At 41.5% G+C, this 121,045-nt stretch overlaps 2 protein-coding genes across 4 annotated transcripts; both read right to left on the minus strand.

The window, feature by feature from the left end:
- Positions 1-67,103: 67,103 nt before the first annotated feature.
- On the minus strand, positions 67,104-95,270 carry fbln1 (fibulin 1). 2 transcript variants are annotated; one of them, XM_029522928.1, is made up of 17 exons: positions 95,034-95,270; positions 91,743-91,845; positions 90,079-90,208; positions 87,977-88,136; positions 86,945-87,007; positions 86,766-86,852; positions 86,499-86,636; positions 86,256-86,393; positions 85,819-85,962; positions 85,585-85,710; positions 84,821-84,946; positions 84,137-84,256; positions 83,825-83,956; positions 83,588-83,711; positions 78,558-78,703; positions 77,027-77,167; positions 67,104-67,561 (listed from the first exon to the last, which is right to left on the minus strand). In XM_029522928.1, the coding sequence occupies exons 1-17, from the start codon at positions 95,086-95,088 to the stop codon at positions 67,422-67,424; spliced, it is 2,073 nt and encodes a 690-aa protein (XP_029378788.1). In that variant the 5' UTR covers positions 95,089-95,270; the 3' UTR covers positions 67,104-67,421. The 2 variants fall into 2 exon arrangements, with proteins under 2 accessions (XP_029378788.1, XP_029378789.1); XM_029522929.1 differs by lacking the exons at positions 67,104-67,561; positions 77,027-77,167; positions 78,558-78,703 and adding an exon at positions 81,704-82,949.
- A 1,586-nt stretch (positions 95,271-96,856) lies between these two features.
- On the minus strand, positions 96,857-114,485 carry LOC115056808 (E3 ubiquitin-protein ligase TRIM33-like). 2 transcript variants are annotated; one of them, XM_029523541.1, is made up of 19 exons: positions 114,038-114,485; positions 113,714-113,832; positions 113,275-113,422; positions 112,409-112,541; positions 112,065-112,181; positions 111,725-111,839; positions 111,367-111,513; positions 111,056-111,170; positions 103,408-103,769; positions 102,061-102,195; positions 101,566-101,671; positions 101,422-101,479; positions 101,147-101,273; positions 100,330-100,369; positions 100,017-100,173; positions 99,654-99,789; positions 99,240-99,314; positions 98,737-98,880; positions 96,857-98,657 (listed from the first exon to the last, which is right to left on the minus strand). In XM_029523541.1, exons 1-19 carry the CDS (start codon positions 114,285-114,287, stop codon positions 98,418-98,420), a joined length of 2,724 nt encoding a protein of 907 aa, XP_029379401.1. In that variant the 5' UTR covers positions 114,288-114,485; the 3' UTR covers positions 96,857-98,417. The 2 variants fall into 2 exon arrangements, with proteins under 2 accessions (XP_029379401.1, XP_029379400.1); XM_029523540.1 differs by having other exon boundaries at positions 100,017-100,369.
- Between the last annotated feature and the right edge of the window lie 6,560 nt (positions 114,486-121,045).

Below are 121,045 nucleotides of genomic sequence, written 5' to 3' on the forward strand. Positions count from 1 at the left end.
TTATCATTTGAAAGTCTCTCCCAAAACCGGACTCATTCATGTTAGAATCACACTCACTTGCTTCCAGTCGTATAATAAGGGGGATTTTGCTCATGGCCAGGTTAACTCTTATATTTGTAAGAGATGGATTTACAGATATGTAACAACATTGTACGGACTAATTTTTGAGAGCTGGGAACACAGAGATACAACTCAGTCGGATAAAGCAAAAACGCGAGCCAGGTTAGTTTAGAAATCAAGAGCACAGTTAAGACGGATGATTTAGACCATTGTGTAGCTAAGGACAATAGCATGTGCGCTCTAATGTAGTTTATAAAACATTTATAAATGTAGTTTATACACGAGCGTAAAACTGCAACAAGCACAAATTGCCAAAGTTGGCATTAATTCAACTGTGACCATCTGGACATAATTTCACCATTCCCCTTATTTTTTTCAAGTAAGTTTAGTCATCTCTGCATCCCCAGATTGTTCTCATTACATTGGTAAGTACAATGGTAACTATGGGAAGGACGACTGGGGCTGATAAAAAATTGTTTTAGTGCTACAACTATTTGTTGATGAACAACAGTGTGTCTATGGTGATGAGACTCCACAAAGTCAGTGTACCCAGATGTTTTCCCGAGAAAATTGTTAAAGAATTTAACTCCTACTAAAGCCTTGTATTTTTATTTATACACTGCTGTGTACCACTTGGACGTAATTGATGTATTTTTTTCATTATTAGTAAGCTTTAGAGGTGTTGGTAGGTGTACTTTTGAGCTTTCTAGAGACTCAAGCTTCCAATCTTCCTGCTAAACAACCTAAACTAAACTAAGTCCCTCCTAGGTCTAGCTCCAAATGTTAAAATGCTCCTTTAACTAATGCGGCACAAAAGAGGCAGAATAAACCAATAAACAGCTGGCCAAGGCTTCACTTTGGGCTAAGAATGTGCAGCTTCGGGGCAGTCTTCCTTTTTAACCACTTTTGTGTTTCAAAAGTTTCACATTTTGCCGTCTCTTCAGCTTTAATCAGCGGTTCCACATTTTTCCAAAGCCACATGATGTTTACAGACTACATAGGCCAGTTTATTTTTTGGTTTACATCTTAAATCATAAGGTTAGAATGTATTAAAACTTTTGCACATTAATGATAGCCACATATATTAGCGCTTTAGAGACTGTTGTAGCCTAGTCTGCGCTTTGCATGATTAGCTGTATAGTATCGGTTTTAACTTATTTTATTGCAGTAGAGGTGCTGCTCAGATGGATTGAGCACAGTTGTCATGTAAATAGTTATATTTACCCAGTTAAAGTAACTTATTAATATAACATATCTAGCATCTAGTCTATAGTCATGTTCATTCATATTTTTTTCTTTTAAAATGGATTCAAATCAATCCAATTGGCATGACATGTAAAAGACATGTAATGATGAATTATTAGTATTATGGAGCATACAAGAAAGCTTACCCTTTAAGGAATCCACATTCTTCTTTTTATTACTCTTTGCCTGTTGGTACAAGAATGTTCCTGCTCAGTGTTCAGTTGCCCGTGTTGGCTGTTCCAACAAATATCCAAAGCTACTATTTTCATAAATTCTCTCCCTCCAAAGAAAAACACACACGCATTAAAATTTTGGTCGTTGTGTGTGTCCCAGTTCAAAGCCAAACTTTATGTAGAAGTCTGTTATTCAAACATTCCAACCACGCTTAATATAGTACCTGGCAAATGCATTAGGAAGCATAAATTGTTAAAAATCAAAAATAAATAAATCAACTGGTGTGCTGACTTTGACATTATTTTGTACACAGCACATGTTCATAATATGCTGCGGTCTTCTGTCTTGATTGTGGCACGCACAGAAGTCCATTATCTCTTCCAGCATGGAAAGGAGCTTCTTCTCTGTGTCTCTGTCAAGCAGTGATGTGATCAGTAAGGGACGGAAAAGAACAGAGGTAACAAGGTTTATGGGAAAGTTATTTTCCGTTAAAAATTAATACCATAAGCGCCACCCCCCAAAAAAAAAGGAGTCCCGACTAACCCTGCAAAATGTGATTATTATCAAGTTGTAACTGGTTTTTGTTTGGTTGAGGATTAAAGGATGCTGTTTTTTTTGTTTGTTTGTTTGTTTGTTTGTTTTTTTTTATTTGACATATTAATTGGGACTGACTCGTGTGGTCAAAGCCACCTGTGACACCATTAGTTAACTCCTTAGCTCATCACTTTGCAGAATTGTTTTCTGTGGTGGTTGGAGCAGCAGATGATATCAGTGCTGTGTTCTCAAAGCACGATGTGGTCCAATTCACGACACTCAGGATAAACTGAATGAGGTTTTAGGAACACGGGATCATGGGATGATTGGCTCAACACTCAAGCCTCTCTTGCTTTCTGTGTTGCCAGAGCTGTTAGCGGTCACTAAATAGGAGAGAGAGGCTTCATGCAAATGACCCGATGGATGAATAGGAAGTGGCTCAGTGTGCTTCTTGTTTTTAGACACACAAACAAGAGTGTAGTTCTTTTGTGAGGGTGTTTTTGAGATGGATGGGATGGCTTGATGAAACAAGGAGATGCATGTGTAGCAGGAAACTGCAAGTGAAAAGAGTGGTTATTTAGAAGAGGAGCTAATTGAGAGTGGTTTGGAGAGAGAGTGGGTACACCATATAAGTAGGAGCAGCTGTCCATGCAAGTTTGAGACTGTGTGAAAAGAATGGTAAAGGATATGTTGAAGCAGTCTTCATTCATTTATTATTTTTCAATCTTTCTACTGTTCAAAATATCTTCTCTTGAAATCAACATTCATTTTTATTGTCAATGTTAGCGACCACAGTAAATGAAAGGCAGGGACTTTGCAATACACTTGACACAATATACACTATTCATTATTTCCATTTTGGACAGTATCACTGTCACAGGCTCCATCCAAATCTTTCTGTGAAGTGGCTTTGTGGAAGAGAGTCATGCTACTTCATTCATTTTCTGGACGCTCCCACTTGTCGTCCTGTATGTGAAAAGCATTGTAGGTGGGCAACAGAGCAGAAGTAAGAAGTGTTTTGTTAGTTGTCTGAAGCCCTGGGGACCGGAACCACATAAGCTCCCCATACTATGCCCCTGGATTGAGAAAAAAAAAATCCATTTGTTTCTGACAAACATTTTGTCATTAAAATATGAGATAGAAAAACAGAGTCTACTGTGTGTGCCTTCTTGTAAAGCATCTATTGTTGGGGTGTCAGGATCATTAGCTCATTGGGATATATTCTGCAAGCTAATGCTTCTGGTCTAATTCACACTGAGAGCTGTGCACTTCCACTTCTCCAATGCAGGGCCCAGCTGGGAGGGAAGACGATCGCAAAGTAACACAGCCAATGAAATCCCTGGGAAGGACGTGGCTTATACCTGCCAAGGCCATGCATCAACTTTATGCAAATCCATCATATGATCCTGCTTTTCAGGGTTTACTGGCAAAACATATCAGTGTTTCTGGAAACCAGGGAAGCTTTAATTGACCCCACAGAGAATGTGAAGGAGTCACAAGAATCAGTTTTTATTTATATAGATTAAAGAAGGCGGGGAAGAAAGAAAAAAGAAAAGGGTTGCGTACACAAGTGGTGGTCACTTTTAGTATCGCCCTGTCATCTTGATAATTAAATGGCTGATCAACAAACACGTGGAGAACTACTTTTTGAAATTTTTAGGGGGTTTGTTGACAGCAAATTTACAACACAAAAAACAAAACAAAACAAAAAAAAACTATATTGTGAATACAACAATTCTTTTTAATTATTTTTAAAAAGTGACGAAAACCTTCCCAAATTCCTTCAAAATAGCTCCATCGTTCTGCTTCCACTTGTAACTTGTAACTTTAGCAAAGTGAGACGAAGTGAGGAATGTTCAGATCAGAAGCTTGGCCTCTCAGAGATAAGACACATCTGCAGGAGCAGGAGGATGGGGCGGGGAATCGAATGGCAAATAAATAAATAAATACATTTACCCAAAAGAAAGAATGAAATTAAAAATGCAGGAGTCATAGGTCTTCTGGGCTGATGTTTGAGCTTAGCCAGGCACCTAATGAGAAAGAAAAAAAGGATTGTTGTCTTCCAGACACTGCACTTCAATTACAGACTCCTCCTCAGCTGAGGAAAGAGATGTTTAAAAGTCCCATGGAAGCTGGATTATACTGGGGCAATCCTTTAAGTCTTGTTTGTTATTCCAGGATGTGAAGGCTTTGGTTAAGGTGAGAGAAAAACACGGGAGCACTACTGTGCTGAAAACACCTCTTAGCAGCCTTTGTGGAAACAAAAATGCAGTGGGTATTTTTTCCACTTTAAAATGTTAAGATTCACTGCTAAGGAGCACACAATGCAGTCATTACCCGCAACACAGCCTGCAGTGATTAAGGACGTATAGTCTTTTCTTTTTTCATGTGATCGCTTGGAGTGGTGTTTTTCTGTGTTGCTTTAACTTTGTTTTGACTGCTTGTCTTAGTGAAAGACCATCATTTGGAGGTTTCTCATCATCTGTTTGATATTAGTGGTGAGGAACACATGGCCATTCAAAGGCAGAGCCCTGTGTGACATCATAGACCACAAGGCAAAGTGGGGATTGTCAAGACCCCAGGAGGAGTGTGAGTCTGAGCACTACCTGAGTGCCTCCCCTCATCTGCAACTCCATTGGCACCAAATAATGTGCCAGTTTGGGTCTCTTTTTCTGCAGGAGGCCTTTGCGGAAGTGTGTGTGTTGTTTCTTCTGCACAGAAAGCAGAGATCAGAGAATCCATTTGCCACAATATCTTTAGCATTATGTCAGAGCATGCACAGCGCAATAAACGGTAGAGAAATCAGCCTAAATCACAAATATTGTGTGGGCTGACTGAACCAAAAGTGAAAGGTAAAGAAAAAACTGCTTTCATTAAAGATTATAGTAGACCCACATTCAGACATTTTGGTTTGACTGAACAGGTAAAAAATGTGCGCCATAGAAACTGTAAATACCTCAGATTCCCAGATACCAAGTGAAAGTGCATATATATATGTGTGTGAGTGTGTGTATAGATAGATATATAGACATATATGGCCCCGGGCCTGTGTGGGTTTCCTCCAGGTACTCCGGTTTCTTCCCACTGTCCAAAGACATAATGTTTGGGTTCATTGGTGACTCTAAATTGTCTGTAGGTCTGAGTGTGAGTGTGAGTGATTGTCTCAGTCTGTCTGTGTGTTGGCCCTGTTGGACTGGTGACCGGTCCAGAGTTTACCCCGCCCTCACCCAGTGTAAACTGGGATTGGCTCCAGCATCCCCCATGACCAGGATACAGATAAGCAGTAGAAAATTAATGAATGGCATATATATATATGTGTGTGTGTGTGTGTGTGTGTGTGAGTGTGTGTGTATAAGCAGACAAGACATTAGCCCGGGGAATTATGACGCCCAATTTGGCATGCACACCTGTTTATGTTGGCCTGAGGTAGTGAGTGGTGCTTGTAAAATATGAGCAAGGTTAATACTTATGCGGTGACGCCCTCAGGCCTCACAGCTACAGTAAGGACAGCATCAGCAGTCTCAGACGATGGGATGGGTCTAACCCCAGGCGGTGCTGTATTCGAGTCTGCATTCATGTGTACGTAAATATCACAGCAGATCTAAAGCCAAAGACCACTTCAGTGTTTATTTCCTGGCTCACCTCACGCCATGTGTTTTTTTTTTTTGTTTTTTTTTTCCTGTCGTTTTCGTGTTGTTTTGTGTTATCTTCTGCACTGCCACTTCTTCATGTAGAAGTGTGTGTGCACATGCGTGGGAAAGGCATAGTCATGATGGGAAGTGGGTTTCTACGTGGAGACGTTTGGCTTAGTTCGAGGACAGCCCACACGCGCTTTTGTGCTGCTCAATGTCCAGTGGTTGGCTAGGCCACGGCTCCTCCTTGAAGTTATTTTTCCTCCTCACGTTTTGTTTTCATGAAGTGAGGTTGGGGATCTAAAAGCAGACTCCACCTAGGGAAAAACTACAAGACCCTTGAGGAGATTTTTTCTTTGTGCTTCTCCCCTCACCGTCTGTGAGATGAAGCCAAAGATGAACATTTTGGAATAAGCAAATTTTAATTTTTGTCAAACATGAAAATGTATGCCTTGGAAATACATTTTCCATCGGCAGTTGCTGTCAACATATACTGACCTGCAGTATTTCCAGGCAGAGCATGGATTTCAACAGCTAATGAGTCAGCGATTCATTTCTCTAACACATCATTAATTTTTTGAGCAAATTGAATTTGCATTTCAGTTGAATGCAGCAAATAATAAACCAAACTGAAATTACAAATAATTAACTTGTTCCAAACCATAGAAACTCAGAAACTCTAAGTGCTGGTGTTCTAAATGATCTGTTCTGATAAAACAACATAAATATGCTACACAGCTGAGACCACAGAACTTGACACTCCGCAGCTGCAATTTGGAAAATCTTGGCGTTTTTTTATGTTTTCGTAAACTTACATGCCACACAAAAGTTGACAACAACTTGAAAAAAAGAAAAAAGAAAATCTGTCTTCACTTCACCTCTGAGCTCAATGACAAGTTTTTTTGATTGAGCAGTTCCAGTCAGTTTCCTACTGTAAATCGAGTATCACCGGAGTCGGTTACTTTGCTTCACTAAACACTTTCTAGTCAGTTCCAGAGGCAAGTCCAGGAATAGCCAACCCCAGTACATAGCCAGTGCCAGTGGGATTCAATGCCAGTGTATCATCCTTCTCTGTCTAGCCTGTGGAAAGAGCAGTGGTGGAGGTGAAGAGGTTCCATGATGTGGGTCATAGACATGGAAAGTTGTGCTGAATCCTTTGCTTTTCCATGGGGATGGAAGGTCACCGGAACAACACACAAAAAGCTGCAGCTCATCATGTAGAATCAAGAAACACTGGGCCCTGTTGTTCAAAGAAATCCCTATCTGACTCAGTACAATTTCTACAGTGTCAAACCCAAGAACTGCCCAAGGTTTGGAGTGTTTCTCACAGGTAATGATGAGCAGCCTGGTGACAACGTTTAGCACAAAAGAACTTTCCCCATCTCCTGCTCAAAAAGGTGATGGCTAACTCGGTCTGTCAGCAAAGCGCACCGTACAGAGAGCAACATCAGAGAAATTGGTTGCCCAGCGCTTGTATATTTCTGTCTCCATCTGTGTCACCGGCTGGAAGTCAGCTAGCGTACATGCCTTTGAATATGTAGGGCATTGGACACCAGCTCCATGCGGTTTGGGAGAAGTTAAAGGCTGGTTGGGGCTTTAATCCACCAACCCTCCTCCCAGATTTTCCCCTCTTTTTCTTGTCTCTGCGGGTCCTGTTTCCCCCCACGAGCTCCCCATCCACCACACAGGCCCGTCAGCACCCCAGCTCCTAAAGACACTCAGCTCTTCGTCACTCCCCCCACCCCCACCTTACTGCCTCCACACCAACTGGGCCTGGCCTTGCCACAGTCCAGACATCCTAATGGCTGATGGATGCACCAAGGTCATACTGATGATATAGAGAGGTCCTTTGGTCTGTCATTGAGCCTTTGATCAAAATACTTAACCTTTTCTTCCTTAGAACCCCCTCGGTGGATGAGAATGTGGAGAGATTGAGTTACGCAGGCAGGCTCACATCCCTTTGGTAACACATGTCTTTGTTTAAGCAAAGCTCTGGCACTGACAGTCCTCTTCCAAGCTCCTCTGCTTCTTTAATACCCCACCAGAGTTACCAGGGAGCAGTTCTAGAGAAGAAAATACCTGCAGTTTTTTTCCAAACAACCTGTGTAGCTGCTCAGTCGACCATTCAGTTAAACCAACAGACTGCTGGGTGGATTTTGTTACCTTTGGAAGGAGCCAGACTATGTGCTCTCACCTGCTTAGAGTCTTTATGCTAATCTATGTTGACCACTTTCTGGCTTTGGGCTCATATTTAGGATGGGTATTTATATTCCAGGGACAGAAAGTGAATACACACCATAGCTCTCAAAATTTCAAACTATCAAACATCAAATGTTGTGTCGATAATTCTCCCACAAAACACTTTTCTTAAGTGAATTTATTTTAACAATTTGGAAGGAACTCTATATTTGCATTTCATTTTAAAAAGCTAGATGCATTTTATGCATTCTTCAAACTCTGACCGCAACCAGTGCTTGTGCCGGTCCCAAGCCTGGATAAATGAGGAGGGTTGCAACAGGAAGGGCATCCAGTGGAAAAAAAATGTAGCCAAATCAACCATGCAAGTCACGGAGCTGACTACATGTTGTGACCCCGAACAGAGAAAAAGCCGGAAGAGGGAAACCAGCTGCATTCACAGCTGTTGAGTTAACAGTCTTGAAAAAAGTTACAGATTCAGTATCCAACTTCATGCCTTTACTTGCCAAGAGCTGTATCCAGATATAGAGCACGCCACCAATATTAGCTCTTATCAATTTCTGATAGCAGCTCGCTGTAGCCTCCAATTAGCTCTGATGACATGGCAATGGTGTCATAAAGACGATGGCAGAGAATTTGTCAAGCATCAGTCAACACCACCAGTTTCCAGGGGAAAACCACGTGCAGAAGAACACAACTGTTGCATATATCAAAAATTATTGCATAATGCATACCCTATGCATTGGACAGACACATTTGAAATATGTACAATTAGTTGGTTCCCATCAGCAATGTGAGTGTTCATTTTATTTGCAGTGCAGGTGTCAACTTGTTGCGCATGAACCGCACTGGCACCAAAACAACTTTCTTTTTTTGGATGCAGAAAGCTGTGTGCTACCACAAAGTAATTTAATTCCATTTTTCTTCTGAGAAACAGGATACAGTTTTCTCTGGAAGCCAGTTCTCTTGTGTCTGTAATTATTTATGGTTCATCTGAATGATATTTTCAAGCCATTCTGTGAATAACTAGTTGTTTTTTTAACCAATTAACTCCTGTGGGTGGGAGATTTTAATGTGGCTGTGAAGTGCCACATGTGTTGTAAATCTCATAGGAGAATTAAACAGCAATTATATGGTTTTATTATATGGTGTTAATCAGATCTATTGCTCCGAGTTCTGTAAACACAACAAATCAAATTTATGTTCCAGTGTGAGCAAAACAAAATCTTTGCCTGATGTTATGTAAGGGTTGCAAAATAATGTCTTTACCTTGAGTTTGCTAAGTGATGATTTTCATTACACATTCACAACACATGAAATGTGGTTTGAAAAATAGTTACTCAATATGTTCATTTTAGGATCACCTTACCAGTATTCGGATATGTTCTATCAATTAGCGGGCTTGGGCAGAAAGTAAAGGAAAAATTAATATGTTTCTAATTTTGAGTATCATGGTTTCTACATATGGACCTGCATATCATCCTTCCAAAGAAAACTTCTACCCTTACATTTCTCTGTTTTATTGAGCTGAATTGCAATAAAATGTAATCCACAAATACATAAACGCATTAGACCTCATTGGGAAGTGCTATTAGGTCTGTCTTGGAGCAGCCATAAAATCCATTTTTAACTCCTACGAGTTTGCTGGCCTCTGACCTGCAGTTACACCTCTCATCACTCGGCCCATTAAAGAATACTGCCTGGTCCACGTATGGTTATGATGGGCTGCGCAGACACGCCGGCCATTCCTGTCTTGTCATGTCTTTTTTGTGGACTATTCCAATGTGTGCAGGTTGGTGAGGCAACAGCAGCTGTCAGACAGTGGTTGTTGGCAGGGCGTGGTGCCTGGACAGCGGGTCTGACCAGACACTTGTGCTCCTGCGCTGAGCCACGGGCAGAAATTTGACCCAAAGTCCTGCCTCAGACGACTGGTTGATGCACTGTGGTTGTTGGGGTCAATGACAGCATGGATGACACTCAGTGGGGTGAATGACCTGGACTACGTGGGTGTGCTCGGGCACATCTGTCTGGATGTCTTTAATGTGTCCATTCATCTTGCTTTGATTAAACTTCTTTCAACTGGCTAAGGGACTTCACAGCTAAACAAACTGTGATTTGTGACCGACATATCCCTTCTTTTCTTTTTCCTAAAATATGGTACTTGAAGTTCACTCCGAGAGATCTTTAGATCTGGCTGAAGAATAAATAGTGAACACAGCTTGAAGCAGAACTGGTTTGAAGGCAGAATGAGTGATGACTGTCACTATGGAAACCTCCTCATTTTTTCGGTTTGAGGCTGACATCTTAATAGGTCCTGTTGTACTGATATGTGAGGATAGTAAATGTTATAAATGTATGAGGTGAGTTATTAGGAAGTCTGTTAATTACAGGGGTGGTACAAGGTATAAATCTTCCAGATTAGAGGCTAGATGTATGTGCAAGACAATCTGCAAGCTCAACATTAGGTAGTTTAGGGGCCCCTCTGATGGCAGCACCAGATAGCCACAATGTCAAGATGTGGCATGGAAGACTTGGTTATCAAAGTCCAGCTGAGGCTGTTTGAAAGGGAATCTGATTCATTTCAAGCCATGAAATAGGTAAGGGATTAGCGCATGCGGTGAAAAGACCAAAGCTGTTCATTCCATGTTTTCTGGAAGATGCTGAAATCCAGCCAGATATTGTGTGATGAGAAAGTATTTAAATCCACAGCGTGAATATAATGAGAAAGGAACGCAAGTTTAGTGTTCAAGTCTCACTATTTTAAGTCTACCCTATAATAGCAATATGTAGCTTAACAAGCTACAGAAACCACTGTAGTCACTCACTCAAACATCAGTCTTCTACTCTCTGCCTTAAAGGATAACTGATGTTTATTACAGTATATATATATATATATATATATATATATATGGTTTTGGGCATCATTTCTGTTATCGTATTATTGTACTCTGTGATGCATATTCATGTAAGTAAACTTAAATAGCAACTTACAAAAGAATTTTGGAACTGTAGTTATAGTAAAAAGATTTTTACTAAAACAATACAATTTATAATAGATAACAAATTAATGACAGTTTAAATTTTTGTGTGGATGCATTAACCTACTTCTTTTGGAATAAAGTGATATGGGGTTACCAGGATATGTATGGAAGTCTGCAAATTATCAAATGGGTCAAAACAGATGTGACACGAAATGAAAGACGTACACACACACACACACAAAAAGACATTCCTGCTGTGTGAGAGCAGGCCAGTCTGGTAATGAGAACGGGTCAGGAGGGAGGCTGATGGCTGGAACTGGAGAGACAGGTCTAGAGGTTGGAGCATTCATGCACAATGGGCCATGAGAGGCTCCTTTCTCAATGATGGCAGGTTCCTCCTCCTTACTCCAAAAAAAGACCCCAATATGCGTCTCCACTCTCCGCTAAGTCCATCTTTTCCCATCATTCCCCAACAGCTGTTTCTGGGTGGCGTTGTGTCATTATTTGGACTCATTCACGACCCCCTGCCTGCAAAACGCTTGATTTTGTTAGGGTTGTTGCGGTAGCACGTTCACATTTAAATTCAAATATGTTGCATATGAGTTATTTGTTGGTTTGGCTGTGGACAAGTGCTGGTTAAACTAATTTTGGTGCTCATAGAAAAAAAAACAAGGTTCCAGTGATAATGAACGCTTGGAGTACATTTCTCCAAAGTTACGTTATTTGTTGCAGCACTGCCGTTTCCACATTGCAGAGATGGTTTCCTTTAACCATAATATAATGTGTGCAGGCACAAAGTTTCTGAAAGAGATATTTCGTAATTATGACTGGGGAACATAATCTGTGATCAGATATCAAATGAAACCAACGTGGCATGTTTTTGTGTGGAGAGCAAAACTCTGCTCTGCAATTTTGGCTAAGCAAGAGATGTCTCAGACAGTCACCGACACCAGCTCTGACTTGAAAAGACAAGGCATCGTCTACCACAGTAGTTGTGACATTATCTGGGGTTTGGATAAACAGGTGCACCACCGCAACCTTCGTGGAAAGAGTGTTGTGTCTCCAGCTAACCCAGCTATCTATCCCAATCCACATAAAGGCCCCTGCGGATTGTGCAGGAGGACAGTAGTGGATTTATCTCGTGAAGAAGAGAGACGACTCACTGTTGCGTTTTTGTGCCAGAGGAGCTATAGGAGAGACCCGCGTGGTCAAAGTGGTGAGGGGAGGCCTCGCAGTGTTGGCAGCTACACCACACCAGATGCTGCTCCCACCATCACTTATTTGACAAGGTTATGTGTTAAAGTGTCTACCTGGCTTCTGTACGCAGTGTGTATTCAGTTGAAAACAGGTTACATTAACTTGACTTTATATGTTCTGAATTTATAATAATAATAATATTGAAGCCACAGCAATTATTTATTTGACAAAGAGCTGAACTTATAAGCCAAGGCAGACTTTCTGAACAGGCTAAGAAGTATTGTAAAAGTCACAGCTTTACTATTCATTTGAAGATTGTCCAATTGTGATGCATTTTATATTTGGACACTGCTTGCGGTTTATTGGAATGCTTTTAGCAGCCAATATAATTAGCTGCTGCGTAAACACGTGGAATTTGTTACAAGGGTTTGAGTTATCAAAGCTGTAAGGCAGCCCCCCCACCCCCACCCAACCCCTCCGTTCTTCCCATCATAGCTTTGTTGTTGCCTTTGTTTCAGGCCATGTTTTTTGTGAATGAGGGTTCTGGTATGGCCCCCAGTGTGATCCGTAATCTTAATATTTTGTGATTTACAAATGTTTCTCATCACAGAGGGAAATGAGCTGTAACATTATAGAGGTCGGTGGGTGGGGGGTGCATATTCTGTCTGAAAATACAACAATTTGGAACACATTGAGCATACAGACAGAGCTGTGGATTGTGTTGCAGAAGTGATGTGAGTCGGTTTTTTCACAGTGAAAAGTGGTCAGTATTATTTCCACTGGAGCTGACGCGAACTCAAACTTGCTAACCGCAGAAGAAAATAGCAAAAGGATAAAGGCAGTGTGTATCGCTGATTTATTAAGGCTGGAGGAGACAATGGTATGCAGTAACAACTAGGAATGCAACAGTTCATTCCAATTATTTGTATTCGTAGTGGCCTTGACCTCATTAATTGGATTCGATATTGGCCACATGTCAGTTATCCACATATGCAGCACAACACAGTTTAAGTGCAGCATTTCTGATATTACTTCCATAAATCCAGTCACATGGGCCCTGAAAGTCTGAGGTTTTGGATCAGTTAAAAAACAAAAAACAAAAAAACAAAGCAAAAAAAAAAAAAAAAAACAACGAACAAACCGTTGAGGTATTGGAGTTTATCGGGAATGATGAAGTAGAAACCACGTCACACAAAATGCGCATTTAATAAATGTGTCTGTGTCATGGTAAAAGCATGATTGCAGACGAGTCAGTCTTTTAACAGCCCACCATAACCCAACAGATCATTACCATGATGATAACTTACTCATTCATAAGCAGTTGACAACTCGAACAAAAATACCTCCCAAGCTCCTTTTCCATCATTTTAATAAGAAGGTCATGACTAATGGTGGAATCAGGGCCTCAGGATTTCCCTGCCTGTGTATCTAAGCGGCCACACCAGTCATGAGGCCTGGGTCACACCAACCTTTCTAGTCAGTGGTCACCATGGTCCAGTTGTTCATGATTGAGTGTGTTCCTTGCGCTGACACTAAGTGGTGAGTCAGGTCAAATGGCCATTCACAGGAATTCCATCTCCGACATTCCAGTGCTGCGGTTCCCCCAGGTTCACATCACCGCGGCTGTGAGGGAAAAAAGGTCGAACAATGTGATCTGGAATCTGGGAGGGAGTTCGCTGCCGCTTGTTCTCAGCTCCTGAGATATGAGTTAAACATGTGGAATGTTAATCTGTCAATGTGTGGTCATGGTGCGTTTTTGTGAGCGGTTGTGATTTGAATCACGAGGCCCTGCCGTACTGCCCAGGCTCTCTCCGCCATTCAGGCGTGATTAGAGGTAACCAGTTCTGACACCCTGATGGCCATGAGAGACATCCCTCGCCCGCCAACAAAGCCACATGTCACACACGGCCATCTTGTTTTCTCCCAGCAGGCCTTTGGAATGTAGTTCATCCCCTTGGCCTCCTCAATAAGGCCATTCTACAAATTCAGGGTGAGAGACTATTGAATCAACTCTTCAGGGGGATGCAAAATAGCTCTCAGCATGTGAAACTATGTAGAACAAATGCATTTTAGCACCCTTTATCTGCCGTTCAATAGACTGTCTTCATTGATATGGGCATTCTAAAGCCTGTCTTGGTAAACTTGCCTGCAAAATTAAATGGTGAAACAGTGGGGAAGACATATGTGATCATCAAATCAAGCTCTACCAAGCCCAATCCAATTTAAGATACCCAAAAACAGCCAACCGTGATTGAAATAGATTGAATGCGGAGCATCTAGCACCCCAAACCCTGAACGTACTAGTCATAAGCTTCTTTGGTTTCTTGTTTGAAGGAAGTGAAAAATGCATTTTTTTAATCTCAGTATGCAGGGATAGATCCATGCCATGTTGGAAAAACATTTGCACCACAGCTCTGGTTTGTGGCTGGCTATTGTACAGGGAGTGGTATTTCACTTATGAAGTGATTCCGTTACAGCTGTCCCCTCAACCATCCCCCCTCCGCACGCACGCACTCACTCACTCACTCACTTACTCCCATTCAACCACACACACATACACACACACACACACACCAGCACACACAGAACCATTTAAACACAGCTCTCCATAAACACGTACAAATCAGTTCCAACGGGTGCTCCAGCAAGACTCAGACATGGACCCGGACCCACAGCACTCAAAAACAGGTTATTTTAGAAATGACATGATATGCCAAGTTGCACATCTGCAATGAGATTCTGCCAAGCTGCCCTGTGAAATACGATCTAATGCTGGTCTGCTTGATTCCAATGAATGACATCCTTACGCTCCTATCTGTTGAATAATGCATTTCACTTAAATCTTCATAAAGGGTGGCTCTTGGGCTGGTTGGGTGGAAACATATCTTGAAAGGATTATTATATTTACTTTCTTTGGCAAAGAACTGAATTGGTATGGGAGGTAGCTGTGGTTTTTGTGGTCATGTGTTTATTGTTTATGCTTTGTATTTATCCTTAATTAATGCCGTGCTGATGAGTGCTGTCACAGACACCAGCGAGCTACGGTCAGATCTCATGCAATGTGCGGACGATTTCCTCCCCACATTCTAGGCCTTGAATAGGAGCAAAACACTTCCTCCGGCTTGTCTGTTTGAACTGAAGCAGGAAGACAGATGCTCTAGAAAAACACACACCAAACCAAAGGCTGTCAGTCTGTGTTCCCGCTACTCCTCAAATGTACGTCTTTTTTGGAAGCCCTCTTCTTGTTTTAAGCATGCACTCTGGAGTGAAAGGAAGTTCAAAGATGTGTTTTCCAGCATCACAATAGTTACACACGTTTTCCCCAGATGATGGCTCAGAATCCGCATGCAGATCAGTCATGGGGGTCACTGCAAGGTCTCTCTGACCTCCCTGTATGTGGCTACCTCCATCCAACCAATCTCTGTCATAGGATTATTGTTTTCAAATGGTCTGCTAAATGACAAATTAGGTGTGACCAATTTTAAAATAATGCAACTTGTCTTCCCTGAGGAATGGATTTCTGAGCTATACAGTTGAAAGTTGAATGGACCTGTTGTGTTAAAGTGACTGACACTACTTTTGATTAATGTCCCATTTGCAATAAGAGCATTGAATTTCATTTTAGATACTACTGCCCAAGGTCCATTACGAACCTGCATGCTTCCTTGAATTGTCGTTTATAAATATATATATATATATATATATATATGTTGACTTGTTCTGGGTACTTCGGGGAACAGCATGCAGACTGGAGGAGCCAGGAATCAACCACCAACCACCCACTTAGTGGACAACCTGCTCTACCTGCTGAACCACACCAGCCAAATGCATAAAATAGAACTGCTGGATTGGTAATTTTCTACAGAACCATCAGGCAACCCTTCTCATGCTGCACTTACTTAATCATCATATTCAATAATTTGTCCATATAAAATGATGGTAGAGTGCAACTTTAAAAACATGCATAATATACCAGATAATATACCAGGCAATCTGTCAGCAAGTGAGACTCACTCCTGGCAAGTTTACCTGACTAAACTATTAAAATTATAGGTTGAGCATCATATACAGTTAATCATCGTAACTTTAATGTCTGCTGTAATGCATCCCTCTGCAGCATGACTTTATGTTCAGTACTGTTGTGTAATTCACATGTGGGTCTCAGTCTTCGTTTCCTACTGGATTTTCCGGAATTTGATCTCTTCTATATAGTTTACAATAAAGATGTTAAAGACCCTTGTGGCTTGCTAACTCAAGCATGGTGGGACTGTTTTGTGGAGATGTTGACTCACCCTAAATATACTCTTTTCTATTTTGGTTGAAGCGCTTAACACGTCACAGCTGCTGTACCCTATAGAGGAAAACACCACTATGCTTCGTTTTTGCCTAGGGTCAGGATCTCCTCGAGGGAGACAACGGGCCGGTTTTCTCCGCCTGCCGTATTAGCAGGGCCATCCTGACATGTACAATCTGTAAGGCGCAGTTGCATTTTACTACACATTACTACCACTGAGGCCTGATGGTCCCTGATGCTGCCAGAGCCTGTGGTGGCATGGGCGGTGTAGGCCTCAGAAGTTAGGGTTAGGGTTAGTGGGCTTCAAAATCATATCTAACCACCTGAAGACAGGCGTGTTGGCTCCAGAGTTGAAGGAAGAGGTGGAACGCTTCCATCTGGATTACATGGACCACATGACTTTGCTTCAGTTATACAGTAGCTTGAAAGAACTTTTCTTTGTTTCACAGCGCTGTGTCAGAGGGAATATGATGAACTGAAAATCAACCAATTATGCTGTACAGTCTGTTGTACACCTCAGACAAACTTTAAGGAAGCCCAAGAAAGCAAACACATCTTCATGGAGTAAGATTTATGAAATTATTGGCAAACAGATAGAAAAAAAATTATTAATATTAAATTCAGGAACAGTGAAGTACTTGAGACTGGCAGCAGAAACAAAATACCCAGACTCAACAATATAATCTGTCATCCCTTTCTAATCTGTAGCAACATCTGAGCATCAAACAGTAACACAAAATATTTGCGGGTTTATTTGCTCATGTCTACATGAAAGCAGCACTGGCCCTCTGCTGGGCCATGTTGACAGAATGATCAATTATTGACATGTGGTGAGATGCAGAACCTGGAAACAAAAGCAGGTCTACTCAAACCAGGCCAGGCTGCTGTAGGCCAAAGTAGACCAGATTTGATCCAATCTCAGATGAAGAAAAAACAAACATCAGTTCAAATTTTTGGCCCCATATCCTGACCCTGAAAGATGTATGTTGCTTAAAATTAAATCTCTTTCCTGTGCAAATCAAACCATGTCATCAACATTTGCATGGCCCTCTTTAAGAAACAATCATAATCATAACATGCCACGAGGCCACATAGTTTCAGCATGTTGATGAGACAATAAACCAGTTTTTATTTGCATGAAGAGGAAAGTGCATCTTTCATCACTTCTTCCACAGTGCCCAAGGCTGCTTCCTTCTCCACTGTGCGGCCAGCACCCATTCAGCCACACAGGAAGCATCTTCCCCTGCTCCCCCTCTCCCTCCTCTCTCTCAGTCCCCTCCTCACTCGCCCATGGTGGAAACTATTAACAGGGCAGGGTTCCACGGAGCAGTGTGGCGAGGTTATCGTTCACACAGCTTTCCCTCTCCGTTTCCCTCTGTATGTCTCTCTCTCTCTTTTTCAGTGCAGTAATCCTCAACACACAGCCCAATATAGCGGGGGAGACTCACTGCCCTCTGTTTTTAAACCTCCATAGCCACAGGGTAACGATTTTTCCTGATACACGCGCGGTGAAAATGCGTAAGACTTGACCTTTTTTTCATGGACCTCTGTGTGTCACAGGCAGGGGTGACACGGGAAGGAAAATGTGATGGCCGGCCGACTGTGAAACAGTTTTTCAAACTGTCAACAGAGGAGTAACGTAAAGGCTCAAAGATGAAACGGCTCCCAGCGTAGATTAATAATATTTTTTAAGAAATATGCTGAGAAGCTTTCTTTCCAAGAAAAAGATGACATCAGTGTCAGTGAGCATTGGGACCCTAACCCATTTCCATCATTTTTATGTACATTTTAAATGTATGAATAACTTGCTTCTTTTTTTTTTTTTCAGAAATCTGAAACAAAAATTCTTTTATGCATGGCTGAGGTGGAGAAGTTGGCTTACCAAAAAAGTGAAGCTTAGTGTATTATTACAGTTTCCTTGGTTTGAGTCCACACTGAGGTCTGTTGCATATCACCAACTTTTCAACATAATATCTGTAAAAAATAAAAATAAATTAAGGGACCTGTGGATCACCATTCATCTACAAACCGTTCATCCATTTCTGGATCGCGGGGGTGCTGGAGCCAATCCCAGCTCACACTGGGTGAGGGCAGGGCACCCTGGACAGGTCACCAGTCCATCACAGGACCAACACACAGAGACAGAGAGAGACCAACAACCACTCACACTCGCACACAGGACTACGGACAATTTAGAGTCACCAGTTAACCCAAACATGATGTCTTTGGACACTGGGAGGAAACCCACACACGCATAGGGAGAACATGCAAACTCTGCACAGAAAGGCCACAGGCCAGGGAACTGAATCCGCGACCTTCTTAGGTCAGTTAGCAACAGCGCTAAGCACTATGCCACCGTGCTGCCCTTCCTCAATTGAGGCAATATCATAAATCAGACCTAATCAAACCTGTAAGTACTTGAATTCATGATGTAATATACTCACGTGTTTATGAAAACACACACAGTGATACTTCACACTTATGTAACAATGTAATATACAATGCAATGGAAATATTACATTTTTAATGATCTCTGTTGGTACAGATTGTGATCAGGCATGTTTAGTCTAGTTTAGCATAGAGGCTGGAGGCAAGGGGAAACCGGCTCTGCTCTCTAATGTGACAGAAACAAACAAAAAAACAAGCTGCTTCATCCACAGGTTGTATCTTGTTTGTTTAAAGAAGCTATTTGTGAGTTTTGCTATTGCTCAAGAGCCAAAGTTAGCATTAAGAGCAAAAAAAACATTGCAAGCAAAGCAAAGCATTAAAGTTCATTCCTTCACTCATCAAGACCTTTCTCCTACAGTGCAAAGCAACCCCAATGGTAAACTGTATCACATCTGCTCTTCTACTGGAGTAACCCTGATAACTGGCTTGCCCTGGCCTGTCTCATCACCGTGCTGCTTAGACGACATATTATAACCTCTTGCCTTGTAAACGATTGCCAAAGTGACAAGAAGCCACATTTGGTGATGGAGAAAACTTGCTATTTGTCCCTTTAAATTGCATACAAACATTAATAAAATAAAACAATAACATATCTGTTAAAACAATTTCCTAATGAACAGTTTATTCGTGATTACTCAGTTATACCACCACCACCTTCATCCACCCCAGATACAGTATGGGGCGATACAGTAGGCCTGCCCGAGTTTTGGTTTTTGGTTCCATGAACCCTAATGGTACCAAACCACCTCACTAGGACTTCAGGATGTTGCTGCACCCAGCTGTGGCCAAAAACAACTCTGGCGTGCAACAACCCTTCAGACCACAAACTGCTGTTTTTATTTTTCTATGTCTGTACCAGTTTCAAAAAAGAGTTACAATCACTTAATGTGTTCAGAGGTGTCTTTTTCCCCTTGCCAGCAGTCTGAATGCTAAGTGAGGATAAACAAGGCTTGAGGCACATGCAGGGCTGATAACATTCTTCCTGTCTAAGGACCAAAAAGAACGCAAGGGACATAGAAAGCGTTATGTTTATGCAAACTGATTTTTGTTGTATGCACAGGGCTATATTCATCTGTAAGTCCTACACATCTAGATATATATTCACCCTGATCATAATGTACCTGCTCACACACTGTGTACTGTAGTGCAGTCTGTCTTCTCCCTTCTAATCTCTAAGCCAGCCTCATCATTCTCCCTTCCTCCACCTCCTCCTACTCGGGCAGCTGAAAAGCTGTCATTGATGAAAACACTGTGAGGGGGTGAGAGGTGCTCGGGCCCCATGGGCTCGTGTAGCAGCTCCACTGAAAGACTCCCATTTAAACACACACACCTGTTAACAAACAGCAACAATAGGCTGCATGGCTGCCAGTTCAGTGAGCTCCATACTCTGACCTTACTCCCACCCCTCGTCCCCTTGGCGGATATTAAAGAGCCTCTATTTACCCATGCTGGCACACAGCTCACAGGCCCCACAGAGGCTGGGCTGCCCAGGGTGTCCTCAATCCTCCATTGTCTGGTGATGGAGAACTAGGCAGATGGATGGCAAAGAATGCTGAGGTAAAAATGAGCACTGGATGGGTGTTCTCTTTTAGGTTTGTCTGAAATCTTGCAGTAGGTACAAAAACATTAAATTGCGCCAAAGGTCACCTCATTTGTTGTGGTGCAGTCAGTGGAGGCTAGTGGGAGTTTGACTGCTCATGTGTCATATCTGGTTCTAATTTTGTGACGAACATCCTTCTGACTTTTGGGGTTTAAAACAGATTGTACAAAATATATATAAAATGCATGCAAAATGTTGCAACATCAATTTTTAACACTTTGCTGGCTTTTCCCATCATTGATTATTAGAATTTACCAGGCACCACCTTGTTTAGTGTTAAATCCTACTAACATGTCAAATTAGCCCTTATGCTACAAGACAGAAGGATGATTTTGGACATCTGGATCAACCTTGAGGGGGTCCTGATAAACTGATAAAATAGGAAACAATTACAACAGAAAAAAAAATTCCCAAACCTTTTAAAAACCAGTAGGATTTTGGCAACAGATTGTATCAATTAATCCTGGAAACTTTTGCCAACTTCTTGCTGAAGAGTGATCAAATTTTTTCTACCCGTTCATCAAGACTTACATGAACAATGCAATAAGTGCTTGAGGATTAAGAAATATTTTGTGATACAGAGCAAAAGTTTCTGCAAGGTGGACATCCTTAGACACAAAGCCAGCAAGGGACCAGCCACTGCTGATGGCTGCCATTCTTCACATGGGGCCACTCTCCAGTGCAGCTCTGACCACTCCTTTTGTGTTCACTGAGGGGGGCCATTCAACCCTATGCTACGGATAATAGCCTCGCTGGCCGGCTCCCCCTTAACTCCACTCCCCACCACCGCTCAGGCTCCCATAAAATTCCCCACTTTAATTGCGTCCCCTGGAAGCCAGTAGGGGAAGAGGAGGAAAAACCTTGAGGGAGGAGGGAAAAGAAAGAACTTGATAGTGGGGAACCTGCATTCATCACAAGTCTAAGCATTGCAAATAACTAACTGCGAACCACAATTTAGGAAGAATAAGGCAGAACAGGCAAAAGCAGTGGAGGACTGGCCCACTGGTCTCCAATTCAGTGGCCCCTGGCTTCTTTAATAACTGATCGAGTTTACAATTAAACCCCGCTCACTGGTAATACAAGTCTCCTTAGAGGCTCAATTGCCATTGGTGGGAGACAGGGCCACTGTTGTGTCCCAGGGATTAAAGCAGGCAGGGGGAATCAAAAGCCATTTTACAATACAGTAATCAGCATGTTTTCCCTCTCAAAGGCCCTCTGCTCCCCCATTTAGAAAACACAGAGCATTACCTCCTTTCTGCTCCCTACAAAACCCATTCAGCCAGCTGCTTTATTATATGGATTAATCCTATGTGTTGTTGGGAGCCCTGAGGCTTTATGCAGAAGGGGGGGAGAAGTGTCCACTCCAGACAGGTTGGTGAGGATGGGGGAACCCCACCACCTGGCCAAGGACACATTCCTCAGTTGTACCCCTTTTACCCAACTGTTTTCCTCCTGAGTCTAGATGAGCCTCAACATTCAAAGTAACCTAAATTGGTTGGAAGAAGTGAATTATCTACCCTGAAGGCCACTGCTATGGATGATAGATGACAGATTAAGATAGAGTTTGCTCTTTGGCTTTTCATGATAAACAATATGCAAATTCAGGATCCTCGCACACATTAAAGCAAACATTATGTCAATTCAAAAATAAACACAAATATACAAAAAGCAAAAATATACAACACACATAAGCTTCAACTAAGTAAGTGACAGCAAAAACAATTCCACAAAAAAAAAAAAAAACAGTAATCAGACATTTATATGCATATGAAAAATATGGCACACAGAATGGACCACATTCTCATGAATCTGTTCTGTCAACATTGTTCATTTAAGTTTTGACTGGAGATTAATCATTTTGTTATTATTTTCTCATATATCATGTCCATGCACCAAAGCTGATGCGGCCCAGACTGCCATTTGCCTTATTTCAGCTGCATTGTTATTTGTAAACAATGCAATAGTTAAAATATACAACTGGAAGAGCATTTTGGCTATCACATCTAAATAGGTGGAATGTTTTAGAACTAAACATCAGTGATGAAATGACCTGAAAGGGCCTGGCTGGAATTTGGTGGAGACAAAAGCCAAATATGGACATTAAAATTAACACTGCTGCTGAATGGCAAATTTGGATAGTTATTCAAGTGAAAGGTATTTACAAGCCTCAGTCAGGAGACAAGTGGTATGGTGTAATATGAAATTCATTGTTAGGCACTGAATGATGTCAGACTAAAGACTCAAGATCAAAAAGTTATTTTTATGGTCAAAAATGTTGACTGATGTAGAAAATCCATGAAACCTAAAACAAGAAACATCTGGTGGAGAGAGGAATGAGACATATGTGTTGCAGGACTGAAACAACAATGCCACTTTTTTTTTTATATATAACACTATCAAAGAATCTGTTATATAGCCTGTTTTTCCATTGTGTCTGGGCATCATGTATTATGAAAGGCGAGATGCATATATTTCAATGGAGAGGAAGTATTTGATGTTGCTCTCCATCAGCTTCCTGATTAAAACCACGTACATCTGATTCAGTTTATCCCGCATCATTCTCCACCATTCACTTCACTGATCTATGCAAAAAAAAAAAAAAAACAACAACAAATGCTGTATGTCTGTATGGATTTCACATTCTTCACTGCAATGCAGTTCAAGAAACACAAGCTTCAATTGTTAAGCATGGGCTGTTTGCAAGTGCACACTGAGGATGGAAAAGTCTTCAAGTGACGAACTGACATTTGGCATCTGAAACACTCTCAGTCACTGTTGGCTGGATACAGCACTGAACTTTTGTTAGCTTCAGCATTGTCAGTGAGTTATATTGTGTCCAATGCTTCAAATGAGTGAATTCCAAACTGAGTGACTGAAAAATCTGTGATGGTTTGTGATGAGACTTCCTGATTTGAGCAATCAATGAAAAGGAAATGGTTGTGGAGGAGAGATGCTCATGATCTGGTAATGGAGTCAGAATTAGTCTGGGAGTTTGGGACATTTATATTTGAAAGCTACAAAAATGGAATAGAATAATAAAAAATGATTTCAATTGGGCCAGGGACATGAGCTGTTCCAATGAAGTAACTTAATAGTGCACATCTTTAAAGTCTTACACAGTTTCCGTTTACAGTATGAAAGTACGCCAGGAGATGTGCAAACATATTTTGAAGAAGTAATAAATGTTATTTTTATAGCTTGCAGCTGTTGTGATACATGTTGACGACAACTATGAGATATTTAATAATGGCATCAAATCATCTGGTTTCCTTTCTACAATTCATAAAGTAGTGTTAAAATGTAAATATAGACTCAGCTGTGATTATTCATTCATCTTCAACCACTTACCTTTTTCCAGGTCATTGGGGGTGAGGGCAGGGTACGCCCTGGACAGGCTGGCAGTCCATCACAGGGCCAACACACAGAGACAGACAGAAACCAACAACCACTCACACTCACAGACAATTGAGAGTCACCAGTTAACGCAAACATGATGTCTTCGGATGCTGGGAGGAAACTGACACAGGCATGGGGAGAACACTCTACACAGAAAGTCCCCAGGCCCAGGAACCAAACCCACGACTTTCTTATTGTAGGGCAACTACTACTACTAGTACTACTAGTATGATGCCATGCCGCCTCAGCCATGATCAAGTGCCTATGTTAGCAAAGTTGGCATCTGTTCTAGTGCAAATGTTAGCAGCAAACAGTGAAAGAACAGTGTTTATTAAGGTGCTCTGTTGCACAGTATTCTGTCCTGATATATCGGCCAGTAGTAGATTTATCAGAACAGCTGGGACAGTTTGCAGCGATTATTTGTTTACTTCGTTTTTAGTTGTTGTTTCGTTAGTGGTCGCACTAATGCATACTCTCACTTTCTCTGCAAGTGTCAGCCCACTGTGACATGGTGAATTCGGCCTGCTTTACTCTTTGTCCAGCAGTTCACCATGCCTGATACAGTATGTCAATCACAATGTAGCCACGCCTTGATGCATACAGTGGTTTATTGTTAAACTTCCTTTAAATAGGACTTGAAAGCACAGACCTTAAACTCATGAAAAAAAACTTTTATTCCGCTAGTTAATCATATAAATAGTATGGCCATTTTCATATGTACAGCAAATATCTATTTATAAGTGGAATCACCCCCTTATGGTCATTAGATAGACTGCAGGTTTAAGGCTCTTCATCACTGACTTCACTTTATAGTCCCGGAGTATTCTCTTCTATACAGTCTGTATTAGGAAGAGTTCAGGTTTACTTTGCCCATCCCTCACCTGTAAAAATTGACAGGATTGGTTAATGTATGAAAGCCTGACTCTGTGTGTTTTCACCAAAACTGAATTGTAATAAACATTTATTTTATTATCATAAAGATGTGCTCACCTAACATCATTAGGGTAAAATAAAATAATACATTTTATTCAAATCAGATGGGGGATTTGCAATAGCTATGTTTTACTCTATCCTGCTACATTTTCTTCATATAGCAACTACATTATGGTTACAAGAAAAGTGGCTAAGTTAAGAGTTGGTTAAGTGCAGATAATTACATTTACTTACTTAAAGTTAGGGATTGTGCTTATGTGTGATGAAAAGGGGAGCAGAGATTTGAGGTCTGTGACTTGACATGAATTTCACTCTCTTGTTTGATCACCACTAAAGGGTCGGGGTCTCTGGCCACAACTATTTTGCTGATTACCAGATTTTCTCTCTACATCATGGGCCAGTTTTTTGTTCCATGATTCATACACATAATGAATCAAGACAAAATGTTGTGCAAGTGTTTCTGGTCTGCATCTGTTATCTGCATGTCTTGCAGGCCAAAGTTATAAAGAAGTAAAGTTTTATGGACTGACACTAATCCTCATATTGTATGTACAGTACATGCCAAAAGTTTGGACACACTTTCTTATTCATTTGAATCAGAAGTTGTGTCCAAACTTCTGGCCTGTACTGTATACTATACTGTGTATACTAATGCTTCACACACTCCATTGGAGGCCATTAACAGTGTGTTGAAACAGCCCATTAAAGGTACCACGATGACATCAAGCTTACCCACCCCGCACATCTCTGCGTGTTATCTCCTTCATCTTAAAACATCACTTTGCGGAACAGAGAGTGAAGCACAGCAAAATACAAATCCATCTGGAGCGTGGGCAGAATGGTCGAAGACAAACTTATCAATTTGAAGACGCTCCCCCACATTCCTGACCAGCTGCCCCATGGCTTTCAGCAGAGGTCTGTTGCAATAACCTTAGTTATGACCTCGTTGTTTAAATCAGAAATGAAAAATTTGAAGGAATAAAATGGAGGTCTACTTTAAGTGCTTTTAGGCAACTGGAGAGATGATATAAGATGGTATTGTGTCCTCAGGCCTGTTCTGTGTGTGGCACATTGTGTATCATGAAAAATTGTTACCTCACAGACAACTCATGTCTTTATTTTCTCCATCATGAGTTTTGTCTTTCAAAAGAAAGGTAGAAGGGTGGGGGTTTAATAGCATAGAAGGAAAGAGCGAGAGTGAGATGGAGAGAGATGGTCTGAGGGTAAAGGGAAAGACACAAAAATGTGGGAGGGATGGAGGGAATAAGGAAGAGATGCACAGGGAGACCTGCAGTGAGTTTGGCAGCTTTCCACAGATACCATTAAACACAATGTGCATGGCCCTTTGTGTGTGTGTGTGTGCCTGCGGGTTTGTTTGTACATGCTTGGGTGCTATGCTTGTCTCTCTCCCAGGTAACCACTCAGTCCACCTGGCTGGAGGTACAGCACACTAGAAGGAGGGAGCCCAGTCCCATGAGCCTGTCTCCCTTGGGGTGAGTTTGCTCTATAACTACCTGAAGATGGCAGTGATAATATCCATATCGGCTCTTAACAGTGGCACAATGGCCTTAATAGCTTTAGTGTTTTATGTAACAGCTTAATCTTCATGGAAAAGTTGATTCAATTTCATATAAAAATAAAAAATACATGTGAATAGATAAAATGCCGTTGATGGAAAATGTCTCCAACTGCAGTGAAAAGCACTTTAAAACGCATTGTTAAAAATTCATAGTCATGGTGAAAATATGAAATGAAATGAAGCTAAACGTCGGAATTTCCCTTTAAGCCAAGCCATCCCCCCCGCCCCCAATTCCAATCAAAGCAGTTCTTTGTGGGATAGTGTGTGTCAGCTCAAAAACATACAAGCAGCTAATGAAAAGAGTTAAAGTAGCAGGTTGTGTGTTGCCGCTCAAGTGTGGACATGTCATGAATGCTGATGCTCTCCGCAGCTAAAACTCTGGTTAGACTAAGGACTGTGATTAATATTCTTGTTAGCATGCATCATCTGGTCCTTGCCTACACTCATACAAACACACACATAGAGACTCACAGCGAGACCAAAACACACTACCCTGCAGAGCCCCCACTCTATCCCTCCCCTCTCCTGCTACTTGGCCTCAAGTGCTGAAGGGAGATTAGATGCTGGGGTTGGCAATGTTCCCCATTACTCTCTTGTTTGGTGGCCCAAAGGTGAAATGAAAAATAGCCCTGTGGTCCTAATCCTGAAGACACTCAACGCACTCATATTGTCCTCCCAGGGTGCACTTCTTTCAGCCTGCAGTACTGCCAAGGTGACTAGCAGCTATAAAACCATTAGTGGATTTGTTGTGAAAGCAGCATAGACACACACATTCAAAATGCAGGACACACAATTTATGTAACCACAACTAGACAAACATGTGGTCCCCTCTCAAACTCGTCTATGTTTTACCATGATTACAATAATGACCCTTCTTTTAACATGGACTGTCAAGATGAAAACATACGACTGTGCAGCAAGAAAAACACAGTGGGTGAAGTGAAAATCCCCTCGATATGGGATCCCAATGATGAGTGGTGCTAGAAACCAGGCTCATTGCCAAGAAACCATTACTAATCCCTCGGGTCTGTTAGAGTAAGGAGTGTGTGTGCATATTCTATGAGTGCACGTATCATCCAGCGTGTATGTGATGGTGTTGGTGTGAGCACCTTAATCCCAGCTCATGAATTTGCACCATCCTCTGACCACCCTGATGCCTAAAAAGAGTCACAGTTGTTAGTTAAACATTGCAAACACACATTAAGAGCTTGGCAGCAGTGGAGCAAAACTGTGTGTGTTCCTGAGCATGGACAACATTTCGGCACACATATTGAGGTGAAAGTGGTTATTAAGTTGGAGGTTTTGAAACATTCTTGATTTAAAGCAACAATCAAAGCGTAAACATTTCAAATAAGATAATTTAAAGCATGAGTAACTAATCAAAATTGTTTATACACACTTAATATCATTTATGAGCGCCTTTACAACCGCTGGATCCGTTTTTGCTAGTATAAAATATGGCGTGACAGCTAATGTGTGAAAAAATACATATCTTTTCCTCTCCTTACTCACAGCCCTGGTGACCGCCATAAAATGTGTTTTTGAAAACATAATTGTGTTTACCAATTAAAGACTAGCTGCAAGTCCATGAACTCGGTCATGCAATTCAGCAAACCCAAATAAAAAACAGCCTGATGCAGCATTGCCATGCACAAATGCATGAGGCCAGGGTAAACCTTTCCCATGCATGTCAGCCGTAAGTATGCTTACAGAAAACACAGGAAGATGAGTAAACACCCACTAGAGTGCACAATCACAAACACAAACACACACACACACACAAAGAGCAGGAAGTGCCAACATCAAGCTGGTGGGTATAGTCAAGCTAAGAGGTCAATATTGAATTGGTTTGTGGTTTGATTTGGCATTCGGGCACTAATCCACAACATGTTTAGTTGTTGCAGTTGAAAGGCTTCAATGGGTTCTTAAGAAGTGCATAAATCCATTTTAAATTCTAGTTTTAAACCAAATACAGATTGCACATTAAGATCATCTGTCCCTGATTAGCCAACCATGTTTTGATCATATTCCAGTAAAATTAGGAGCAGGTGGTTAGGTTGTCTTTTGTCTTCTTATTTCCTGAAATTCAACTTTACCAATTTTTTTTTCCTGAAATAAATCTGCCCTCTCAGAAAGCAAAATATTGCTTTTTTGTTTGCCAAGCCCATTACATTTGCTTATTTGCTAATCATATGTTCAAAACAGAATACAGAGCGCATGTTGAGCTCACAGGCTCGACCACAGGCATGACAAAGACATGAATTCACCCAACATCATAAAATGTACCTCACAAGAAGCCAAAGCAAAGTCAAACACAAATAAAATGGCGTGCAAGTCTTAGTTTTTTTTCTTTTTTTTTTCCACTCCACTTTGGAGAGACGCGCAACTCAATGCTCTGTGAATGAACCCACTATAAAGACATCCTCACAGGATCTGTTGAAACATTAAAGAGAGGAATTACAAGGACACCTCTCACATCTGTCTGGCACAGCTCAAATTCAGAGTTCAACATATTGAACAGAGCTGATTGGAGCAGCTGCACTGAAATAATCTGTTGGCATCTGCTCACTTTGCAGAATAGTGTCTCCTAATTGATAACCACTTATTAAAGAGCCAAAACTATTCATCTCCCTCTCTTACTCTCTCTCTATCCCCCCCCCCCCCCCCCCCCCCCCCGCCCCACACACACACACATACACACATACTCAACCACTTGCAAAGATTTAATACATGTCCCATCAACTATGACATCAATTATAGACTAAAAGGTTCAAAACCTTAGATCTGCCTGTTTTTCCCTGTGCCCTAATGTTGCAGTCACTGTGCTGACTTATTCATCAAAACAAGTTAAAAAAAAAAGGGAGAGAGTGAGACTGCAATCCAATACTACAATGTTTTTTATTAACAGTTTATCAGACACGTTGAAGCAAAAATGTGTGTGTGTGGAGGGGGAGGCGGGGAATTGATACCAATTCAAGTCCTTTTTCATCACACAGTACTTCCCAAGAAACAGTCCCAGTATACTTCTCAGATGACAAAAAAGAAAGATATAATGCCAATTGTAAAAGCAAATCATTGGCCATTTAAGTCAGGAAATGTTTCTCAGAGTGCAAAAGATGAAAAAGACCCTAACCTTTTTTTTTTTCTTTAATTTGTCTGAACATGGTTGTTGAGAGGGCTGACTACACAGCAATATAGTTTTCTAGTGAGTAAAGTGCAAGGGTGCTCAAAGAGTTCAGACCTCTGCCAAGGCCATTGTCAAAGAATATACACTAATATATAAAGCAATATACTGTACTAAGCGTATTTGATTATTCAGATCTGCTCCAAGAGTGAAAGGGTGCGTCCCTGGACCCTGTCCCATCCCCACACCAAATCCTGATGACAAGTAAACAGACACTGGTGAAAAGATTACATTTCTTATGAGAGGTAATGAATCTTTAACAGCACTACAGCCCAGTTTTGAATTGATTCAAGTCCACTGTCCCTCCATCCACTGAAAGTGTTTTTAGTAGCATTCAATGGAATGCTGCTCATAAAGGTTAATGTACGATTCACAGTTTGTAGCCAGCAGCAAAATGGGATCACAAAACCAAAGCTATACCTCTGATGACTGTGCCAAAGAGCTTGAAGGACTCACTTTCTTCCGATTCAAACATTCAGATTTTTTCAGCTTAAGTCATTTCACAAACTTATAAACGAATACCAAAATTATACAAACCCATATGCACTGATAAACACAGTCACACACACAGACTCTGAGCGTGTAACAGGAATGTGTTTGTCTTTGTGAATGACTCTCAGTGGACGTGATGAGAGAGAAATATGGCGCGACTGCAGGTGTGCCTCCTCCTCATCCAGTGAGAGTGGATGTGCCTGACTGCTATCCATTCCCACAACACCGCTTTCTGGGACCCACACCGCATGTACAATCAGTCACCGAGACCACCTGTTGATGGATCTATAGTGTCACTGAAAAGCTTCCTCTTGTACCTTACAACCCAGCAATGTTGGGGGGCTTACAACCATGTGAAAGTGCTGTATTTTCCTTCCTTCTTTGAATGGTGGTGAAAATTGTGATTTTTCTTCTGTTGGTGGATTTAATTGCCAATCATAGCACAATAAGAGCGTACAATCACACATTTCTTCATGTTCAAATTCAGTTCTACTGACCTACTGAACTATACGTTCCTGTTGTCAGCTCTTAGGAAAGACCTGTATAACCTAAACTTGAAAAGAGCACAGGTGAAATAGAAAACTACATGCCATCCCCATTTCTCTACGTTCGTCTCATTTCATGCAAAATGGTTTAAGCTGCTGACAAACATCTGTTTTGACATCTGCAGCACTCCAGTCAAGGGGCAAAACAAAATGGAACAGTGAAAGTTCAGGGACACAGTCTGCTGCTATCAGTATAAAACATTTAAATATACATATATGAATATACATATAAAATACAATTGGTCAATTTAAGTAAATATCAAACTTATCAAAAATTGCCACGTGTAATATGCTGGCAAATTGCATTGGCTCATTTGTCGTATTTGACAGCGAGACTACTTTTGATTCACTGCACCAAACTTCGCATTCAAAGTGACTCATTATAGTGGACTCCCTCCTCAGTAGTAACGGGTGGTCTACTATTTGCATAAGCCAACTGGCCTCAGAAGGAATTACAAACTGGAGCCAGCAGTCCTTTATTGTCGGATTCATGTCAATACCTCCGTCTTGTCAGCTTAGCTTCAGACATGCAGACCATTTAAGTGGAAGAGTGAGCCAGCATTAAGGAAGGATTATGGAAACTTGGAGGTTAAACATTGCTTGACCTGCTCCTTTTTCCACCAGCAGGTGGACAGAGAAAGTTTTTCTCCCTATGTGGCAGGATTTTTTCTGGCAAACTAATAATTTCAGAAAATTTTATTTAAATCTTGAGCAATATTTTATAACATATAATAAGAATTACACAATTTTCAGAAGAAGTGATGACAGTCAGAGAAACGTTTATAAGAGCTTTGAGTCATCCTTTTGATATTGTCTCATGTAATCAAATAAAATGATTATCATTATCTAACAAACTCATTCTCACTCACATCTCAATATCAACAACTGCACTTTATCTCACCAGTAATTCCACCTTTTCTGCTACACTACATGCCCCCTTCATCTCTTTCTTTGACAATCAGTCTGTCAGGCAGTCAGTCAGGCAGGCAGGCAGGCCTGTGCACTGTCTCCCAGCACGCATAGAGCTGAGGACTTGGCCAAGTGGGGGTGAGTCATGCTGCAGGAGCATGCTACTGGATGTAAAACAGAACAGTTGTTTCCTGCTGAGTCAAACCCACAGCTCTTATTAAGTCATTATGCGGTAATTAGCCTGCGTGTTAGCGGATAGGTAGCATAACAAGAGAGCTGTAGTAGTAGTCTACTACTGGACTCAATACCCATATCAGACAGATGTAAACTTTGGTCCTTTTACAATAGCCCGTTGGCTGCTGGCTGTTATTTGATCAGGTTATTGATCCAATCTGTTCTGGCTAATGCGTGTGTTTCCTTAGACTGGCAGGTTAGGTTACAGTTACTCCAGGTCACTCTGTGCTCCCATTAGTGTTTGGCTCTGAGTCCAGACCAGGTTCTGGCAGTGCATCCGGCACACACACATAGTGATGAAGACCCACTGGGCGCGTCCGTATCCAAGCAACAGACAAGCCCATAAATCAGCACTGAGGGAAGGGAAACACTGGACAGGCCAGAAACAGAGACACAGACAAACAGAGAGGGTGTTTTCAATGTACGAGTGTTTCTCAGATAAAACGCTCCCCTCTGTTCTTTGTATCCCTCCTTTCCTCCTCTCCATGCCACAGCACGGTCATTCTGTTTCCAAACAGGCAAAGCGATGCAAATTTTGCTCAAACAGCAAATTTGAGCAAGACAATTTGAAATATTTAACAAAAAATTGTTAAAGCAACATAGGTTCAGGCAAAAGAAAAATATTTGGATAGGAGGAAACAGTACACTAGAAAACTGAAAAACAGGAAATACAAGAGCAAGTGTTATGGAGCAGTGCAAGTAATGAGTAATTCTTTGATTTGACAAAAAGCAGTCACAAACAGAGAGGCCTTGATTTAAAAGAATAGAGCTGCAGGTCTCTGTGAGAACAACAGAAAACCACACAGAGTCCATGAGGCCAGCAGAGGAGGCAAGTGGAGGAGTTTGAACTTGACAGAAATATTAGTAAAAGTAAAGCAGTATCCGGAAAAGTTAAGCATTTCATTCACACTGTGTAAAAAGTAAGTGAAGTTTATTTTTACAGTGCCTCTGTGGAGCAGATGTCAGCAAACTGCAGACATAAAACTCAGGGACATAGCAGGTTTGCAAGGTATCAATAGTTTCTATAGATCAAGCAGAAAGAATGACTATTATGGAAGCTACTTTTTATTTAAAATGTGCATTACTTTATATCATTCTTTCATCATCTACTTCTTATTTGTTTCCCCCTAACCCCCTAACCAAAAAAATGTAAAATGTGTAAAAATGCTCTGCTATGACTATTTTTTAATTGAAATTGCTTTTCCACAAAAAGCTCTCAAAGAGGCTAAAAACACATCCACTATTTCTCCCTCATTGAAAAAAAAAAAAATAAAAAAATCCAGATTTTATGAATATTCATGAGTATGCAAATACATCAGACTTGCGTCCGCCCACTGCCGCTGCCTGATCTGGGTTGCTCGGTAACAGCGATGCGCTGTGTCACCTCTCAACCCCAGGAAAAACGCTCGGAAAAGCATCATGCTTCAAGATGAGCTTCGTATCGAAATCCATGCGTTTCAAGAAGCAGCTGTCCTCAAAATGCTTGCTGCAGACCCACGTTTTAGCTGGAATGTAAATTGCAACCATTTCTCCCACATGGTATGATCCTTTGGTAAAGGATGAAGGCTGGTATCACAATTAGCCTCTCCACACCCAAACACAGAGCAAGCATTCGCCATTGCTGTCTGTTTTACATGCTCCTGCATTCCAGTCTTTGCATATATTATGTAAATAAACTTGGAAAGATAATCCATGGGATTGGTTGCTAGGATTTGTGACGTATGAAATCCAACTGAGGAGCTGAAAAACTGAATCCAACTTTTTCAGATTTGGTTTTGAAACTGCGTTTTCAAATCTAAAATGCTCAGTTATGGCGGGCACTAGAGACTTCACAGCTGAAATGTCTTGTAGCAGAACCCGAACACTACATAGACATGTTAATAATTTGAAAAACAAAATTTTTGGGTTTGTGGGTCTTTAAAATTGACCATGAACGTTGTACTCAGGACAAGGAGGGCACCCCCCCACCACCCCATCCTCAGTAAATCTGATTAATGTTATCTTCACTAATTCACTAACACTAACAAACGTTTCTACAGATTAACCACATAATAATGATAATAATGAAATAATGTGAGCAGGCATATCAGGTCGAACACCACCCAACGTTTAAGTCACAGTTAGTAGTTGAGCATTTGGAGAACAACCAGCTACTGATCTATACACCTCGGACCTGATTCTGTTCAACATTACTTTGCTGACTAATGCAGGAGACTGCCTGACCAAGGAATGGTTTTTTATTTAAATTTTTTTTATTAATTTTTTTGGCATTCAAGCTTTTTCTCCAATAAGGTGATGAAAACGTAGTAGCAGACTAAAACACTCAATCTGTGCAGACCAAGGTGCAGATTACTGTATACTGTAGCAAAAATGAACCCAAACAAAACCCAATGTCATGTTTCTATGGTATTTTTATACATGAGTTTCCAACATTCAAGGCTCTTTTTATTCACTGAAAATTCAGTTAAAGCATTTACTCTGCATTTGAATGGAAACCTGAATACTAAATGAAGCATAGCCATTCATTCATTCCTTGTGATGCCGGTTGTGTTTTGACCTAATGACCTTGACTCTCTACCAACTCTCTACCTGGGAAATCCCTAACTTAGCCACCAGCAGATGCATTCAACCCGCTGCCTCCATTTGCGGTTAATAAGACTGGCACACATCAAAGCCCTGGCTGGAACGAAATGTTCTGAGCTGTCAGGAGCCCCAATGAGGTGTTATGATGATTTGCCATGACCTCAGGGGTCATTTGTCACCAACCTTAATGTGGTAGCTCTGAGTGAGTGTTGATGGTAAAAAGCTTCAAGGCTTGGAACTGAACCAGCGACAGGCCAGCCAAGGCAGCAGCTGCACAAAGCACATGAGGAGCTGATGGCAGGAAGAGCAGGTGCTCGCCACCAGACCACAACTTTTATCAAGCCTTAATGACACAAAGATTATGATTGGCTGGAGAATATGACTTTATATTCATTATTAATTCCAGAGAAACTTTAATCCTGGTATGGGAAGAGGGGCCAAGAGGAAAGGTGACGAAAGCAAGTGAAAGAAAGAGCCAAGAAAACCGATGATTAATTAAATATATGCCAGTGATCTTGTCAGATCAAAAGTGAGACATTACAAAAAAAAAAAAAATAGGGGCTTTTACCTTCCTGGGGATATTTAGGAACAGCTTAATTTTATTTGGTATGACTTTTTAATTATTAGTCTGTGTAGTTCAAAAGTTGATGACCCATTTCCCCTCCATTAGACAATAGATCAAAGTCCATATGTCTATAATTTCTGGAATGATCAGTTTCCATCTGTGAAAACAAAACAAACCCAAAACATTATCAGGTCTTTAAGCCTATAAACATATTGTTAGGCATTATCATCATTATAATTTCAAGAGTAAAATCGTTCTTATCTTGAAGGTGAGGTGTGAAGTATGTGTCATACACACGTGAGTGGCCACAAGCAACTTTTAGAGCCAAGTACAAAAATATGTGCAACAATGCCATCCCAGCCTCCACACAATCACAGTAATACTCACACACATCACAGAACAACCACAGATTATAGGCCACTTCTTCAGTAATTGCTACTGGCCAGGCCTAAGGCATAATCTTGCAATTTCCTCTATGACGCGCAAAGCATGCAACTCCATATAGGCACGCAGCTCCACATGGATCTCCACGTTCTTTTCAACTGGGAAGACATACTTGTGATTCTTCAGATAACAGATTAACCTTTGCCCTCAGAGTGTGTGTTTTCGAAAACAAACACTGCCTACGCGGCTCTCAGTTCTTCACAGCCATGACAATTGAGCACTCTTTTGCCTCCTTTCTGGCAGGCGTCATTCACCTGGCTGCATCACTGTGGTACACCTGCTCAGCCACATGGCATTGTGGTGACAGATACACCAGCCACCAGGTCACTTGACCTCAAACACAAACATATAGCATGCAAATGCTTGCAGTGGATGTCATCCTCTTGTGCTGCCAACCACCGCTGGTGCCCAGCAAAAACCTTGTGTTTCTTTCATTAAATCACCATATAATCATTCACAGAGGCTATTGTTCTTTGAATGCATTGCCATGCGTTTCCATTTTCTAACTCCTGTTTTTCCTTCACCAGCTTCCTTTAGTTGAGATTGTGCAAGCAATTAATGACAATTTGCAACAGTATTAAAAGCTAATACATTAGTCAGACGCTACCCAGAAACAGATAAGCGGTTGAGGATGAATGAATGAATGAAGATTAGTCAGAGAGACACCGTTCTTGAAAGATCTCTCCCTTTCCTTTTGATGGACAAAGAGGACCCATTTGCCTCCATCAGTTACATTTCCATCCAGCACAGTGCCAGCAGAGCACAGAAGGAGGCTGTGTCCGCTGACTACTACAGTATGCTGAAGGCTCCAAGACTGCACCAAAAAAAACCCAAAAAAATGAGCAAACGTGGTAGAGGAAGTGATACAATATCTCTTCAAAGCCACGCAATCATCCAAATTGTTTAAGGAGAGTGAATGAGGTGGCTCCTGAATGACACTGCACTGCTCTTTCAGATACAGTTGAAAGGTGCTACAATTGATTGCTGTGAGGTGGCTATAATGCCTTGAGGCTGGTTTGATTTGTTGAACCAGGAACACCACATCTTCTTCCTTGTTCCAGTAACAATACTCTGCAGTCCAGAATGAACTAATCTGCATAATCATCATAAACTGAGCTACCAGCAGTTGCTGAGCCTAAAATAACTGTGCAGTCATTCCAAAACAAAGACTGCAAAAAAATGCGAGGGAAGAGAAAAGGAAGAAAGAGATGGCCGTATTGAAACTGGGTGAAGGAGGAAAATATTTAACAAGAAAGGAAGTAAAGGTGATCCGATGTAGGTCAGACATTTTCTCTTATGTCTCTTATGTCGGTGCAGGATGCTGTTGACCCACAGATCACCATTGAGTCGCTGACATTCTGCAGACCTGTCTTCCTCTGCTTTCTGTCCTGAAATGAAGGTGTAATGGAGTGCATTGCCCTCAACACCCTTATCAGAAATCTGAGGTCTTTCCTGAGAGGCCCCAAGAGAGATCGAGACACTAGTTTTGTCTGTTCAAAGAAACAGTGAGCTAATTGGATTCTTTAAAAATAGCACATTCAACAGGTCCTGCACTGCTCTGCTTAATGATTTACTTCTTTTAACAGCACAACACCAAATAGGCCATGATATGTGGTTCTATTTTATGGACTCTGCAAGGAATGTGAACCAGTTGTATTAATCTATAAATGAATTTTTATAGAGGAATTTTGTTTTAAAGATGTGTTTGGCTTTTTATAGGGTGTTTCGTAAAACTTGAGAGGGAGAGGAATACAAGCTTAATTTATGAATTAATCTGCAAACAGCAAACTTCAAACACTTTATTGCCAAGCACACATATAACCCTTTATTGTGTGTTCTTTGTTGAAAGAGGGACTTTCAATATAGTTGAATGAAGAGACTTAACAGTGCCATGTCATCACTCTATTTTTTCCCCTAACAAGATTTGCAAAAGTGAAATTTGAAGCTGAGCATCCATTACTATTATCCTGTCTCTGTCATTTAATGAGTCGTTCAGTGAGAGCATTTCAAATGTAGAAAAAAAGAAGGGAGGATGGAAAGTCTGCTCGACACCATGAGAGCTAGACACGACACTGACACCTAGTGTTAGGGCAAGCAACTTAGAGATCCGCTCACAAGATGTTCACGTCAACTTTATTAATGATGTAGTACAGATGCACTAGGCATCACCTGTAAGTGATACCTCAGAGCACAAGAAAGAATTATTGAGGTATGACGAACACAAACAGAAAGGTAGCAGATCACAGATGTTTGTGTTTCCCACGCTGAATTGTCAAAACAAACAAAAGAGAAGCTTGAACCAAAATATGAATTAAGAAAGAGGTGAGTGATGCTGAAACAATTGAACACAACATTATTCCCCAAAACACACAAAGACAAACACACATGCCATTATGTGTCTTACACACACAAATATGCACACACACATACATGTACAGTGAGCTCCTTAAAGCCGGAGAGCCGAAAGTGATAATTATGCGTGTAAATTCCAGGACCCCTCTCAGCAGCTTTGCGGGCTGGTGTTGAGAGCTGTGTCCTACTGGCTCTGCTGCTAATGGTAACCCACATATAGCCAGCTGTCAGTGTTTCAACCCCCTCCGCCACCAAATCATACATTTTCACTGTGTTATGGAAGTGTTGGCATCATTCTATATACAGCGATAGGTACGTGTTTAGGCTGGTGTGTGCTTGAGCTTAGAAAACAACAAACAAGCACAGTACTGATGAGAATCGATATGGAAACACACTAGAGAGGGCCACGCAGATGTGCAGTTGATGTAGACATGAGTTGCACATGTTTCAATCATTATTCTTTAAAAAAAGTAATCAAAGCAGTCATACAAAGGGCTTATACATTACCACCAAAACAACCCCACTCAAGCTTCACTTTCTTTCTTTTTGTAGCGCTTTGAATCATATACTTCTTTTTTAGTTTATTTATTTGCACAGACAGTGGTCTGACATCTGACAGACATCTATCCAAATGTGAAAAGAGCAAAACTGAATGATGAAGGAGACCAAATAAACTAGGATAGAATATATAATACAATATGAAAATGAAAAGGGAATTGCTAATTTATACATATGGCAACTATGAAATAAACCCACGATGCATAAATGATATAACAAAGACTTCTGTGGATGGGCATTACTGAGCTCTCAAAATGCTGCAGAAGACTATGTGAAATGGTTGAAATCTCCTGCAAAAAAAGTGTATGTGGACATTTGTGTATGTTTTATCTAGTAGCATTTATGTCAAATGTCAAAAACTACCTTTGATTTTTAACATTCACAGTGTTTATGATACTGGTAATGAAACATACTGTATAACTAAACAAATTGAAGATTTCCATATATTTAGACCTTGGTCACTCTGAAAATTGAATTGTGTCAAGTAAAAGTTTCAGAAATAATCATGTTGTTAAAATCTTTTCCTGTGGCGTGATGGCAGATTTTGTCATATTATCGCATATCAGACACATTCTCTGTCTACTTACAGTAAATCATGTCAACAGGAGAGGCTCATCTGATTGTTTGTCAATCATGCTCTTTTGTGAGACCTGTCGAATTGATTACATACAGAATGAAAAATTTGTCTTGTGTAACAGCCGATTAGTCTAATCTCCTCTTTGGAGCCGGGGTTTGCAGAGAAATCCTGCACTGAAAAAAAGAAGAAGAAGAAGAAGAAAAAACAATCTAAATGGCCGAATTACCCGATATAACCGATGGTAAGCAGGCAGTGAACACTCATCCATGCATTCATTTAAATCAATACACACCCACAGTGATGAGGTGATGCACAGTGACCGAGCTGATCTTCTTTTCCTTTCAATGATCGTCCCGTGAAGTCCTCCATGAGGTCAGCACGACCACCACAACCACAGAAAGAGCTTTTTGCTCCTTCAGTTTCTCCCATGGGAATTATAGCAGCGTGTTTTCCCTTTCTCCCTAATGTTTACACTGGTAGGCATGGTGGTGGTGTGATATCTGAGGTGCAATGAGCCAAGACTGCCATGAACACATTCCTCTCTTTACCCGACAGCTCAACGTTAAGCATGTAGGTAATACAAGTGCTCGTGAACCACATCAAAGCCACACCTCTGTGCACCTCACTTAGCTGTAGAGAAAACGTTGAGTGGCAAACATCAGGCTGAATTCACATCTGCGTCTTAAAGCAGGGTGTCTGGGATTCTGAAAAGGAGAACAGAAATTTATTGAACACAGCTCATGTCTGGCTGGGCAGATGGCAATCACATAATGCAACTATTTTAGCATCACAGTGGTGAGCAGGAATCAGCTGGTTTAGTCTGGGAGTTGAGTAAGAGGCGCAGAGGGGAGGGAATAGGGAGCTCTGTGACGACTGGCCCGGTCTAACCTGGCCTATACCAAGCTGTCAGCAGCGAACCCGATGCAAAATGCAGCGGAGTGGAAAGGAGGAGGGTGGGTCGGTGGTGGTCTGATTCCTGTTACATCATCAGTAGCTGAGAGACTGTGTGGCAGACTTATCTGTCTGTGGTCTCGGGTGGCATTTGTCTGGACTCGCAGTGAGTCACACTTTCTGTTTACCTCAACGTGAACCCATCCCTGAAGCTCCTCATTTGCCATCCAAAGGCCTCCATTCACCAGCCGCATGAGGGCCGGTAGCAGGGTGGCTTCAATCCGTGGGTTGGCATGCCATGCCAGGAATGTGCTGTGCCCACACCTTGCTTAACCATGACACCTTTCCTGTGGTGTAGGAACTGGTTCCTTTCAAAAAGCTCTCAGCTGGAACCAGGAGAATAATTATAGCCCTTCTGCTGTAGCCGCTCTTCCTCTGGAGCAGACGTAGGTCAAACAGTGTTGAAAATATTGTTCTACTGTTTGTTTTTGCCTGCTGAGGTGCCAGATTTGTAGGATTTGCCACATGAGACAATAAATGAATCCAAGGCTGTTTAGACAAGCACAGGAAAGTGCTTGGAAGAAAGTTTATTACACTTCTAACTGACAACTTAACAGACTATCTGATTTGACCTGATGTGGCAAACCCCAGCCACCTGGTTCCTTGTGACTGTTCAAATAAACACAAGCCGTTGTTAATATCAAGTCTGCTCTGTGGAGGAGATTTACACAGTCTTCTCAATTTGGCCCTGAGACCTGTAATAGAGGAGGGAAGCGCATTTACGCATTGTATTTGCAATCTTACCTGAAATTGATACCACAAGTTAGCAATCAGTTTGAAATGGATGCTGCCTTCAACCAGAGACAAACAGCTCACTGCTGTCCATCAAAAGTGAACTCTGCAGGATAAGCACAAACACATGATAGCATCTTAAAAAAAAAAAAAAAAAAAAGCTGACTATTCACGACTGCAGAAGATGAATCACCTGCTCCATTTTACATTGTGTTGTTGTGCACATCACAGGAACACAATTAACCACAATTATTATTGTTGGCACGTTGGAATTGCATGGAATTTTACCAGTTTTTGGTTGGACATCTAGCTTCTTGAAAAAGCATTGGACTGACAGAATTATTTGTTACTCATTCTGGGTGTAGTCACCATTGCACCATCCAAAAAGTTCCTGTTTAACTGCAAATAAAATTTTCCACTGTTCAATTTTTTAAACATAATTAAATTCAAATTTGGGTTATCAGGGGAATGATTCAGTACAGATTTGTCAAGGGATTTAATCTCAGGTTCTTTGACTGTCACTTCCTGAGGCTTCATCTGTTCCCATATAATCACAAACTCATTCTTTATGCACCACCTAAATTGTGTTAATTAGTGATACTGAATAGATGTAATGGGTTGTTATTGCTGTCTGAGGACAAAAACAGACTAACTGGCAGCACTAAGCCAACTGGCTGCTGGCTCCTTTGTATACATATGATGCTGGTACTGGTGCTAACTCTCAGCAAGAAGGTAAAGTTCATTTTTTACCCCAGAAAAAAAGGTGTGAACAAATTAATAAAATTAACGTTACTGATTAAAGGTTTCTGTGTAACATGAATGAGGCCTTTGGGAATGGAAAATGGTGGCGTCTCTCCCACTCACCTCTGACCATTGCATCACTGGCATATTACCAGCCTTCCATCAACCCACCTCCCCTCTCCTGGCTGCCATGGCTGCTTGGCAGAGGCTCCTCTAACCCCCTCCCAACCTCCCCATGAGCAAGTTCAACATTAACCAATGATGACAACGTCCTCAAATGGTCAGGAAGCCCCATCAGTGGGACACAAACTCAGATTAGTGGCTCATCCCCGGTGAAAAGAGTCCTTGGCACTGTGCCCTGGCTTCCAAATCTAAAACAGCAGTGCTCTCGTGAGAATGACAGGGCTTGGACCGCTGTTGCATTTGCCCCCCCTCTCCTCTCCCAAACTCTGCCAAGCAACTGCCTCACCCACATCCTCTGTCTATCTCTTTCTCAGATTGTGTCTCTTACATTGTATTAAATATATAACTCTCTTTTCACTCCCTGTCCTAAAAGATATCATTGAAAAAATTCTTATCACACTGAATCAGGTTCAAATGATTTATCAGAACCAGTGTTTGGAAAAATTCCAACAAAATCTAGCTCAAGCTTGTGTTTTGTGACTAAAAAATTTGCAACTGTATCCCTTCATCTATCTAGAGCTATCAGCCTCTCCGTCTATTTCAGCCTGCAGAGGAGAAATAGCAGCCTCTGAATCTCTGTTGACTGGCCCAAACTGGGGAAACCAGAGTGCAGCTAATGAGACAATGATAGAGCCAATCAAGAAAGCACGGCTTTGCATTTATTATAATAAGCCCAACAAAGGCCCTGGACTCATGCCGTGGGGATGAGGCCACACTTCCAGTAGAGCAAGACTAATCATGAATACAAATAAGCACAATGAAAGCTGCAAGAGCGAGAGAGGTGCTGCAACGTCCTTTGGTAAACCTCTGGGAAACAGCACTTGGCACGTCTCAGGGGTTCTACTTATTACTCAAAGCGAGACTGAATCACACTAGCTCCTAAGACAATGATTATTCCCACAAAGCAGACAGAGAGGGAGAGGGTAAATGAAACTGAGAGAACAAGAGATTAGCAGATAAAGTTTGCAAAAAGACAGTGTAATCATCTCCGCCAATTTGTTCGCTGCTGTTCAGGGGGAACCAGATACACTCATTAGTGAAGGAATAAACCTACATGCAGAGCGTGCTGTGTAGGAATACACATCATGAGGAGAGTTGTCACTTATCTTTGACAAAATACTTTGGAGAGATGAGCAGAGTCTGAGGATGATATCTTTATGCTCTAAGTGACAGCTTTATTGGGATTGATCATGTTTGAGTTGTGTGGTGAAACCTCCAGAGGGGTATCACTGACTCGAGTTTGGCAGAGCAACTGATATTGCTTCATCTCATGCAAAGCTCCAAGCTCTGAGGCTGGCATTCCTCATTATTAGTGGAGACTGTTGTATATGCAATGATGTGCAATGTGATATATTGATAATAAAATCCAGTAAATTACATTGGCCTCCCACAGACACAACAAACACCAGCTAGACAGAATGGGTAGTGTGCTCACAGATGAGATGAGCGACTTACCCACTTATAAAGAAAAAAAAAAGTATAACATGCATGTTTATCAACAAAGAAATATATGTATTCAAGTATAGTAAGTCATTACGGCTGATTGTGAGATTTAGAAACGGGTTGATGTTTGAAGCATTTCATTCAGATTTAAGTGGCTTAGAGTCTAAACTTTAAATCAATAGTTGAAGAAGTACACAATGGCTCCTAGCACAGAGCTGAGCCATTCAGAGCGGAGGCTATCTGGAACGCGGAAGAGTGTGCCAGTTCATACTGAAACATAAGCAAATATTCAATGAATGAGGCAGCTTCCAGGAAAAGCCAGAGCCCAGTGGAGATAGCTGCTAATCTGAGCATGAAGCAGAAACCCAAACAGAGGGCGACCGCAGGGCAGGCCACCCGAGCACGACAGCCAAATGCATCAGACACCTTTGGGTGATACCAAACCGCAGGAAGCGCAAGAAGCCTGGGAGCCATGGCAAAAGCAGAGCAGCTGTAACCCACCGTTGAAATAACTGACCACACAGAGAACATCAGTGAAAAATAACCGTCCTGCCGCCAACTCCAAGGAGTAAGGAACTTTATACATTGCACATTACACATGCAGTAGAGGATGTACAGACCATTCTCCAACTTTCACTGCAGAGCAGTTCAGCTGGTTGAAATTCAGTCAGTTCTTCAGTATCAAAATAATTCTCAATGGTAGCAAAGCAGTTCAGGGAAAAACAGACATTATTAAAGGTTTTTTTGCCAAATGTGATAGAGCATTCAGAAAGGGAACCGCACCGTACTGTGTATGAATCTGTGGTACTACAGTTCATCATTAACTTTTTGTCACTGGGTAGAAAATGGAGTGTTGTGGATATCCGTTTAAGGCCTGAAAATGTCCATGATAATGTGCAGAGCTTTTCTTGAAAATGGTCAACTCCACCACCTCAAAGACCTTGAATATCCACAATGCTGAGCAGAGAGTCTTATAACTGTAAAGAACACAGCTCTGAGTCATGATGATCTTCACTTCAACTAATGTCATTTTCTCACCTGCAGAAGACAAATACACTCACTATTGTGATGTAGCATCATCTTTTCTGTGTGTTTTGTTGTTGTTGGTTTTTTTTTCTTTATGACAGTTAACATTGAAATAAACTTTTCTCACAGACCTTGAAACGCTTCTGCACCAGCTGCTATTCCACATCGGTTTGAGAACTGATTAGCTCACTCCTGATAGAAAATGAACTATCTCCTATTATTCTGCAGTGTGTATTGATCTTCGGAATTCCCACCATTGCATCTGTCTCCTCTCTTCCGATACCTCAACAAAGAGTGTGAGTAACGTGCTAAATGTGATCACACAACAAATTTTCCTTTTCTTGACTGAAATTATGGAGGTCAAGATGCACCACTTTGGAATCAAAGTGAAGAAGCTGCGTTTACTATTCCTTTGCATTCCTATGCATTACTCAGGGATATTTCCCTGAAAGGAAACTATTTATTAATTACCATAAATGATGAAACCCTCAGCACCTTAAAAACTGTGTCTGAACAAGTGACATGCGAGGCATTAGTAAAGTACTATAACACCTGCAGTATGAGAAGAATATAAACAAAAACTGTCTTCATTCAATGCAAATTTTTACACAGTAAGAATTTTGAGAAGAATTTTTTTTGTACACTTTTCAAATGTTTGTGGGTATTCATTTGTCATTCTATGAATTTCTCCCTTAGCAGAGTTGGACAGTGTCCGGGTAGTTCTGTCACAGAGAACTGGACCAATACACAGGAAGCCAAAAAGTCCTCTAACACTACTGTAATTCATTTTGACAGGAAAACAATAATAGTGTGGTTGCTTCGGAAAAGAGTGGAAAACACGAATGTGGGCTTTCCCATATTGTTGTTTGTGGAAAAGCTTGTTTGTCCTCAATATGTCACATTCTTTGCCATCAGTGGCACAACACACCACATGGCCTTGACCTAATGTTGTGGGTTTCCTCATAGGAGTAGCCAGGCATTTTTCGTAAACACACATTCGCACTGGTTCACAAAAACTGTTTGGAAACTGATATGTTTCTGTGAGCAGTTTTCATGGACTATTAACACAGCTGTTCCAAACAGTATCTACTAGAGTTATGATGTTTAAAGAAGACACACACATTCACAAAAAAATGCATCCAAAGATACTACTGCCCACCCACAAGTAAGTAAGCACCACATAGGAAAATAATTTGGTAAACAGGAAACATGGGCGTAAGAAATGCCAAATTCATTCTGCAGCTTCAGCTCCAGTCTGTCCTCAGCACAGCAGCATCTATTTCTGGGAAACACTGTGAAAACATTCAGCAGTCTATCACTGTGGAAGGGAAACAAATCTACCCCTGGTTTTGGAGTGAAATAAAACTGCATTATATAGTCAAATAAATGACAATTCTAATGAGTGACAGTAGAAATGTAAATGTGATGTTTGTGAGCTCCGTAAAGACCATAAAGGAGACCGGTTTTCAACTTTATTGTCTGCAGCTGTCTGCTTAAGTCACTGGGACTGTAGATTTGCGAGTGGGCAGTGTTTTTAGCAGACCTGGCACTCTGCCATCTTTTGGTTCCTGTCATTATCTGCGCTTTGTGTCTCAGTGATGGCCGCATGCACATAATGAATAGGCAACTCTTTTCCATTAAAATAATACCCTCATCAAGTGGGCTCCTGTCAGCAAAGTTGCATTTGTGCCCAACCGAGCCCAGAGCTTCAAGACAGCTCACAGAGTGCGGGCCAAAGGCTGGAATCTTAATTGTTTCACAGGAATCAACTAGTTAGCCATTCAAACAGGCTGGCGCAGGACAGCTTTCCATGAAAGATGACGAGCAGATAGAAAGAAGGGATTTAGGAAATGTTGCCGTAAATTAATCCCGGACAAACCATGGTTTTGCCTTGTTTAGATGAACTACAAAGGGTGGTCTACAAAGAGGAGTGGACTTGAAAGACGAGGTTAGAAGCAGAATTCGGGGGGGGGGGGGGGGGGGGGGTTGGAGCTACTTGTGAAGTTTGCCAAAGGAAAGATGCATCCTTTTCAGTTTCAGGGAGATTAGACATTTCTTCAAGCAACAAAACACCTTATTAACCTCTGCCTGACCTCTGAGGATTGACCTTTGACTTGTGAGCCTGTCCTCACTGTGCTTTACTCCCACTAGGAGTCTCCGGCATGTGTCTTTTCTTTATAACTAACGGTTGTGTCAAAATGCCAAAGGAACGAGAGAACGTGAAGACTGTCTGGGCGTATGTGTGACAGAAGATGGATGGGTCAGAGTAAGGGGGAATGCAACAAAGTGAAGATTTTAATTAGAGACACAGCAGCTCTAGTAATCCACTCTCCCCCTATTCATGAAAAGAACAAGGGTATGAGGGATGGGATGGGAGAGGATGAGACGATTTTAACAAGAGGTCAGAGAAACTTTGGCTCAGAACATGGGCCTTTATCAAATCTACTGGCAAATCTGCAGATTAGTCCATTCCATTGTTTTCAGGAAGTCCGCTCCCACCAACCCAGAATGCAGGAGGCGGATTTAGGAACTTTGCAAGAGCTCCAAGCCACTGAGCTGGATGGTAGAGTGAGTGTGTGTGTGTGTGTGTGTGTGTGTGTGTGTGTGTGTGTGTGTGCTTGTGTGTTCACGTACAAATTGTGTGCGCATGTGTGTCTGTGTCTGTGTCCGTGCACATGGGGGATGACACAGTGAGGAAGGGGTTGTCAGGAAGATTTGGGCTCAAACACAAAGCTCTGACCAAAAAATTCCAACGGTTGCTCATGACTCTCTGGCCACCAAAAGCAATGCAGACGGATGGCGGGCCGCTTTCCCACTGTGACCTCTCCATAGATAATATGTACTTTGGAAACTATCATCCCTCATGGTTTCATAAAACCTTTTTTGATATTTACATGGCCTGCTGGGCTGTTCTCTATACAGATTAAATTTGGTCAAAATGTGAAATTCTCCTCCTTGAATAAACACTCTGCTTTCTTCTCTGCAGAATCACTTCACCACAGTCAAAGTCACTGGCATTTGATATAGAGTTTTGGTCAAAACACTTGTAGACAGCAATAAAATTCACCAGAGGATTATGACTCAGAATATTGAATGACTACATTTTAGCCTATTCTTTCCCCCTCCTTTTCTTCTGCCTTACCTGTTACTTGTCACAGTATTTCTACAGCACTATGCTTCCTGTGCTATTCAGCCCCAGGAAATGGGGCATTGGAGTGATGACAAGGACCAGGAATCACTTGCAAGCACTGAATCTGTCTTAGCACACTCCTGCACCTATTTAAAGTAGGTGTCTTTCAACTCCAAAACCAGGATGGGAGAGAGAAAACACATTAGCAAAATAGGCAGAAAGCCAAGAAACAAAAGGAAAATGATTTATTATAGCTTTCAGCAGAAATACCTGTGCAGGAGTGCAGGCCCTCAGGTGTTTTTCTGAGTCAGAGAGAGTCAGTGCTGAGAGACATGCTACGAATGAGGTGTCTGGGAGTCTTTGGTAGCAGGTAGACAGAGAGGACGTTGGTAGTGCACTTCATAGGTAGGGATTTTTAGGAAGGACTGAGGGATGGGTGCTACAGCCGCTGGGAGGGTAGCTGTAAAACTTTTCCACCAAAGGGATCTCACTTGTTTTCTTTGACGTCATTGACTACTATGTTCATGAAAATACAAGCAAACGCTGAGTGGTGCAATATAAGAGGACACATGGAAAAAGACAAAACAGATGAGGCATTATTTTCCATATTCACAACTTTTCATTGATTTTCCACATTGGTGATATAAATTAACTATATTTTCTAACTTGGAATTTCGTCTCAATTCACTGACACTACTTATTATATTAGAGTAATAGATCAAAACTAACTAGAAAAAAAAACAAACTCTTGAGTTACCAAGGGGTGAGTAATGTGTAACTATATAAGTAAATTAATAGCTTATTACATAGTCGCACGGGATGTTGCAGGGTATTTCATCATATTTAATGAATCATGAAGTATATAGAAAGATGATGAGCGGATAGAAAGATGGGATATAATGAAATAATTGCAGGCCTGAGCTCTGTGGTGAAATTATGACTATGTGAAGAATTTTTATTTCCCATGTGCTGATGATGCATTTATCTATAAAAGCAATCAGTGTTCAGATTTATTTATCCGGGAATAATTGGAGACTGATTCATGATTAAAATTGCAAATCCGATCACAATCAAAGTCACATAAAAATCCTAAATCATAAAATCATAAAAGTATTTTTACACGCCAACTTCTGAGAGTATTTGAGCTACAGTTGAACACAGTTTATGAGTGTTTATTGACTGCTGTCTTAGGTTCAATCAAGCCCTACAAAAACAGCAGAGTACACTCACCTAGCACTTCATTCGGTACATCACACTAACATTTGGTGGTGCCGCAGGTCTTTACAGCATTGAACCCACAAGATTTTAGAAACTTTAAAACTGGGGTTCATGTTGACATAATTATATCACATCTTTCTACTTATTTGTCACATGACAATGTGACACATTCATGCTGCCAATCTGTTCTACCCCATCCCACAGATGTTCTGTTGGACTAGAGGGAGGCTACTGAAGTTCACTGAACTCGCTGTCATGTCCATGAAACCAGAGTCAGCTTTCAGCTTTGTGACATGGTGCTCTTCATGCTGGAAGAAGCCATAAGAAGATAAATTGTGGCTGAAAGGGACACACATGGTCAGTAACAGCAGTCTGATGGGCCGAGGCTTTGAAATGATGATTGACTGATAGTATAGAGTTGAAAAGAAACATTCCCCAAACCATGAATGGCTTTAATAGGGCGGCACATGTAGATGTGTGACATGTGTAGCTTTAGACCCAATACTCAAACTCCACACCCAAACTGAAATCGAGTCTAAGAGACAGTTGTACAGGATGGCCCCCTGAAGAGTGCAACCCCTCTATCGTCCGGCACAAAGACTAACTACCCAGCATGGAGGAGACGCAGCTGGATAAGCCAGGGAAAACATAACCATGACAAGCAAACAGAAATTGAGACCAGGCTGAGTGAATCAACATCACATAAACCTACAACTTCCTCTGCATAAGTAATTGCATTATGGGTTAATGAGAGAGCTGGCTGGATCAAAACAACCATTTGTATGCCCAATTCATCAAAAAAAAAAAAACAACAAAAAAAAAAAATGGAAATTGAAACAAAATGTTTCTCACATAACTCACAGCAAACAACACTAACACAACCTACAGTGTGTTGCAGCAAAGTACTGCGAGTTTAGTCCCTCCGTGATTCAGGTGCAAGAATCATTGTCCATATAATGGGAGGGCAGATCAGTCTTGCAGATGCCATCTTAACGTGATGTCTCCTTGGTGTGAGTTTCCATCTTCAGTTATGAGCTTGAGGGACACAAATGCACACTCTTAACAACTGAAGCTTCATCTGTTGTAAAATGGTACAGCATTTGGGGCAACACATACAGCAGGACGACAGACTAAAGATAATGTTTGCTTTATGCTGGGTCACTTTTAATAATGGTGCAAGTTCATGTGTTACATATTTACCTAATATTTTATTGGTATTTCTGTGCATTGGAGATGAAGAAGTTCCTGGTTTCTTACTGAATCACTGAAGGGATTGTTAGTGAGTCAAAATGACATGGATAGGTTGTGACATACTGTAGATTGGCTGACTTTATTGTGTGAATTCTTTTCAGGTTGTGTGTTGTTGCTTTTTGAATCTTGTCAGCACGTTTGTAACGTTATCATGACGACAGTGATAACCATCATCATTTGGTCACAAAGTGCTTACAGAGTGTCAAATGAGGAGCTGGTCATAACGTTTACGCTGGCTAACTGACGAGCAATGGCTAACATTGTAGCTTGTGTTATATTCACCTCTGGAAGAGCTGTGGTTTCAAATCAGACATCATGGCGGCCATCTCTTTTAGCACACAGCTGTCAGATGTTTGGGTTCAAACACATAAGCATTGTTCTGCGGAACAGATCAGATAATTTAGCAAAGTATATCAAACTCCAGTTTTTATGAGCCCATGCAATACAAACATGTTGCTCATCTGTAAAACAACTAGCTCTCCACCAGGCAGTCAAATGAAGGCTGGGAAGACAGACTGGATAATTTAGAGGCTTTTGTGTGTGTGTGTTTGTTGAATTGTCAGAAAGTATTACACGTTGTTCAGTGTAGCCTATCCTGAATCTCCCCTCAAAGTGAATTTTCCCAGTAGTTGTCTAACAAAACTCAGAAAAGATTAGAGATAGTGGCTGCAGACAGCTCACCTCATTTTATGTTTAGATCTTGGAATATTTCTGATCCACCTACATTGCCGAAACGCCAGAAACAGCTACCTTTGGAGCAAGAAAAATAAATCCTAGTATTTTCTGGAGCAACCTAAACATCATCTCACACTTTTTCAGCAGATGGAGTTCATTTGCTTGTCAGTGGGATACCTCAGTGTTACATCAGTTAGTGAAGCAGCTGGACATACGAGAAAGATCAAGAAAGAGCTGTGTAAACAAGGTGTTACACAAGTCCAGACATGATGTCCAGGGAAGTCATTGTTCCATTGGATTTCATCACTCAATGCAATCTCTCATGAGATGATCTTTTCTTCATGTGTCTTTCTCAAAAAAGGAAGGCAGCTGAGTCCTTGTCCTGATAGCTGCTATACCCATGACCAGAAAAAAAGCTGGTGCCATGCTATGACCGTTATCTCATCTTTCCTATAAATTTGGCCTTTTCGCTCCATCCGCATAGATGAGCAATTCTAATTTTATCAGTGATTCAGTTTTGATTCAGGTGGAAATTATGCGTGGTTTGTTGACAAATTGTTGGTTTCATTACTCTTCAAGATTGTTCCCAGCTTTTAGAGCTAAAGACAAACACTGAACACTGTCTGCACTTCCTGTGATGCAGGCTCTGAGAACACCTTATTTACAAGGCTGAGTGACTACATCAGCCTTTGTTTTGCAGTTAAACCCAGCAAAACAGAGTTACCCACAAAACAAAGTATTTGTTGGGTTGACTAAACAAACCAGGGGTTTTTGTTTGGATTTTGCCATATTTGTCATGGATGCCAAGTTACTCATTTGTGATGTCTGCAGCTCTGTCTGTGTATTTTCACAATGTAAATCCAAGATGAGACGATCGAGCATGAAAAGTACACATGACATTTATTGCTTCTTGTCGTCCTCTCGTGTAGTAAACAAGCCCCAGGAGCTACTGTCCCTTTGTGTAGTGACTTTGTTCATTTACAGAATCACACATTAACATCCATCTTCAGTGTTCAGTTTCACACACATCGCAACAGGGTGAAGTCTTCCTCTACTTCTGAAAACGTCTTTGGCAAATTGAAGGAAAAGTAAATATTTAACTGAAACTTAAAAATAATTTTCCACCTCACTAAGAGGACCACACACACATACACACTCACACCAACATGCATGTGTGCTGAGTGCAAACTCTCCTCTCTCCCTCACACACACACACACACACACACACACACACACACACACTCTCTCCCAATGACACCTGCACACATCCATTCCCTCCCCGCCAGCTATAGCCAAGTAATTTCTTTTTTGTCAATTTTCCAACATTAAGTGAATGTGAAATTCCAGTTTTATTGTTAAAGATTGTCATTACATGACTTGCAATGCTGGATGGTTCCTGATCTGGTAATATTTTACTATAGTTGCAAAAATATTTCAATACTTTGCAACCTCCTGAGTCAATAATGCCTCAGCTGCTTGTGGTTTTCGGTCTCTAACTGCTGAGGTTGGGTGGCTCGAGGACAAACAACAGGCAGGATAGGACAAGATGCTCCAGGTACTGACAGCCTCACCCACGTTGCTATCAGTTGTACTGGGACCTTCTCTCCGAATGCTTGGTTTTGGGTGTTGGACTTGTAAATATAAGTATGAAACTCAAATTCCTATGTGCTTCAAAGAAGTCCTCCTACATCCGGAGCTATTATTATTTGGTCAAAGACAGTTGAGGTCCATTTCTCAGAGCCCTTAAGTCTATAGTTTTGAAAGCTTGGCTTTAATCCCCAGGCTCTGCAGTGAATTTGGAAGTCCATCATCCAAAATAAATATTCAACAGCTTTCGGAAATAGGGGTCATTTCTCTTGACCAAATAGCTCATGGCGTAAGGGACGTGATTTTCAAAGGATATGAGTTCAACTCTATGAGGCTGAGTGAATTTGTCCAATTCCAGAAAACAAAGTGAAGACTGAAAAAAGCTCAGAGTCAAACTCCCAGTGAAAAGGTGGAGTGGTGGGTTTGTTGGTGAAAGGAGGTGCCAGCGGTGAAGTGTTTGCTTCTAATCCTGCCCTAAGTCATTATCTGCGGTCTCAAAACCGATCACAGTGCGTGGTTAGCTCCAAAAAAATACAAGCATTTGGTTATGCAATGGAAAGCCAATAGTGGCTAATATTTTGCATCAACATTAAATTGAGAATTTCCCCACATATAGCTCTACAAAAATATAAAGCAAAGTGTAATTTTACTATATATGGCCTTGGGCAACATTGGCCCAGCACGGCACCTTTAAAATGTTCTTGGCCCTCAGGTCCACTAATGGTGAGTGTTTAACGCTGGAGAGATCCACTGTGTGTAAGCACACAGCCGCACACACACACACAAAGCTCTGCTTTCTTTCAAAGCCACATCCTGAATCTCCTCCCTCAGGGGAGACGATTTACACTGTGGTTGTCCTTCAGGTATACCATAAGAGCCCTGCACTGAAGCCTCTACTCATATCCTTGATTTCTGACTTGGTTTACAGTGGAAAAAATGGAAAATCTCCATTTAGGTATGAAATCATATTAGTAGCTGAGCAGAAATTTCAAACTCCAGTTCATTCAATCATTCCTTTCAGACACCAAAACCTGCTGTAATAATTGCATGGGAAAGCAAAAGGAATTACTCACAACAGCAGGGCGGCCTATATAGTGTTTTTACATACATTATGTACTTTGGCTGGACTCTACTGGGGTCTTAGGTTAATGGGGGCTTAGAGACAGCAGCCAAGGCCAGGCCACTGGATGAAGAAGTATGGGGTGGGGGGTCTTGCACATGGTCCACGTTAACGATACTCACTTGGCCTTTACGATCATGGCTATTTAAGTAAAATACGTAAAGTAGAACAAAGTAAAGTATTGACAACAAAGCACCCATTCAAGTGGAAGCCACCCATTCACAAAATGCTTCTCCTTATATGTATTTCCTTATTCATCTGGTGATAGAACAGCCATCGCCAAGATAGAGTTCAGTGTCTTGAACAAGGATTCTTTGACTTGTGAACAAAAGGAACAAATTCAAAACACCAACTTTCTGATTACTGGAGGACCTGCTCTACCTGAGCCACGGTGGAGAGTGAAAAACAATGGCACGTAGCCTTGGTGATTCCTACTGGTTAAACAATGTCTGGTCATTTCAGCAGTTTTCTGACAATGTCTGCACACTTTCAACACCTTCCAATATTCAGTTTTACTGTGGCTGTATGAGCATTTTTACTTCATACCAGAGAGGACCAGCATTTGTTGTCACTGAATTTCTACAAAAACAGCAAGCAGTGTTGTTTCATTGTAAACCATGATCCACTGGCCACAATGCTGCATTGCAGAATATATATAAAAAAAGAAAATGCAAGCACCAACATAAGTCAAAGCAGCTCAACTTCACAGCCATAAAAAGGGAAAGTAAATGACTGTGGTGCATCCGCAAGTGCCTGCGTGTGGGGTCAAGCTTTAGGTTACAGCAAAGAATATTGCTAGTGCTTCATATTTTGAAATTTTGCGATCTGAGAGCAGATAATGTATGAAATGTCTCATTTTCATGTGACCCACCTCATGACCCCAAATCAAATTAGAACCAGGTCAATATCCTGGCTGTTATTACGCAATATTTAGTCAGAATAATTGTTTTGCGGAGATAAGAGTTGCACATTATATTACTTGAAAAATGAAATTAATAATTATTGGGGGGGAAAAATATAAAGTTTGGACACACCTTCTCATTCAAATGAATAGGAAAGTGTGTCCAAAATTTTGGCCTGTACTGTATATATATATATATATATATATATATATATTTGATTCAGAGGGCAGCTATCTGAATGAGGTACAGCTCATATATGCCAATCTAAAATGGTCATTACGCTCAATTCATCCTGACACTGAAACTGGTGGGCCAGTAATCCTGTGACAGCCTATGCAGATGATTGGCTGGCAGTAAACACAACCCAGCTATCACAGGGGCCACCAATCTGCAGTAAATGATGCTTTAGCTTTCTGCGGCCAGCATGGTGTCAGCTTACACAGCATCAGCATTCCTGAAGTCTTGCCCAGTGCAAAGGTCTATTTACACTGCTATAATAACACAATTGTTCAAATGGGCTGTATGAAATATGAAATGAAATGGGAGAGGAATGGAATCCAGTCTGATATGCTTGGTTTCAGAGATGTCAGAATAGCCTGTCTCGCCTTGTTTACTATACACAGGCAAAATATATCATAATTTTGACAAATGTACATTTCTTTCCAATCTGTGAGCATATTATGTCTTTCTGTGGTTTCTTGTCACAAGGCACTCTGCCAGATTCAATTATGCACAGCAAACTTTGCTCTTAGAGATAAACAGTTCAGAATAGAGGTAGGAACACACTCAGAGTGAAATTGTTGCCCCTTTCAGCTGCTTTCGATGTTGTTTACTTTGAAATATTGCGCCTGTGTGTACATTATGCTACAATAATATGACTGAAATTTAGCAGTTTCTCTGACCTTGGACATAACACACGGGCTGACCAGCCAGATGCCACCACGTCTGTGTTTCGTTCTCAATATCAGAAACTTTGAGTGTATTGAATAAAGAACACAACAAATTCCTCAACAAGTGCATTTCAGTTTTGATTCCACGACTTCCCATGGTGGTAACTCTCAGGTCTGTCATGGACTCTTCAGCATAGCTTCTTTAATACAGGTCATTAAAAAAAACATGGCAAGATTAGATAACCCTGTGGTCTTAAAACATAAACAATAATTATGAAAACAGTAGACACTGAGGCTTCCAGATATCCATTGTACAAAACGGATTTCCAAGGTGCAGGATCCAATAGCTCATGGATAGACAAGGCAAAGAATAGTTTTTTAGTCTGTGAAATCTCTGTCAAGCAGGAGATAAAATCAATAATTGTCTAATGCAGAGGTATGCATGGCTGTCTTGAACAAAATAACAGATAGTCAAACATGATTAAATAATAAAAACAGAACTGTCGCCCAGGAACAAAAAGAACAAGGCTTGGTATCCATGGAAACAGCATGCAGAAGAATTGCTTGTAGTCACATGTTTTATGGAGATAGATTCCTTTTCATTTGATTCCTGCCACAGCAAAGATGTTAAAATCACTTTATACAACATGTTTCACTTTAACCTGTTCGGTCACTGGCACATGATGGCAGTATTACAATGCTGCTACTATGTTATGTGGTGTTCAGTGGGACAGTCAGAACTATCTGTGGTTTACATTAAAGCTCCAGCAATACTCTCCCATTGTATGACTCCGAAATACTTGTATAAATGTCGCTTTAATCCTGCCTGCCATTACTCAACATCTCCCCATGAGGTTGAATGATTATGGATAGTTTTACAATAGGTAATCCTGAGCCAAGCAATATGTCACGTAATATAGAAAACACCAATGAGTGCCAAACAAAAACCATATTATTGTCCATCTGTGGTCAAAACGTCGGCTTCCCATGAAACAAGGCTCCAGGGGCCAAATGTTGTTGGATTTGTGGCCAGGGCCACGCTGCATTTTGGCTATCGCATGTGTCATAGATCTGACTGGTCCCTGATGGTGGAACAGAGTGTCCAGAGCTGGACTGAAAGGGAACGCTTCCTGAGGTCAGGGTAGAATAAAACACAAGCTGGCTCTCAAATAAAACTGGTTTGTTTTTCTTAAAAGGAGGTTGAGGTTTTTGGGTTTCAGTCCATCACCCCCTCAGCACACCACACCACCTCCACTCCTCTCCGTTTGTTACAATGGAAGCCTTATGATGTTGGCATTTTGACCTTTTTTGATTTTAGCACAAGGTGGTGATTGGCAGAAAACATGCTTCATTGTGACTGGAGCGCCGGTTTGGCAAATCTAAATGCCAACTGAGTGTAAATTTGGTGACACAGAGATGTGAACATTGAGCCATTGACGAAAATGCTTTTGATTTAAAGAACATTATAGAGAACAAAAAGCATATAGTACATTAAACCTAAAAATATCATTGGTCAGGACAGCCAAATTACGGGCAACCATTGAGTGTGTATATACCATATTTTTTTTTTGCAGGTCATAGATGCCATTTCATATAATCATTTTACAAAAATTGACATTTAACATCAAATAAATGTCCCGACATACAGAAAGAAACACAGTCATTTTGTCTTCAGAAACAGTAAAAGTGAAAAAAAAAAAAAAAAAAAAAAAAAACATTGAAAACTGAGTCATCTCATTTTATAAGGTCATACATGAGAGGACAGTTTGTTTTCTTTCTCTAAGCTATATTAAAGTTAGTGGCTGGAAAAGGAGAGGGTTATGGAGAAGAAGTTGTGCTTTGCTCTCATGTCCCATTGAGAGATTACACTTAAGTGTGATTGGACTCTGTTAACTTGGAGAGAGCACAGATCCAAAATAGTTAAAGCTCACTGGGTGTAATGGTCAGCAATGGTCAGTAATGGCCCGTGGTTTGGCAAGAACTGCTCCTCGTTACACAGCTCTTCCTGTCCACACACATACTGTATAATAAAGACTTCCTCAATGCATTGGAAACCACTCCGCTTTCACCAGCTCTCTCGCGCTCCTCTTTCTTTCTCTGCCCCCTCGCTCATTCTTACTTTCTTTCACTCTCTCTCATTCTCTTTGTCTATCTCACGCTTTCCTTCTACACAGTGACCTTCCCAGGCTGGCCTGGGTCTTTATATTTCAGGCTTTGAGGCTACATCTGAAACAAAAGCAAAATTATGGGTCTGGTTTGGCTTGAGGAGAGCGCAGTGACCCCGGCATGTGGTTTTCTTAGTCCAGACCAGAGAGAGGTGAGGTGGGGAGAAGAATTTGTGTGAATCTAGCTGTGTATTTGAAGAAAACCCTAACCACAGCAAATTTGAATGTGTCATTAGCAAGAGGGGGTGATCTAAACTTGGGCTGGCCAGTGATGGAGTAAAATCCACACACTACCGGAGACACCACGTGCTTTTCCTTTTTACATTGGGTGATTTTGGGGGAACGGAGGGGCCATATAGTGTAGGGAGTAAGCACCATACTTATCACCCCATCAATCTTATCACTTCCTCATCACTTGTCCAAGTCATGAAGCTATAGCTGCTTGTAACTTCTACGACTTGTGTCACTTGCTGTTATTATTGCTTTCATGCAGTCACATTTACAATACTGTGTCCTTATTCAATAGACTTAAATTAATGTCTTAAAATGGGATTATAGCAGGTGCTAGAAAAGAAAGTCTTTGCTGAATTGGTGCAGCATTTAAGACAAAATTAATACTTGGGTCACATGGTTTTGTACCTCTCATTGAATGGGATGCTGCCACATTGGGTGTATAGATAAAAAAGATGTGTAGCAGTAACAGCAGATGAAAAGAGAATGATGTATTTTGATTACACACGTGGGTCACCCCAAAGTAAAACAATCAGTGAACAAAGCTTACAGTTTCTTCCTGTGTCTCTTGCTAGAGTTTCCTACAGTGGGCCTGCATCGTACTGTGTGGTCTTGAATCCTATTTAGACCGAGTGGGTGACCACTGTACAATTAGGTATGCCATGTTTCACAGCAGCAGCAGAAAGTGGAATTCCTGTCAATGGAGCAGACCTTCTCATGTTTACTGCTCACATATTCTTCCTTCCATTCATGGTACAGCAGCCAAGTGGGCTTATGTCAGATTGTATCATTCAATATGAATAACACAATTATAAAACCCCATAAGACGCTCCGTGTTTATGTAACTGCAGATCCTCCAAGGGAAGGACTTTGTACATGCAAGGATGAAAGCTGATGCCTAAGATGGCAAATTTAGTGCTCACATACATTATGTTTCTTGGCTTGAATGTGTTTGACACAGCCAATTTTAGGATGTCAACTTTAGAGATTTAGATTTTTCTAATAAAATAGGAGTCCAGATAATGTTCAGGAAAAAAGTGCAAAAAAATTTTTAGCACATTATTTACATCAAAATCAATAGCAGCTCAACATTATCATTTGTCCTCATCAGTATAGATTTCATGAAACAGCTGCATGAAAGTCTTTCTGAAATTACATACAATACATTTTGTAAAGTATAATTTCTATATTTTGCCAAAAGACAAAACTGTGATGAATCGGACCATCCAGTGAGGATTTCATCAGGTCTATGAGAGGACAGCACCATTACACAGAAAGTATTCTGGTTTTGCACTTTTGTGGAGAAGTGATTTGCCAAGTATTTGGTGTGTTTATAGATTTCAGTCAGTGACTGTTGATAGATGACAGCTCAGGACATCCCCGAAGACGGACCAGACACAGTTGTTTTCGAGGGTTGGGCATGCAATTTGGGGGAAAAAAGGACAACAATGGAGAGAAATCGCATTATGGTTTTCATCTCTTGAGCCAAATGGTACCATGCTTCATTCATAATTGTGGAAAGGAGACTTGAAGCATCAAAGTGTAGGGGGAGGTTTTACACCCATGAGTGTCTTGAGAAAAACCAGCAAAAAGCCACAGCTCTGGGATCATATGTTAAAATCATTACAGGATAAGACCCCTCACCACTGCAGTCATGCCCTAACGAGAAATCTATCCATGCTGCTGCTTGTTGAGTGGTGTTTTTGGGAGGGTCGGCGGCAGACCCTCGTGTTAACTACCATTGCTTCATCACCCTGTAGCTGAATTGCACAGCCTTGAGATTAGGCCACAGAAGCCGGCCACTTATCAAGGACCAACCAAATGCGACGGCTTCACTGAATCTGCAATCCATCCAAATTGGGGCTTCACAATATATTCTACAATTACCATATACCACACACATACAGTCCATTTCAAAACACATCCAGCATCCATAGATTGCTCTAACCATTGACTGATTGGCCACAAGCTCTTTTCAAATAAAGAGCTCTCTTAAATCTACCTACTTCTCATCGTGTGCTCAATCAGAAGTGGGAACCTTGACAGAGTGACATGATCCGAATGTGATATATTATGGCTCATATCCTCTCTTACAACTTCCAGTCTGTGTTCCTGAACCAAACATCCGTAAGGAATCAGATTTGATCTCGTGAGTTTTTAAAGATATATTCTCAGCCTCCTATCCAAACACACGGATGACTTCCTGGCAGGTCCATCTGCCGGACAGTGTAATGATCCAAAGGGTGACTGGTGGTCAGTGTTGGTACCACCCTCTTCCCACACTTGGTGGCTCGGTGAGTGGGCACTGGCCGGAACATGCTCTGGGCAAAGGGCTGTGTGTGGTCCCTGGAGCTCCCACGATAGCTCAGTGCTGTCCAAGAGAGAGCCCATGCCAAATCCACAATGTACGTAAAAACGTAATAACATTTCCTTGAATTCTGGAAATCATATTTTGAAGAATATACAAAAAGACATGTACCCTCTGAGAATTTACTATAGATATTTTCACTGGCTTGTACATGTGTCAGTGGCCCTGTCAAAGTATTGTTGCTCTTGCTGGATAAAGGACACCTTTTGTGCCACTCAAATACAACAAACTGAACGACTTGAAAAACATTTGACAACATTTATTCAGTCTTATTCAAATGTAGTACAGGCAAATGCTTACATATTATCATAATACGTCAGCAACTGGGCTAATAATAGTTAAAAACCGAATAGACTATCATGGTCACATGCTCCGGGATGAAAGGCTTTGTCCCCGTAGTCATGTCTCAGAGGAGATGGCGAAGGCTGCTTCTTCAGCTTGTGCGTTCCCTTGCACGCAGCGAATCTGCTCTTAATTGTGGCAGAGAGAACATCAGCAAGAGTCATTCTATTCTTCATTTCATCCCACAGACACACCAGAAAACAGCTACAGTAGTTTCTTTAAGCTACATTTTCCACGGGAAACAGCCCAAAAGAGCAAAGCACAATGTCATCACCCAGGAATCCAAGAAATACCAGAAAGTCTGAGTTTTATTTCAAAAAAATCATCTGTGAGCACAAACAAATGTGAAGCACAAACATCCCTTTTAATTGAGAAGGCAGATGGTTCCATTGCGGGCGGGACATCAGCAAGCAGGGACTATGGAAAACAAAGCACTCGCAGTGACCACGACCCTCCATTTCTGTCGCTCCAATCAAGAGACGGGGTCTGGGGTTTGAACCCACAAGACTCAAACAGATTTCACCATTGTTGCTTCAGTGAGACTCACAGACAGACCAATTCACAGGAGCAAGTTGTATTGGGTTTCCAGGGGGAATGTTGTTTATCCACTTCATCATCATTGTTGTGTTTGTCTTTGGCTGTTTCTTTGATAGTTTTGGGAATGAAGCCACTTTCACCCAAACCTGAAATCCTAAATACAAAGAGATATCAGTCCAAGAGTTGTACATTTACAATGAGATAAACACAGCAAATCGTCTGGAAGCGATCTTTGGCGTAATCATCATGTAAAAGCTAATTTCTTGGTAGTCACCATAATTTGAGGAATTCCGCTGGGTGAAATGTTGTAAGTGATTCAGACGACATGCATGAAAATGTTTTATGTTGGCAGGGATTATAATGAAGCACTCAGAGGAACTGAATCTCCCCAAAAGATGCGTTTTCTCCCAGACTGGTCATAGTAACTGGATCCTGTGTTTAATAGTTTGCCGTAGCAAGGGACTGACTGAGTGGTTTCCATTCCGTTGGGCTGTAACCGATTGTCCCAGTGACCACAACAAAGAATAAAAAGGAAGGATGGTGAGGGGATAGAGAATAACCCCCTGGCTCAGCATGGACTGAAAAACTCTAAGATCAATGACTCAATGGCTTCCAGAATCTCCGCCAGCTTAACTACATTTTAACCCTAACCTTATCTGCAGCATCTGCTTTATCCTTACCACACAACAAGTCAAGGCTGGGCGATACATAGTTTGTATAACATCATCATACACACAGGATATGGAGTCTAACAACCAGTCTGGCTTCTCTGAACTTTAAAAAGTCTGATTCAAGACGGCTTGATCTATTTAATTCATCCAGACATGAGAGGAAATGGAGAAAGGCATCATCACAGCGGTCTACCAACAATGTGGGCCATATGTCCATTAAGTAGGCATTTTGTTCAGTTTTGTGAAGTCGATATGTGTGTGTGTTGGTTCTGCTTTGTGAAGGGTGACTGCTAAGTCAACAGACATATGGTGTCAGTTCAGAGTCAGTGTTGTTGATGAAGTGGCATTACCTTCACAGACCTACACTTCAGGTGTCCGTACTGTAGCGGGTAAACATTAACCAAACTTTTGTGCATGTGACCTAGAACCAATACAAGGAACTTTTTGATGGATTGGAAGTAAAAAGGCTGAAAACACCCTGTTGAAAAACAAAAAGTGACATATTGATTATCATTGGCAGTGGTACCCTACATTTAGTCACACAGAAAAGCTTCTTAAGCGTGTGCCAGATTCTCAGGCCTTCAGCTCATTAATATCGCGGATGACCTTTGACTCATTGTGGTTTCTGAAAACTTAATTCACTACATAGTTATGTGCGGAGTAAAATGGAGCAGTGAACAAGATACAATAATATTGACGGGAAAGTGGTCAAATGCATAGTGTTTGTCACCAAATTAAAAATGTGTCTTTTGACGCCTTGAGTCCTTTTGTAGCTCGTTTGAATGCCTCGAAACGATTGGATAATTAATTCTCTGAATCTCTGTTCTCAAAATTTTAGTGAATGCAGAGACAGTGGTTTAGGAACAATGACATACAGATGTGCTCTGAACGATCGAGCTTTGCGTTACCAACCCATAAATAGTTTTTTTTCTCTCTCATTGTGTTCAGGCTAAAACAATTACAGATTTTAGTTTTGTCCCAGCCGCTAATACATGCTTCACTTCTTTTGTCAAACCAAGGTTGGTTCAGGCTAAAAACGCCAGCATGCTTTCTTTTTTTGGGTGAGTGAGGGGAGGGGACATATTAGACTAATTAGACTAACACAATTGTGATCGGTGTTATCTCAATTTCACTGCTCCACAGAACAGAGCCATCCAAGACGGCGCGAGGTGTCAACTGAGGAGTAACGGTTCAGTGTGTGTGCTCACAGACACACCAACACTTCAGCAGACACAACAAACTCATTTCCACAGGCAGGATAAGCTCAAATGATCGAGGTCTGAAGGCCTCCAATGTTGCTGACCAGGCATGAAATCATGGTCATCATCAGACTGTATTAATTGTCCTTAAGGCCCGAGCCGCAGCACTGGACGCGTTTTTAAATCTGTAGACAGCTACTTTATGATTAAGGTCTGAGAGCTGTTGTGATTTCAATACACTGTATTACAGCAAACTGAAAAGCAACATAAAAGAAACACCATCCCTATGCGGACGTAAACAGATTTTACTTTTCTTAAATTATAAAGGCTTTGAGTTCTTTTAATAAAAGCATTTGACAGACTGTGGGATTTTCTTTTTCAACAAACAGGTTTTTTTTTTTTTTTTTTTTGAGTCTCATTTCCCATTATTGGATGTTTAAATCTCACTGTTAGTGTGCCATGGAGCAGGGATAGTTTCCTCAATAAACAATGTGCTTTCTGTGCTTATAAAGAACACATTTGTTTTAAATGTCGCAACAGGCAATAAAAGTTGACTGAATATACAACAAATAAATGCTGCGTTAAAAATCACCCATTTGATCTAATAACAAAGGATGACTTTCCCGTCTAAGGGTAGCAACTGTTACAGATGTCTATCACAGCACAGTTACATGTGGCTTGATTTGTTTCTCTTCCCTCCCTGTGATATGTGCGCCCACTTAAGCACCATGGACGTCACAGTGTGATCTGAGCTGCTTGTAACAACACAGAGGCTGCACGCTGAATTTTCATGAGTAAGCCCTCAGCCTATATTCCCAAATACGATTGATCCACTGTGTACTCTGGCAACAGGTTGACTTCAATAGTGGTTGTAAATGGTTATGTTAAAAATCTGTAAGTTATGGAGGGGCACACTTGTGTGCTTTGTGATTTAATCTGGATCAAGGGGAGCCCCTGTATAATTGGTGGACTGTCTATCACCCACAACCTCAAAAGGCTTTAATTGATTTAATGGGAGACAATAATAAGGAGTCCCATATCGCCAGGACTGTATAGAGCCGGCCATGAGCTATAGTGTTGTGGAGCCAATCATTTATGATATGACTTATTTTGGGTGAAAGCCCTGGCAGACTTTACCGTTACATTTACATTAAGCTCCTACATAGTTTTTTTGTGCAATCCAAACTTTTGTGTGCATAGGACAGAATCTTCTAAGAGTTTAATGCCATACTATTTAGATCCCTGTGGATAAAAATAGTCGGCAAAAATGTACGTAAGCTCCGATTTTACTGCAAAGTCTTTCCTACTGGACACAAAGCTCAGATTCATGAGGGGTTTCTCACTGAAGAGTAAAAAAAAAAATTAGTCTTTTGTTGATTGTTCCTCCCATTGTAATGTAAGGTGGTGACAATTGTTCAGGGGGATACAATGTTAAAACCCTCTGCCTGCACGGGGTTCTGTTGTATGTGTCTGCCATCTGTTGGACTTTGAAGAAACACCACTTTGCAAATTCCTGTCAATGCACAGTAAGAGAGCACTTTCTGACACAGGTGAAATATCTCCAACAAAGCGCATATCACCAGAGACAGTTCATGGCTTATGCAGACTTATAGCATCACAGATAACACATGAGCCAAGTTTGCAAATAATGGGCTTCTAGACGACATGAATCTTTTCACATTTAAATTAATCTCATTATCATTGGTAGCATGAAATTTACTGAAAAGAAGTGAAAACTCAGTTAGACAGGAACAAGTTGGACGTGCCCATTCAAAAAGAAACATTTTTGTGTTTATGGTAATGAGGACCAGTGGTTTGTAAAATAGAGGAAAAAAATAAATACCCCCAAATTTATTAAAAGAACTCACTTATATCCTATAACATGTGTTGCGGTGGGAGCTGGGGTAGCACGCCAGGAAAAAGAAGGAGTGGGTGAGTGCAGGAGTCGGCCGAGCACGTGCCTCCTGAGGTCCTCTGGTCTCTGTCTGGGATCAGCCCACTTTCACCAACCCCTGGGCTAGACTCCCATCAGCCCCATACCCTGTCTACTCTGGTCCAGACACCACCATGACCACTTGTACTGAGAGGCTTGACCGCCATTATGCCACAGTAGAGTACACAAACAAACAGTGCAGACACACACAGGTCTGCTCCCCCTGCCATTACGTCGACTCATCAAGCCCACTCGGCTTAGTCATACCAGAGGCTTCCAGTGCAAGCAGCTCTTTCTTGGCTTTGGATGGAGAATCTGGCAGAAGATATTTGCTCATTTGTCCCCACACATGTATGTGGTTTGGTAACACTGCTAGGGACTGCGGCCCCAGCCTTCCTTACAGTCCAGATCCAGAGCCAGCCTGGCCGTCCCTGGGTAATGTCCTCCCACACAGTCTGACTATATGGCTTTTTGTTGCTCGCAGTCAGCTGTTTACATCTTTACAATGTGTTTTCTGTGGATTTCGGTATGCAGTATGGGCCAGTCAAATATGTGGCTATTGTTTCATCTTGCAAACTAATCAGAGCCAATTTAAAGTGTTTCTTCATTGTGTCTTTCTCCTGACACGCTACTAAAATAGACTTGATATGAGCTCAGATAATTCACAGATTTTTTTTCCCTCTTAACTCACAATAGTAAGTGAAATTTCCCTCTGCATGTATGAACTAACAGATATGCAGCGCACTTTTTTTTTTTTTTTTTCAGATTAGATCATGATTTTTACACACAAGACCAACAAGCCTTTAAGTATTTGGATTGATTTCTATTATTTTTTTACTATAATATAGGATAGGAATAAGTAAATAGGTACATTGGGTATTGGATTTTAAGTGTGCTGAACATGTGCACACAAATACATGCATATTGCATTTCTTTGCTCTTTTCATGTCGACCACAAGGCTGACCTGGTGGCCTCTATTTCCTCTGAAGAGGATATCCCCCTTCAGCAGAGCCTAAAAATCCATCATGGCAGATGACTTGAGAACCTGATGTATGGGTCTCCTCCTGTATGTCTTTGAAGTATTTGGAGGATTTTGCTGGGTTCGGCCACAGTGATGATTACAGTCTCATAGTTAGGTTGCTACTGACATGTGGTCGGCTTGCTCTCTGTCTGATGTCTCCACCCGTGTTTGATGCAGAGAGGAGTTCTGGTTCACTGATAAGCATAATTAGGAATGTGGTTACTGGTACCCATGCTCACGGTCTTCAACCCCTGCTGCCACCTTGTGCCCCCCCATCCCCACCTAAATAAGTCTACCAAGGAGTTTGGAGATTTTGTGGAAATCCTCATTGCCTCCCATACTCCAAATTGCCAAAAAGCCCATTGCATTTATGCTCCAGTATTTTAAGTATATACCCGCTGAGGGCATTCAGAGGACACGCTGTTAATACTTCTTTACTGCCCCTCCACAACACATATGATCACACGCAACAATAAACATATTGTTTTTAAACATGTTTAAAATGCTGCCATGGACAAGTAAACTACCCAAGATATCGCCTGCTGTATGACTCTGTTCGCCAGCAAACATTGCCATGTCGGAATGGTCGCGATTGAGCTTCCATTCACGAGTGTGGGTTTTGCAAGTGTAGCTTTCTCAGCCAAAATACATCTAGTGAAATTGTAGCAAAGTACCAGAGTGCTGAAAACATTTGTTTAGATCATAAAGGGCAATTCCAGGTTTGATAAAAATGTCAAAAGCGTATTATTCTGGAGTGAGTAGTAAATTGGAAGTAGTTCCACACTACTGTAAATCATCATGTGTCATTTTAAAGGCATTACATTGTTGTCCGCAAAAGGAGTGTAGCTGGGAAATTCAGGAACTACAGTACATATGTGCTGTATCAGGTAGAGGCAATCGGTGAAGACTCATTTTGTCCAATAGATTGGTCTAAGTGCTCTGAGATGGATTGTAACATTACGTCATATTAGGGAGAGGTACCAAGCACAGATGAGTTCAATGATGATTAACTGCAGCCATTTCATGATGCACAAGCCAAAGGGGCATCAACGGGCCAGGACGTGGACAAATAATGAGGCAAAATGTGGTGTATGGAAACTGTCCTGTAAAAATACAACCCATTGATTTTCTGTGCAAACAGTTTATTATAGCCTACAGTTATATTTTGTTGTTAAGTGACCACGAGTGGCTTTATTAATTACTGTAAGGGAGGTAAATCAGATGAACTGGTATAAAGACCGATTCAGGATTTTCAACTCAGGAGACCACCATTAGTTTCCCATATGAGAAACTGATGGTCAGTTTTATTTCTTTTATAGAGGATTGTCCCACAACTTTGAGAACATGCTTTTCCTCCGTCCTCATAACACAAGCGTCACTCAGAGTTACCATGGGAAAATGACAAGGCAGGGTTGGGCTGGGCTTGCGCAAGCTGGTTAGCGTGCTAAATTTGGCAGAACAAAAGAAGTGATAGAAAGGGAAATCATTACCTTGGTTGGTAAAAGAAAATTGTTATGCTTAATTCTTAGTAATACTGCTATACTGTTAAGATTTTAATTACAGTTACTTTAACTGTCTGTTTGTTATTTTATGCCATCTATTTCACAAATCAAGTATAAAAAAGTTTTAAAAAAGCACTTGTTTCAACCCAAACAATAATCACTTCATAAATGTAGCAGAATGATAACCATTCATGTACCAACACATGACTTGATTCACACTGTTGCTGTAATGCAAAGCAACTGGTCACTTGCACTTGGAAACTCATATATTCTGTGGATCAAATTATTGTTACTGCACTGTGAATGACCAAGATCAGGTCTATTGCCCAGATGTAGTAAAGTATGTCCCAAAACCCAAATGTTTAAATTCAGTGAGTCAATCCAACATTGATTTTTTTTGGTGAAGAAAAACCAAAAACAAATACTGTAAATAAAATAGTGTTTATTCCATAGAAAAAATAATCCAACGCATACAGTAAGAAAGAAAAGTGAATGTTACGAAAACAAAGGCTTATAATGTTTCATGAGAAGAATATTATTGAATGTCACCATCATATATTTAACAGCCTCTCTAAATGCATGCACGTTCAATTTAAAACTGTTCTGATTGTCTCATATCTGATGTGTTTTTTTTTTTTTTTCTGCATATTTAGCTCTATTTTGCCGCATGTGCAACACAGGAATGCACTGAGCTTGTCTTCAAAACAAAGTGTTGTGCTCTCACCAGAAGTAGCTAGTGCTCTTGCATCTTATAAACTGTCACAAGTAATCCAACATTGCAACATTACACAACCTTGATAATGATTTTTGAGTTGATATCATCAAACTTATGTACACAGTGTTGACAATGGACGTCCTAACACATGTTATAAAATCTGGCAGATGCCTCCTCAGAACCAGAACTCGGAGACGAAGACGTGAACGTTGATAATGTTCTGCCCAGAGTCACCCTGAGTTGTTAGGTTGCGCATTGACAGTTTCAGTACCGTGACCATCGGACCAATCACAGGCTTCACCTGGCGAACAACACCTGAGGGAGGCAAAGCAGAACAACTCTTTAACTCCATTACCAATCAAAGCCAATTTCTGTGTCGCCCCAACGCAACATTTGAAGATACCGTGAGCTGTTTTATTGCATATATAGGCTATTATATTTCAGGTAGTCACTTATTTTAGCTACTTGGTTATTACCAGAACCAGGGAAAAAGAAAAAAGCTATGAAACAGCAGCAACAAGACAAAATACCAGTGAAATGTTGGTTTGTAAATCTTGATCAGCTGTAGCCAATCTTTGGTTGGCATCAGTGACAACTACTCCAGAAATGCTTTGGTTAGCCATTATTAAAACAAATTAACCAGTGTTAAAACAAATGAACTAATGAGGATTTGACTGGATGTTAAATGTTATGATTTCTTTGTTCCTATTTGGTTTGAAGGGTCATCCAGAACTTGTTTTTCCTCTACCCCCCGGTGGTTTCTAGCCATGCAGATAGTTTTGGTTTAAAGTGCTGAGCTTTTGAGTTTGAAAATTTGCTTCCACCCCAATACAATTGAGGCTGGAAGAATTTTATTTGTGGTGCTGAGCACATTATGTAAATTACATTTCTCTTTCAGTACATGACACAAAGTATCTTTTCACAGACAAGATCCTGATCTTGGGCTGTTTGAAACAGTTGTATTCTTTCTTTGCCCATTTAAAGTTTGACAGGCTTCTAAATTCTATATATACGTTATTTTTAGTTTGTAAAGAAGTTTCATCAGTAGAAATGGTGCCAGTAAATAGCAACTCTAACACTGTTGATTTGCATAAGAATTCCCAATTCCCCTGGAACATGAAAGCAAGGAAGAGTCTTAGTAATGTCTGTCAGGTGAGCCTCAGCATCGACTGGTACTTTTGGATGATTGTTTGAATGATGCAACACCAGTGATCTACCCAAAGTTGAGGTCACAACTGTAAATGAGAATCCCAATTTTGTTCCTCCCCTCCCAGCGTCCACCCTTCCTGTGGACAAAGGACACCATCCCTATCAGGGTGAAACAGATGGGAGAGTAAACACAGTGAAATGGAGCATTACTGAATGCCCGTGGAATTCACTGGGTCCTGGTTTTTAAGTGAACATGCGATTACAGGGGGAAAAAAAACGGCAGTGTTTAAACAGGCTGTCAGCGGGCCTTTTCTCTGCACAGGGCTGGTGACATTTCAGCTCTGGCCTGTTTGAACAGTCATCGGCAGAGTGCAGTCAGGCAGCACAATCACCACACTGTCCTCTGATCGCACCTTCAGCTATCCTCTTTCTTTTTCCCATTCGTTCCTCTTGCATTTCTCTTATTCATGACTGAGCCAGTGAAGCGCTCAAGTCTTTTAGAAGATGACTCAAGGCTTCAATTCATCATGGATCCAAGTAACGACACGTCACTGCACCAATCGGTCTGAATTATGAGGCTGTTTGCTTTGCTGCTTCATGTGTTAAAATAATAAAACCCATTTGGTCATTGTTCATCACGGGGCAAGTTATAATGCATTATTTGACCTTTGGGACACTGGCTTTATACAATGACAGATTCCCCTGCCCACTCATTCTCCTCCTTCTCTTCCTTCCCTTCTCTTCGTTTCTTGGGGGGGCCTGGTGTTTGTGGCACCGTCACTGTGGCCCACAAGGGTAAATGAGTCCCATGTGTTTGATGGAGGGGAGCAGCCACAGTCACGCGATACAGCAATGGAGGCATTCCTCCGGGAATCCATCTTTAACTCTGGGAGGGGCAAGCTATAGGAGCTTGAACTGCTGTCTCTCTCTCTCTCTCTCTCTCTCTCTCTCTCTCTCTCTCTGTCACTTTTTTTGCTCTTGTCCTTCTGTGAGTCGAATCTGTGGGCACACAGCAGATTACAGCAGATTTGGGTGATAAGCACTTGGAGGAGTGTGGAATGGGGCCCACTTCTACCAGGGTTGCCCCCTTGTTTTGGTGTTTTGGGACTCTGTTGCATAGTGACACCAGATGGAGGGGAGTGGGACTGAGACTTTATTGTTTCCAAAGCGTCAGCAGCATCTTTCAGAGAGCTAACCTTTGCTTAAACCGAACCGAACTGTAAGAAAATAACTGACATGGAAAAAGAGATTCAATTTTGAGTCTGACAATTATTTTCAGACATAAGCCAACCGAGATGGCACGCAACCCTGAGTTGACCAATGCAAACTCAAATTGAGTTATTTGTGCATGTGCTTAAATCAAATAAAATCAGTTCAAAAGCTTCTGTGCTGGGCCGAACAAGCACACAATGAAGATGAGTAAGATATTATTATGAGGACAATATGGACCACCACATAGACAGATGGGTTTTAATCCACATTAAGGCTTATTTTTTTTAAATTACAGTGTACAGTGAGTGTGGCCTAAATCTAATGAGAACTAAACACTCTATAATCAGGGTCAACTGAGGGTAAGTTTTCCACTGAAAATCTTAAAGATTTTTTCTATGAAAGAAAGCTAAACAATCTTACCACATAAAAAATAAATAGCAAAAACACAGAAAAACATCAAATCCTTACTGAAAATTTATGAAGGACATCTAAATAATGCAATATGTGGAATGTGTCTTAGGCTTGTTAGTGTTTTGTAAATTTGTTTGTGGTCTAATTAGCACATATGGACGGCACAACTCTGTTCTCTTTGAGTGTCCTCCTCCAAATTTCCCCACAGCTTGGGACTGATGATTTGAAACTGAAGTCAAAACACAGTTCTGGTCCAGTCTTGCTCAGCTCTCTTTGCCTCCACTCTCTGTTATTGGGTGTGATAACCAACAAGTCAGTAAGATGTAACCTGTAAGATGTATCAGGGTTTCTGTAGTGATTTGTGGCTGGGTAAGAAACACCTAATTTGTCAAAACATGTTTTGTTCGACGTCTAGTCTTTGTTTAACTTATCTTTATCCACAGGCCTGAGGACAAGAAAAGAGTAATTATGTTGTTACAGTTTGGGCTCCTGTGCCAATTGTGCACAAAGCGGTCCGATGCTAAAGTCAGTGTATGTGACCTCTTGGAAGCCTCTCTTGAAATCCGAACATGATGACTCTGTGTTTCCGTAAGCTTCCCATCAAAAGCATAGTGGTATCCTCAATGAGGGGAAAGCATCAGCTAACAGCTGGGCCTCCACATAGTCACAGTGAACCTGAGGTGAAACCACAACCGCATACTCATCTTTAACATTTCATCCAGGCTGCAAGGCAAAAAGTCAGCAGCCACATAACAGGTTGACTTTGATTGGCTACCATACCACCTGAGATGTTATATAAATAAACACGGGGGGAGGTTTTCACAAACCTCCCACTTACATCTGATGATTTGTCCTGTGACTGAGATGCAAGGTCATGTCAAACGAGGCCTGAAGAACCAAAGCAGGAGAGCCAGTCGTAGTGTTGGAAAGGTTTGTGGCGCTTTTCCATCTCACTGAGGCATCTGCCACAGGGTGCAAAGGTGATCCCGCAGACTTAAACAGCCACCATCAAACAAACAGCTGTGCAATCTTTCCCTTCTCCAAAACATTCTGCCACACCATAAAGTAGACCCTTAAGAAGAAAATATACTTAAATAAATGCACACTAGTAGCGGAGACAGTGCCACAAAACAAAGTGAGGCAAATGCCAAGAGGCATTTGTCATCCCTCATGGCCACGAGGGCTGCCATATTGAAGGGTTACATGTAAACAGTACAATTTCTGGGTTTTCTGGTTTCTACAACTCAGCGAGGAAGTGTGTGACAAAATCCAAAATGAACGGTTTTAACACCAGAGACAAATGAAAAGTATGCATTGGCCTCACCACAGTATTGTATAATGACACACTGGTTGTGGCGCTATGCATGCTCACTGCAGTGAAACCATTGGAGGGTATCCAGGTGGTGTACAAAGTTCCAGTATGCAAAGAGGGTACTGGAGGGCATCCTTCAGCATCATTAACGCTCTGGCTTTTTGTTATTGTATCTAACAATAATAATGATGCTCATCTGAATGCTTCTTGGCATAAACACACAGAAGGCAAAGAAAGGCTTGTTGTTCCATCATTCTTTGTTTTACTGCCTGACACATTTTCTACAAAAAAATCCATAAAAGCAAGGAAGCAAGCCAAAGAATTTGGCTAACTAAATCCCTTGTTACCCCATTAGCAAAGCAACCAATTTCTGTTTTGATAACCTGTCAGCATGGCTGAGATATAATCTTTTCAAACTGCCAGCAAAACCCACTGTATGGCACGTGAATGGACCCCTTGGGGAGCGGATCTCTTGTTTATGGATCGGTCACCAGCCACTGGTGCACGGACCGGCCAGGCAGCTCAGGCTGTTCAAAAAATGCTCCCTCGACCACTGCAAAGAGGGGGCCAGGATCCACATGTACACCAGTTCTGAAAGTCTAACATATGCGGCTTGATGACTTAAGGTCAATGAGTCATAGTGGCAGATCTTTCAAATGGCCCATGGGTCATTGTTGGACAGTGTCACACACTGGTTACTGACATCATTGAAAAGTAGCCATCGGGAATGGGTTGGTTCTTTTCTTGGACTTCTTGGTTTTAGCAATTGTTAGCCACAACAGCTGAGATGACATAACATGTGCCATTATCTGTACCACAACATTTGCACATTACAAGTGACATTTCAAAGCTAAGAACCATAAGTAAGAGGAGAAAATAGACTCTTTAAAGTACTTATTTAATCCACATTGGCATGTCTCTACACAAATAAAAACATTTATTTTTGGAATTGAGTGATTAACTAATAGTTACATTTGATTAAAACCAGTGCCAGAAAGCAGAGCAATGATGAGTACTTGCTGAATTATTAAGACAGTTTTATTGCAAGAAATACTACATGTGTAGATACCAGTGTCTTTTTGACCGTAAACATGCTACATGGTATGCATCACCATCTATTTGTGGTGTTGTTGGGTGGGGAAGACCGAGCTTTGATCAACCGTACTAATCTCTACTGGGACAGACAAGGATTCCATGTGGGCTTGGCACACTCTGGTGGGCCTGCTGCTGCTGCTGCTGCCGCCATGTCATGATTCATCCAAATGACAACCGCTCAAACTCAGGGAGCTTGTTGTCTGCTTATCTGGCTGTCCTCATCTCCTCACCAGCGAAGCCACAAGCCAGAGCCACAAGCTCCACTGGCTCTGAAGCAGTCATGTCTCATACAGAGAGCTCACATTCCACCAGCCACTGTGGACAACTGCACTGACAACTACAGCTACCTGCAAGGAGACACACTGTTCGCTTCCTCCTAACTGGCTGCCTCACTGGCTGCCAGGACTGCACCAACACCAGCACAAAAGATACTTATTCTCTGCACTGGGTATAAATGGCAAAGGTATGTTTTCACCTGCATTAAAAAAATGAATGGAATTTAGCTGCAACGTCTTAGACTTAGAGTGTCTCTGGAGGATGGATGTGATTTATGAAGAAAAGAGTCTGTGCTATCTGTTGCTGCCCTGTAAGATAAACACAAACACAACGTTTAAAAAAAAAAATGTTATCCAGCAAAAAAGAATTAGACAGCAATGATTAATGGTACAGTAAAATCCCTCCATATGACAAATAATTACTCATGAAGGGGAGTCATTTGGACAGATTCATGGGTGGATGACTAAACATGCCCTGACTCTTTGATTCCACAGCTGGCTACTTGCTGTATTGTACATTCCTTTTATCCACATTCATGTCAGCTAGCCAGCTGGCTGAGTTCAGAAAAACATAACTCACAAAAAACCATATGATCTAGATAACTTTTGTTAAGTTTGCATTTTTCCTGCTGAACAGGAAGATCTTAGTGGGTTGTCACACGTTTTTCTTCATTTCCAATGAATCTCTGTTACAATTAATTGACAGTTAAAACCGCATGAATGAAAGAATTGACAAGCTAATGGGTGACCCAATAGCAACTGATCATGTGGACGCTGTTGCTCTGATCAGGATAGCCCTGGTTTCAAGTGCCAGCCAGCTGCAGTTTTGACCCTTCTCTTTATTCCATGTCCTGTCTCTCTACACTGTCACAAAACAGAGACACAAAAACTGGGAGAGACCAAAGACAATACTGATGCATGATGGCTCAGTCACTCAGTCACTCAACATTTTAGTAGGAAGATATGTACACTTGCTTGTTCATGTTTTTGTATCCAATCAGCCAGTCTTGGGGCAGTTTTGAAATACAGACAATAATGCCAATGTAGACCCAGAAACACCTTGCTGATGAGAGAGGTGAGAAAATGAATACACGGGAGGGCTATCTTTCTAAAAGGCTCCATTGACAGAAAAGCATCTCATAATATGTCAAACTTCTATAACAGCTAAGGAAGACGTCAGCCAAGAACAGAAATCTGAGGCTGATGTCTAATAGTAAGCTCATTTAGGATCATTCAGATTCTCTAAATATTATTATTGACCATTTGCATCCCTTTCTGTCCACAAAAAATCTTCAAAAGGGAACTTCCACCATGGTAGTGAACAGTGTGACAAAACAACAGTCTGGGAATGAGATCAGTGAACTTCACTGACCTCCCAAATTTAGCTATATCTGATCTTTATCTGATCCATACTCCTCTGGGATGTGGTAGAACATATTTGCAGCATGAACAATCAGCTGACAAATGAGCAGAAATGATGTGCGACAATCATGTCAACATGGACATAGGACAAGAACATCTTGGAGTCTGTGGCATGAAGGAACATAGGCCCCACCCTGTAGCAATATGATGTTCCTAATGAAGTGCTCAGTGAGTGTATCTCATCCATGTTGCAGGACATCCCCCTGTTTCAGCCTATGCTTCCCACAGAGACAACAGAGTCAGTGTTTTAAAAGGGAGGACTCGTTTATTCACCTGCTGGCTGCCAAAATCTCTCATCTCATCATCAACCCTGTTCAAACAACCTGTCCCAAATCAAAAGCGGATGACAGCAGCAGTGTGAGTAATGCATTCCTGCACTGCTCATGTTTCCAAATATATGTGTTGTCTTTGTTGTGAGGATGATAGGTATCACATCAGTGGATCTGCTCTGTGTCTGCATACCTGAAGGGATTTCATGTGGTCACCGCTTTGCAGTTTCTCAGTGTTTGATTGGTTCAGATAATTTTTTCCAAGGGCTGAGGGTTGGTCGTGTTTGCACAGATGCACACAGCTGTCATGGTTGTCATCCAGATGTGACAGTACTGGGAAAGGCAGTGATGGATGACCAGGAACTAGGAAAGAGTGGTGCAGCTCCAATTTGATGTGCCGTCAGCCAGTGTGCCCGCCTGCATGTGCATATGCGCATATGTCTGTGCATTCCCTGCATGCGCAGCCAAATGGTTTTAAAATAGCGAGTAAGTGAGTGGAACAGAAAAGAGTGTCAGCCAATCAAACCTTTTCAGAATCACAAGTTAGCAACAAATTCTTAGGATTCCTAATTGCCTCTTTTGTCCCTTTCAAAAACACAAAAAGTGGCCAAAAATAATGGCCAAAGTTAGTTTGAGTTCGCGCACTTGTTCATTAGTGGAGCCTCAATGTCTGCTGCTCCTCATATCCCACCAAGCTGTAATACCAGTGTTGGAGACCCTGGAGATACTGGAAACTAAGCTTCCTTAAGTGACACGTCAGCGAGCCTCATACAATGGTTACGCAACAGCAGCATCTGTGGGCCAAAGCACCAGCAGCACAACCCACTAAATAAAACCAAGAGGGCCTTCATAGCGCCATGGACGCCACACTTCACAGCGAGCACTCAGTGACCAAAGACTCCAGTGCACAGGGCCTCAATTTGGATATGTGATGGGCAACTGGTGCTAACATGCAAGAGCTGCATCCAATAAGCATCCAATGGGTTTGGGAGAGAAGTGGCTCCTCACAAACAGACCTTTCATGTGGTCGAAAGTTTAAGTGCTCTAATGCTCGGCGAGACACTGAGGCCTAGCATGGGGAAATGGAACAATACATTTAACCACATGAAGCAAAGCACCCAGGATTACTTCTGCACATATTTTCTCCCTCTCCGTCTCTTTCCTCTTTCATTGAATCACACTCTCTCTGACTTTGTCTTTCCCTCTCTGCAATGTTATCCTCTCTCTCTTGCCTGCACCCACACATACGTATATGCCCCTGCAAATCAACGCCACTATAAACAGGGAATTTCTCCTAAATCCTCACAGACACTTGCGCACACAGCAGACAATATAAGACAGAATAAGGCTTATCACTGATGCAAAATTACACCATTGCACATTCCAATAAAAACGTACCATTATGAAACAGTACAATATAATTACAACTGCTTTTGCAGTGAATTATGTGAATTATTGCTGGTAATAAACATTTCTTTTCCATGTCTGCCATGTCTGCGAATTTGGGTGCATTAGCTGAGCAGACATCTGTTTCTGCACAAGTGTATAACAGAGGAACATTTGCGTGCACCCACAATCCAGTATGAACCAGTGACAGTCACACACGCTCCTCCTCCTCCTCCTTTCTTCCTTTCGTGTAAAGACAGATGTGTAGTCTGACAGGCCATCCCTTCATCCATCAGCGAGATGGAGAAGAAGAAGAGGGAGACACCATCCTTCCACTACCACCGTGCCTGCATCTCAGCACACAACCAAAACAAAAACACCTATATCGGCCCAACAATGTGTCATCATGAGGTTCACAACACCCTCATTCTCCCGGGCCAAGGCTCAGTTCATCTCCCCCACAGGCGCGCAGCAGCCTTGGGTCACCACCTGACTAAAGGGTGGGAATGGCTTCAACCCAAACATGCGCTGTTGTTACACACCACTGGAGATGGTATCTGCCACTCCTACTTGAACTGGTGCAGGGCTCTTGCATGCTGGCGGTGGCCGAACAGGTAGTTATGAGAAACTGCTTGCCAAGTGCAATCACTCACACATATGTGCATGTAAGTAAACAAGTATAGATTGATGCACCCTAACCCTGTACATTCAAACCGCCATAACTCATTGTGGAAAGTAATGATCTGCTTTGGATAAGCCAAGCTGTGGATAAGTGAATTAAATGGTATTTTGTTGAACCACAGGACTGTGAAAATTTGATGCCAAATATTTGGTGAGACAGAAACAGGCTCTTGTCGGTCTCAAAGAGCCAGACAGAGGACAAACCTCTAAAGACACAGACACCCCCCGAGTAGACGATGACAGCTACATGATGCCACCACATATCCCAGGACCAGAACGGGCCATGTCACATGTACTTATACCAGAGAGGCCAGACTATCCATATGCAGATTTCTTGTGCCTTTTTGGCCCCTCTTGGTGTCCACATGTGAGTTTAATTTGTAATTTGACAGAAAAAAAGAGTATATATATATATATATATATATATATATATATATATATGAAAACCACCAGCTTTGTCAAGAAGAAATGTAACGTTCAGTCAAAGAGGCTTTCATTTGCTCCATGTCGAAGATTCTCTTGTCAAGTGTTCGCACCAGTTTGGCTAAAGTAAAATTTCTGCACTCACCCACATACAGTCCATTCTCCACCCGCTTGATGATGTCGAAGGCGTTCTCCAAATTGCCCTCCAGGATATCAAACTTGACGTCGTAACTGCCTAAGTGATAGGATCCGTAAGCCGGCACCGTGGTTCTCAGGAAAACAATCTCTGTTTGGAGATAACAATTAGACACAAAAATCTTTTGGAGCCTAAATCCTCATAATCACACAGGGATTGCACCACCAAACCCACGCCAACTCTTGCATTCCTTTTTTTTTCTTTCCAAGAGAAAGACAATAAAATGGGAGACAGAAATGTCTGTGTTTATTGTATAGTGAGAGGGTCAGAGGAAGGTTGAGGCTTTTTAATACTATTGTTCAACTGGAGGGCCCTGAGTCCTTTACACCCCAACATGGTGATCATGAGAAATGGCAAGAGCCTAACTCTCCGTGACGTTGAGCATGAGCGTGTCTGAAACATACTCTGCATGCCAGCCAATAGATGCTTGTCAGCTGTTAGTGTCTGCACGTGATTACTGTGGTAACTCATATCCAACCAGCATGGCACCTAGTCTCTGGTGTGGGCCAGCCAAGCCCAGGTTGCATGGGGAACATTGTGAAAGAACTCATTTGGGTGTGTGTGTGTGTGTGGGGGGGGGGGGGGGGGGTCAGAAGTGGTCATACGTATTTTGACAACTGCAGGGAAATGCATTTGATGAGAGCTCAGAAATTGAATGAGATAAAGTAGAGCCAAAGGAAAAAAATGGGCTGAGGACCACAGTGACACAGAAAAAACCACCAGTTTTCATACCATCCTCAAATTCATTGTTTCCAAAGGTTTTAACAGAGTCTTCTGTCACAAAACGAAGCCACAGAAATGAAGTAGTGTTTTTGTGGGTTAGTGAAAATGGTAAATAGGGGGATGAACAGCAGACATTTTAGAAGGGAGATCGGTCATTTTTGTAGCACAGCATCAGTTCAAAATCTTGGAAAATACACTTATATACGCATTTTTTGCATCAGCACACTAGCTATTCAACTAAATGTGGAGACTTTCACATAGCTAAGGTATTGGAAGCAGGTGGATACAACAGGCCTGGCTCTGTCCAAAACTAACTCACACACTGCCTAATTCACATGTGCATTGTTTTTACTCTGTTTTCTGCACAGATTAACATGTGTAGTAGTTGTTAAGCTTTTATAGGTGCTGGTAGGAGGGTTTGGCTTCCTACAACATGCCTGGCCAGCTATTTCCCTCTGGTTTCAGTCTGTACATGGAGCTGAGCTGACTGGCTTCATGATTACCCAAAAACAATAAGACTGGATTCAATTTTCTCATCTAATCTTTGGTTAAAAATAAAATTAAGAATAATAGATTTTTCCTGTTGACTGTTTTTTAAGACTTGTTTATTCCCCATTATATATCTTTTCTCTTTATGGAACATAAGTGTTGCTGGTTTTTTTTTTGTTTTGTTTTTTTTTTTTCACTTTTGCTGCCCAACTTATTTATTATAAACTTTTTCATAAAAATTTAATTGTCACAATTTACTTGTGCTTACCCTCTGGCTTTGTGAACTCTCTGAAGGTGGGCAAGGAGATGAAGGTGTGGGACACTGAATGCGTGGGGTCCAGAACACAGGCCACATCACTAGGCTGACAGGACTTTATACAGCGAATGGTGTCGGAGCGCTCAAGCCTTGGTGCCCTAAAGTAGAGAGGAAACATACACACCCAAAACAAAAAGTAGAAAAAAATACACACATGGCCTTTGACCTTTAGGTAATGTCTATAGCCTATAGACTTCAGAGTCAACCACATTTAGTTTCCAGGGCATAACAGGGCATCCTTCCGAGCAGCCGAATGCGTAATCAAGAATTCAGTTGGACAACTCCAATGGCCACTACACAAACAATGTCTGAACAAGGCAGAATGGACACTGGATATAGCAGTCAACATCAAAAACAATCAGACTCAGTGTGGTTTGGAAGAATAATAAACCAACAATGGCCAAAGCTCTTGCGGAAGCCAAACTTTGTAGTTTGTGGAGACTTGCGTTGCCATTGATGCTTTTCTGACGCACTATTCCAAACTGTGTGGGAAATGAATTACTGCACTCACAGAGAATGATCCACAACCTGTTCAGAAAAATATTTGGATTTGCTGAGCATCCACGGCTTCAAATCAGATAATCTCTTGAGGAGGATTTATGGGGCAAGGGAGTGTTCTAAAAGACTCCTAAATTGTGAGCAACATGACTAGACAACTCCCCAGTCTCTCCCCAGGGCAGCTCTCATCCTATTATTTAGGGCTTTGTTTATTCCACAGACTAATCAGTGACAGGTCGGAGGGAATGGAGGGTCTCTGCTGGTTCCTAAAGCTAACGCCACCTGAAGTATCACCATTCACTACCTGTCTGCTACATAAGACCTCGAGAGGGGTGTGAGGCATTAACAACCCCATAAATCAAGCACTTGTCTTTGTAACGATGAGGAACTTGTGCACATGAGAGAATGTTTGAAACAAAATAAAAGCCTTGACTTTGACATTCAAGATGTTAACTTTGAGCTGGGTCTTTACAAAGGAGACAAGTCAGCGCATGGTTATATTGGGTTATGAAAACAGCAAGGTTGCCATGTATAAGTCCAGTTAATGTGCATGGCAACCATATAGCCACATTGTGAGTCATGGGCCGTGGATCTCTGGCACTCCACAGGGAACCTATAGGCTGCAGCTCAAAGCCCAGTCCCGGCTTGGGTTGCAGGGCTCCTTTCATGGAGAGCTAGGAGAGAAGCCCCTGACAAAAAGTCAAGCCGCCACTGGGTAGGGGCTTGTAATTAGCAATTAGCGGGTGGGTCCAAGTTTTGCTTTGGCCTAGGCCAAACCCACAAAATGTTCTCCTAGTTTATAATACCACGGCCCAAGCAGCAGAGAGACCCGAGTGGGACTCTGGAGGACGAGGTGGAAGCTCTGTTGGGCTAGAGAGTAAATTTACGAGAAGATAATGACCCAGGATGAACTGCCCCCTTCTACACGCAGATGGGCACTTCAAAGTAGGCGCAGCAAGTGGAGATAATTACACCTCCATGTGTGTCGCAATGCGTGTATGTATCTGCATCGAAAATGCCTGGATGTGTGTGTTTTTATGTTGATATGTGCATGCATGCCTTTGTGCATTCAGCAACATGCTTGTCTACACATTTCTGAGCACAAGTGTGTGCACACATCCAAGCACATATACACGTCGTCTTCATCTCCCCCATGCCTCTCGTGGCCCAACCCAGGAGAAAAACCCCAATACTTTCAGACCAGAAAGAAAAACAGACTTTTTGGATGAAAGTCCTCTGGTCAAGCATAGGACCTTTTATTTTTTTGGTAATTATTATTTATAGACAGCGCATTGATAACGCCCCAACACAAATACTGCAGGGCATCATTCATTCTGTGCGCGGTGATGTTGCTGTACCGCAAATTGTTCAGACCACCGGCCAGAGCCCAGAGCCCCATAACTCAATGTCAGAGGGGAGGAAAAAAACTCCTGCGCGCCACTATGTTCTTATTTTAAGGATATCCCCACTAGGGACCAAGTGCATCCTTACAGGCCTGACAGCTCAGGACAGGAGGAACCTAGGACATCTGAATTTACAGTTATTATAAGCCACAGCCTTTGGGCAGCAGCCTCACAGCATGTCAAACTATTTATACTCCCTCCTGCTGGTGCACATTTCCTCTCCTTTGCCACTGCATCCCATCCTGTGTCACTTACTCAGCCTTCATTTGGATTATCTGTCTGCTTTGGGGTTTACACCCACATTACGCAGTGGAAATCTGTGTATTTCACATTAAGTCCCAAATGAACTAAAAATGGACATAAAAAAGAGAAAGAAAGATGTATTTGCGGTACAAGGTAACTGGGAAACTTGGGAAGTAGTATCTGTGCATTAACAGATACAATTCGGTTTTTCACTGGAATTTGGAGGCATAGAATTACTTCATGGTCTTCCTAAATTTTGAAATTTGAAGTAGCTGTACTCACACATATAAGTAAAAAGTCTAGTGGATGGGACAGTTCATAATTTTTTCCCCTGCTTATTAAGAATACCCTTTTCAGATCACAGGTTATACCTTTAATTTTCAATGCATGCATTACATATGTTTGCCAGATTTTCGCTATTGGTGTAATAGTAATACAAAACTATGTGATGATGAAGTCTTCTTGCCCCCATTCATATTGTGGCCTCACATTCCAGCTGCTCACACAGCTGCCCCACAGAGTACCATGATCAAGAACTGAATTTGACGTGAGCGCATCACTTCTATTTCAATTTTAATAAAAAAAAAGTGATTCAGCCAATGCATAAACCATAAAATACTGCAAAATGTCAGACTTTATCATACAACCATAGTCAAATTACACTTAGTTTTAGGCAAACTTCGATCATTATTATTTCAAAAGTTAACCTGACCTAGAATGCCACCTAGTGGCTAATGTGATGCCTTACCTCCCAGATGATGCATTCACTTGGGCTTGTTTTATACTGTGATCCTTAACTCGAATAGGAAAAAGTTGATTATGTAAAATGTTAGAGGGCTAAAAATCGGCTTCTTTTAGATTTTTTGTGGGTAGTTGTTATGTAATTTCCAATGCACTTTTAAAAAAGATGTGTCATCTTTAACATATCTTTGGTGTGAGACAGTCATGTTTAGCTTTTTTTTTTTTTTTTTTTTTTTTTTTTTTTAAGTAATTTATAGAGACCAGTTTGGATAATTCATCATAAGTAATTCATTCAGACCGACCTTTGTTGTCTGGTGATTTGTTACAGTTTGAAAAGCTGGAATTAGTTTGGCTTCCAAGAAATGGTCCTCCTATTTAACCCACCAAAAAACAGCTGTGATGAAACATCAGTGTTTTTCACTGAGATGTGGAGGAGCCAGGATGCTTGCTGTTCCCAACGCTTATTCAAATACTGGTTTACTTATTATACAGACATGAAAACGGTGACATTTTTCTTCTGAATAGTCAATAATCATATTTTTCGAAGTACTGAACGGTAACGGAAACATTCGATTATAATGCTAACTGCTAACTTTACATTCACATTTTATATTCTGTGAGGCAACACTGAGAACCACTGCACTATCGTGCCACCCCTGTTCTAACACACTGAATACACATCTATTTAAAGATGACAAGACAACGAATGGATAAAAAGGACAGCAGAGACGAGTGGACCATTAGGTCCTAGATCCCCAAGCAAATGAAGACTTCCTCTATCAATACTATATGTCAAACTCTTTTAGGTCACACTAAATTTAACAGCATAAATACATGAATGAAAGAAATATAAATGGCAACATGGTCATAAAGGTGAACAGAATGAAATTTTGTCTTTATATTTAGCAAAAATATATATGTACGCAGTTCTGTAATGTTTAATCTGTTCCAACTAAGCCTTGACTGCATCAATGTTATCAGTCTGAATTTTATGTTGGGGAAAAACTTGTGTTTTTTTCACAGTACAATTCAAAATGACACATCCTTTTTATGAGTGAAGCCTCTACCTAAGGCTATTTACTCTAAATGGGGATTGTAAGGTAATCTGGGCTCTTCCTGGGTAACAAACACCAGCACTTTAGCCAGGTATGTGCTGATGGTGCCATAACGACGCAGCCTTAGCTCCACAGACAGATCAAAGTCCTGTGGCGTGTTGATTAGCTTTGCCACCGAAATCACACCGCCTGTGGGCATCTGCTCCGTCTTGAAGAAACCGTCATCGTTGCCGGCAGTGATAAGAATCTGGATGTCGTCGCCTGGCACGGAGTGGGAGGGGCCCATACGGAAGATGTTGGTGAAGACGGGGATGTTGGTGGGGAAGGTGAGGTGGTAGTAGGTTATTCTCAGGGGCATGGCCAGGCACTCGACAGACTCATTGCAAAGCAAGCGTTCGCATCGACTGTAAAAAGAGAAGGGTTGGGTGGGGGGCAGGAGCGGGGGCAGGACAGGACAGGAAAAGACAGAACAAAACAGGCACAGGGAGTAACAGACAGAGAGAGAGAGGAAGAGAGAGACCAGGTGTGAATTTCATTTGCCGTGCATGGCATGCAATGGCAGGATCAGCCTAATGCCTGATCGGCCAGTCGTGGATTCCTCTGTGGGATCATGCAAGAAGTTCTGTTTCTCCAAACTGTTTCTCCAAACAAGGGGGGGGGGGCATTCACAGCCTGTGGTAAATCTTGAATTGATGCTCAAAAAAAAAAAAACAACAACAAAAAAACCTGTATCTATAAGCATCACTCTAAAACAACAGAACATGCTCCAGCCAAATATTCATTCAAGTCATTCCAGCATTGAACATACTGGACATGCAGAGCCTTTAGCTACATGAATCAGTGTTGGTTGTTGTAGCTTTACTGATGATGAACATTTAAAATTCTGTTTATGTATGTGAGGTTTGCTGTTTATATTTATATTGGTAAGTTATGCTGTTTTGCTTGCATTATTCATCAGTATGCTAAGTATTAACCTCATACATATGAACTCTCAGCAGAGAAGATTTGTAGCATTTGCATCCCAGACACTCCAGATACTCACGTTTCTCCTACGCGACGGTAGTTGTTTGGACAGTCAAAGGACAAGCATTTGAATCCTCCCTGTACATTAAAGCAGCTCTGATTCTCTGTGCAGGTGTGTGTTCCTGTCACACACTCATCAATATCTGGGAGGCAAAAGACAAAAAGTGGAATATTTTTTCAATACATTCATGGAAGTAACTAAAATTGGTCTAAAACTGCAGCCAGCACCTCTAGCAGCAAAGTAAGGACATTTTACCCTGGCAGCTGCGGCCATTGTGTGCCAAGGTGTAGCCGATGACAGGACATGAACAGTGGAAGCTGCCAGGCGTGTTGTGACAGCGGTAGGAGCAAATGTGACCTCCGGTCGGCAGCGCGCACTCGTCGATATCTATAAAGGTCAGAGTCAAATAAACACAAGTTAAATCACAAGAAATGACATGTCTGGGAACTATCCAAGCCCTCCATGAATTGTGCACATTATGCTGCAACCTTGAGGCAATGATGGTAATCACTTGAGAATTTGCTGCACCTCCAAGATATTTAGCACCTGTCCCTGGTCCTACCTTACCTTCGCAAGTCACACCATCGATGTCACTGAGCTGGTATCCACGACGACAGTAACACTGGTAGGATCCGTATACATTGGCACACTCTTGACTGCATGGGTTACTTTCACATTCATTCAGATCTACAAGGAAAGGATTATTAAAGAACAATGTGAAGTTTGATCCTACAAACAAGAGAAGAATAAAGAACTCCCATCAGGGAAAAGGTGAGAATGGTCTTAAACTGAGCAGACTAGGATGTGTTATTGTGGATAAAAGAGGGGCATTCCAGACACAAAATGGTCCTCTCCCTTATAGGTATCAGTTAAGGACACATGGTACAAATACCAGCACTGCTAGTAAGTGAAACAGCTGCTGATGCTAATGATGGCTATAGCAAAAACATTTAGGTTGGTTCATAATGGGGAAAGGAGCCAAGGCAGCCAGAGCAGCCTCTTTACTGCACTCTATCCATTAATGCATCTAAATAAACTTCTGTCGGAGCTTGATGGTAAATGCCTGTCTCCATTTTGATGAGACTCGGTGGACTGCCAAGATCACAATGAAACTATGTTTGGGCCTACATTGTTTTGTGACTGACAGACGTTGACTGTTCTCTTGTAGAAAATCTAAAGTAAGACTCAATAAGGATTTCTATTATTCCAGTCTGTGAGTGTATGTGTGCAGTACAGCCTGTTGCGACTTACCGTCACAATTCCTGCCATCAGCAGCGAGCTTGAACCCCATGGTGCAGCTGCACTTGTAGGATCCCAGAGTGTTCTCACACTTATGAGCACACAAGCGGCCGGGATAGTGCCTGCATTCATTAATATCTAAAACACACACAATATGATTCAATTCTCATATTCTCCTGTGCATATTGTGGCCAAAATTAGCAATGTTATCTTTACATGCATGTGCTTCCTTTATGACCTAAAGTGGAACAAGTCCACCAGAAAATATCTGCTGCAATGCCAATTTTTGTAGAATCTTAATTTGCTATATAGCGAATCCTGGTTTTAATAATATGTATACACTTGTTCCAGACTAACTAAATAAATTGCTAAAAAGTGCAATAAACCATAAAAAAATGTAATTGCTTGATTTTTTAAAGCACATTTTTTGATATAAAGAAATGTCATAGCTGTATCACTAAAAATAGTTCATGCTCACAACGTGATGATGTGATAAGTGAACATCCACAGTCTGGATTATAATGTTTTTGTTTTGTGATCTTTATACTAGATTTCTGCAAACGCATTAGCAGAAGGAAACGGCACTTTGGGACACATTATATGCATTATATGTAAGTGTAACTCCTCAAGTTTTATATGCAAAAAGGTTGTATTATTTGGTTGCAATTTTAGCGGCTTTGAAAAATAGATATGCAAATTGGGTCGCAGAAGGTCCCTTGTGGAATAAAAGGTTGAGCTGTGCAAGAATTTCAGGGAAAAATCTGCTCATTTCTTACCCTCACAAGTGCGAGTGATGCTGTTGAAGATGTAGCCACTCTCACACTCACAGCGGTAGGAGCCCACCAGGTTGATACAGCTGTGACCTGTGCAGACCTTTTCAGGGCCTTTGCACTCATCAATATCTGTGGAAGAGAATTTACATTAATCAAAAGAGAACATTGCAGTATGCACTGTCTTCAGGACAGTATGATGCTTTGTTTGTAGGACTGTATGTAGACATTCAGACGCACCAACGCAGCGTGAGCCCTCTTCATTTAGGTGATACCCTCGACCACAGTTAACAGAATTTCTTTGGCATATGTAGGAGCCAGCTGTGTTGACACAGACCTGCCCTCTGTGGCATGGACCCGTCTGACTGAGACATTCATTGATATCTGGAAAAAAAAATGTTGCTGGGAAATTATGACAGCACTCATTCATTTTATGATTTAAATTATGATGGGCTACAGCCAGAAAAGGATTATTATAGTTCTGATTTAGACATGGCCCTGCGATGAACTGGTGATCTGTTCAGGGTGTGCCCCACCCTCACCCAATGTGAGCTGGGACTGGTTCCAGCACCCCCCGCGACCCAGAAATGGATAAACAGTTGAAGATGAATGAATTAATGATTGAATGAAAATAGTAATAGACATATAAATAGTTTATTGTGTGAATATGAATGTACCAATGCAGTTGCCCAGGGCATCCTGGATATAGCCAGTCCCACACTTGACCTTGGGAGTACATCGGAAAGACCCCTGGGTGTTCTGGCACTGAAACTCTGGGCCACAGTTATGGATGCCTGTCTCACACTCATCGATATCTGGAGGACAAAGAAAGAGCATGAAGAAAACATGACTCAGGTGTACTTTATCTACGTTCACTGTATCACCACACAGGGCTGGTCAATTTCACTGATTTAACTGACCCTTGCAATTGTTGCTGTCAGTGAGTTCATAGCCAGTCCCACAGCTGACCTCTCTCTGGCAGCGAAATGAGCCCTCCGTGTTGATACAACGCTCTCCGGCACGACAGTTGCTGGCTCCCAACAAACACTCATTAATATCTGAGAGGGAAGGAGAGGAGTGTCACATCTTCTGTATACGTAACAAATTTTTGTGCTTTATCTAATTTCATCATCACACAAATTCATCTATGTATTTGGGAGATGAAGAAGAGTAAGAGGGGGACTTACCATCACAGCTCTTTCCATCTGGTTTGAGTTTGAATCCTTTGAAACAGGCACAGGTGTCATTGCCAACGCAGCGATGAACACATTTCCCTGAAAAAGCAACATAAACATGGTAATAGCCAATGATTCAATTTCAGGTCACAGTGAGTGTAGCAGCTGATTTACTGACTTTTACATTGTACCTTGACATTGGTCACTCAACACTGAATTCTCTCCATTTTCCACAGTTTCATCCTTGCTTGATTCTATGTAAGAGAGAAAAGAAACATGCTCATTCAGACATTCACATCTCAACATCTTATGCATTGAGTCTTAAAGCACAGCACTGTGTTATCCAAATACAAAAAATTCTGATGCAAATACAATTTTCAAAATAATGTCAATCTGCTGACTACTTTAAGAACAGTCAATAAATGTCTTATGCTATAAGGAAATACATTTTCATGCCAAAACACTGAGGAAGAAATTAGGTCCAAACATGAATGAGTCAAAATTCACTTTACATTTCTCAGTCAAATAATAATTAACTTGTCAGTTTGTAAAGTGAACACCTGATGAACTGATTACTTCATCAACTGATCAAACAACTGGAAAAGTTTTCTGAGAGAACGCTCTTCCTCTGCCGACGAGCTCATGAGCAACAATTGCATGTTATTTGTAAAGCACATTTCATACAGTTAGGTGTAGCAACAACAATATAATAAACAATAATAGGTTGAATAAATTGAACAACCTGAGCGTTAAAATAAGTGAATAAAATAAGTAAGTCAAAAAATAAATCAAATATTGACTAAAAACCACATTTCCACATTCAATTGACGGAAAGTTTTCTGGTTCCACAGTTATTGTTCTGCTACTGAGCAGGAGTTGCTTTGACTGTCATCACTTTTGAGCCTCTGTAAGCTCTGGCAATGACTGCATGGATCCACTAGGCAGCAGCATGGGTTTAAATCTGATATCAGCTATGAGTTATGTTTCACTGCCAATAATTTGAGAAAGTAGATGTTCTTATACACAGGCACATCTCATTGTATTCTATTTTTTTCAGATTTATTTACTATAATTCCCTGTATTTATGCCTGTATTATGATTGTGTTCATTTACTCGCCTCTGCAAACTGCACCTGAAATAAAGTGTTTTGAATGGAAATAACCAACTGATGAGAAAAAAAAAGAAGGCCTACTACGTATAGGCAATGCATATTTTTCACGCACGGTCAGTTTGTCCTGCAGCGGCTGTTTGGTTATCGGAGGCTCCGTCCACACAGCAGGCCCGGAACACAAGGCTGCACTGATAGCCCACAGACAGGGTGTGATCACAGGATAGACCCTGCTCCTGGGCCACCTTCCCCAGGAGACAACAGTCACAGCACATCTACATAAAGCAGAATACAAGACATTATGTATCGTTAGACCATGTAAATCCTCATAACTCCATGAGGGGCATTCATGTTACAAGAGAAACTAAAACTGCAGACCAGGAAAAGAGGTAAAACGCTGTGGGTGCAGGAGACAGACTTTTAAAATGCCAAATGAGGAGGAGATCATTCAGACAGGCAGACACCTGAGTTCTCAGTTAACCACAGGGACAGAAATGGTGGCTGACTGATGAGACAGGCCAACTGACAGGTTGTTGACAGACAGACATACAGACAGACAGGCTAGAAAAGCAGCAAATAAGCAAGACAGACAGACAGGAAGATAGTAATGAGATGATCATCAACGTCTCTGGATGGAATATGCGCCATCAATCATTACAGCAGGTGATGTCAGTGCATCATCCTTCAGGAGGCGGGTGAGAGGTGGAGACTGTGGGGGATGGGTGTCTTTGTGTCTCTGTTCAGTCGATGATGCTATTCACCTGAAATCTGGCTATCTGTAGTGAAATGACTGTAAGACTGAGCACATGCCCTTGGTCTTGCAAAGATTGCAGCTCACTAGGACCTGCAAACTGCTACTGAGTGTGTTTATGTGTGGGCACATGCTTTTGTGGCCTTGGTATTATCTTGGAAAACGTTTAGGTCGTCAGGAAATGAACACTTTTCAGGAGAAGCTATAGTAAACAGCCTTGATGCTAGTCATGGCCTGTTCAGGGTAATAAAACTTTCCCCACATAAAGACAATGTGCTTTTTATATATCTTGCATATATGAGATTATTTTTTCAGTTTTACTATCCACAGCTTTAACCGCTCTTGTTCACTCACTGCTTTTGGTGAAAAGCCAAATACTTTCCTCAGGATTAAGTGGAAACAACTAAAAGCGGAGTAAACACTTATATTTAGCAATGTGACACAATTAAATTAAATTTTCCTCTTAAAACCTGCATGATAGCACACATTGAATCATAGATTAGAACACTACATATTGTTTTTAACTGTTACTATTTTAAGGGTTGGTGCATTACTATTTTTTGTGGAGTGGCTCTCCAAACTCCTGTCAGACCAAAAAACTTTAGTTTTGTCAAGGTAGCAAGGCTTTCCTTCACTTTTAGACAGCCACAAGGTGGCCTTTCCCTCTCCTTCCAGCCTTAAAGCTAAGCTAAGCTAAAGGAGTATTCTCTCTCATTAATACCCCTAATGTTAAGGATTCGCAACAATTACAGGTTTTTGTGAATTCATCTCGGCTGTCCATGATGGGTTAAAGATAAAATTTCTGTTCCCTGTCACATGCTGTTGAATGACGTCCTTCGATATTGGAGCTGTAACGGCACAATGTGTCAATGTGAGTGTGTCAAAGAGTCTCCTTTTCAAAGATATAAATCTCATGTCTTATTCGCCTTACGTAATTGACTACGAGCTGCTACCTGCACTTTACAGGTGATCAAGTGAAGACAAGTCGTCCCTTTGAAATGCACCAACTCGCATCCGCTCTTTTCCACCTACTGCCGAGCATTTATCTTGGAGATATGTCGACGTGCAGCATGTTGTGAAAATAAACGGGCACTCAGAGGGGTGGGCTGAGATGCAACGAAAGCAAGGAGAGGCTAAAATGTGCTTGGATGTGAGCCTGAGGAAGAATCAGAATTTATAATCTATCTGACAGCAACAAGCTCCAATTCTCCCTGGAGATACATGCCTCATCCTGCTCAAGGCACACAGACACACACACACACACATCATCACTCTCACCAATCATTTGCCTCCAATCTGGCTGTTCAGCAGAGTGATATACTCCCTAGTGGCTGAGCAGGGGGGAGAATTTTGGTGCACACACTGATTATACTCCCCATTTTTGTCTCGTGCTCACAGCATTTTCAGTTAATGAGGCACACATGCGCAAACATTTGCACATGTGCAAATGCAGGTTGTCAACAGACCTTTGTAGTCTTGGTCTCGCAGGTGTTAGAGAACAAATCATCGCAGGCTCGTTGCTCTTTGGCCAGGTCAATACCAGTGGTGCACATATTATCCTCAAGCACTGTCACACAGCACTGCTCCTGCACCACTCTGTCAGTGAGACAAAAAATAAAAATTGCATTTATTCTCAGCTCCAGCAATAACCCTAATCACACACCCCAACAAAATTCTGTGCAAAACTCTTCCTTTAAATGTAGCCCTTCAAAAAGGGCCCGAGGCATGCCTGATGGGGATCTCAGAGTTGTCACACTAAAAATGCAGAGCGTGATGAGGAAAGAAATGTGTGGACTCAATGGGAGTTTCACAACATCACTTGGCCTAAACTGGGTTGAGCAGCACTCCCTGAGGCCTCTCTTTGGCTGTTTATGACCTGACTTAAACCAACAGTTGACTCCTAACGTGAATATTTGCCTAGATTTCCTTACTCAAGTTATGCTTGTGGCTTTAATTACCTCTATGGCAATATTACTAATATACTAATACAAACCACTCCTTTGAAATAAGCCAGTTGTACAACAGGAGAATGGGGGACAACTGGCACCTTGTTGGTTGACTAATAGTTATAGAACAGAAAATAAGTAGCAGAAATTCTTGCAACTAATCTTGACAAAGGCACTAATATCCAAATATCACTTACTGAAAATCTTGCTGATATAAGGATTTCTTTACATTGTCTGACATTTTGCTGGCTGTTTTCGGGTCCAACCAGTTAAAAGTGGGTGACTGTTTCTGTCTGGTTTGGATCTTTCCCTTTCTCACTGAATTTTACAAGACAGAAAGCACAAAACGCTACTCCCTCACGTCTCTTCTCTCATTTCCAACAATCCTCTTTATCAACTCTTACCAGAAATCTCTTTCCACATAAACCACAGTGGATCTCACATTCACGTCAAGGCGCACACCTCCTCTGCAGAACCTTTTAAGGGCACAGTCATGGTCCAGTTTTCCTTTTTTCTCCTCGCTTTTCTTTCTTTGCTTTTTTTCCTTCAGTGTCTGAAGTAATCGTTCAGATTTCCTGTTATTGCCTTCTCTCCATCCTCCCTCTATGTCACATTTCACCTCAAAGGTATTTCCTGGGTTTTGAAACGGCCCCTCTTCAGACCCCCCACCCTCATCCTTTTCCACCCCCAAATACACCCTGCTCCCCCACAAACCTCTGCCCTTTTCCTCTCTTCCCCTCACACTATAATTTAGACAAATTTGGGATCACTTAGGGTGGCTATGGTAAATGTGTTTGCCATAAGTGTTCACAGCAGTAGCTCTCCCTGGCCTATGGGCCCTGAACCTGTGGCAGCACACCTTCTAGGGTTACCAGCAGACCTGTTATTATCCCATCACTATTAGTGTTTCCCGCTCTCACGTGAAGTGAATAATGTGCCTGGAGATTTATTGGAGTAAGGTAAAGCAATCTCAAATTAAGGACCCACAGATATTTCCCCCATGAATGGTACAGGCAAAGTCCCTCTGGGGCAATCCTGCAGGAGCTACTGTGGTGCAGATAGCAAATGTAAGACTGTTACAAAGGGTACAACAGTTAATGACTTGTAAATCTGAATAAGCCCCAGGCAAGTTCTAATAGAGCGCTCTCATCGAGAGCAAAGCAGCAGATATAGTGCCTGCTTACCTGCATGTGGTTGACTCAGATATGAGGGGGAGGGACGAGCAGTCCTCATTGTCATTGCCACGCTTCTGTCCATCCTTGCAGCAGTCCTCTATGGAGATCTGCTCTGCTCATACACACATTTAAAGAAACACTTCAGCATGTGTGACCAGGTAAAGAAAAGGTACCGTCAGGATATTTCCTTGCATCGTTGTCTTTGGTCAGGAGACCCAAATGTAAATAATTACAACTGGAAACATGTCAGCCACAGGCCACAACTGTAGACACATAAGGTATGCTACTCATGGCTAGTAAATGGCATAGTCATAATACTGAGGGGTACTGATTGGGGCATTGTTTTGGCTAGTTATCAAAGCGAATTACAAAGCTCAAATCAAATCTGGATTCTTGCAGTTTTCATCTTCTTAGAAAGACAAACAAACAAAAGTCAGAGCCTTTTGGCCATTTTTTTATGACTGAGACAATGAATGATGGATATGTTGTTGCAGACACAAGAGTCTTTTTTTACTGGAGGGTAACCAACTCTGTGGTAATCTGGCTGTTTATTCATGCGGATTAGAGAGTGTGGAATGCCTCAACTCTGTAAACAATCACCCGACGCAATCATATCAAGTACATTCATTCGCCTGTGGTTAGTGTGATCTGCCAAACGTGAAATAGCTTTGGCAGATTGACCCATTGGACCTTTTTTTTTTTTTTTTTGCCTTCAGCTCATACCGGGATCAGTGTGCCAAACTGTTAATAATACGTCCCTGGAGAGAGTAAAAAAAAAAGAAGAGAGGGAAAACAAACTCACCGAGACATAAATTTTATTAATCCATTGTAATAGAATAGGAGTTGTTGCTATTTAGCATCTGAATGTTTTGAATTATTGGGAATAGTGATTGTGAAATGCACTGAAGGAATGCATCTGTTTGAGACACACTGCATCTGGCAGAAGTAAGCAGCTTCAAGATAGTGAGTTAAATTAGGTGAGGACAAGTGTCTGGAATAGTAGTCCTCAGTTTTATAGACTTGCTGCTTTCTCCCACAGGAGCAAAAGGAATTTTATTAGAATCATTAAATCAAAGATAAGGAAAAGGCAGGAATAGTCATCGCAGGTTTCTGCACTGATTAACTTCATAATAACACAGTAAGCACTGTGATAAGACATCTCTGAGCCGTTCTTAGGTTCCTATCGACCCAGTTCTGCAGCCCAGACATGAGCAGGATGACTATTCCTGTTTTTTTTTGTTTTGTTGTTGTTGTTGTTGTTGTTTTTTTTCATGAGAAAAAGTTAAAATTGTGGGGCTATTGGTACTACACAGGGGATGATTAACCTGGCACCATGAAGGGAATATAGACATTGAGGATTTATTACTAGGCAGACACATTAGCTGACTCACTACTGACTACTGGAAGTCTGGCACATCCCAGGACCCTCTGGCCAATAAACCTTGTAGCAGCTGGATGAAATGAGATGGCAATTTGAAAGGCTTTCACATGGGCCTACCAAGAAGGCTGTCTCTGAGTCTCTGTCTCAGTCTGTAATTGTTAAAGATCTCTATCTGCACAGCTGTACTGTGTCATTCCACTGAGATATATTATATATTATATAATATATTCTGCCTGCAAAAAGCTGATAATATGCATTAATGTTGCACATCATTAATATCTTGTATAAAAGGTTTGATGTGCAAGTTTGAAATGTCCTTGTAGGCCAACTCTACATAAGATGTCATAGTGAATTTTTCTCATGCTCTCTCTTTTTCCTTTTATGTGTTTTTTTTTTTTTTTACCACTACCAGTAATTGACACCCACTTGCCAAAACACCCAACTTGTATTGAAACGGGAAAGGCATCTGAGGAGCACCTTTCCAGATTCCACAAAATAACTAATTCCCTTCATCTGTCTACCCGTGGCTAAGTTAATTCTGAATGGCAGGAATAGTTGGTCACATACTCTCCAAATTTCTCCCCACAGTAGCTCTCAGCTGATAACTAACTCAAACCCACTAAGCATCACACAGTCATTCCAAAGTCACCACTGTCTGCTGCTCCGCTAATCCAAATCGAAAGACCAGAAGTGCCTTTAAAATAGTTTGGTGTTGTTTTATCAGAAGAGGCAAACCAGGCCCAGCCATCCCTGAGTCTAGAAGCAGTTTACCACAGCTCTGTGTCTCAGTGATGCATTGTCTGTTTGGAGAGAGCTGATTTCCATCTTGGATAGTAATGTTGGTTGTGGGGGCCATTCTGTCTTGGCAGAGCAGCACAAGCCTTCCCTGTGTCTAGACAACTCCTGTAAACAAGACTCCACCCAAACAGAGGAACTTGCCAGTTGTCACAACAAAAGTGTGGATCTCTTTTACAGACTGCACTCAAGGCTTATCTAACTATCTATCAATTTAGCTATCTGTCTGTCTATCCAATTATCAGTATGTACTACTGAGATCTTTGGATCTTTGGCCATCTGACTGGTTGAGCTGTTGGTTGGCTCAGATTTATACCATGCTGACCTGTGACACCACCCTCCACCCCCTTAAATGAAGACAGCTTGGAAAAAGAAGTGGCGCCTGCTGACTGTGAAAATTGCCCCTTGCGTGACCAGGGGACCATGAGCATTTGGATATGCCCCATCCCACACTTTGAAGACTCTATTGTGGGTGCACAAGAATAAATCACACCAGTCTGTCAATACCACGGTGCCCATATGGGACGCTGGTCATTCTGACAGAGCATCACAACATACCAAGATACTTGGCCTTTGGCCTGCAGAGAAGGAATTACAGAAACCAGGCAGTGGGAGCTTATCTTTGTATATCACGATGAATCAATGCCAATTGTGTCGTGAATTAAAAAGTTAAAGACAGCTTAACTTTTGAGGTCTTATGTAAAGATCAAACATGTGGATTTTGTCAGACCAAAGTCTGTGCATGGACTTGGGCAGTTTTGTTTTCATCAAATGCCAACAGTGTCAGACAGAAAACAATAGAATGGGGGGGGGAAGTGACCAAAAAGTGTCTTAGTCAGTTTCAAAGTATTTACAATGAAAGAAGAAAGCCAACTTCATTTCAGACCCAACTTTGAAACACCCAACTCTGTAAACTGAGCTTTCATCACATGTCCCAACTAGTCCTATGACAAATTCATCCCCTCTGCGTGTTTCAGCCTTTGTCTGTGATCGCTTTGATTCCTGCTGCAAACTTCACCCTGACGAAGTGTCAAGAATCTGCTCTAACAGCTCAGCTCGTCTCCCGCACGACTTGGCTGGCCGTGGCCCTTTCCTGCGAAGCAGTAAGCCGGAGGTGAACTTACCTTGGCCGAGCAGGACTCCGAGCAGAGAGCAGAGCAGCGCGATCCGCGGACCCATTGAATGGGGAGAGAGACAGAGAGACAGAGAGAGGTGTGGGATCTGATTTAAAACAAGGTGTCCGAAGGCTTTCAGTTCCCCGATGTTGCTTTAAAGAAGAAGAAGAAAACAAAACAAAACAGTGAGTCCGAGAGGTGGATGTGATGGAGCTGAGAGTCGGAGTTGCAGCGTGACTGGAGGAGTGATCGTCTAATTATGGCTCAGTGAGGGGCGGGCTGGGCCACTCCTGATCACACTCCTGATCACACTCCTCCACCTTCACCACAGCATCATTTGGTCTGGAGTCTGTAACAGAGAGGACTATACAGCAATTAATTACAACATTAGATCTTCTTTTTCTGAAGTCTTTTTTTTTTTTTTTTTTTTAGAACTGATTGATCACTTAATAGTGATTGATATTGAATGGAAGTAGAGGCGCTTACCAGCCCACAGTAGGAAGTGCAAGTGTCTCCAAGCTACTGTGCTGCACAGTATCCATGCATACTTTTAAACTGTCTTGCCATCGATAGTAAAGTCGATTTTTTTCTGCCTGTGACTAATAATGGTACTGATTACTCAACATCTGGAGCAGGTTTGGAGGTATTTCAAAAATCTGTTGTGTCTCTGTCCAGACTGTATGCCTTGAATCCTTTTGGATGTCGACCCTGTCTGCAGCAAACTGTTCTTTGGGTTTGTTGCACCTTGAGGGAGATGGTGGATGAAATTGGAACCTGGCTCTGTGCTGCTGCATCCACCCATTATACTTAAGTCTTCACTGATATCAAGACAGCAATATTACTGCCCCCCAAAAGAGAAAAATAAAATAAAATATATAAATCAATCCTCCCCCTTCTGATCTTATTTTCCTTATTTAGCCACTAAATAACTCTAGCAAAGAAATTGAGGCATTCTCCCTTAATGTTAATTAATTAAACCACAGATGCCAAAGTGATCAACTGAGAAGTAGCTGGTTATAAACAAACCACACACTCGCTCTCTCTGTCTCCCACACACGTGCGCACGTCTAGCAGAATTGGCAAGACATGGAGAAATAATTGCTAGACTGCATTATAAACATTTTGTACCAACTAAGGCTCTCTGTAAATTCAATCAGTCTACTGATTCTGGGCTCGGTGACAGAGAGAGGTTAAATGATCTTCTAATCAGAGCCATATGTCTCCACCACCAGTCTAGCCAGTCTAGAAACATCACTGAGGACTTGATATTGGGACACCACAAGCATACAGGGAAGCCAACAAGTCTATGGCAGTTACAAATGGGTAACTGCACATAAAAATGTAGTGTGCGACGAGTTGTGTCTCAATCTTCATGCTCTTCAGTGCACCGCAGCCTATAAGACAGACCTGGCAAGGAGATGAAGAATATTTTAAACAGCTAATCTAGTTTTTATGCCAGAAAATTGTATTTGCCACAAAAAGCAAATTATAGATTTGAGAATGATATCTGTATGATGTCCAGACAGCCACTTGTCTCATTACTTCTCAATATGATTCAGTATCTTTATTGCAGAGCTGCTTCAGGGAAATGGGGAAAGAGATTTAAGTTTGAAATCCGTGTTATTTATCCTCATCATTCAGGGAATATAACTGTTCTTTTCAACATGTCCTGGTATAATATCCCACTGTGTGTGCATGTGTAAAAAGGAGTTTGCAGAGATCTTGGGTAATCCATCACAGTGAAAAGGTCTGCTTTTATTTTTATGTCACTCCTGTTGCCTAAAGCACAAGCAAATTGAATACTAAAATGTCAACAACACTACCAGTGGATTTGGTGTTTATTGCAATGGACTGCACTACACAAGAAGGTTAAATCATTTACACAATGATTGAAAGCCGGAGACGTTTAGAGTTAACTGTTACTATAGCAGTAAAGATAATGCTCCTGCAGACATCTGATAAGTGAACTCCCTCTTGAATGTAACAGTTACAAATATCCCATTCACTGCTCACCAGTAGTCTTATCTTTGCCTTATTGTAGTGCAGAGAAGAGATACAGGTCCTTAAAGGCCATATCAGGAATGGGGTGTGCTCCAAAATGAGACAGGCCATTGCCAGACTCCGACCTGGTGCTGATTAGAGCACAACTCATCCTGTGTGCCACACCTCTGACAACCTACCAGCCCTCACTCCTCCTTTCCACCTCCATTAAGGCTGTAACAAGAAACAGCTGCATGAAGTGACCTCCCAGCTCATAGGTGGAGGAAATTAGAGTGGCTGAGGTCGCATTCAAACTGTGTTAATCTGGTGTTTTGGGGGTGTTGTACAGTCCCTTTGAAGCTCAGCACAGGCTGTCTTGCCACATCTATGTCAATCAGCAGATAGTCACTAACACACTGAGGCAGACTGAGGGGCCCAAAGACCTTAATTACTGTTACTCAACTCAGCAATAGAAAGAAAATGGAAAATAACCAGAGTTAACTGGAAAGTTGAAGTTGTATCAAATTTCATGTGACATACAGACATACAGTAATAAGCTGAGGGATGTCTATAATATCAAACATTACTGGGATAGCGATCATATTTTATTGTACACTGTAATCACCTGCAAACTGTCTTGTAAGCAGGTATGTTTCGGCTCTTGGATGTTGAAAGAAAACTGCTCACAATGCCAATTGTGCATATGACTAAATACAATTAACCCTTAAAAAAGCTCTCACACACTGAAACTTTTGCTGTTTAGCTCTTCACAGTCAAATCTTTCCCTTAACAAAAAAAATCTACCATAAATATAAAGAGCACTATGGTAAAAAGAAAGGAACTGTTCTATTGTGTGACAATAGAAAGATGATGACCATGCTGTGGTTTTCCCAGACTGCTTGGATTTCCCCCTTTTTTTTATTATTTTCTGGGGTTGAGACACAAGACACAAGCACAAACATTTAAGTCTGTCATTGTCATCTGTCCTCTGGTCATTGCTATATTTACACATCAGAGTAGACTTGAATACACCATTGATTAGCCTGGTGTAACACGATTTACACTGGCCTAATTAAATAACTTTTATGTCACCAAAATTATAGTAGTGACAATCTGCTGTAGCCTCTAAGTGCTTGAATTTGCTGCATGTGTTTTATGCACACCCAAATATTAAATCTTAGTTGGATGATGAAGGTTTTCTTTGTTAAACCAGTTGTAACAGTTTTATGAACATGTCTCATGAACAGGTCTCACACATTTTAGTACAGAGCGTAGAAAATTTTTGTCATTGTTGTTTGTTGCCATACAAGTCACCAAAAAAGATTTAAAAAATTCAGTGACCTGATTTTGTGTCTTAAATGAAGTTTTACAGTTCACATGTTAGCTGGTGGTTGGCAATGCAGATTTGTGTCTTCACACTACTCCTGCTTCTCCTTTGGGACCGCTTGAGGCATCCTGGGAGTTTGAACATCTGCACTGGCACTTTGCAAGCTTGGGGTTATTGTTGAGAGATGAGTCTTCAGAGTGAGGCGGGACAGAGGGTATTGTCTCCAGTTTGATCTCTGGGAAGGTTCGGTCAGAAAAGATGATTCCCAGGTTCTCCTCGAACAGCTGCATAAGCTTCCTGCCTGCCGCAGTGACCTCTGTGACAGTCTGACATACAACCAGAAGAAAGTTTTTACTGCCACATATCAAGCATCGAGTAATGCTAGAAAAATGGAGGATACTGCACCTCAGTGAGGACTGCACAGCCCCCAAAGATGAGCCGGATATCTGATACAAACTCTGCAGTGCTCTGGTAGCAGTCACTCTGCTTAGCCTCCAGTCGTTTTTTCACAGTTGAAAGATCAATTGGCTGCCTGTTACTAGCACATACCTACAGTATTTAGAAAGGAAGAGATAATACAAGAATGAAACTTTGTGTGCAGATGATGAAGTAAAAATGTGATTACTATCTAATATTTAGAAAACATTACATGTAAGCATTGTGCTAGAGAGGTTATGGATGTGCTCTTAATTTCGTTACAATAACGAGCCAAGAATAGGCTCTGTGGTTAAGTTGTCAAAAAGAAAAATCTCAATATTTTTAGGACCTGATTAAAGTTGTTATGCTACTGATACATTATTTCTGCCTTTACTATTACTGCACATTATACATCATTAAAATACAGTGACAGTAACTACATGTGACATTAATAGTTTTCCTCTACAAGTCACACATGCTTCCAGACTCACCACAGGGGATATAGCCTCTTGAAAGTTTGAACTCAGGTCACTGCATAACAAGTGCAGCAACAGTCTCTCACACTTCTGCAGCGGTAAAGAAAGACACATAACTTAATGATAAATGGAAAGAAAGAAAAACCAACTGCAACACCGCAGCTCATCAGATAAAATGTGATATGAGTGCCATATTGGAATTCATCAGCAGCAATCAGCTTTTAGTATCAGGCTAAACACTGATTATTATTATCCAGCAACTCAGGTCTTTTAAGATACACTGCTTAACACAACATTGTATTAAAAAAATGCAATTTAATGTTATTCTCATACTCAACCTTTAGCCCAGTTAAAGGGGTTATCATGGCTTTCTGTGGTGTGTTGTATACATGGTATAAACTATAAACTTTCAAATCTACAGACACTGACCCGTTTGTCTACAGGAGGAAATTCTCCTTCAAACCCTGGCTCAGTCTTTACTGTTTTTCCTTCAGGTTTGTTGTCACAGTTGTACTCCATCTCAGGCACAAACGGGTCACGACAGAAAGAGCAGAACCACCTTCCCCTGAAAACAGAAAGTCAAGAGACTCAACGCAAACATCAGTAAAAAGAAATGTACATTAGCACAGTGCGTAATGCTGCCTTTGGATGAAATCCCCCCATTGCCAAAGCATGAGAATCAGGTTGATTCTGATAAGTTGACAAACACAATTCACTGATTCCTTAATATACACGAGAATGAAAAGGAAACTCTAGAACAGCAACAGATGTGGATGACATAGCCAAACTTGCCTGGGAGATTTGAGGAGTTCTGGGATGTGACACATTGGGTGAAAAACTTTGGGACACTTATCGCAGTGCAACAGCTGTCCTCCATTCTGACACACAGCGCACAAGACCTTGTCAGAGTCTTCCAGATGAGCTTGTTTCAGGTCTCCCTGATGTTCTCCTTGCAATGAACAGGTGTGATTCGGAACTTCAGTCTCACTTGGGTCCCATGTTCTGCTATGCAGCTTTGAAGGGCTACTCAGTTTGTGGTCTGTGCTTTGTGAGTGGATTGGGACTTTATTCCCTTCACCTTGGACACTGATTTGTGTATGTTCACCTGTGCTGTCTGGAAGGCTGGCTCTTTTGTGGTTTTGTACCTGAAATTTATAAAGAGAGATAAAATAAAAATCTCCAAAAAAAATACAGATAACAGCATGTCAGAAATGGGTCCAGGTCCAGTTATGACACATTTTACTGAGCTGAATCCTTGTTACACATTCAGCTCTGAGAGGGATAAAGTGGTGTAAAGGCTAGTAGCACAGTAGGATTCAGAGATTTAAAGGTAAATGTTGGTTTCATAAAAACTGGATTTTAGTTTTAGTAGTTTGATCCAGCATTCCTATTTGTAATGACAGCACTTTGCTAACCAAGTTAATTGCTGAGATCTGGGAATGTGAAAAGAAAACAGATGAGGCAAGAAAAATGAGCAGTCCGAAGACCGTGAGGATTTTACACAATCTTCAAGTTGGCCAAACTTATTTGGAAAAGAAAAAGTGAGGAAACCAGTCAAATGATTACCCAATTGTCTGTTTAAATGGCAGAGTTTACACCCTGAACTTGGTTTAACTTTGACCTACAATCATTTCGACATTCTTGGGTGTACACAGATTTTTATGGTCAATAATAGATTATTAATGGCATTTCATGTGACTCCACTTGACCTTTTTGGCTTGTTTACATCTGTTTAATTGATAAGGGTTTTTTGTCTGGTCAAATTTCCCAAATTACACTGGAGTGTGCTCTGTGATAGGGGTCACTGTTGTCGAATATTCTACACAAACTCTTAATGTGCAACAGTTTTTCTTTTAAATCCCTACTGTGTTTAAACTATTTCATATGGAAAACAATTACTATGTAATATACTGTGCCCTTACATAAACATCTCCTGGCTCATCTTTGATGACTATGATGGGCCCTGGTGACGACCCTCGTCTTCTCTTCACAGCTGAGCCCACCTTGCCACTGCTCTGTTGTGTTTCTGGAGGTTTCCAGGAAACCGTCCTTGGGAACACAGGGAGAGCCAATCAAAATAAAGCTAAATTCACCGGAGACCAATGGCACAGAGGGACTTGGGTCATATCAAGGCAGGCAAACTTTTCTGGGCTAGACAGAGAGTAAATCTGTTCTTTTAATGTGTGTGTGTCCTTACCCTGGTTTCTCCATTTGGGATACAGCAGCATACCCTGGTGAAATCTGCTGCTCTTGTACTTGAAGGGAATAAAAATTAATTGAACACAATAGTATATACAGCCTGCAGGGCCAGTGAAATAGAGTGAAAAGGACACAGACATACCATCTCTGTATGGCAAAGAAGGTGGCAGACTCTGGTGATAGTTTGGTTTCAGCACATATACTGGGCTCGCTGAATTCTTACTCTTGTTCAGATACGTGGGCTCAGTCTAAACAAAACAGTGCATGTCAGTCACTACATAGCAGAAATTTGTTTGAAATATACTGGGCAGTGGCCCTGCGATGGACTGGCGACCTGTCTAGGGTGTAACCCACTGGATAAGCGGTTAATGATGAATTAATGAAAATTTTTTATGATAAAGGTAAAATGTGTTGCAACATTGTCATACTTAGTATGTGTTTTGTGTTTTTACAAAGATCCTTCCAACCAACAAACCTTATTATGTAAAGTATAAAACAAAAATCACAAAATGATCATTTAGGCATTAAAAAAAAAAAAAAAATATATATATATATATATAGGGATTCATTGCAATGTGTTTTTTGTAAATCATGCAGCTTAAGTAGAAATAATGAAATATTAGTGTGATTCTCTTACTGTTAGTCGTGACTGAGATGAACTCACAACAGTATTGATTGGTAGTGGTGGAATATGGGTGTACAAAGGTGATGAAGAAAATATGTCCATTGGTTTGGCTTGGTAGTTGAAGCTGTTTTCCTTCTCCCTCAAAGGCTACAAAGGAATGAGGGAGACACGGAAAGATTGATAAAAACACTTCAATCACTGTCAGTTTAAATTCCTGCTGGTAACTAAAAGGATGTACTGATGGAGGTGGAGATCAAAAGTGCATCTTCACTGGCTGTGTGGGTTGATTGTGGAACGAAACTATAAAACAAAAAACAGACAAATCTTTAAAAAAAAAGTTTTAGTTTTTTTTTTCAAGCCACTGTAGCTTAACCTCACAGACACAGCTGCTTGTCTTTTTCCAATGAAGTGCAGCAATCATGTCCTGTATGCATACAACAGTTTGCACCAAAATAATATTATTCTACTTGTTTAACATGAATGTGATCAAGCCATGCCAACAAAGAGATGTTACTTCTAACTCTTACAAAAGGTTTTACTTACTGAGTCATTAAACTGAGTGTGACATGGTAACCTTGTTTTTTTGTTTTTTTTTTTCCAGAAAGCTCTTGTCATTTTATAGAAACTTTCCAGGGAACCATTACATTTAATCTATTTCACAACAGTGTGAAATCAAACCAACCAGGTTTTAAACTTTCCTCATCATGTAAAGCTTTTCAATTCATTCTAACTATACAAACACTGAGGTCATTTCTCAAATTATGCTGCACCTAGAGCTGCACAATTACATAACAAAATAACTTGACAAAAATAAAAGCAGATGTGTTCTTCAGTTCAAAAACCTTCAACAGCATGACTACAGCATGAAAAATACATACAGCCTGTTTTTAAGTGTACGTGACTTGCTGATGTATTTCTTTACCATAGGAAACATTTTAGATTTCATTATGCAGCTGTAACAGCTTGTTCAGATCAGAGCCACTCAACTTATTTCTGCACTTCACACGCCAGTATTGTCTTGAGCCTATACTTCAGAGCTGGAACCAAAACACTCAGTGAACTAGACTAAACAGCTTGGATGACAAGATATTATCAACCCTTTCTTGTGGAAACTTGGATTTGTCCTGTGTCACATGTAGGCTGCCGTTTTCCTGCAGATTTAGCTGTTGTATTTTATGCTTTTGAGTCATAAGTTCGTCTGAGACTAAAATCCATCTTGACAGGGAAAGACATAAATTGCCCAGGATGTGAAAGCTGTCAGCTCTATTTAGGACAATCCTATCTGCTGTTGGTGCTTGTTAAGAGAGCTTGTCAATCAAACAGACAAGCATGCACACACACACAGGAAGACATACTAACCTGGGGCATAAACCCGGGGCTTGATAAGGTGGTAGTTGGGCTGCTGTGGTTGGCAGGAGGCAGCATGAATCTGCGGCCTGGCTGGGAGGGAGAGCCACCCTGCTGCGGCCCTGGAATGGTTCGCTGCAGCCGGACACTCTGGTACCATGTCCATGGTGGAGGCGGTGGCTGTGGCTGCCAGTGGGCCTGTGGGTTTAGCTTGTCCACCTGCAGCTGGAGCTGAGCCAGAGTGTTACGGGAAGCTACCATGGTAAAGCTGTGGGGTGAGCCTGAGGGGCCTTGCCTGGGGTGGGACAGCTGATGAGGGATACCCTGAAAACCAACCAGCTGGTGGCCTGGTACACTCTCTACCACTAAAGAGCCTGAGGGGTAACACACATAGGGACTGGATGAGCATAACAAGTAGGGATGGAAAGTACACGATACAGACAATTCCTCCGTGGGACTCTGGGAAAGAGAAGGTTTGGGCAACAATTCAGAAAAATTTTGGCTAATATTAAGGGAGGAATAACATATCAAGTAGGGCCGCAACTAATCACAGTCTTATCTGCTCAGTGAGTGGTTACACATATCATTTAATCTATTAAATTAGATTAATTGATAGCATATGGTTTATATGAGAGGTCCTAAATGTGTCCAAAACCCAAAGATAATTAACTTACAAATATATAAAAATAAATAAAAAGCTACTTATTAAAATTAATCAACTTACAGAATAATTATCTGAACTCATATTTTAGATGAAAGTTTCAGGAATAGATGAGTTTCAACTGTTGCAATTCACATCATTACGCTCTGGATCCTTAATTCAGCCTCCTTCACCCTCATGAGAACCACCAAATCTCTGGTGTGATTTATATGACGAGAGCAGCAATGGTGGAAATGCATCAAATTGATTCCATTTTAGAATCAAACACCTGCTGCCCCATGCACTCATGAAAAATCCAAAATCCCACCATGCAAACAGCAAAAGAAATTTTGGGAAAGCAGTGGAATAAAAGGGGAAGTGATTTCTGCCAACGCTGACTCATGTCAGTCAGTATGCATGTGTGTGGAATATCCATTAGTCCGAGTTGATTGTATTATCAACTATAACTAAACAGGAGAGAGGGGCTCTCCAAGAATTATGTGGGTTAGAGTGGCAAGGTATATGGGTTGGTGTTGACGTTAAAGAACACGAAAGATGCAGATGTTCCCTTTAATGCGGTTCATTCACTGCGGTCTGTAATCACAATACGAAGAAACCCATGAGCACAAACATAAATAATAAAGATAACTAAAACAAAAGAATAAACTAACATCAGTCCATGCTCCGATATATCAGAAATAATACGAGTTGACATAATATCAGCATTTAACTATGACAGTAAACCCTAATTAAACTCACCTTCAGTCATTTACACACAGAAATAAACCATAGAAACCCAGGTGAATGGGATGCAAGACAGAAACTCCACTAGCCTCTGCTGCACAAGAGGGAGAACTAGCTTCTACGGCACCGTATCTTACACACGCGTGTGGCGCGTTCAATAACGTTAGGAGAACAATGGTGCAATAAACACTATAACTGAACGGTATTATTGCAGTAAACAAGTCAAATAACAGAAACAACATGGGCTTTCTAACACAGCCGCCCCTGACTGTCTGCACAGATAGTCGAATCCAAGGTAGAAAGTCCACTCAGGTTGGTCAATCTTTGGCGGCGTCCTCAAGCTTGGGGAGTAGACCAGATGAGCCACTGGTCGAATGTATGTCCAATTATTGACCTTGATGGTTGCAGTCCAGATACGACAAGCAGCTCAAGGGTAAGTAGCTGTTACCCTTCCAACAGGCCACAAAGCTCGTGGGAGCTGGGGATCCACAATGAGCAAAACCTGTTCTGGTTCGAGTTGTTTCCCATCCCTATGCCCCTTCTGTCTCTGTGACGGATGACACCAGACCAGAGACGTTATCAACCTGACTTCTCTCTCCCACACTCCACCGAAGTGGGAGGGCGCTGGGACAATTGAAATGGAACTCAATCTGCTGTTCTGCTAACTGTTCTCTCAGGTGAGGGGCCATAGCCTGAAAGGCCTCATGTAGCTCTCGAGCTCCACTGATGAAATTTGTTCCCTTTTTGGACAGAAGCTCGAAGGTTTTGCCTCTTCTGGCTATGTCATGTCTTAGACACATCAAAAAGGCGTCAGAGTCGAGGTTTTCCAGGAGTTCGAGGTGTACACATTGGGTCGTCATGCACTTGGAAACGATGCCCCAACGCTTCTCCGTTCGACGTCCAATCTTCACTGTGAAGGGAACAAAGCAATCGACTCCAGCTGAATAAAGGGGTCATGGGTCAAGGAGACATGGACACGCAGGTGGCAAGTCCGCCATCTTAGTGATGGAAGGATTGGCGTGCCATGTCTGGCATTACATGCAGCGACTCTGGTGACTCTTGACCGCCTCCCTTCCCCTGCAGGATCCAAAACTGATGACCCAACTCGGCCAGCACTCTCTCTGGTCCAGGGTGCAAGAGGGTTTCATCAAAATCCTGTATGATGAGGGGAGTCAACAGATGCTTTGGATCTAGCAAGACCAGGTGGTGATGGTGTCTGGCTCTAGCTGCTCTGCTCTCCATAACCTCCCCCCCAACTCTGAGAAGTCCCATCTCCTGGTCGAACTTGGGAGATAGGGAGCCCAGCGACTGGAGGTTGGTAGAGGTCGGTCGGGGATGAGGGCTTTGACCTCTTCAGGGAATGATTCTAGCTGCGCCTGTCTTAGGAGGAGAGTCTCAGCTGCTTCAGTGGGTGAGTCAGAGTTTGGATTGGCTACCCCGTGAAGGGACCGTGCTGAGCTCCTTCCATGTGGAGAACTGGCAGACATCAGGGAGTTGAGGACTGGTGTCAACAACTACATGTCCGCAGAAGGAGGATTTCTTCAGCTCACTATCATCCATCTCGGGATAGGATGATGGGCTGGTTGGCCAACGATCCTTGGTTTGATACAGGAAATCAGGGCCTTGGTGCCAACGATGTGGTCATGACAGCTCTTTCAGGGTCTTCCCCCGCGTGATGTCATCAGCAGGTTCATTTGCAGTATTCACATACCTCCAGTTACTCACTTCCGTAAGAAACTGGATCTCTGCCATGCACATGCCCACAAAGACCTTATAGTGGCAGGATTCTGATCTGATCCAGTGAAGAACTGGTTGAGTCGGACCAAAGTGTGATTCTCCTGATGGATATGGTGAGCACGTTGTGAAGTACACTTGCTAGTTGAGCACCAGTGAGTGCTGCGCTCAACTCTAGCTGTGGCATGGAAAGCTGCTTTTTTGGCACCAGACGGGACCTGGCAAGGATAAAGGAGACATGAACTTCTTCCTGGGTGTCCTCTGTCCGTAGTTAAGCAACCGACCCATAAGCCCTCTCCAATGCGTCGCAGAAGATGTGAAGATCCCTGCTGGATGTTGGAGAGTCTGTGGACGTGGGTGCATAACATCGGGGGATTTCCATCTGGATGAGGTCTGGAATCTCACGTTCCCAGGCAAGCCATCAGTCACAGAGGCCCTGTGGCTGGATTGGATCTTCCCAACCGATTTGTTCCTTCCAAAGATCTTGAAATAAAATCTGGGCTCTGGTGGGCTCTGGTGGTAAATGGTAGAATATAACCTAGTGGGTCACACTGACAGGCAAGTACCTTATGGACGTTCCTTAGTGTGGGTTCTGTTCTCTCCAAAGGTCTATGTTTGTACTGTCATGGAGACAGTCCCATCGTAGCCCAAGAGTTGGCTCCTGAAGGTCCATGCTAGACTGGGAAATCCATAGCTCACTGCTCTCGCTTCTGACATCGCAGGGAAGCTGTACGATGACTGCTGGAACGTTGCTAGCCCACTGGCGGATCTCAAAGTCCCCGGTGTGGAATAGCTGGCGTAGACCATCGACGAGATCCTTTGCTTCCTCCTTAGAGTGGGTGCTGCAGAGGCAGTTATCCACATAGACTGACTGCTCAAAACAATCAACACAATCAACAAAATGTGTCGCCACAGTGCTTAGATGGCACAGCAAGGGCTGCACGTAGTGCCGAATGGCAGGAATGCCATTCATGAATCTTTGGCTCCTCTGTCCTCTTCATATCTCGCCAGATGAAGCGCAGGACTGGTTTGTTGGCTGGTAGCAGGCGTTTTTAGTGGAACATACCTTTGATATCGCCACTCACTGCAACTGGGTACTACCAAAACCGAAGGAGAACTGCTAACAGCGATGGCCCCAGGGCAGGTCCAGGGAGGAGAAAATTGTTGAGCGACTTCAATCTCGTACTGAAAGCGCTATGGGTCTTTGGCGAGCCTCCTCTGAGTGCTGCGAAGACTCGGTAACACTGCTTCCATTGGAGCTTGAAGGGTGGTGTAGTTGGCTTGGCGAAGCAGCGGTGTAGCATATCTCTCCTTCCACATCGACCCTGACAGTGGATGTCTGGAGCAGGTTCAAGACTGATCTTGCTTTGATCTGGTCACCTGCTTCTCACTCGTATAAGGCAGCGTATAATTTGCAAAAGTTAAGTCATTCGACGTTCTTGAAGAGCTCAGAGGTAGGTGAGATGGTTGAAATGAACAGGCACTGCTGTTGGGTTGCAGTTACTTGGATGATACTGGCGGGACCTTGAAGTGACCAGCCGAGTTTGGTGTGGACTGCGATGGGCCCCCTGAAGGGCCTAACTGCAAGGGGTCCAAGGATCAGCAGGGGTTGCGCATGGTCTACAGGAGGCAGAGGTAGGTGGCGAAGGTGTTTGTATTTCCCTTGGAGAGTCCTCACTGGATATGAATGTTCTGAGAGCCCCAGGTTGTCGGCAGTGAATTACTGATGTATGTGATACTTCTCTTCAGGTTTGGGCACAGAAGACATGTAGAAGGTGACTGAGGCACCGTGAAGCTTTGGTTTAGGCGTTGTACGGCGTGTGGCAGAATGATACTTCGCTCCGAACTGTCATCTAATACTGCATAGGTGTCCAGTACTCTGTCTTGATTATGAAGTAAGACTTTCACAACCTTCAACATCACCTTGGGCGATCGATTTGGTCTATCCAGGTACACCTTTGCAGTCGGAGCCATCACCATGAGCACACTGTTCTGCGTTTGCTGGGCTGCATCATGCAGTACTGTTAAGTGATGCTCTTTACAGGTATTGCACGGTCGCTTGAGGGAGCAAAACTCAATCTTGTGAGATCGTCCACACTTCCAACATCGCTGTCTGTCTGTTATCCATCTCACAAACTTGGTTTGTGTTCAGTTTCTTGAACTCTGTGCAGGCATTCAGGAAGTGTTCTTTGTTGTCACAGTGGGGACAATATGGTTGGGATTTGGAGGACTTACCTTTGACGATGGTCATTCTTCAGCGGCTTGGGTGTTTCATAGTTGTAGAGCAAAGCTGCTCGGCCTGCTATAGGCTTAGCCTGAAATTTCATCTGTAACCAGGAACTCAGACGGGTAAAATGTAAGTTTGGTCAGTACCTGTCCGAAGGATATCTTGGTTCAGGCAGTATTCCACAAACCCATCACGATAGCTTGGTGGCATCTTGCTCAGAAGTCGGTTGACATGAGAGCCACATCTCAGTTCGTAGCCGTTCTGTCCCTCCAGAGTCCTAAGCATGCCTACCAGCGATTGGATGGATAAGGCAAATGCATTGAAGGCTTCAGAATCTCCAAACTTGAGGGCTGGAGTGTTCAGGATAGCACCTAGTTCACTTTGAACGAGCTGACGAGGTTGGCCATACTGTTCTGTAGAGCCTGCATAGCTGTTGCATATGGCTTTGGACTCTGTAGCTTCAGGTGTCCCAGAGGCACTTGATATTTGTACTGCTTGTTCAGGTCCAGATGGTTGTTCAGCAGGTTGTCTTGCGCCATTTTCAATAAGGCAAAGTCACTTTCCTTGCCACGCTCAAAGCAAGGAATCATAGGTTTGGGGATGCCGCAGGAGGTGGCTATGAATGGAGACACATCAGCTGCCTGTAGTTGTTGTGGACTGGATGGAGGCAAGACTGAAGTGGAGCACTTCGCTGACTGTACAGGGTAAGTGAAAGCATACCTGGATGGTTGATACTGCGCTGGATGAGCTGAACATGGGATAGAGGCCAGGTTGCAGTTGACAGGTGCAGAAGCAGAAGGCCAGGATACAGGAGGAAGAGCAGACTGTAGAGGGAGAGATGGATACTGCACAGGACGCGGAGTACTGGAGGACCTGCCACCATCGCTGGAGGAGCAGCTGCAATCACTGGGGGCTGTGCTGCGGCCACAGGAGGCAGAGATGTACGGAACACTGAATGCAGAGCCAGAGGTGTGGGAGGCAGAGCCCAATCTGCAGGAGGTGAAGCTGTACAGAAGACAGGTGCCGAGACCACTGGAGGGTCTCGGCCAAGGGAGGTACTGTCACTCGAGACGGGGCTCTGGCACAATCAGGGTCCTGTGTTCTCTCTTTGCGGAGAGAAGTAATCATCTTGGCTATCTCTAGCTCCTTTGCTCTCTTATTTAGCTGTCATTGCCTCTCTAGCTGTCTAGTTTGTGATTCTTGTGTTCTAATGGCTTCCTCTTGTAGCTGTTGAGCTTCTCTCAATTGAGTTTGAAGTCACTGACACTGATAGTCTATTTGTTGATCCTCCTCTATGTGCTGTTGCAGTTCCACAAGCTCCATTTCCTTTGCTCGTTCTTCAAGTTGGGCGTTTTCTGGCTCTGATAGAATATTGAAGGGGAATCTGCTCATCTGCCCCTGGGATGATCGTGTTGTTCGGCTACGTGAACTCTGCGCAGAATGAGCTTGCTGCGTGGTGGGGTTTGTCCCAATGAAGGGAGAGTCGCTCAGGTGAGTTGGTGAGCGTCGATCTCTCTGCAAAGCACGTGGTGGTGCAGGCTCAGCTGGAACATCTGCCAATTTCATACCTTGGTTATTACTCTAATCTGGATCGAAGGACCGTAAACAGGAGAGAGGGGCTCTCCAAGAATTATATGGGTTAGAGCGGCAAGCTGTATGGGTTGGTGTTCCCATTAAAGAACACAAAAGATGCAGATATATTAATCGCAAAATAAACAACTCCTCAAAGGAGGCTCATGTACAGCATTAGCTTAACTAAAACAAAAGAATAAACTAACATCAGTCCATGCTCAGATATATCAGAAATAATACGAGTTGACATAATATCAGCATTTAACTATGACAGTAAACCCTAATTAAACTCACCTTCTGTCATTTACACGCAGAAATCAACCATAGAAACCCAGGTGAATGGAATGAAAGGCGGAAACTTCACTAGCCCCTGCTGCACCAAAAGGGAGAACTAGCTTCTACTGCACCGTATTTTACGACGCGTGTGGTGCGTTCAATAACGTTAGGAGAACAATGGTGCATTCATGAGCATTGGACATATGAAAACTTACCGATAAACACTATAACTGAACAGTATTATTGCAGTAAACAAGTCAAATAACAGAAACAACATGGGCTTTCTGACAATAACTGTTGAATCTCTGGAAAATATGATAACGGGCAGCTCTCGAGAAAGGACACGCTTAATAATATTGTTTAACAAAGATTTGCTCCTATAAAGAGGACATTTAATAATATGATGGAAATGATGATATCAATATCCTCTTTATATCATCATTTCCATCACATTTGTTTATATCTACCCAGATCGATGTTTGAAGCCCAGTAGGAGGATCGACACTGGAAGCGCACAGTGCTCTGTGGTATAAATGATGTACTGCATTTTGCCCGCAGGAGGTTTCCAATCTGAAACAGAATCTGGAACAGAAGGGGGGTTATTAATAATTTTTTGAGGACACTTGTGCGTTAGAAAAGGCATATGTTCCCACTTCATCACATGCAAGACAGACCATGTTCTTAACAGGCTCTCAGAGCCAAGCTGGGCTTCATGCTGGGAAAACAAAGACCATGACAAGATACTGTTGAGTGGATAAATGATCGAGGCTGGCCTCACCAGACGTTTACAGTACAAGAGGGCTGTGCCCCCGTTCTTAGCTGTGGCCCATTTGGTGAAGCTGATGACATGATCCAGGTGTCTGGATAGATAGCCGATGTCCTCCTGCTGTTTTCGCAAGAGGGTCTCCTGATCGTTTGTTACAGCCTGGAACAAATGAATAAGTGAAAATCTGCAGTTTTCAAACAGATGGAGATGATGTGCTCTGAGCCTTAGGGTGAGACAGTTGACTGGGTTTGTTGCCAAGTAATGTTCAACTGGAAACAACACCACAGCTAGTTATAGGTCTATGTCAGAGGCAAAACTGATACATATAATTCCTTTTGTTATATTCAAATGGGGAGCATATTTTTCATACCTCAAGTTGATTAACTAGCATCTTGCCCTTCTTGTTTATCTCCAGAATCAAATTGCAAATGGACATCTTGATTTCATTGTGAATAGATGTGCGATTTTGATCAACCTGAAAAAGCCTGCAAAACATACACCGTTTAATAAAATATCTTGATTTAATTAATTATATGTAGGCCCATGCAGCACATTTTAGAGACATCAAAAAAAATTTGCTTATACTCAAAATAATGCTTAAGACTAAAATGTTGTATTCAGGCAGTTCTGTAAGATGTAAAAACCTCCAAGTTTTGTTTAGAGAGTGTGTTTTTCAGTTGTTTAACTTTATGGTATGTGGGAATACATACCCATTGTTTATGGCGTTTGACACCTCTTCTATCAGCTTCTTTTTCTCCTCCAACTGATGAGTCATACCCTCTATGTGCTGTTTATAGTTTTTACAAGCATCTTCAAGGAACTGGTAACTAAGAAAATAAAAGCTTTAAGTCTGTAGATATAATATAGCATTAATGTTGATTATATAATATAATTTTTTCTGTACATTAATGCACATGCACATAAAATGTCATGTTACATTTATAGCAATCACACTATACAACATTATAAAATGTAAAATAACTAAAATTTACACACAGTGGTAGCAACCTGTATATAAGTAAGTAAGTAGGTAATGATACTGTGGTAATGGTACTTGTGGTCCTTGTGCTTTACTAGTTGACAGTCGCGACAGGTTAGCTGGTCACAGGTTTCACAGAACAGCTTCAGCGGTTCTTGTTTGTGGACATCACAGAACATTGGCCTCTGAGTTGACACACTGTGGATGTCTGGAAAACAGTATAAAGTTTGTCATATTTAGACATCCATCTGAGATGCAAGACAATCGATCTTGGAGTAGACAACGGTTAACTAATTCAAATAATTAAAGTACTGCCTCGCTGTAATTTAATGTGATGTAATGACAAAGACTGATGCAAAGAAGACAGATATACATTAGACATGAATTACTACAAGCAAGACTGGGGAAAAAAACCTTGAGGGCTGTTTTCTAATCTTTAAGCAACTTCAGGGCCAACAATGCCTAAAAACATCTGACATCTTTGGTCTTTTATTCTTTTTCAAACTAAACATCTAATTATTTAAATTTAATGTGAATTCTTCTTTACTTAATGAGTGTGTCCCAATATTTGAGTCATTATGCCACAAAATTTCATTCAAACTGGTTAAATTGAATTTCTGTAGCGTAATTAAAATTTGGGGTCATTAAAACATTTGAAGAGGGAAATGTTTTACATTTGTCTTACTGGCAATTTAAAACATTTGTTGCAGATTATTTCTCTTTTTAACTTCTGTTTATTATGTTGGGTCACATTCAGTGGACTGCACAGGAAGCCAGGTAAGTATGTTTGTTTGCATTTACTTCTTGAATCCAATCAACTGGACAAAAAAATCCACAGAAAATCCAGAGGAAACTGTGACATATTCAAAACTCCCACTAAAGCCCTTGTCATTATCATACAACCACTTAATTTGTAGAGGTAAGCACATAGGCATGAATACCTTGTGACACTTCCGTCTTCTGTCTGATGGTGTGGTCTTTGGTGAATTTGACCCTTTGATGTGCCTCCACACATGTGGCACAGAGGTACTCGGCACAGTCCATGCAAAACCCAACAGCTTCCGTGTTGTCATCACAAGTCATACAGAGCTGCATGCAGAAGGGACAGGCATCAGAGACAGCGGACACAATGAAACAAATTGTATGCGTTCCTTTTACATTATGTCTTATCTGCAAGAAAGATGAACATATACAATACTTCTTCAGCATAGGCATTTAGGGTGTTCATAGCATGGGGAAGGGAGCTGCACAAGTCTGCTTTAGAGCCCAATCTTTCAGTGCATAAATTGTTCTTGCTCATCTTGCAGGAATATGACAGCCATTATCCTAAAAACTAGCAACAAGGCTGCCCCCGTATGGTTAATTCATTTAGTCACTAACCTGTAGTGTCCTCTCCACTGTGCTGCTGGGAGTCTCCACTGAATCCTTCACAAAAACGTTCTCCACCACATCTACCTCCATACACTCCTGCCTGCACACCGGACAGCGTATCACACTCACTGCAACCAGACATGGACACATGTTGGCCTGAATGTATACATGCATCTTGGGGAGGATACAGCAATGACACATGACAGCAGATATTTATAGATGTAAACAGAGACAGAGAGAGAGGTGTGAGGAAAATCGATGCTCCTAAATGTGGCTCTCCCGTCTTGATGAGCATCCTTTCGCAACCATATGTTTGTAAACAAAGTGACTCACGTGGTTTGTCAACCAGGGAGTTTGGCACCTCCTTCAAGGCCAGACTCCTGCTGGGAGAAGGCAGACATTTCTTACAAAAAGAGTGGAGACACGGCAGAAGTTTGGGCTCCCGGCTGTGGAAGTTCAGGTGGCAAAAGGGGCAGGTGTCCAGGTCATTCCGGCCGGCTGCCCCCGACTTCTCCTGTACGCTCTCCGCCTCGTTCTCAACGATGATGACGGGGCAGCCCGGCGGCTCCGTCCGTCCGTCCATGATCCGCTGGACGTCTCCGAGTCCAGCGGCGACTCCCGCACGCGCTAACCCCGAGTCCTACTCCTCCCTCGGCCGAGACATCATGTCCCTCGCACTTTCGTCTTCCCTCCCGTCTCTCGGCGATTGAACAAAAATCACTCGTCACATTTTATTCTGTGTAAAATATGTCGGCTGTGTCACGCCGACCAGTGTAGCCGAGGCTAGATACTCTACAGCTGAGCGAGAGGGGTGTAGCTAGCTCGCGCGCTGCAGATGTCGCTCAAATTGCACCGCACGAGCTAGTTGCAGCACGAAAGGGGTGAGGTCAGGGGAGCGCCGCCTCTGATAGGAGAGGCGGCACGGGCTGGGTGATGGAGGGTTGACCTTTATTTTGAAAGTTGGCATGTTAAAGCTTTCAAAAAAGAAAATGAAACTTACTTTGGCCAATCTGTGGTGATTGTTAAATAACCCCCGGGTAACATAAGTTTTTGTGACCTTACATGTGGCAATTCATCGGTCTGACCGGATTTCTTTATTGGTAAAAATAATTTCTATCCTGAGAGAGCATAATTCATTATTTTGCGGAAAATGCAACCCCCTGTGAATAAAAATCAACTTGCTGTCATATTGATAATTTTTAAAACAAATACGGACTGCTTTTACTGTATGCTACTGTTTCTACTGTGTGTATTTTTTCTATCTTAAGAGTCGGTTTTTCTTTAAATGTATTTTTATTACACCTCTTTGTGCTGCTACTTTTGTGTGTGACTGTGTCAGTCAACATTTCCTCAATAGTGGCTCAGCATAAGATCATCTTATTTTAAACGCAATTTATTACGAATTGTCATGGCATTGGAGAATATATATCAATTATGTTATATATAAAGTAAGTATAACTTCAATACTCTTGATACTGCATAGATTTTCAATGTCAAGAACAGCACTGTACTACTGAAACTTGCCTCTGGATCTGTTATTCTGTTATTCCACACTTATTGAAAAGTTGAATGATAATCACCAACAACGCCATTTAGGGAGTTTCACCCTAGGGATTACACCGGTCACAATAACCAAAGGACGCGTTTGTTACTAGATTAAGGGACAGGACGTGGTTCCAGTTAAACAAAAATGTCTGTATTTATTATGTACGAAAGCGCATTGCATTCACAGGATAAAAAAATAGGCACACTATCTCGTAATGTCGTAATCTCGTGATAAAATAAGAAAAAGTAAACGTCTGTAAATCCTCTCCCAGTGGCAATCATGACGCTATCGCAGTTAATCTGCTATTACTATCTTCTCGGTTTGAGACACTGGGAAATACTTATGAGGATGGTATTAATATTAGTATGTCAACACTGCGCAGGTATCTCAAGTCGTTAGGACTGTTCAGAAGGGAAGCCCAGTCTGACGTGATGGATGTTGCTCTCTTTCTGCATGATCTCACACTTACGAGATAATTTGTCTACTTTTTTTTTTTTTATCAAGTGAATGCAATACGCTTCCTTAATTATGCAACTCAATACTATTTGTGAAAAAGTCATAACAATTCTAATTCATACTTATACAATACAATACAATTAAAAATGCAAAATACGTAAAACCTAATTAGTGCCAAAGTTTACCAGTGAGGGGACGTGAGTCGAAGAGAAGTGTGTGAGGAATCTCAGTGGAAAACAAAGCACCCAAAACACAAATTCAGGAAATGATTCGGTGGCCATGTCGATTTCAAATAATATATTAGGTAAAAATGTATTCAATATAATTGTGGCATTGATTTTTTGGCAGTTATCTAAGTAAAAATTAAGTAAACATGTTTGGAATAAAATCCATTAATTCTAGTTTAATAAAACATAAACATTCATTCATTCATTCATCTCCAACCATGTATCCGTTTCCGGGCAACGGGGGGGTGCGGGAGCCAATCCCAGCTCACACTGGGTGAGAGCGGGGTACACCCTGGATGGGTCACCAGTCCATCACAGGGTCAATGCACAGAGACAAACAGCCATTCACACTCACACTCAGACCTACGGACAATATAGAGTCTCCATTTAACCCAAACATGATATGCATTTTTGAGTAAATCCAAATTCATGTAATCAGACAGTTTTTAATTTAAGAGCACTTCCTGTCTAAGTGCCTTTTTGAATGCAGCAAACTATCATCTAGCCGCAAGGCGTGCCCCTCTTCCACGTTGATCATCTCGCAAATTATGTTTGCTGGATGACAAAGGTAAGGAAAGTAATTCTGTTTTCACTTGCTTAGTAAGGACAACACGTATGGTGGTATATGCTATTACAATACGGAATGAGTGATCACAGAGAGAGCGACTCAACAACAACAGAAAGTTGGCTTCTGTTGGCAAGGCTGTGTTCCTGTAGCAATGTGACGTTAAGGTGCGTTATAAACAGCATTGTTACATTTAGGAAGAATTCTGTATGGATCCAAGCACAAGACTTTTATTTTGAAAGATATATGTTAGCATTTCTGCTACCATCCCTATGAATTGTTAATATGTCATCAGTATGTTCTTATGAAAGTATTATTGTGTATGTTAAGGTTAGGCCCCTTTTGGTAAAGGGAAATGTTGGTGGCGGCGAACATCTTACTGTTGGAACTGCACTTTCGCTGTTTTTGTTGTAAATGTGAAGTTAAATTACTAAAAGACAGTTAGAGTCAGTATATTAACACCGTTATTCAGCATAGCCTTTCTGGATAAAACGTGAGGCGAGGTGGCGTATGGAGTCAAAACAGTCTCATAATGAATGAACTCTCGCGGGGGTTTTCGTAGTCGTCTTGCAGTTTCTTACTCGCATTTCGGACTTCGCAAATGTAATTTTGAGGCACATTTGTAATATATATTTACGGCGCACACGAGTTGCTGAATGTGCAATTACGAGATATGCACGTTGAACTTTGCGACTGATCTGACGTCACCATTGGCTGGTAACGCTGTCAATCAAATGTATGTTTTTGATTGGGAGATTGATCAGCCAATCAAGTGTGTTTGCTTAGAGCGGCATGTGACGTGAATTTACTCATGATGTTACATAAACACAGGATTGAAATCCTCTCTCTCTCTCCTGATTTGTTACTTTGACCAATTTCTATAAATATGCAGATAAGTCTTTGTTGTCCTGATAATTGTATAGCTAAGTTCCACTCATCAGATAATTTGCTTCAGTCCACTTTTCAGCTTTAAGTTATGTTAATGGAACTGTATATTTATAATTTTTTCTTTCAGGAGGCAAGGAAGTGTTGCTTTGGCAAAAAACAACAAACCGTATAGGTATGTATCAATATTATGTATATACAGATACATATCGTGCAATTATTTCACTTTTAGATGATCAAGTGTGCCCACTGAATGGTGTGAAATATATCTACAAAGCTAGGCTCTTCTGAAGAAATTGTAATTTACCACAATTAAAATATTGTTTCAAGCATATTGAAAGGCATGTCTCATATCTAAAACTCTCCTTGTTTTCCTTAGGTGCCTCCAAAATGATATGGCAGTGTAAAATGTGTGGATTCAGAGCAACAACAAGGGATGATCTGAGGGCGTGGAAGTCATCACAGGACTATACTGTATTGCTAGGGCTTGCTCTGTCCTTCTTGGCTTCACCTACACACTGAATCTTGATTATCCCAGGCAGCTGAAGCATACCTTTGAGGTATTCCACATTTTTTTCCTGGAACTGGATTCTTCAAAGCTGTTGAACAAAGTCCAGTCCCTCAAGAGCAAATGTCTGGCTTGAAATGAAACTAGTTGCAGTGCACACTTCTGTGCTAAGCAATGTTAAGCTTCTACAGAGCTTGAGAATTGCACATTCAGGGAAATTTCTATTGTGTTCAAAGTAAAAATGCAATGTTCTTACTACGTGCAAATTGGACTGTTTTTTTGTTGTGGCATATACAGGATTTTCTTTTGAGATCATTATTGATCTAATTTAGTGGATAACAAACATATATTTTATGAACATGTCACCATTGTGTAATGTGGCTTTTTTGTCATTTTTGATTTTTACCAAAAAAGTTGTGGTTTAGGTTGGCATTCTATACATTTCAAAATTTTGGTTTGAGATGAGATTGTGGACACAGTGCACTTTCATGTTACACAATGTTCAGCTTCTACAGACTTGAAAGTGCCAAGTTGGTAAATGAGTTCTGTTTTTGACTCCATCACACAAATCTAATTTCTATTGTGGTCAGTTAAATAAATAAATAAATAAAAATGTTTCATGTTGTGGCACACATTAAGATCACACACAATACTTTCAAACGGTGTTCTTTGAGTCCTATTTTGTCGTAAGCATTTCATTTACTTGTAACTTTTAGTTGTCAGGATAGTTGAGGTTATAAATAAGTGTGAATATTTCCTTTTGTTATTGCAAAAAATTTGTGTTGTCAGCATTCAAAGTTATTTAGTTTGAAATGCAGTAACTTTACTGTCAAATCCACTCTTATTTGAAAAGTTTGAACAGTTTAAGTGTTTTAACGAACATTCAATGTGATTGTATATTTTGTAGTATTTTGACTTATTTTTCTGTATTTTCTGGGACATAGATTCTATGTCTATCTTGCCTTAAAATGCAGGCAGCATAAACATGAAGATGTTAAGAAATGCAATGGTTATTCCTAAGAAAGAAAAATATTTAGATTTAATTGAATGCGTTGAATCAATTAATTATTACTCAAATATATATCATTGATATTATGACAATTATTTTTTTTATTTGTACTATTTAGACATTTAAAAGTTTGTGTTTTCTATCAACTCAATATGTATGTTAAGGTGTTAATTTAGTACTTAATCTTCTTCATACTTATTATTTATTTATTTATTATTCCGTCACATTTTTGGCAATTAATGCGGCCCGCAGCGTTGAGAAAAGCCCAACAATGTAAACATCAAAACGTGCGGATCGATCGGGAATAGTGTGCTAAGTCTTTCAGTGTCGATTCAGATTTCCCAAAGTTATCCCCAAAATTTTCCATAGGAAATGAGTTTGAACTATAAAAAATCTCCACAAAAATTCACCTTTCTCAGTCACCTAGCTCTCTCATACCTGCACGTAGAAATGTCATTCAAACTGTAAAACAGAGGAAAAAGTTGTGCTTTTCCCGAAACACCAAACCGTTTTCTCATAAAAAGTAAACTTTTCAAACTACGAGCGTTCAAAGGTGCAGTCCAAATCACCTTTTCATCAAAGCTAGAGTGGAGCTGCTCGTTAACTTGAGTGAGAGAAGCACGAAAAAATAACCATAATTTTCATTTTAAACTCGAGCTCACTGCCAACCCGTACGTTTTTCCAAACTGGAAAACGTTTCTTAGTGTATTGAAGCAAATTTGATCGACTATAACCTCCTCCCAGACTACTTTCACGCAAGTCTGTTTGTGTTACCATATATTGAGCGACTGTAATCTTGGACCTCCCAGACCAAAGCATCAGTTTCCTCCTGGGAGAGGTTTGGCCGTCTGGCATTGTCGTCTCCCTCGTCCATGTCGAAATATAAAATGATAAAGCTGCAATGCGCCTTCACTTTATTGAGAACTAGATTTTATTGTAATTGCTTTTACATTGTCATTTTTAAGATTATATTACGAGTACTGGCATTGTACTGGATAAACAAAATTATAAACAAAATAGAGAACTTTCGTAATCACAAAGGACATTTTTATGACATTTTTTTTTTTTTTTTAATAGTGTGAATGGAATAAAATGCCAATTATAGTGGGACTAATGCGCATGTGTGGCATGCAAGGGTGAGAGAAATTGTTCATGATGCTGAGAGTTTTCTCAGCATTTTCCTTTCTCACAGCTAAGTGGAGTTCCACTCCCAGGACAGGAACAGATTTCCTAATGAGTTTATTGAGCTTGTTAGCATCAGCTTTCAGAACCGGATGCTGACCAAAGAGTATGTAAGGGATAGTGTGCAGGGAACTGGTCATTATTGTGTAAATAAAAACTCTGATACAAGAACCTGACACAAAGTGGCTGGATACATGGTCCTCTACAGCAGCCATAGCAATGGTCTTTTACAGAGAAATAAAAGAAAGATCAAACCATGTGATAATATTCTGAGTTACAGGTACAGTCACAAAGAATTAAATAGAGTGCAGATGTGAAGAAATTGAAAAGATCCAGGAGGTTCAAAATTTTCTTGTAATCTATAGTGTACACAAATCTGATTTGACAACGTGTTTTACTACACAGGTTGGACCCAGGATCCAGATGTGAATGACGAGGAGCTATTTACGCTGCACCTCACAGCCTGTGACCCACTGGAAGGACCAAACAAGGTGAACATGAAGGGGTATGTGGAGCAGAGCAACATGGGGGGACAAGCTGAGCCCACAGACATGGTGAAAAAGTCAGGTATTCACATTTTCAGTGAATTAAATTAGTAATCTCATGTTTCTGTTGATTAGTGATACCTCATTATCTCTGTTTATTAATACATTACATAATTAAGAAGGAATATTGTCAACTATATCATATCGCAGTGGCAACAAGGGAAATTCCAGAGAGGAAGAAGCTACAAAAGTATGTATAAATTCCTGTTTGTTCTCCTGATATACTGAACATATCATTATGAAACAATGTAAATATGAGAAATGTCCCAATGTCAGTGACTGCAACCACAGATAATAGCTGATTCCTAAGATTGGGATTAATGCCTTTTAGAATAATGATAGACGTCTTTCTTTTTTGTTGTTCTTTATTGTCTTTATAGAGCAAAACAGAGATATTGGTGGAGTGGGAGCCCGGTCC

Source organism: Echeneis naucrates, chromosome 16 (genome assembly GCF_900963305.1).
Source record: "Echeneis naucrates chromosome 16, fEcheNa1.1, whole genome shotgun sequence".
Classification (NCBI taxonomy): Eukaryota; Metazoa; Chordata; class Actinopteri; order Carangiformes; family Echeneidae; genus Echeneis; species Echeneis naucrates.

What these genes read in the sequence shown, in the direction of transcription:
- fbln1 (XM_029522928.1), bottom strand. Translation starts at nt 95,088, where the DNA reads ATGGGTCCGCGGATCGCGCTGCTCTGCTCTCTGCTCGGAGTCCTGCTC. An exon ending in GTTGAGTGACCAATGTCAAG is followed by an intron (nt 86,853 to 86,944) that starts GTACAATGTAAA and finishes TTGCTTTTTCAG; the next exon opens with GGAAATGTGTTCATCGCTGC. An exon ending in CGATGGTGTGACTTGCGAAG is followed by an intron (nt 83,957 to 84,136) that starts GTAAGGTAGGAC and finishes TGACCTTTATAG; the next exon opens with ATATCGACGAGTGCGCGCTG.
- LOC115056808 (XM_029523540.1), bottom strand. Translation starts at nt 114,287, where the DNA reads ATGGACGGACGGACGGAGCCGCCGGGCTGCCCCGTCATCATCGTTGAG. An exon ending in TCAAACGCCATAAACAATGG is followed by an intron (nt 111,840 to 112,064) that starts GTATGTATTCCC and finishes TATGTTTTGCAG; the next exon opens with GCTTTTTCAGGTTGATCAAA. An exon ending in GCCCCGGGTTTATGCCCCAG is followed by an intron (nt 102,196 to 103,407) that starts GTTAGTATGTCT and finishes ATTCCTTTGTAG; the next exon opens with CCTTTGAGGGAGAAGGAAAA.